Here is a 144179-nt window from a genome sequence, read left to right on the forward strand (position 1 = left end):
CCCGCACCGTGATGTTGCTGGAACATTGTTAAAAGCGGCGTGAAAGCAAAGTCACTCACTCAGTCATACGGTATGATGTCTCATCGTTGTGAGAAGGGATCATTGGATGACAATGCAAAATGAGAATGGATATTTAAACCATTTTGACAAAGTAAGTTCCATTTTTTTCTTTTCTTGAACAATGTTTCAAGCATGTCATTACATGCTAGTTTGTTGTGGGAGGTAGGATTGAGTCACACAGGCAATACTATGAGGAGGTTATCACCAGTGTAACATAAGAAAAGGTATAACCCATGGGCAGTTTTTTTCTAAATCAATGTAACTAACCGATTGTCTGCCAAGTTAGAAACAAAACATTTCAGGACAGAGTCACTGCATCTGCCTTCAAAGTTCTGTCAGCTTTTTGTTGTCGATAGACTAATATTTATCCAGAGGGTCCATTTTCGTGAACTTACAATAAGAGGAGGTTATAACCGGTGTAACATAGGAACTTTTGAAATGAAGGGTAAATGTGAAACAACATACAATTTATATAGCCTTAATGTGCTGAGAAGGCTTTATTCTTGGAGGCCTGACTAGCTTTCCTGAGAGTAAATGAAGCGGTTCTTGAGACAAGGCTAAAACTGAAAATGACTGTTTTGGATGAAAGGACCGAGAACCGATGGATGGACAGGAACGTGACTCCTCTGAGTGGACGATGTTCTTGACATCAATCTCCGAAAACTAAGCAGCAAAGCCTTTCTCCAGTAGATTCCAAGTGGGAAACATACAGGTGTGTAGCATACAGAAATATACATACAGTACCTAAACTATGACGTCGTTATATTTTCAGACATCAGTGCTACACGAGGCAATGAGACCTGAGCATTAGGAACTAATAATGAGCTTCTCACCAGACTGAAGTGAAGATGGTTTCACTGTTAATATGCCGCGATTCATCAGTTGCCTTTCCAACGGTCATCTGTCCGTCACTGCGACCAGGATTCTATTGATAACGATCATGTTTTCGGTTCTTTAACTTCTTAACTAATTACATTTTTATATCAGGCACCCAGCTACATTTTCCACTTTCATCCATTATTTTTAGGATTTTATAGCAATAATTTCTCATTCTACTTAACTGAATCCAATATTTAACACAACACTGTAGTGGTAAACATACCATACCATGGTGTCCACCCAACTTCGCCCTGAATAGTTTTAAGAGCTGCACATTTACTGTACCTCAAAAAAACCTTTAAAAACACAGCATAATTTTTTTCAACTAAGTTGTAATATTCTTTCACCCTAGATTTCAACACCATGTGGCCAAATGAGATTGATTTTGTAATAAAAAATCATTCACAAGGATATTCCATTGTGATTGTTAAGCACAAGCGTGGTTATCGTATCTCGAGATGTCAATCACTGGTGTCTGGCCAAGGGTCGATCATTTACAGACCAAAGCCATGTTGCTGTAATATTGCTAAGTTTGGAAATGAGTGTAAACATAAACACAGGATTGTTCATAACGTAGTCGAAATCGTATATTCGAGTTTGCTGGATAGCAGCTACTTCTTAAAGATGTGGGAAAGGTTTGGTCGCTTCTATTTGTTATGGGGTGAGCAGAAAGTAACACGTCAAACGGGAATCAGTCAACACAAGAACCATGTGCGAAAACAAACAACAAAGATATATTAACAGCAGTGGGCGATGGAGTAGCCTAGTGGTTTAAGCGTTGGCTCGTTGTGGGTTCGATTCCCCACATGGGTACAATATGTGGAGTCCATTTCTGGTGTCCTCTGCCGTGATACTGCTGCAATATTGCTAATACTGGCACAAACCTGTATTCACTTACTCTTATTTGAAGCTGGCATCCTGACATACATTCATTCCTCCGAACTCACTGTTACCATTGTATTCTAAACTTCACAAATCCAAATTAGTCGATGCAAAGGTGTCTCTATGGCAGTAAAATAGTGTGAGCGTACAGATTGGACGGGTAGTAATTTTGGCAATGAAGACAACGATCACCTCTCAGTAAGAGAAATGAAACTGCTGATGTTAGGTCTAGGTTGAGTATCCTAGGGAGAGAGTGATCATACAAATCAGGGCCCACATGCACAAAACGGTCTTAGCGCTACGACTACCTTAAGCCTATATTGGAGAATGGGAGTTACACTCACTGCAAGTGGGCAAAGATCAAAGCCTGGGCCCAGATCAGATGTACATGTACCATGTAGCTCATATTTCCTCTCTTAGCTTGATAATTCAGGAATAAGAATATTGTAGTACCTTCCTTGCGTCAATACTGGACTGTTTTTACACAAACCTTAATAAAGGATACCTCAGTGTGACATGCATGCTTTCCATCCAGAACCGACGATGCTAAAATTATGTTTGTGGGCGTCAACATGACATGATCTCATCTGGGATCATTCGGTCACTTTACCATGGACGTTCCATACACATGAACTCTTACTTTTATGAGATTTCATTTTTTCGAAACGTGCGTTTCTTTTCCTGTTGAGCATCATTTATTTATTATTATTATTTATTCATTAAAAATACTGATGAAATATCAATCACAAAAATACTAATATCCATCACTTATCACAATACTAACAAGAACAACAAATTAACTGTACTAGTATTATTGTACAGAGTAGAATATGTAGTGAGTGAGTGAGTTTGGTTTTGGTTTTGGAGTGTACTTTTAGCAATATTCCAGCAATATCACGGTGGGGGACAACAGAACTAGGCTTCACTCACTGTAACCATGTGGGGAATCGAACCCAGTTCTTCGGCGTGACAAAGAACGCTTTAACCTCCAGGCTATTCCACCGCCGCCATAAGGCTCTCGGTCGTCGTGTTATCCCTTCACGTTTCATGATTGTGTCGCTCAAGTAGTTCTTGTCTATGAAATCGATTAATAAATATTATTAACTGTAGTGACCATTTTTCGAATCACGTAACGTTCCTGGAGTGAACGTCTGGGATTGTTGATTACTGGCATGATCAAACAGTCTTGTATAACTAGGAAATAATACATTAAATTGAATTTGGATGGAAGTGCACAGCGTGAGGTTTCGAATGATCAATTCAGTGCCGACAGAATCGACCAGTGAGGTGGCATGAAACATTGAGCAGAATACATGCATGTTAATGTCTATTCCATTCTACCATGACGCACTTAAACTCGGTCTATTACTTGTTAGCGAAGATACTGAGTGTGGCGTCGCGGATTGGGGGTCTTGTTTTGAGTAGATTGTAAATTTGCGTTAAGGTGACACACCCAACAATCACGGTTAAGACACTTAATTCGTGGTATGTACTCGAACATTGATTCGTCCATCAATATGTTTCACACAATCATCCTGTACATTCACGTATTCTAAACCCTGTTCTGTTGCAGCTGGGATATTCTAATGATCAGCTTTCAGAGCCACAGAAAATCTAGCACAAAGCAGCTCGAATCATCACTTCAATGAGCAAACCTTCTCATTTCTTTCGAATATTTCCTACGGCTTAGTGACGTAGGAATCCGTTCTTCTTTGAATGTCTCCTCTTGTAGCCCAAATCTGATCTCAATTCCTTATTGATCAGACGACCAGCTCCTGAACACCCCGTCTCACATACTAACCTATGTTGGTTTTCATCTTCCTACTCTGCTGATTCACTATATTTTTCACTCAGTCTTCAATCAGCCCTTACTCTCCCATCTTTCAAGTCAAGACTAAAGAGACACTCATGTTTGAACGATTCCCCACATGGGTACAATGTGTGAAGCCCATGTCTGGTGTCCCGCACCGTGATATTTCTGGAACATAGTTAAAAGCGGCGTGAAAGCAAAGTCACTCACTCAGTCATACGGTATGATGTCTCATCGTTGTGAGAAGGGATCATTGGATGACAATGCAAAATGAGAATGGATATTTAAACCATTTTGACAAAGTAAGCTTCTTTTTTTTTTTTTCTTGAACAATGTTTCAAGGATGTCATGACATGCTAGTTTGTTGTGGGAGATAGGATTGAGTCACACAGGCAATACTATGAGGAGGCTATCACCAGTGTAACATAAGAAAAGGTATAACCCATGGGCAGGTTTTTTTCTAAATCAATGTAACTAACCGATTGTCTGCCAAGTTAGAAACAAAACATTTCAGGACAGAGTCACTGCGTCTGCCTTCAAAGTTCTGTCAGCTTTTGGTTGTCGATAGACTAATATTTATCCATAGGGTCCATTTTCGTGAACTTACAGTAAGAGCAGGTTATAACCGGTGTAACATAGGAACTTTTGATATGAAGGGTAAATGTGAAACAACATACAATTTATATAGCCTTAATGTGCTGAGAAGGCTTTACTCTTGGAGGCCTGACTAGCTTTCCTGAGAGTAAATGAAGCGGTTCTTGAGACAAGGCTAAAACTGAAAATGACTGTTCTGGATGAAAGGACCGATGAAATGGACCGAGCCGATGGATGGACAGGAACTTGACTCCTCTGAGTGGACGATGTTCTTGACATCAATCTCCGAAAACTAAGCAGCAAAGCCTTTCTCCAGTAGATTCCAAGTGGGAAACATACAGGTGTGTAGCATACAGAAATATACCGTCATACAGTACCTAAACTATGACGTCGTTATATTTTCAGACATCAGTGCTACACGAGGCAATGAGACCTGAGCATTAGGAACTAATAATGAGCTTCTCACCAGACTGAAGTGAAGATGGTTTCACTGTTAATATGCCGCGATTCATCAGTTGCCTTTCCAACGGTCATCTGTCCGTCACTGCGAGCAGGATTCTATTGATAACGATCATGTTTTCGGTTCTTTAACTTTTTGGTCATCCTTTTTTCACGATCGGTATTTTACCTTAGAGTGTCATGTTAATCAAGTAAATACAATATACAGCTGTTTGGTTATTGACAAGGCATATTTAATAACAAATACACCTTACATTCCCAATTGTGGTATAGTCAATCAGTTTCATCACAGCCGTATCGTGAGAATACAGAGACCTTGGTGCGACGGCTGGAACATTTCATTCTGCAAGAAGACTACAGATAAAAGTCATTCGAATCGAGGGTACAAAAAAAAAACCCAGCAGTTTTCGTGTTAACTTAAAGTGCGTGCCTGAGATAAATGTTTGAAGCAAGAGACTGCATGGAGTTGTATTTGTTAAGTGCATCACGTCTTTCACACTTTTGTTGTCAGTCATCCTGGCTGCATCTTGGGGCATTGTTATTCATGTAGTGTTGACTGCACTGTTCAGAGAACGGATACACAGGAGGAGTTAAGCGGGTACATTGCTGATGATAATTATCGTCCACCTGATTAATTCCGACAACAAACAGGGATTCCAGTCTTTTCATTTTCCGTGTCAATCAAACCACCAGTGAGAGCAAACGAATAGTGAAACATCATAACGTCCGTGTTGTTTATTACACAACTATTATTATTTACAATTGTGTTGAGAAGGTTGCTAAGGCCAATGACGACAGTGACATTAACAGCAATAATTATCAACTGTGATGATTTGCTTTAATGAAGCAGGTATATATATTATATATAGATAGATAGATAGATAGATATAGATATATAGTTATATAGATATATATATATATATATGATATATGATATATAGAGTCCTTTATATGTAATATTACTTTCATAGTTGATGCTTCTTTGATAGTTTCTAGTATTTTGATTGATATTTGACAGAACTTTGCCTGATAGGTAAGATTACTTTCATAGTTGATACGTCTTTATATGAGATTTCATAGCATTTTGTCTGATATTTGACAATACGTTGTCTGACAGGTAATAGCAATTTGTCAATATTAATAACTGGCTGTATGATATTCCGTCATAAAATGCTTTGTATTACCACCTATTTTAAACATAAGATTAATAATATGATTACACAGATTTCAAATCTGGCATTACACAGAGTAAAGCTCATTTAACGTTACACAATGAGTTGCTGTAGAGAGCACCCTACATCTGAAAAGTCTGGATACGTTCAAATATAAACCAAACGTGCATTATTGATACTATTAAACAGTAGGCTAATCGATATTCAGGTGAAAGGAAAACGGAATTTTATTTTATGCTCAAAACGTAAAAGTAGACAAGAAACACTACCTCTACTACAATACTTTGCAGGGTAGAAACTTAGACTTTGCAGAGACTTTGATTTTGATAACTAATCTTACGTGCAAAAGAACTGATTCAAAGAAATGCATTTGTAACATGGCGCCTTGATTTTTTTAATAAAAATGTTATGAAAAATTATGAAAATATATTACGTTTTCAGAGAGCAGATGCCTACACGCCATTGTATCGTATGCAAAAATGTTTAATAATTGTTACAAGGTAAATCAGATTATTTTATTATGTATAACCGACTGTAATTAACTGATACAATTCATTCCTACAACCAAGATTGTGGTTATGTGACTTGACTAGGAAAACATCACAGAAGCAGCTGTGTCGCCTCAGGAATCTGTTCATTTTAAATTCATTTGACATCTGAAACAAAATTGCTTTTGTCAGCAGGGGGATAGACATTAGTGAAAATGGAATGAACATACCCTGTTTGGTGGTGGATAAAATGTAGCTCGCTTACTTTTTTGGACTTTAGGTTTCTTTGATACAGGTATGTTCGAAACCGACTTTCACTCGTTGTATACTTTTTGTCAAGAACTGTTTTTAAACGTAGACGTTCCTTTGCCCGGTAGTTTATTTTTGGGTTTTGGGAATGTTTCCTGTCTCAGAAATACATAGCTGCAGGCTTTACCACGTCTCCTCGTCTGACCTCTGACCAGTAGGATACAGTATCCATATTGTCTAAAAATATCCCTGATCTATAAACCGTCCGAAATCGACATTGGTCATGATCTATAACGACACGTTATTGATCCATAACGCCACTATGATGAAACTCGTCTTTTGACACAACGACAGTATGAAAACTTGATGTCAAGCACATGTTTAACATTATCGCGTTATTCCCGAAGTAAAGTCTAGATCAGATTTTTATTGTGTGTAAATTCAGGTGCTTCACGTGTCCGAACAGCTTGAAATTGACCACTTAGATAGTCCTCCGTTATATTAATGTTTCTCATTATATAAAGAAAATATTTTCTGACATATTTTCTGAACAGTACAATCTTCCATGAATTACTATGAACATAATATTTCTAGTTTGTAATAAGAACTGTATCCAGTAGTAGACCTGTGGCTGAAATATGATAGATAGAAACGGTCAATATGTCCAGTACTGTAAACACACTAATAATGCAGAATAATACGATATGCATAATTACGCAAATGACTACTTATCACATTGTGGTGATATCCGATTACCAGTTTGATGAAACTGTTTCATGCTGAAAGATCAACACTTGTGATCGGGGCGATGTCGAAGCACATGAGAATGTGAATGTGATCAAGGATAGGATATCCTGGTGTTTGTTCAAGCCATGCCTGCACATCTAGACATAATCTTGTCAATACTGTGTTCTAACCATGATCTGTTAAGATTAACACGTATAAACATATTGATCAGAAGACATTAATGAATGGAATAGATAATAATTAGATTTGTTATGAAATCATTTGTTGTGAATACATAATAATATTTATATTTTGTCCTGTGTGTGTAATTGTGTACACGTCAATATCATTTGTGACAAATGTGTTTTTATATGAACGACTATACTGAGTATTCAGTGCTTGAAAATTCCAGGTAAGTCCATATGATCGATACTGATCTTGTCTACAATTCAAACGTTCAACACTGACAGGCTTAATTAAACAGGAAAGTACCTGTACATGCGGACCGAATCTCCCGTCACATTACTACTGATTTGCTGCCAAACACATACTGGCGCTCCACTTGAAAAACCGGAGCATCCACATCTGTGAACTTGCCATGGCTAATGGTAATTCGTAGGTCATTTGACCAGTTTTACTTATTTACGTCCTAGTTTGGTGGACCGAAGCTGACAGTATCAGTTGACCGTTTCCAGCGAGACCATTGTTAAAGCAAGGTTTCATTAAATAGCTTCATTAATTGATTCAGTCATGAATAAAAAAAACATGCCAATTAATGTACGTAGCTATGTTGTGACTGTAAGTATTATTCTGACATGTATAAGTGATTTTAATCTTATGTTGTTGCTGATTTCGATGATGTTTTTATATCTGTATTTGATGGTCTACGGTATTCTGAACTTTAGTGATGTGAGGCATGCATTCCCTACAAATAGGGGTTTCAGAACTCACGTATTGTCCTATAATATACTCATGGAACAATTTAAGGGAACGCATGTTTCTTAGGGCAGTTCAAAATTTCTGGTTACTACCTTCAGCGCCGTGTATTATCGTTTTCGTGAAGAGCAGTTCACTCAAACTCACCATAATGCTTTCTCTGCACGTGCACTACATGCTCCTGAAGTTACATGCACTTAGATTTACACGTTACATGTATGTGCACTGTCAAACAACGGTTAAAAACATTGTTATCATGGATAGTACTTAACTTTGACACAGAAATGGGAGGCAGTTGGCGTGGTTAATGGTGGAGGCTCATTACGACAGGTTGCAACAACTTTTCACAAGTCTGTTAGCGTGATATCCAGACTTCGGAATATCTATAGAGCGACTTTTGACGTCAAACAGCATTTGGGGACGGAAAAAGAACATGACTGGACCCTACGCCTTATTGCTCTGCGAGACAGGTTCAAATCCTCCTCCAAAATCAATACGGTATTCAGGCGAAGAACAAACGTCAGAATTAGTTCACGTTCAGTGCTTAATCGTCTTAAATCGGCTGGTCTAAAAAGCCGCCGTCCATTGGCTGGAATCAACATGAGTGAGCAACACAAGCGCTTGAGACTGCAGTGGGCACGGAACCATGGAGGAAGAACCGTACGTCAATGGAGAAACACCATCTTTAGTGATGAGAGCAGGTACACACTAGACCATAATGACGGTCGAATTCAAGTTTGGAGACGCGTTTGGGAACCTCCCAGTGCCTGCACCATCAAACAGCATGATCGTTATGGAGGGGGATCTGTTATGGTGTGGGGCGGGTTTACCTTTAAGCACAAAACAGATCTTGTGCGTGTTGATGGCAGGATAACAGGTGTACGATATAGTGACGTGATCTTGAACCCGATTGTGCTCCCCTTTGCGCGTTCTGCAGGTCGAATGTTCGAGTTCCAGCATGACAATGCCCGCCCTCACATCGCTCATCTTTGGGATGTTTTTGGCCGCAATGTTCGGGGCAGACCTGTTCAACCCAACAATTTGGATGAACTTTTCGTGGCTTTCCAGGAAGAATGGCGTAGAATTCCGATTGTACCATCCGTACACTCATTCGCATCATGCCACGACGATGACAAGCAGTTCTCTAGAGACATGGGGACACACCCGATATTGATTTTCATCACTTGACTTAAGCCTTTTCATCTGTATGAACTTTTCTCTTACTGATTCAAAGATTAAAAGTCACAGCTATTTCATGCGTTCCCTTAAATTTTTCCATGAGTATATATTTCGGCGCATACAAGACATGTCAAGCTTCTATTTTGTCGCAATGGTGACTCAAACCTCTCACATATCTATATAATTTAGTATTTTTGTAATTTAGAAGGCGCGATATCACAAGACAACCCACCCGTCAAGGAGTGTATCCATTGGACATCATGTATGTATTTTGAATTGTCTAGACTTGATTAAATCGCACAGGTGGTTAAATGCTGGTATATATAAAAATTATATTTGAAGAAGTCATGTGAGATTGTTGGTGTATCCTGCAATATCCAGGTGACGCCGAGGTGACAATACACACAATACAAGTTGTTGACTTATTACCAACAGCTATTGTTAGCCGTTAAAAACTACTGTTTCCCACGAAAACCCCAGTTGTGGCGTGTTGTAGTGTAAATATAAGACGGTAATGGGAGACTAATTTCTACTGCATTTGATGAACACATTTCCTTCACATATTTCAGCTAACATATACAACAAATATGTATACATAAACCAAAGAACGTACCAAAAACACACAAAGTTAGAACTTAAAAGTACATAAGTTCATTTATAGTATGACCAGAAAGTATTGAGAATTTAAAGAGTGTACATTATTTGTTTTTCGCATTCATTACCCGCGTATTAAATGTGAATATTAGCAGAACATGACGCGAGATTAAAAGACAGGTGAACAGTTAGTAGTTTGTCAAGTCACCACTGGCACCAATGCAGGTTTCAATGTGGCGGGGCATACTACTGATCAAAGAAGTTAGAAAGTCGTGGTCCATTAACTTGTTTTAGTGGCATTTTAGAAGTTGAGGTGTACAAATAGGACAGATTGTTATGGATAATAACTTCTTTATTGCATGATTGCGACGTTTCGGTACAGATTCTTGTACCGTTGTCAAGCCAAGACAAGAATCTGTACCGAAACGTCGCAATCACGCAATAAAGAAGTTATTATCCATAACAATTTGTCCTATTTGTCGTGGTCCATGCTGTCCCAGTATCGGAACACCACTTCTTTCATTTCAGCAATATTTATCAGATTTTTCTTACTGACACTTTCCTTTATAAGTCCACAAACATTTTCTATTGGATTTAGGTCAGGGCTATAGCTTGGTCAATCTAATATTATCATATTTTGGGTCCGAAACCAGGCCTGTGAATGCTTGAACGATATGTTTGGTCGTTGTCCGGCTGAAAAATCTAAAACCCTCCACAGAACACGTGAGCAGATGGAAGCAAATGTCCCTCGAGTATATCTGTGTACCGCTTAAAGTTCATATTCGCTTCAAATGCACAGAGGGGAGTTGCCCTAACAGAAATATACCACCTTACACGTTAAATTTTTTTCAAAACATGATAAACAGTGGACAAAGGGATGCCTGTTCTATTTGATATCACTCTAGCTAATCCGATGTCCTTGTTGAAACACTCTAAATTCACTTCCTATTCTCTAAATCATCCATACCGAGGATCACTGGATCACTGGTCTGCTAGCATGTAAACAAAGGGGGATACCTCTTCACACACTAATAAAAAAGGATTAATGAAGGTGTCTCTCATGAATGAAACCAAGCACTTGATAGCTGGTCAAGGTTGTTTATACTATAAATCCAGTTAACCATAGTCCTAAAATTCTCAATAATTTCTGGTCATACTATATTTCCCAGCTGCCACCATATACTGAAATGAAATATTTCCGCAATATTTGTTTTTTCGTTTGCTGGGTCTGAGGTTTGCTTCGCGATATACTCTTTAGGGATATTCTGTGAGGATGAGCACCACTGAATCTGTTACCTTTCCCTGTTCTTTTCCTTTCTCTGCTCCATCAAGCGAAATATGTGTGAAATATGACTGGCATTAAGACGACTGTTGAAGCCCTCACTGCAGTCTTTGGTCAGAATGTCTCAGAGTCCACAGTGCTATCCGCCCACTTATCAAAACAACAACGTTATTCGTTTGAAACACGCCGATGAGGGTAAGTCTGGACAAGTATTCATATATCTACACAATTTATACATCATGGACTTGATGAACAGGAAGAGAGGTCGATAATAACCCCTTGAGGTGGGAATGCTGTCGGAATGAAAATTGCTGGAGATTCTTACTTCATTCCGAATACACCCCAATTATTCGTGTCAATTCTTCAACCCCTCAGGAACCCATGCTTGCCATGAAAGGTGATTATGCTTAACGTAAGAGGCGACTAACGGGATCGGGTGGTCAGACTCGTTGACTTGGTTGACACATGTCATCGGTTCCAAATTTGCGCAGATGATGTTGTTGATAACTGTATTGTCTGGTCCAGACTAGATTATTTACAGACAGTCGCCCTATGGCTGGAATATTGCTGAGTGCGGTGTATAACTAAACTCACCCCCTCACTCAGTTCTTCTAACGCCTAATGCCAACGTGTTCAAAAATTTCGAGGTACATTCGCATTTGAAAATCGAACAGCATTTGAGGTGCATTCGAACTGATGCATTCTATTATTACTGCATTCTAATTGCATTCTAAATATTCCTAACGTATTCGAGGGAGAATCGATAGACAAGCCACTTCAATTCCTGTAAGAATGTCCCGAACGCGTTTCGAATGTACTTCAACCGCTCTTGGAATTTAGGTTGAATATTCTTTAAACGGAATATTTCATTTGCACTTGGAAAACATATCGAATGTACCTCGAGTACACCTCGAAAACAGTCAGAACGTCCCGAATGCTCTTAAAATGGTGGTGAGAAGGACTGGCCATCTCTGGACGGTGACTCCACATGCTTTTTTCTACTAAGCGGCGGTTCCTGCTGATCCTGAAGTTGTAGATCCCCTCTCTATCTGTAGTGTCATAAAACCATATGATGCCATACATACTTCTGGAATGATCAGACGTATTGATAATACTGTGGCGCCAATCTTCCATCAGTTTTGTATAATGTCCACACAATCCACTCCTTTCTTCTGTAAGCCATGGTCGGGTCTGGAATCTCTCGGTTCTTTTCCTGTTTTCTATCGTGACCTCCTCCATGTATCTTTCAGTTAGGTCTTGCTGGAGAACAGCAATAAATTTTATACCCTAGGCCTATCGTGGAACATTCCAGAAGCATTCTTAATACATTTTGGACATTTGCATTACATTCTAAGTACATTTGAAACATTCGAGCTGCAGTTTGTTTCAGTACTTTTAATATTCGATCCATATTCAGGGGTCATTCAAAGAGGGTTCAGGATATTACATACTGATGATACAGAAAAACGTTAGCAAAACCCACACAGACCCATCCATCCATGCAAAATCAGGTTTCGCACGTGCAGTCGATCACGTGATCTCCGCATGGAAGTTTTCTTCAATTGCACGTATTTGCATTGACCTCAAGAATAGAAAAAACTAATTGTGGTACTGTCAGTATATCGAGTACATCACACAGATCTCAGCAATGAAATAATAACAATTTAACCATCTTACCATCTCTTGCCCTGAAGAAAGAATGTGAAGTTTCCTTTTTGACTCAGTATACATTCTGTGTAAATTCGTACAGCATTCGAGGTAAGATAAAACTAAAATTCGAGTCCTATTCACGCAGCAATTGAACCGGACCCTGTGAAAGCTTGAAAAAATTTCTATGCGGTTCGAATTTTGGATTCTTTTTTCTTGCTAAGTCTCGTTGATTCCTGCCAATTCGAAGTGTAAAGTATAAAGGAGCCTTATAAAGGCACAAGCTCGACCATTTCGTGACGTCAGGCTAGTCTTGACATGTCATGTAGCGTCTGCCAAGTTGAGAAATCGTCCCTTTAGCTCTTCAGTAGAGACCATGACCTCGACGACCGTGTAGCGGCCATCTTATGATCTCTCTGGGTTGCTTCTGGAGATTGAGGCGGATATAGAATTTTGAGAATCCTGGCCAAACATCAGCAACAGTGTGATGTACAGTTGGTTCTATAACATTGTACTTTACTGTCGGTCAGTGTCACTTCGATGTAGACGATTGACTCTGCTCCCAACTGTGCAGCATTCGAAAACTACAATCATCCAGTTATCACCATCAGCAGAGCAAGAACCCAGCACCCTGTGTTTCTGGCAACATGGGAAGGTTAAGTTTCTTTGTCTGTAAAATCTACCGTCAAGGATTTAGTTGGGTGGAAGCAAGTGTGTGTCTTATGACAACACTTTAGAAATTCTTCTCAGGCTCTTATCGTCATTAAGGTGATAAAGCTGAGTCGAGTCTGGCGGCGGATGGTTTATTACACAAAGTCACCAACAATAGTGTAGCTCCTAGCACGTCTTCACAGCACACCTATGACGAACATAGGTATTCATGGTATGACATCATTGTGCTTCAGGGACGGCACTGAAACAAACTCCTGAGGCTAACATACCTACAACTTCATTCAACTTTCTGCCAGGCCGCCATCGAGGTGGCACTTTCGAAAATATTTACATACTTTGTTTTTTAGCGTCAAGGTATTTGCATCATCGAAAAGTTCATGAAATGTAAGTTTCAAAGGATTTCACATGTATGTGGTAAGAACATCTGTAGTAGATAAAGTATAGTTTTCCTTTATAAAGGTTTATGGAGATTCATACTCCATGAAGTCACACAAAGTGAAAGCAAATACTTATAAAATATATTCCACCACAGATTTCATTTGGTGTTCATCATCCTTGACGAATTTAAAGGTTTGATGTGTTGTTTAAGGCTACACTCAGCAATATTCCAGCTATACCGCAGCTATCTGTAAAAAATCGCATCTGAACCAAACAGTTCAGTGATCAACAGCATGAGCAGCGATCTCCCTGTATGAGTCAACTGAAAGGTGACTCCAAACGTAATACAAACGGATACTTAGGTAGATTCATAAAGTGCTGCGGACTGTAATGTGCCAGGTAAAACACTAATACACTCCACAGTTAGATTTCTTCGTTTCGTTCACTGGATTGATGAAGAGAGGATATTCTTGAACGTACATGTGATCACACTTTCTAACGTTAACGTTTTCCCAAGTTATGCTTAAACGGTTCTAGATTGAAAGGCCTATACAATGACTGAACTTCTTCATGTCAAGGAGTTTCCACAGAATTTGGGAAAATTCCGTCAGTGCTTGCATTATTTCAAAGACAACAGTCTTGTGGATGTTGGTTTCTCGGTCATGTGACCTGCTTCTCGCCCAGTGGAAAAGCATACTACCGTGTAAACTTCAAACAGAGAATTTTTATGTCTACATTGTGTTTGGCCCGGCACTTTAAATTATTTATGGAATCAATAACTGCAATTACGCCGAGTGTCAGAAGGTAGTTTACATATCTCGTTGATGTAAACTCTACAGTTTGTGCTCTCACAGCAAAATCAATATAGGCGCTCGCTTCAGTTTGCCGTAATCGTTATAATGCATTTAGCACTGTACACATTAATTTTCTCAAATGACACGTGTATTGGGTTTTGTGTGGCGAGTGTTCTGGGAGATCATTTTGCATATATATATATATACATACATACATACATACATACATACATACATACATACATACATACATACATACATACATACATACATACATACATACATACATACATACATACATACATACATACATACTTACATACATACATACATACATACATACATACATACATACATACATACATACATACATACAGACAGACAGACAGACAGACAGACACACATCAGCATATATATATATATATATATATATATATATATATATATATATGACTGAGAAACGGAGACGTATATATTAGCTTGAGAAACGGACATTACAGAATAGGTCATCAGCATTTTGTCTATGACCGTGATGTCCTCATAACGGCAACTCTGAGTTGTTGCATAAAACACTATGCTTCACGTTTCAGTACACACACGCTTCTTTTCAGCGTTTCTTTTTATTTGGGAGGAGGGTTGTTTGGGATCTCGCTTACATATGTTATTTGCTTGAAGTTTTTATACCGTTTGCTCTCGACAATACATAATCGAGTCTGGACCAGACAATGCAGTGATGGCCGTCATGAGCATCGATCTATGCAACCGACCCCTTTAGTGACCTCTTACGATAAGCATGGGTTGCTGAAGATCACTTCAAAACCGGTAAGTTTGAAGTGACATGTTTGAAGTGCCACAAGAAGGACAACATGACAGCCCGTCTCGATTATGTGGCGAAGCACATTCTGTGGGTGGTAGACTCGAAATACATATGAAAATATTTATGAAGGAGCATCTGTATTGACCGATGTGTTAGGAAAAGGGTACGCCTGTCTCGTCCTCCCGAAACACACCCACCTCTCTCAGTTTGCACACAACACGTGTAAGGTACAGTAAAATAGGTACAATAGAAACTGCAGTAGGTCAGAACAAAGGAATATATGTATGTATATGTACACACATATACATATACATATACATGTACATATACATATACATCCCTCGTTAATATCACTTTCTAATTATCACTGGGATATTACCATGATATGTGTTAACATTTGTCGTTGAGATATTACCTCTAAATGGGTTAACATTTTTTGTTAAGGTATTACCACAAAATCTGTAAACATTTGTCATTGAGAAATTACCTCTAAATGAGTTGACATTTGTCTTTAAGGTATTACCACAAATTCTTTGGACATTTGTAGCTGAGATATTACCTCTAAATGAGTTGACATTTCTCGTTAAGGTTTTAACACCAAATGGGTTAACATTTGTCGTTCAGGTATTAACACCAAATGGGTTAGAATTGGTCGTTAAGGTGTTAACACAAAATGGGTTAAAATATGACTGAGGTATTGCCACTAATTGTGTCAACATTTATCAGTGCGACATTGCCACTTTATCTTTCACGTTTCTTTTACGTTTCTTTTACGTTTAATCGAGAAACGGTGTTCACTTTCTGACCGGCATGGCTATGTTTTTAGAACATTGTGTTAACATTGACCTCTTCATTGATTGATTTAGGTCAATGTATTTACTTCGTGTTATATATGGCACTGTATCAATGCCCAACAATGACTGACCTCTAGACTAGTGCACGAATCGGTAATGTCGTTCATATATGTGAACAAGGTACCGTGTTATGCACACGCACGGCCCATCAATACCAAAAACATCATGTTACCTGGAACTTATGTCGGTGTATTATATCCACTCAAATGTATGTATATTTGTGTGTATATTGTGTGTGTGTGTGTGTGTGTGTGTGTGTGTGTGTGTGTGTGTGTGTGTGTGTGTGTGTGTGTGTGTGTGTGTGTGCGTATTTCAGGCATCCTCAGACGACAGCAGCTGTAATTCCCGCATGCATACTCTGAAATTATTCATACGCCCCACAATGCATGCACATCCAGTAATGTGTAATTCCTCTCACAGCAATACAAAGCTTTCTTCTACTTTCGTGCAACAATTCAAGAATTTTGTCCTTGTCACGGTTCACAGATATTTAAAATCATGCATATTGACTTACTGTAGCCGTAAACCATGAATTCCTTTACTGTTATGTTCACAGTGATATGTTTATTTTGGAGTATGTAGTGGAAGCTAACCTTCATTAAAGAAATCATTAGTGCTTAGTTACTACAAAATACAGAATCATTAAACAGTACAAACAATCCTGTTGTGGTTCTGGTATGTTCATGTAAGAAAAATTATGCTTCACTTCACTGCCTCTCATTATTCTACCTTGCAAATCTACAAGAATGAATATTGAGTATTTGTTGGGTGAACAGTGTTTGATAGTAGTGAGCTTATGAACAATACATTGTTACGCATTGCTCGTGTATAAAACGCTCTCTGTAAGAAATATCCGAGGTGTTTTCTGTGTGTAGAGACAGTGATTATTGTAAATACTACATGAGGTATACAGAAAACTGATGTAATAAAAAATACATGATCTAACAGTGTGTGTGACAACAAACAGATGAAGTTATAACATCTGAAGGTATGAAAACAGGAGATCACTCTTATGACACATGATCATCTGAAGTATCTGTGTGAAAGTATTCATACAGCAGAATGAATGTCAGAAAATATATTTGGTCACTCCAGCAATAATAATCACTGTTACCCTAGTTATGATAAAAATGTGACGGTGTTTGCGCGTGGCTCGGACTCGGATTCCCCTAGTAACATGGCATTGATGACTGTGCTGGAATAGTGCTTAAATCGGTGTGGCAACACAACCGACTCCCCATGACAAGTACACTAGGAATATAAATTCAGTGACGTCTTTTTCCTCCTAGTTTGGTTATTATCAATATACTCTGAAGATACCAGTGGAAAGTTTTCTAGGCCACCAGGGAGATCAGCTCTATCATAATTCGTAATTGATCGACGAATCTCCCCATGCTCGTATCTGAAATATATAAGTCAAACTAATTAAAACACTATACTTATTGTACCTTTCGTAAGTCCTCCTTCACTACCTGATTTCACCAAATAGCAATCGTGAGCAGCATGCGTCACTGTGAACTTAACATTAAACTGACAGGCCTATCATTAAAGCCCTAAGGTGGCGTTAGAGGAAATGCCATATGCGCACCCACCTCGGATCCCATACATATGCGAAAATGCTGAACATGTTCATCATTGTAGTATAGATGAAGAGCAGCTTAAACCGGTTGCATATTCCCTTACACGGCGGAATGTTGGTTTGCGCCCAAACATGGGCATTGCTGGCACATCCGCACATACGCATATACGCACTGGAAACATGCAAGCAACATCGCTCATGATCAAGAAACAATGGAGCAATGTCCTGAACTACTGTAAACTGTCAGAAAGCTACAAAGGTCATGTCACGCCCTTCTTTGGTTCTATGCTGTAGCGAATTAAAAAAGAAATAAAAACATCAAAAGTAAACAATAAAAAAATCTCCCTGGTTTTGAAATCTTCAAACGAAAAGCAAGGTCGCTATCAGAAGAACACTCGACCCTTGCATTGCACCCAACGTTCACGCTTTAGGATGATGTTGTTCATGTTTTGAATGGCACTAGCCGCTAGTCACACTGCCACTTATATGTGCTTTTTATCGGGGATGTTCTGTTTAGTCTGTTCATGCAGTCGTGTACATTTATTGCTAATGCTAGGTTCACTCTGCCCTCCGATCTGTTACTGACTGGCCTATCGTAGCAGATCGTGGAACTTCTCTGAAATTTAAGACTGGGATACGATGTGATGCAGGTCGACACGGTCCAATGCGATTTGTTGTGCTTGGATGCGATATTGTCACAACTGGTCGATTAAGGTGGCGAGATGTGTTACGATCTCGTCTCCCGTTCAGATACGACCACATACGTTGTGATAGGATTGTCCCGATCGAGTCCAGGTTTGGGACGTTCTGGTACGTGCAGGTACGTTCCGATACGTTCATCACGAACCGTGCGCTCGCTTTTTTTGGATACGATTGTGGTCGCGAGCACGTATACAGCCCGACTGACCATGGACTTCATTGTTTCTTGAACTTCTACAGAATGACCACACCCACTCTGGTGTTTGTCTTCTCCACGACTGATTCCGAACACCACGATCTGGAAGCCCACTGGATGCGATATGTTGCGCTTTGTTACGATTCAGTACGATATAATGCGACGATTACGTTGACAATTCATCGTGTTGATCGTAGAAAATGTTTGCACCGTCCACGACTGACCTGAAAATGTCATAAGATCTGATAAGATCACCACGATTAGTCCGAGATTAAGACCTCGATTTCAATCGTGGCGTGAATCGTGATAGTGTAATCATAGCATAAACAATTGCAAACAGTGCTGGTAGAAATGGTACCACATGCCACTGGGGCAGGACACCCTAGCCTTTTCGCGAACGCTTGGTGTCATCACTATTCGTCATCGGTCATCATATCTTATGATATCAGTCACTGGATTGTCTGGTCCAGAGACGATCATTTGCACACCGCAGTCATGCCGCTGTAATACTGCTAGTTCTGGAAATACACATACCCGCAAACACACCATTGTCCCTAATATACTCAAAATTGGTTCTCTTACCATTTAAGCTGCACGACTGACTATGTTTACACATAACTGTCATGACGGGTGTCACCGGCGAGACAGTATATCATCACCTTTTCGTGAACACCTGGTGCTATCATCTTTTGATAGTGATTCATAAGCACATGCTAATGATATGCTCGGAACTGAGATACCGACTCTGGCTAGTGAATATTTTTGTGGATGTAGAAATGATTTTGTAGGTCTAATTGCCATAAACTGTGCCAACAATGTTGACACATCAATTGTACGCACAACTACGCCAATATAATACAACACTACAGCAATTATACCGGTTAACAAAGTAATACTGTAATAGTACCCTTTCGTTGTTATACCGTTCACCATCGTTCGGTAAGTTAGATGATTGCATATTGTTTGTCACAGACAAACTACACGTATTCATTGTCGGCATGATTCTGAGATTATCCCCTCTGAATCTGTGATATTGATTGTCTCCTTTTTTATGACTCACTACATTCATGATCTAACATTAATAGATTGCTCCAATCATAGATCAATATGCCATAAGACTATGCACGGATAATGATTTTTATTCAAATAATGTCCAAGGCTTCGATTTAGTGGCCTCTGTGCATATATTGTAATCGGGCCCCGTTCACAAAGCGAACTTGGCGATGAGGTGACGGTAACGCCTACACATTACATTAGGAAAAGGGCAGTCGTGGCAACGTGATGGGTTTTTGGAATTGGAACCCGTCAAACAGGGTGTGATGTGGATACTGCCCACATAAACCCACATCCAACATGCAATCATTCCTATGTGATGATCAAGGTAATCAAGATGGTGGACCAACTATACGTTCCCATAGTTGGTACTGTATTTTATGTTAATACACAATGTGATTAAGACCGTGGGCGGTTACATATTCCAAATTGACAAGGGAAAAAGTACATGCCTGGTATTTGGGGATTATTTCCAGATGCAAGGAACTATTTTGAAAATTGTTTGATTGTGATATACAAGCCACAGGCATTGTGTACTTGGATGTCGAAGAATAGGTCTCCAAACAGACATACTACCATCGACTGTGACTGTGTTGGGTAGCCCATCATCAGGCTAATGAGACGATCCAGACTTGTCAGATGCCTTGCAGTCGCAGCACTTAACGACTGGGAGTGATCTCCCCACAAAATGACCATGACTTGCTCATCCTCCACCTGTGTAACCGGATGCGCACAGTGACGTCATCAACATTGGCAACGTTGGATCATCGCATTAGCAGGAACACAGATTGAGAGGACTCTCAACTATGGGCATCCGGGTCTATGGACCAGTCCGGGGTAGGTCATAAACCCGTCAACATTAGATGAATGACCTGTCTTGGGTTAGAATATCAAGACTGACTACGACACCTGTGGCATTCTGACATTCTGACATTCAGGTACACAATGTACCTTGTAAGGCAAAACCCACACTTTTCCATTTAGGCTTCTTTGTAAACATGCCCCCAAAGCACAAAGTGCGTAATTACCTTCATAGGGTAGTGTAGGTTTGAGGTTGAGATACTTTAGTTTTGGGATTAGTCCTTTCAGGGATTCGAACGCACTCCCTCAGAGCAAGGTGCCAACACACAAGGTCACCTATCTAACCCACTCAGCTCCCTCCTGAAGACAATGGGGAACTGATAGTCTAATCGGTTCGACTGTGCACCCGTCACAGTGACAAGATGGTATACTTACACTTTCTCAGTAAACTACAGATTCTATGAATAACAAGTTACGTTGAAGAATGTCACAATACACAGCTCCAAAACACAACTATGATAGCAATATCCACTACGCTACCATCCAGTAATCATTTCTTGCATGTTTAATCGCTAGCCATCGTCACACGTGGTTGGTCTCTACTTTGGGTTTTGCGGCACTTACTTGATATCCTACAAAACAAAATACATTCACAGTTGTCTCTGAAAAGACGAGGCTAATTTCGTTTCCAAATTTCCAAAGTTTTCCAAGAACTTTGGAGTTCCGGACCAAACATTCGCCTGAAGCGCCGCGATTTTTCTCTGTCGAGTTCCGTGTTGTGTAACACGATAGAAACAACCCGACAAAGCAAAGGTTGTTGAGGATCAGTACTAAACAGGACCTTCACTGGCGTATTTCCCGGTTTCTTGACACCATGGTGGTAGTTTAGACCAATGTGGTAAATATCTGAAGCCGGCATCACTCTCCTCCTTCTTGAAGCAATGGCGCAGGAGTAGCCTAGTGGCTTAAGAGTGGGCCCGTAGCGACGAAAACCCGGGATCGATTCCCCTCATAGGTACAATGTGTGATGCCCATTTCAGGTGTCCCCCGTCGTGATGTTACTGGGATATTAGTAAACGTCGCCTAGAACCATACTCACTGATTCATACGAGAACCTAGCATAATGACATACTACAATGAGCATAAAATATTTCTATGATTTTCATAGTAAATGCTAAGAGCCTCGTCATAAAGATCGTGTCTTTGCGGAAGAGAAGGTTAAAGCAATCTATTATTAATGCATAGAAACTACACTCGTTTAGGTACTGGAATATTTCAGTATAATTCCAGTGGAAAAGTCATCGAATCCGTGTTTGTGCTAATATGAAAAGCAGACTCTCATAATGAAAGATCAGTAAGTTGGAATAATAGGAAGTTTCAGAAAAAAACATTACTTGTACCAATTGTGTGATGAACAGGAGTTACCCTAACCGAAACATGAGTCTCATTAATCAATTTAGACACTGACCTACTTTTCAGCCGATCGGAATTTTCTCCTGTGAAAATAAAAGAAGCAATATACACAGCTATGGTTTACACTAAATTTCAATTCCTTGGTTTATAAGAAAATGCTTTTTTAAAAACTAATTGTAATTGTAAAGTTTGAAAATGTCGTATTTCGATATTTTATGCAGCATGTCGTTAAGAGGTCACAGACTGCCCCTATTTGAAACGGGCGTAAAGTGGTTCACAGCCATCTGGCTCACTGCTAACACCTACTATGTTTTTCACGCTTTTTAATTTATATTTTGGTAACGTACAGTGTGATTGGTATAAGATTAAGTCCACTAAACCAGACCGCTAGATCTTCCTAGCGGGACGGGTCTCCGGCATGACGAGAGAACACTTTTCAACTATTTCCTTGAAATGAAAAAAAATTTCGATTCAAGTATCCATGTCTTGTTTAGTTAAGTTGTGTTTTAACTGAAGTAGTTTAGCAGAGTGGAAAATATGGGGCATTATTTGTCGTGATTACCAAAAACACTAATTCGTGGATGTAATTTCTGTACATGAGAACAGCTGATAGTTCGGCACTGACCACGAGAATAAACAAGCCATGACACGGCGCAGCAAAACAAAATGATTTAACCTTTCAAGAGCTGTTAATGTCTTTCTGATTGGCTAAGCGCTCTTCTATTATTTCCATTGTACCCCACTTACAAGCAAGGTACATTTCAATGTACCCCGCTGCCAGTGGCGACTCGTTCGGTACTTCGTGTTAGTACTTTTTATCTCGAATGGAGTTGAACCATGCACGGAAATGAACGATGTTTTGCGAATGCAAATCTATAGAAGGGAGATAACTCGAAATCTGTTTTCTTGTATCGTGTGTAAATATAGCGATGACTTCGAAAAGGTTTGCCTCGTATTTCAATAAATACATTTTCACAAAACATTCAAATGAAGTCCCTGTGAAAATTAAGGAATTACACAGCGCGACTTTACCTCACTTTAATACTAGGCAGAAAAACAGCAAGATTCGAATCGTTTGATTCACACATTGATTCGCAAATTAACATTGAGGAGGTCGGTAACATGGATATGTTGTTCACTTGCTCCTAAAGGGCCCATGCGTTAATTACCATCGATGTTCGTTTATGGTCAAATAAACATCAAGCCCCTCGTGACCAGTGAACAACGTATACTATTCAGTTGGTTATAAAATAACTACAATCAAACACGTATTTAAAAAACAAAAACGAAGTAATACAAGCTGCATATCCGATTTAATAAAACATGGCCTTTAAAAGAAAACAATATCCTCTGCAGCCACGTGTTGCTTCCTCCAGTAGATACAGGACGCGAGTTCTGTAGTCCTAGAGACAGTTCTCTGGAAACATAGTCGCACGCATGTTGTAGCTTCAGTCCCGAGTTGGACTGTTTGTTGATCCGGGCTTTACAGCAACACAAAACGCCTTATACACGGCTAGTTTAGTTGTCGTTGCGGCACCCATCAATAAAATCGATGTAATACCCGCACCAGGCAAGGCAGGAACCCGGGGACGACTCTTGCTCTCATGCTTGGCTGAAACTACTTAGCTAATCGATTGTTCTATCTGCTTTCCCCAGGGGACAGGTAGATTGGAAGACGAAGCAGACGACAAGTAGAAGCAGACGACAACTTTGCTGTGGGACCTTTCACTAGCCTGAAATGGCGCATACCACCTCGAAGAGACTGTCGGATATATTTTCAGTCAGGATTTTGGTGTTTCTACTAGTCGGATATGTATTTGAAGGTAGGAGTATGATTGTTATGTCGCTCTTTCGCAGGTTGACGTTAGCGAACTTTGCTGAACGTGAAATTCAAAATGGCGACTGATGTCATCTCATATTTGGCTTCTTATTAGAGCATGAATACTACAATTCCGTATTGTGACAAATCGTGTTTGAGAAAATAGTATTTCAATATTGATGTCTGTTCTCCAGAGAAAGGCACTGTGGAGTGAGTTTTTTTTTGGTGAACATGAAATCCAAACTAGATCTTATGGACCCATATGTAATTTACGTAACTCAAAATGATTCTGATTTTTTTCATATTGATATAGTTACTATGCCATGGCAGGACAGATTTAGTTTATTGATGTTAAGCATCGCGTGTTCTTTTATAGTGGTTGTGTAACGGGTTTAAGTTGAAAACTGACCCATTTGCTGAAAAAAGGGAAGATAAGACATTGTATTGCAAACTTTGAAATGAGTTTTTGAATTCCTAATTCTCCATGTGTTTATACACGATACGATAATACACAATCGTGGCAACAGACAGGCGCTCTTTGTATCAAGTCGCTTTAATATCTGATTGATAATCAGCACGGACTGGCCGTCAACAGACAAATCGTCTTGATCTCGGAATAGACACTCAGCATCCAAAGACTCTTAATAGACCAGTTTCCTTTAATATCTGATTGTGTTGCCAGCATAGATAGGCCCTCTGTGGAAAGGCTCTGCGCTATAGAATTTTCACACTCAATTGTACGTCGCAATGTTTATGAAATCGAATAATTATTTTCTAGGGCTGGAATCACAATACTTTTCTTAAATTACTATTCATGTTTATTTGTGGATTTGTTTCACCTAAGTAAGAGAAAAATTTGTAACGTTAATTTGATCATTAATGTCGTAAATGCAATCACGCTGAGCCGTAATGACGTTACGACGTTCTCGGATGATGGTGTGTTGGGGTAGACGGGCGATAGAAGCATAAGCTCGTCCGTACTGCGAATTTTCTCTGATGGGTGCATTTGAAGCCTAGTGATAGTACAGTTGCGGGAAAGTTGTTAAATCCATCGTAAATACACACGCACTTATAACAGCACTCACACTGACATACAGACGTAGATCATCTGTGACGTTATACAAGTATTAGATAAAATAGTAAACATTTGTTTGGCCCAGTACATGAAATCGAATTAACTACTAACCATTTCTGGAACTAATATTTGCATATTTTTGCACCCGCGAAAATCCAAGGTAGAACTGATCTTCGGTAACCAATACTTGTCGTAAGAGGCGACCAACGGGATCGGGAGGTCAGGTTAGCTCATTTGGTTGGTACTTGTCATCGTATCCCAGTTGCGAAGATCGATGCTCACGATGTCAAACACTGGTAGAGAATAAACTATTTACAGACCGCCACGACTGTCGTAATAGGCGACAAACGTGATCGGGTGGTCAGCTTACCCATGACTGTCACGTTACCCGTGGAAATCTGGGTTAGAACTGATCTTCAGTAACCCATGTCGTAAGAGGCGACTATCAGGATCGGATGGTCAGGCTCGCTAACTTGGTTGATACATATTGTGTTCCAGTTGCATAGATCGATGTTCATGATAGGACTGTCTGGTCCGACTGGAATTATTATATTTTTGGGTGCGACCTACCAACCATTATACATTTTTAGTAACTATGAATTGGATTTGTCAGAGTTGTGAGCAACTAATATGATTTTACGGTTAAAAAAAACTAATTATTAGATCGCCCTGTGTGTGTCAGGCATTTTGACATGCAAAGATTAGTGCTGACTGCAAAGCCCCCAAACCAGAATCTGCATAACACGCCATATCATTCAGCCATCAAATAGAGTACCTGTTCTTTAAAGCCTTGCAAGGCTTAGACATAATGTAGATAACACGAGGTACTATCACGACTCAATATCCATCGTACGTAATGCCTTTTATGTAAGATGTCGTTACACGGTGGTTAACTAACGACAGAACTTCCTACAACAGGCATGCTTAGCGAACGAGGACCTCCTAGTGGAAAGTTACTTAGAGCTTAGCAACGGTTAAATCCTTTAATCTATGCGCACTTAAGCGTAACATACTGAAGTGACCTTACCATGTATCCGGTTCTATAAATCAATTTCATTGTCTTAACTCTCACTCTTTGACATTTTTCTGAAAGTAACTCGTTATATGAAACGAGATTAAAGCCCTGTAATTTCTGATATCTACAAGTATCCTTTCACAAAGCTCTATAGTCAGAAAACATATACGACCGTCTCTACAATGTTCAAAGAAAAAGACATTTTGCAGAGTTACGTTAGTTGAAAGTCAAGTTCACCAATGCTGCTCTAGTGCTTTTGGTGAGTGAGTGGATGAGTTTAGTTTTACGCCGCTTTTGGCATCATTTCATCAGTATCACATAGTTGGACAATAGTTGGTGAAGAATTTGGCTTCACACGTGTGTCCATGTGGGAGAGCGAACCAGGGTCTTCGGCGTGACGAGCAAGCGCCTTAAAAACAAGGCTGTTCCCTTGGGGGCCGGGCAGAGTAGTTATTGAAGTAACAATTGCTACAATTGACTTACCGTCGATTGTATGTGTGACGGGGGTACTGCGGGGTTTAGATATGACCAAAGTTTCGCGAACACCCGGTATCCTGACTATTTGTGGTGATTCACATGCCCACGTGACAAAAACAGAGGGAAAACACATTTTTATTGCCTCACTGACACTTTAAACAGCTATTGTTAATTTTCAATCAGTCTTTTAAAGCATCACTTTGTTCTGCAACACATTCTCTTCCCACAGAGGTTTCTCATGTCATATCTTCCTACGTAACCTCTGTTCTAATACGGCCATATTTCACGGTCATCGAGAAATCCCCTTGCGGCAAAAAAATGCAACAGGAATTATCTCTCCCTTGTTACTATCCAATGAGAACATGCGTTAAAAAGACTTAGCTTCAATATAGCGGCCCCCATGGAGTTGGTTCATCAACGTGCGAAGGAAAGACTCGATATTTCACGTTTAACTGAAAATCAGAAACTGGCAATAGAGAGTGCAGGGATCAATCGCCATGATGTGTTTGTAGAAACAAAAACTGGTACTGGCATTTTATCCCGATGCATTCGGAAATCACCGAGATCTTGCGAATGATCATTTTTGAAATAACGTCTCTGATTGCACAACTAAATCTGAACGACTCCAATCGAGAGTCTTGAACAATCGCACCATGAAAGGGCCGTATTAGAACAGAGGTTACATAGGAAGATATGACAGGAGGAACCTCTGTGGGAAGAGAATGTCTGCAACAGTGCCCAACAAGTAATCTATACAGAAATGAATTTGCAACTCTTATCGCTTTTAATATGTAATATTCTTCACTAAAGCAGCAAACATATTGAATATAATAAACAACAAAATACCACTGAGCAGTTGTATATTTCAAGTTATATTCTCAAATATAGAAGAATTCTTTAAGTGAGTGCTGAATAGTCGAATGATCGAATCACATGCTAGTGAGTGATTATGGTTTTACGCCGCTTTTAGCAGTATTCTAGCAATATCACGGCAGGTGAAGCCAGAAGTGAGCTCACACATTGTACCCACGTGGGAAATCCATGGTGTGACGAGCGAACGCTTTAACCACAAGGCTACCCACAACCCCGAATCTCATATATCTGTCGTGGTTTCATAATACCCAACGTACTGGTATTCGGGTGAGATCCGCACCACTTGAGTCATTTCTTCCACTGTGAAGTAACTGATTCAGAAGTGATTTCCAAAGCGGAACTCTTTTCAATATTACAATTACGTTTTCAAGGCTAGAGTGATCAGCCTAGACGTAAAACTTTCCTAGGAACGCTGATACACCAGGACGTATAAACCAAGGATTGTTGAAACGTCTCCACCTGGCACTTAAGTTGCATGCTATGCCGGCAAAACTGTGTAATTGCATATCCCAACTGAAGCATATTGTTAGCTATCTAAATCTGAATTACTCGTCAAATTGGAATTTGAAAAAAAAATTATAAAAATGACGCAGCAAAGGTTGGTTAAAAATTGAACACGTATGCACGTCCCACGATTTGCGATGAAACTTCAGAGCCAAAACTAGTTAGAGTTAAATCGAATTTCTTTCCCGACGTTTACCTTACGGTGAGAACTTTTAGGAAACTGACGTTAGTGAGTAATATATGCTTTTGCTTATTACGATTTTACTGAAGAAAACTTCTTTCCCTGTCTCCGAGTTCAAAATACATATCTAAATATAAATAACACTTATCGAACCCGTGTTTTTAAAGAGAGGATAAATGATGCAGTCATTGTAGGATTCCTTAAGTTCCATGCACGAAGTCATTTACGCTGACGCAAATCTCTGCGAAGAGGTGCGATCCTTTGATCTATTGGCCGCACGCATTTACCGCAAGGCATGCGTACGCTCAAAACGGGGCTAGCCCAGAAATTACGTTAATTGCGCATTCCATATATTTCAACTCACCCCCTCCACCCCCTGACTGCCTGCAAGTCGCTCTGAGGTGCGGTTCATGCGATCATGAGTACGGATCCAAAGTTGCCTCTGAATATATACTACGGCGTGTCCACCCAATACCCAGTTCGTGACACATCAGAGCGATAAACATCCAACACCTGCCTAACTTCGGACCTTGCTCCAAACCACAATGTGTTTTAACAGACATATTGATCAAAACTGTGGTAAAATAACAATTGAAGGATAATGCACTTAACAAAATTTGATGAGGGTTGAGAAAATATCTACTCCCCGACCCCCTTTTCGTCACATAACCTGTGTAGTAATTAAATGTTTAAATTTATTACCTTGTTTATCAGATCTACCAAATGCTAGTGTTTGGCAAAATCAATTAATTGTACCAAACTAGTTGTATATAACTTAAGAAAGGATCTGGAGATTTGGAAGGATGTTGACTGAAGACTAGTACTGAGGTTTGATGAAGAAGGATCCGACACAAGAACTGGTCCAACGCTGCTTCTTCCAGGGGGTTATCGTGGTCTTAAACCTATATTGCTATCGTTTATTAAGTTTGTCTTAAGTTTGGATTCGTAAATGTCTCATTCGTTTGTTCCAACATCTTTATAATATTCAATTGCAAGGTGTTTCGACATTTGGCTCGTCTGTTTGGAAATCGTCGCAAGAACATACATGTTGTTCCAGTGTTTCTGGTGTGGTAAAGAAGGTTGAAGGGTAGAATAATGGCCGTTGATTCTCCGTTTCTTCCTGAAACATAATCAGTAATAGGGCACATTCAACATATGAAGTCCACATCTGGTGCCCACGGCGTTATATTGCTGGAATGTTATTAAAAGCACTGTTAAACCTCACTCACTCCAACACATAAATGTTAAGCAGACAATAATAATATTATTGTTTACAGTAACTAGTATCTTTCCAAAGCATTGAAGAGTCTGTTACGTGGATATATAATAGCGTTTGAGAAATTCAGTAACTTATCGAAAATCTGAAGCATCGCTTATCTTGAAACGTAAGTAAATTGGAACATGGCTTTCCGTGAGACGTAAGTAATCAGGAACATGTCTTATCGTGAGACCTACATAAACTGGAACATGGCTTATCGTGAGCCCTACATAAACTGGAACATGGCTTATCGTGAGACCTACATAAACTGGAACATGGCTTATCGTGAGCCCTACATAAACTGGAACATGTCCTATCGTGAGACCTACATAAACTGGAAAATGGCTTATCGTGAGACCTACATAAACTGGAACATGGCTTATCGTGAGACCTACATAAACTGGAACATGGCTTATCGTGAGACGCACGTAGACTGGAATATAGCTTATCATGAAATCTAAGGAAAGTGGGTCGTAGGTTATCAAGGAAATCTGGTAATGGGGATCACAGATTATCGATACGATCGACAGGGACATTTTCATCACTGAGGTCACAATAATCTGGAATGTTATGAATGAAAATTGGAACAGGGTGTCAGTAGCAACATCCAGGACAACGGGAAGAAGGAGGACAATGAGAACTAGGAACAGAATATTAGATTAGGGATTATGGACAGTGTAACTCTGTAAGTGGTAGTGTTATTTTGTTCATGTGTTCATGTGTGCGTGTGCGTGTGCGTGTTCGTGTGCGTGTGCGTGTGCGTGTGTATGTACATGTGTTTGTGAGAGACATAGGGTTATTGTGCCGATGTGGGTGTGCTGGTTATAAAATGTAAATAGTCGGATCTTGACTTGAGAATCCAGTGACTGATAGAGTGAGCAACAGGTGCCACCGTTGACTATAATCAAGCCTGAATACATGTTGGTTACTTAGGACCTATTCTATCAAGGAGTTTCAAATAGATGAATATAGTTCACAGAAGGTGGCGTTCATTATAGCTGTAATGGAGGATACTGAACATCAAAATGAAATGTATAGAACATGCTGACTATCACGTGAGAGGAAATGGAACATGTATTATGAACGATAACTCGGAAATATATTGATTATAAATGAACGAAAACCATCAGACATTGAGATGTTCAAAACATGACATAATCAGTAATAGGGCACAGTGCGTGTTTGTCGGTTTCCAAAGCCACGCGTCATAAGGGAATACATCTGGAATTAGACACATCTGTGAATCACCATAATTCATGATCTGCTTATTCACACCAAGGAAATTGGTGTCTCGACAATAGCAAATACATCAGACAGATCACAGTAGTTGGTCAGCGGACAACAGTATTAATAACAAACTGATAAATGATAGCTTTAGCTGTTATAACTGAACAACAACAGAACAATAAAACAATTATGTTTGATAAAATGGTTGTGTTGATCCTGTCCCGACAAAAATGCTCATAATAATTTTTTTTGAATCATGACGAACGGGAACCAACGAACCAGTTACAATGAATATGCTGAACACGTATAACCAACCAGTTTCTACCATACTGCGTCACCTGTAATACGTCACCAGTTAAAGCTATATTTTTCTTTCACCTTAAATGATCTGCATCACCTGAGTCCATGAAGATCGGGGTTAGAATTAATCTTCAGTAACCTATGCTTGTCGTAACAGGCAACTAATGGGATCGGGTACGTAATCAGGCTTGCTGAGTTGGGTGACCCATGCTGCCATATCTCAGTCGCGTACATCGATGCTCACGCCCGTTGATCAGTGGATTGTCAGGTCCAGACTCGACTATTTACAGACCGCCGCCATGTAGGTGGGATATTGCCGAGTGGGGCGTAAAACTAAATTCACTCACCACATCACGTGAGTTGTAGTGATCTATTTGTTATTTTCACGGCTGTCCGGATAATCGAATTCGTACACCCGGATACTTCTATGTAGTTGATGTGAAAACCCAATCTTTTTAAATTTGTAGCTTTTGTAAAGTTAGTGAGTAAAGTTAGGTATAACGCCTGTAAACATTCTTGTAAGACGTTAGAATTTAATATCTTAGCATTACGAAACCTGCGTATAATTCGTTTGAACCTCAAAATAATTGAATACACATTTAATTTATTCAATTATTATTTGATACTATTCCAAGGTATATTCTATGTGGTGAAAACATTTTACAGATATCTCTGTGACTTACAGTCTGAAGAAAAGAAAGAATAACAAACTTAATTCTGTCTAATAATTGTTGTTCATCAAAGCTGCCACTCATTTTTTTACTTTCACTCACTCACTCACTCAGCAGACGGATTTACAGGCCACATAATTTCGTCCCTTTAACATACTTCCCATGTTTGTGACTGGATATTGCCTCAGGATTTCTAATGATTCAGCTGTCAGTACCTTACAACTAACGTCTATTTAGCTCTTGTTAACCGCACTGTTTGTTAAAAGAAGATGGCCGTTGCACACATAAATTTCAACAATAATGTAAATAATTAAGCCAAGACGACCAGCGGTAAAAAAAACTCCCGATGTACATATAGAGGATTGTTATTGATGTGCCAACAATTAATTAGAATATTTAGCAAGTAATCGATTTTTGTTATTTAATGTCACGAATGCTACAACATAATTTGTACCAAAATCCATACGTCGGTGGTCCGCTTGCCGTGTAATAAACTGCTAATTCAGGAATGTTCTCATAATATTTTAAACAACTTTACACAGGTTGTTCGTTTCACAAAAATGTACATTTAAACTTTAAACGTAAACGACACGCGAGTTGATTTCCCGTCTGTGTTTTACTGTGACTTTGAGCAGGTTTGAAAGATTCATAAGTGAATATTGTAAATACCTTTAAACCATTTTTGTCAGCAGGCAGAGGTAATTCCTCAAACTCACTTGCAACCATAGCAACACTAGATAGGAATGAGGGAGATAGGTAAACACAATGCTGATATTCACGGAACATATACTACCGGGCCAAAGCCAAAACAAATCTCCTTATCGTCCCATACATATTTCCCCCGAAAATAATCGTTCACGCCGCAGTGTTTAAACGAGTGCTTAGTGATGATAAAACATATTAACTTTTCATGATCTAATGTTTGGATGGTTGCATATTTTTCCGATATGTAAGTAATTTGACCTAGAAGCAACCGTCGGCCATAGCCACACAGTAGGCCATCGTTTACAACAAAAGTCAAGATTTCAAAGGAGTCTGGAGACAAATTCGTGAAATATGAGCATCTCCGTTTTGACTTCATCATTTATTCATTGCTAGAGGGGATCAGTTTCAAGAGGCATTTCAATGATACCTTGGCTATATCCATCATCGGGAATGCCATGCTAATGGTTGCCGTAGCAGGTATACGACATCAAAAATACATAAGCTGTCATCGATCAGGGTTGAGGCATTCTGCTAGACAGTGTACAGCGTCTTTGTCATCATGTCTGTCAATATTAGCTCGCCTGTACCGGTAGAACGTGTTTGATCTTTCTGCAGCTGTGGCTGTCGTGATGTCCTGCGTCATGTTCTGTGAATAAATATGGTACTGCTACAGTATTACCAAGGTGACCATCTTGATAAATGTTCAGTGATGATATTGATGGTTCCAGGTCAAGTCGAACACAGTTGAACACAATTGAAGTCAATGTATTATCAATATGTATTAAATACGTAACTATAAATCTTAAATAACAATGGATATCAAGGAGTGGTTTATATCAGGACAAACCTGTGTTCTATAATATCATTGTTGAGATTCGAACCTACTCTTGAACATAAGATCTTAAATAAGATCGACCCCGTTAGATGGAACGGTCACGGCATAAAGGTAATGGTTGGATGATCAAAATGTGGGCGAGCTATGAAAATCTGTAACGCGAGAATAGGTTGTTTCTTCTTTTCATGCATGTGAAACTATTAGTAAAATTCCAAACCCTGGTTTGGGGCCACGTTTAGCAATATTCCGGCTATATGACCAGAATAGGCATAACGCAAAGTATCCATGTGGGGGATCAAACCCGGGTCTTCGGCATGACGTACGAACGCTTTAACCACTAGGCTACCCCGCTACCACTTTGCACAATAGACTAGTCCAACATTGCCGAGATCGGATTTCACGGAGTCATCATTATTTATATTTAAATACCGGTGAATATTTTACGTGACCTCATATCACACATTAACAATTATGCTATGTGTGTATCGTAAAATGAAACAATTTCTAGCATTTACATGAAATCGTACATTCCTGTGCTGGTCCACGTGAACTATTGACTTGGCTTTGCCTGTGTTAGAACGGATACAGCTGGTGGAGGAGGATACGATCGCGGTTTGATGGACACCCGTTATCATCACACATTGATACGATTACAATTTTGTTAATGATACAATCGAAATCTTAAAATGACCTGCATTTAGAAGGTGAACACTGTTCTCTTGTGTTGACCTTTAGGGTGGTCATCTGCTTTTAATAAATTATGATTTATGTACTTCAGTTTAGGTGATATTGTTGATATGGGATGTGTGATGACCACCGTCCTGAACGACACAGCCTACTACATTAAAACATATTTCAACTGTAAGTTAACGTATATGTACATCTTGAAACAAGACACACTCCTTGGCGTTACTGTTCTCGCAACATGATTTCAGTTTGCACTCAGGAAAATGTATATAACTGCAATCAAACTGGAGTTTATAAGTCCCCTGGCGTATCCTGTTGGATCACTCCTTCCCGTCACAACCACACGCAAAGTCAAGTCAATTCGGTCGATTGCAGTTATATACATTTTCCTGAGTGCAAACTGAAATCGTGTTGTGAGAACGGTAACGCCAAGGAGTGTGTCTTGTTTAAAGATGTACATTTATTTAAATATAAATAATGATGACTTCGTGAAATCCGATTTCAGAACTGTTCCACGACGGACCCATGTATGTGGGTTGAGTTGAAGAAGAGTGGGTTTGATCCAAAGAGATCGTCGGGGTAGCACATCTTGATTTGTCATTTTAGTTACATTTGTATCAAATGTTACGAACACATGATTCTGTTCGTGTCCTTATCCTGTGGTGTTATCTTTGAAATATACGTGTGTGACATAACGCTTGAGTGACACAAATTATTGTCTGGAGAATTCATGGGTCCGTTGTGGAACATATCTGAAACGTGCAAAAAACAAAGGACTCTGTGCTGTGTTTGTACAATCATGTACTGAACAGAAAAAGAAACGCAAATTTCGAAAAAAAGTGGAATCAGGGATCATGGTAAGGGATCATGTTTCTGTCTTTTAAGACCCCGACAAAACGTTGCGTTTCTTTTGCTGTACAGTGTATTTAAACAAAACTAAACCAGTTTTACACTCATCTGCAATGGCCCAACATTCTCTGGGTCACTACAGCGCTTTTCCCATACTGCTATCGATCCTAGTGTACAACTCAAATACTGGCAATGCCCAATGTCTCCGAGTACCTCGTAAACCTCATCACTTAGTCAACAAATCTACATTGCGTCCCTTTGAACGTGATTACCGGCTACCTAACGGTGGAATATTAACGTATATGTTTAATTTCGTCTTCTTTTATTGACATCCCCGATATGACAAAGCTTCAATTACCATGAGCAATTACTGCATTCGTGTATAGTCGTAAATATTATTTCCCTGGAATGAGCATTGTTCGTTGCTGATAACCCCGCTGTCAGTGATAGCTATCATCTATGCGTTCATCTATTTCGGATGTAGTTGTTTCTGATTGTACACAAGACAATCGAACAGAAAGTACCAGCTAATGTTGTAAATAGAAGGTTATTCCGATGTGATGATAAAAGAGCCAGACGTTGGGGTAATGTGATTGATGGTCGCGGCATGTTAATCAATATTGCCGATCCAGTTTATGTTAAAGGTCGTAAAGCTCGGTCATCATGTATTTTTGTGGCATAAATGACCAGCGATAGTGTTGTATTTCATGAGGCAATTATAAAATTCATCAGGACAGAATTGTGATGTTTTCATAGTTTTCATTGGACACGATAAGCACACGTAAGTATGACGTAGGGTCATAACCTTTCTTAAAATACTAATCAGCCTTGACCTCCTAAAGTTCACAGATCACCCGAAACATATTCGTCGTAATTAAGTAAAAAATCATTGTTTGCAAACGACTATCAGCGTGTAGTCATCCGGTTCGACAATACTTCTTAATAACTTACAATAACGTTGAGTTCATCATCGTGCATCCGGTTCGGCAATACTTCTTAATAACTTACAACAGCGTTGAGTTCATCATCATGCATCAAATATGTACTTCTTGTCTTATTTGCTATGCCGCTAATTACACCTATATTGATCGAATTGAACCAGTTTAACGCTCATAGCCACTAACCCAGCATATAACACTGTAGCTTAATTATAACACCGTCACGCCGACTACATCCCGTGGTTGCCGCTTGTTTCTGTTCAAGAGTCAAGTCATTATCAGTGCGAATCGCTTAAATTGTAGAAATTGCAATCAACCACGAGAAAACTGAACGGATAAATGGCGGTCACTGGTTTAAGTGGAACCGACCTAACGTAAGTTGATTCTGGAATGCTATTGAGTCTATACGTTTCAGTTACTCCCGTGACTACAGTAGGTGCGTTCATCCATCAGTCTATCTGTTTAAGTTGTCTGAATTGTAATAGAAATCTCTCTTCGGTATCTTGGTTCCACTCCATTGACTTGTTAAAAATCTTCGCAACTTGCAGTCGATATCTTTAGAAAGTTACAATTCGCATTTGTGTGCTTCGATACTGTTTGAACAGCATGAAATTGGATTGTAGTCCCCAGTCAAAACCAGTCTTGATCTCGAGGGGAAAAACCCACACTTACGTTTCATATATGTTTCTGGAACAACACAAGCAGGCTGCTTGAAGTATGGCAATATAATTCCCACGATCTGTCGAACGTGTTGACTGGTCTGTATGCCATTGTGTCCAAATTGGTGAAACCTACGTAAAAATGATGAACAGCAAAAGAAACGCAATTTTCGAAAAAAAATAAAATCTCGTAATAGCGTGCATGTTTATGTCTTCTTTTTGGAAACGTGACAAAAGAAGAGTTGCCCGACTTTTGCTGTTGGGTGCAGATTCTACTTACGACTAGTCTGAGATTATTTTATAATGCTGGTTGGGTTATTTTATAATGCTGGTTGGATTATTTCATAATGCTGGTTGGGTAGGGAGGCACGTACAACATTTCTGCTTCCTGGGCGGCTCTCCAGCCAGATTTACACCGTCCTTCCAGCCGGTGGTAATTGTATGCAAAATGTGTGAAAGCTAATATTTTAAAATACACTGCGATTAAAAGTATGGAACAAAATCATTCGAAAGAATGGCCTAACAGCACCCGGTGTGGGCGGGTGAGAGAGGTGATGGAGGAGGGAATAATGTGAGGATTGTGTGTGGAGGTGACGAGATAAGGGTGGATTCAGTATTCTGGGGGTGCACATATATCATGAAGACCAACGTTAGGGGCAGATACTGAGCTTTGCTAATATATAGTACAATTTTACTGTACCTGGACTAATCAGTATTAACTATTAAGTTACGCTATATGTAAAGACGCTGCATGCACGTACAAGTACACTGTATAACGGGGACACGAGTAATCTAAGGCTCAAATTCTGCGATGAGTAACCTTACTTGGGAGAAAAGGATTCGATAGCAGATTTAGAATCTCATATTGTCTCTGTTTCACCACTGTCTTTCAGCACAGTTAGCTGTTCCTAGTTTTCACCATCGAGGTAGATTTCTCCTAGCTGCTCAAACTTTGACTATACTAAGAACCCGTTGGCGTCACTGACAGGATAGTTGTATTGGTATCTTAGCATGCTCTTACTGTCACCCATTAGTTCTAGCGACGCCATTGTCTCACATTACTCAATGGTCCACCTAAGAGAGCACGTATGTCCTAAAACTTTCAATGTGAATTAAGCTCGACATACCTTTCAAATCGAAGAATATTTGTTGTCTTATTATGCCTAAATATCAGTACAATCGGCAATGTCTGCAGGGATGGTGTACATCCATTTAGGCTCCATGCATGTAGCCAAAGTAAAGTAAGTCCCAATGATTCCCTAGAGTTGTGACCTACTATCATTTGTTGGCGATCCTGCGCCATATTGTCTTGTTCTAATTTGGAATCCTGTATTAGAGAAGCATGCTTGTTATACTTCCCTTTACTATGATATACGAATAGGTTTTACTGTCCTTCGTCAACAGGTTTTTCAAATTTGCGAAATTCCCATGAATTTACAACTATTTTAAGTCACGGCATGGCTGAAATATTGTCGCTGTGACTATAAACTTTCACTCACTCACTCACTCACTCATTGCTCGCAGAGACTTTCTGGTCTCGTATCATACACCCACCAATGAACTTCCGGTGACCTGAGTGAAACACAGATATTAGGATTCATGGGGTCTGTAATAGAAGATCGTCCTTTTTTATCATTTCCACTTTGTAAATTTGATGCGAACCTAGGCAGAACATTTGATCGTATCTTGAAAGGTATACTCGTAGCCTGTAGTATTTCTGTTTGGACAACGCAAATGCAGTATGTCAATTTGGAGATGACAGTTAAGATATGACAATATTTTCACGTTCACTCATGTGAAATGGATCAATAATATATCGATCTCATTTAGTTCGTGTCTAGGGGATAGTGTTTTTTCGCTGTATCAAAACATGTCTGTGTAGAAGGGACGGCCTCGAGAGAAGGTGCTAGTTGGAGTTGTTCTTTTGTTATCTGTGCTTGCGACTAACGGGACGTCGACTAACGGGGCGTCGACTAACGGGACGTCGACTAACGGGGTCAGTGGTCAGGATTGCTGATGATGGATGACATCGTGTGTCACCTTCTGTGTAGATCGATGTTCATGGTGTCAGTCGTTGGGTTGTCTGGTGACCACTTACAGGTCGCCGTCATATAGCTGGAATATTGCTGAACGCTGTATTACACATACAAATAAACAAACAAAGAAACAAACAAACAAACAAACATTGTAGGGGGTAGGGCTGAAGTGATGACTATAGCCATGCTTGGGGAACACAATCAAGTATTCGAAATGACTCTCCGTTCAGGAGCATCAGTCCTGCAGAGTGATTTGTGGGTAAATGAGTGACTGAGAGAGTATGTTTAGTTTTACATCGTTTACATACCGAAAGTGTTGGATTTTACACGATTGATAACGCGCATGATGAAGACAAAGAGGAAATAGATGATGAAGAGAAATTAAGGGAAAATGAAAATTTATTCTATTCCTTTGGAAATGTTTCATCTGTATGGATGTATTACCTTTTCTTATATGCATTCATTGGTATTTGAAAGTCGTGTGCTTGCAGTATGGGATATGCCCTAATGGTGTATGACTTTCTGCAATATCAAGGCAATGGGCACCAGAAATAGGCTTCGGAGGGTGGTTTGTAGTCTCAAAGACTTTTCATAAAGTACCGGATGGTCTTTTTGGTGTTTTTTAAGAAATATGCGTTATGTATTTAGGTTTTAGGTTTTGTTCAATTATCAAGCGTTTTTCCGATTTCTAGGTTTTTACACCTCACATGCTAGATTCACTAGATTCAATCTATATATCTATTCTTGTGGTCACTCCATCGGGTATTGACCGTTGGCCAAATCGTCCAGTTGTGCAAAGCTGTGCAAAACGGGGATGATTTGAATGCCAGAATAGCCTTTGTCAAAGTGTATTTATTGGAATGTGGGGCAAGTCGTTTCGTAGCCATCAATAAGTTTTGCAGACGACACAAGAAAATAGTTTAATGTCATCTCTCTTCTATCCCAACACATTTTTCGCCCATGGACTTTGTTTGGGTTCTTGGTGTGTCAGGACCAAGTGAGGTTACTTTTACATCGCTTTCAGAAATATGACGGATGGCACCAGAAATAGGCTTCACACGGGAATCGAACCCTGGTCTCCGGCACGACGAGCGTACGCTTTAACTACTAGGCCACGTACTCAACCATCCCGCTCATTCACTCACTCAACACCCCATTTCTTGGAGTAGTATCAGTAACGAAGAGTGTTTCGTGAGAGTGACGTTTCGATGCACACTCTTGTACAATCGTGAAGCATTCACGATTCTGTACGTCAGGGATTTCTGTCGAAGCGTGGCACTCATGAAATGAAACTCATAAAATAAGATATTATTACACTCACTCACTCGATCTGAAAAACCGGCACAAACATTCATCGATCAATTAGTAGTACCAATAATAGTCGTACCCATTAATCGAAATTCCCGTTTAAATCATGCGAGTCCCATTAAAAGCCAACGAGGCTTCTTCCAGTTCCATTAAAGAATCATATCCATTTCTGAATTGTGACATCATTCGGACGGTATCGGTTGTTTCCATCATGCCCTGTAATAACCTCGTTATTGACCTCCCCAGGAGTATTAGAAATGTATCCATCAGCAAGACTTATTAATTGCGCATCACACCTTGACCATTCTTCATGTCAATTCAAAAACATCGATTCAGCACATTGCCACCTTGCAATGATTCTGAAATCGATATCGGTTGTTTAGAATCAATATGTTTTCTAAAGGTCTTAGTAACATTGATTTTCTTTTAACATCTCCCGTTGTACGAACCTGATAAAGCAATCTGACTACCAATAACTACGTCATTAATGTCATATCTGTAGCGGGTATCAGAGAGCAGCCTGCTTGTCGAATCATTGAGAAAGGAAAACATAAGAGGCTAATTGTAGGGCATTTGTTTTGTGGGGTGCTGGAAAGGGTTGTGTCCTTGTCATTTATTTCGTGTCAAACAATTTAGAGCTGCTGCTGAATATCACCCTGTGAGACATTCTATATCAGTAGTAAGATTTTCCGCCGTAGGGAAATAGTTACTTGTCAACGTCACGTTTAAAATGTTGGATAATTGAGTGAGTGAGTGAGTGAGTATGTTTTACGCCTCTTTTGACAATATTCCAGCATTATCACGGCGGGGACACCAGCTTGTTTTGGAAGCTCTATCACTGATAGGGGAGACACAAGAGATGACGTTCTAAGATTATATAAAAGAAAACAAATAGCACACAGCGGGCACTCAAGGCTAAACATGACACTAACCAGAATTTTGGTTATGCATATAGTCGGGGTATCATTTGGGAAGTAATTTCATACTGTGACAAATGATAATAAGCACAATAATATCAGGCAAAACATTTCTCATTAAGAAGGGGTTATAATTTCATAAAATACATGAATATGGATATTCTGAATCAGCCGTTTGACCGACTTGATCGGCTGCTTTTGCAAATTATTCCATTTGTCCAATATATAGGAAGGTGAGCTACAGTGCCGTAACACTGTTTGTTCACGATTTGATCGGTATCGCAAGGTTATTGGTAATCAATAGCTCGTAACGATTCATTCAACGAGACATTAATGTTCAATGAATGCTATCGTGATTATGCTTTAATATAAACTCTAATTTAAATGCTTGGCATTTTCCCGGTGGTAACATGATCACATTCTAGCCGACTTTGACGTGAACGTTATCATTTCCGGCAACTGATGGTCTGGTACCATATGATATTGAATGTCTGAAAAAAACATTACGCTACTGTGCAAAAGTAACAGCCTTTCATCATCTACCCGTTCATGGCTTCTGTATATTTTGTGTAACTAAGTCGATAATATTTGTGATTGCACATTCTTGATAGTACAAATTCTAGTACATATTCTGAACTCTCTGCTAACGCACGGGAAAAATCATATTTGTGAATAGCCGTGCATGTATGATTGTTATTATCAAGGCAGAGAAGTAATGTAAGTACTTAATTGGTGGCAATACGGGGTCTAGAAAAATCTGGAAGTAATATTCTGGATATATTCAGAAACAGCCGACGGGGCTGTTCCAATCAACGGATCGGTTTGCCATTAATGTCAGGCACTGTGATGACCTTCAGTTTCCACTTAAGCCAATTATCATGGTGAAATATTTATTGGCCCTATTAACGTTCAGTTGAAGACTGTCAACCGTACCTGTCACAGCACTTATCTTTACTACGTATGATTCTACGAACCGGCCATGCCAGGTTCAGTGTTGTTCGTTTATGTCGTCATTGATCTGATTCTAATATTGTTGTTTTGCAGGTTCCTCTAGCAAGGAATGGTAAGTGACTTGATATTTATACCAGTCGATAGAAATCAGTGTCGAACTACACAATTATCAAGAAAGTCAGTAAACCTGACCACCCGACCCTGTTAACAGCATTGCACGACAAGCACGGGTTGCTGAAGACCAATTTTAACCGGCTCTTTAAGGGTCTCATTGGAAGGTACTTTTTCTGATTGTCACAGTGGATCTCGAAGAACATCCATTGTCAAACAAAAAAATTGCTTTTTCAAACTGCAATGTAACATTCAATCAAGAATATTAAATATCATTTATTGTCTAACTGAATTTCACGTTGTGAGATAACTTTCTCGAACTGTGCGCAGCCGAGATTATCTTCCATTGTTGGGAGTTTATTTTATATATTTATACTTTCTCGAACATTATCGTATGTTTTCATACTGTAGGGAAATATTCCCGAAATATAATATGTTTTTATGACCATTTATTCTTACACTGAATTTGCATACTTCACTTTCGCGAACGACAATAATATAATCAATGCCAGTTATTGAATGTAACCAGGCTGTTCATGAGTATTATTTGGGAGTTATTTTAGACAATTGATGGTAAAAGTCATTTTGCCTGACGTATTAAACCCACCACCCCGAAATAAATACGCAAAAACCACAACAGTCCCAATAAACATAAAACCAATCATATGTTCTGAACTTTTCTTAAAGGCGTGCTACTGCTAACAACCCCGAGACAATATACGATCATTTGGTGTAGGTCGAACGTAGTGTACCCGTGGTTATAACCAAAGTATATACTTGCAGCATCTACATTAACTCACTTAACTGATATATCGTACCATAACTTAAACTGACTTGCACACACGCACGCACTCCAAGACATAAATCCGACTGTACGAGTACACACTTGTTTATTTTTGAATTATTACAATGACCATGCATGTTTTAACAATACAACGCTCTAACATTTGCACGCATGGGCTGTTGGGTCAGTTGCCTGTGAAGGCCAATTGTTCAATTATGTAGGAATACCATTCAATATGTACGCTAAAAATTGGACGTGAAATAGCCTGCCATGTACTAAATGGGTTCTTTCAGAGTGAAAAGAACGTTGAAAAGTGTTGAAAACAGACGAACTACTCCTTTTAATGAATAATAAGGGAAAGGTCTTGTTAAAACAGCAGATCGCATTTCAAGACGGTTTATGATAAGTCGATGTACTTCGACAACTATAACTGACATAGTCATGTCTCGAATTACTATTTGTACTGTTTACACCTGATTTGGGGATTGTGTGTTTTTCTCAACTTGTGAGTGACAACGCCGTGTTTCTTTATACACAAATTAAGCTATAATCAAGTTTAATGGTACCACGTGCTCAGAGTTGCTTCCCTTCATACAGCCAAAGTAATGTATCGCATAAATTTAAAATGCTTATGACTTCAAAATAAAATGTTGCCAAAAGTCTAGTACTGTGCATAGAAGTCGCGGGAAACGTTGTTAAATTTGGAATGTTTATCTACGTACCAATATAATTCAATGTCAGTCATGATGTGGGTTGAACTGTGGTCTTCATATAGAATATACACTTGACTTGCGTCCATATGTCCATGAATTTGGATGAAAGAAAACAATGATGAATCCTGAATAAATCCCGGTTAATCTATCCTGATCGTAGGATTTGTTTGTTTGTTTGTTTACTACCTCCGCACTCAGCAATATTCCAGCTACGTGGCGACGGTCTGTAACTAAACGAGTCTTTTGGAGCAGACAATCCAGTGACCAACAGCATAACCTTCGAACTGTAATTGGGATACGATGATATGTGCCAACCAACTAAGAGTGCCTTATAACCAGATTCCGATATTCGCCTGTTACGACAAGCACCAACTGTAACGCGGGTCTTCAAGGCTCCTGGCCAGGCCTTCAAGGCTCCTGGTGAGGTCTTCAAGGTTCCTGGTCAGGTCTTCAAGGCTCCTGGTCGTGACGAAAGATGATCGGGTGGTCCGAAATGTCAAAGGATTACAATTACAATACAAAGGATCAGAGGATTAGGTTTCGTTTTGATGCTATGTCAGCCATGGAACGTTATGACATGGAATCTGGTTTTGATGCTATGTCATTTGGAACGTTATGACAGCGTAATTAAAGCTTGACATTTTAAAGAGGTAATCACGTTTTTTGTGTGCTTTTGGCTGCCAAAATACCATGTTTATTCCTAAAGAAGGCTATTAGTCACCACAAAATATTCACAGAAATCTAGTTATGACATAATAACTCTTGTGACGATCAACCGACTATCATTTTAAAAAAAAAATATATAATACTTTTTCAGTGCAAAAGGTGCCAGTAGATTCAGCAGTGATGGGACGACCTGTCAGGCGTGTTACACAGGGACATGTTGCAGTGACTACGGTAAGATTTGATAATGTTAGCAACATTTTAACAGCAAACGTTTAGCAACACCCAATGACAAAGGACACTAAACAGAAAGAAATGAGGATAAGAATCACTTAATAGTTTTAACCTTTACTTTTGCCGTTTTCGATTCCGAAGCTGAAACAAATAGTTTTGATATCATTACAAAATGGAACGCCTGTGTACTACAAAGTGAGAGGCGTGATCAGTGAAGTTCGCAATCAACAGGAAGAGGTCAGTATCGAGTGTGTCGGCCCTCAGCTTGCTGTAAGGCCACATAACGCTTTCTCAAGCTTCTGATGAGCTGCCGAACCTGATGAAGGCTGGCGTTCCCCTGTTCCATTTGAAGGGCATTGCTAAGGTCGTGCATGGATGTCAGGGTGATTCTCAAGTATTTTCGAATGGCACAAGGTCTGGTGACCTGGCTGGCCATGCTAAGACAGTGCTGTTGTGCTGCAGCAGATTTTGAGTCAGGCGAGCATTATCCTGTTGGGAAAGGTGTGCGTGACTCACCAGATCGCAATATCGCATTTGAAATATGTGGTATTATAATGCCAATGCAGTTGCTATAACATTTTTAAATATTGTGATACTGCAGATTTGTTACATTTTGAAATATGTGGTTCTGCAGTGTTAATGCAAGCGGTATAACATTTTGAAGTTGGTGTTACCGCAATTTTAATTCGGTCGATATGACTTTCTGAACTTTGTTGTGTTATTGTATACTGTATACACAAATGCTTAGTCTCTGAATATGTATAATTGTGATAGTAACAGGCTAACCTATATAAACTGGAAAAGAGGACGAGGGAGATCAGAGATTCAGAACCTGTGGAAATCCAGACTTGCTTCATTTAAGGCTTTTAGCATTGCAGAGATGGCTTGGTAGTGTGGAAAATAATGCGGCTCAGGGACTGTGTGACGGACTATAGACTGTACAGCAACTTCACTGATGTCATGCTGCAATGCATCTTTGGGCTGTGGCTACCTGCCACAAAATACTTCGACACGTCTGACAGTTTATGTAGAATATTTCCTGTTTTCTGTCAACAGTGAGGCTGAAGCCGAACTTTGAAATGTCGTACCAAGTGACTGAGTTGACGGCAGACCAGGCCAGCAATGATGATATTGTATACAACGCCACAGCCTGCGTGTCTGCCGATTGTCCCTGTGACCACATCGTGTACACACTTGAAGACGATACCAACACGTTCAAGATCGACCCTTCGACAGGCGTCATCCGGGTTTTGGACTCATCAAGGCTCAAACGTCAGCACTATACCGTCACCGTCATTGCTGAAAACAAAGACGACAGCGACACCAATGCCGTTGAGATGACCTTGAGCATCAAATCCCTTGTTGGGGAGGCAAACGACGCATACAGCAACGGCAACAACAACGGCTACGAGCACCACATATCAAAAAGGGTAAGTGAAGCTTCCCAATACGATGTAATTGAAGAAATCAAATTTGTCTTTTATGAAGTAACATTGTCTAAATGGCATCAAGAATCAAAACGTTTTCAGTGCGTTCAGTCGTTCAGATTTGGAACTATTTCATTTGATTCGACACAGCAACACATCATGCTTGAAGCGAGACACAGGCTTCATAGTGTGTCGGTGTATTTTGTGTCAGTTTAGTGAGTGAGTTTAGTTTTACGCCGCACTCAGCAATATTCCAGCTATATCTGTAAATAAACGAGTCTGGACCAGACAACCTGGTGAGAATTGATCTGCGCAAGTAGCAGCCAAAGTCATGTGCCAACCAAGACAGCGAGCTCGGCATTCTATCCGTCGCCTTTTACGATAAACATGGGTTACTGAAGATCAATTCTAAAGTGGATCTGTCAGTCTGTTTAGTTTGGATGTTAAAATGTGTCAGATCCTGATCACTGAAGAGTGGTTCAATATTCCCTTGTCCCCGAAAATACGGAAACATATAAACATGCGTGTGTGGAATATAAGAATGCATGTCGTTTACACATCTAAATATTGCAGTGTTAAATTCTGCAGATCAAAGACAAAGAAATATTTAAAAAATGGAGGATATGTATCTATGACATCAGTCGGTGTGAAAAAACATTTCAGGATTTGATGTCATGTTTTTTTCGCTCTGCGATCTACATGTCTTCTTATATATTCGTATACCTCGTTTCAGGCTGCAGGCGATCCACCGGCAAACGTAACATTTGACCTCATAAAACTGGCTCCTCACACCAACAAGACGGAAATGAGAGTTGGTCAGAAGATTTCCTTTGAGTTGACCATCACTTTCCCCACGGGCACAACGGACATGTTAGTGGAGCTATTCACCCCTGACAACGAGACCATTATCATGATGCTTTGTGGTGTGAAAGTAAAATCGAAGGGGAAAAACATTCAACTTGACGGAACTGAAGTGCCGGAGCTTCACAGTATTGACAATAACCTATACGTAAGTCAGATAACGTCACGAACCGCGTATTCCTGATTCCTATTTGTCTGCGTGAATTATTACTGTTTTGCGGGGTTGAGTGCATCGGTGATTATTGTTTAAAACAGCATTTAGCAAAATTCCAGCAATATTAAACTGGAAATAGAAATGTGAAGACCATTTTACCACGCAGAGAAACATACCATCGATTATGTCACAAGACAACCCAAAGTCCCATGTCGATTCCGAAATATTAATACAATGGAGGAAACGAGTATTTCTGCGTATATGCCCGCTTCTTTTTCACAAATACAATGATAAAGTTCCCACAGCAATAAAAATCAAATTCATTCAGTCATTTGTTTTGAATCCCCCCATCTATTATTTCCGCTCACTATGTACTAATGTGTATTAAATGTTAGTGACCAGTCGTGATCAGATCGGATTATTTCGGGGTTACGGAAAGAGGTGACGAATTCTGAGGGAACAGGATGATTTGGGGTTCAAGTCAGCATCTGAACGCAGGACATTATAGGCAAGTAAACAAGACCCTGTTATTCCCATTCAGATTGATCGCGCCGTCATCAACCTCGGCAACGTGACCAATAGCGGGCTCGACACAGCGAGTGAAGCGAATAACCAGATCGTCATAAACTACGACGCAGTAATGCTGGACACCGTTCCCAACAACGGTAGCAAGTTCTGGGTTAGCGCTGGCGCCGAATACAACGACGAAGCCGACGTGTGGGTTGGTCAAGCCAGCTTTATCTGCATTACTGATGTAGAGGTAACGTATGATGTAGAGGTAAAGTGTGTGTGTGTGTGTGTTTGAGAGAGAGAGAGAGAGAGAGAGAGAGAGAGAGAGAGAGAGAGAGAGAGAGAGAGAGAGAGAGAGAGAGAGAGAGAGAGAGAGAGAGAGAGAGAGAGAGAGAGAGAGCTCCATTCCAACTGAATACCGGCGGTGTGTAAATAAATCGAGTCTGCACCAGACAATCCAGTGATCAACGACATGGGCATCGAACTGCGCATTTGGGATACGACGGCATGTGCCATTCAAGTCAGTGACTCTGACCACCCGATCCCGTTAGTCGCCACTTACGACAAGCATGGGCTACTGAATATCAAGAGAGACGATGTCGAGGATACCTTCGGCGTGTTTGTCAATGTATGATGTTGTTGTCTGCCTGCTGTCCCAAGCGGGCGCGTTAAAATACACATACAGGGCATAGCTTATGTCTGCCCAAAACACAGCCTGAACACAGCCTGAACACAGCCTGAACACAGCCTGAACACAGCATCCCCATGGTCTAAACGTGTAGAGGTTACGCTTTCATTCTGAAGTTCAAACAATTTCTTTGAGAACGACATATATCACATCTGGGATTTCACTTTCTCTGTAAAGTACAAATTCTTGTACTCTTTGGGTTGAGTCCCATCCGGGATTCGAACCCACACCCTCAGAGTCAGGCACCTAATCACTAGCACACAAAGTCAGCCGCCGAGCCCGCTCAGCCACCGCGACTTCCACGTGACTTCTTTGAGAGGCGGGGACAGTGAGGAAGTAATAACTGGCTGGATAACTGTGTTCGAACCTCCACCGAAAAGTCGCTGTCAGAGCGAAAACGAAGGTGTTCATCCATATGGTGTTATCCTCCCTTAGGTTTAAACACGTTCAAGACAAAACTTATAATCACTGTGTATTGTTCTGCTAATGTATATATAAGTGTTTAACAAATTTGGTCAAACATGCGTAAGATGAATAGGTTGCAGTAAAACAGAGGACGTTACAGCGAATTCACAGATATATCGAATTATTATTTTAGCTGTGGCAACTCACTAATAAACTCACGGACAAAGGAAAGTATAGGACTGGGGAAAAATCTTAATGAGAAGTAGACATGCCGGCAATGTTGGCCCCACTCGCCAAAACGCAACACGTTCGAACGGTGAGAGTGATGACGTCACAAATGTGGAAAGCATGTTTCATGCTCCTAGCACAAAATGCACGAGCATAATTTTGGTATAAATGGAATGCATCGGTCCCGTCATATCACAGCTGCTGAAAACACATTCAAAATATACAACTAACGCCAGGACCGAGAGAGGGCCATAGGGATGTCAGGCTTGGGAGCGACGAACGTCAGATATGGTTGTACGCCACTGACGATAACAAGACTCCTCCGTCGATCCTGACAGACAGGTCGAACACAGGACAGCCCAAGGAAGAGACGTCCACGTGTAACCAGCTTACGTGAAGATCACCGCATACGCCTGATACACCTCCGAAATCGATTTGTTACTGCACCGTAAACGACCGAAACAGCGTTGGGACGTCACATCAGTCGTGTACTGTCCTCAGGCAGTTTGTGACCTGGTGAAATACATTGCTGTCGGCAATTCCGTGGAATGAGACTAACGCAACAACATCGACTTGAAAGATTGCAATGGGCAAGACTAGTGCACATCTGGCATGTGCGTGTTTGGCGTAGGGTCCTCATCACCACAGAAAATGACGGCCGACAGAGAGCTTACAGGTGACGACGTGCACGTTTTGCAGCAGTCTGCATTCAAGAAGTCAGCGAGTGGTGTGATGATATGGGGAGGCATTATTGGCGACCAAACACCACCCTTGTTCGTTATTCAGGGGAATTTCAATGTTACCAGAATCAAGTCTTGCAGTCTGTTGTCTCGCCGTTCTTGGCGACCAAACACCACCCTTGTTCGTTATTCAGGGGAATTTCAATGTTACCAGAATCAAGTCTTGCAGTCTGTTGTCTCGCCGTTCTTGGCGACCAAACACCACCCTTGTTCGTTATTCAGGGGAATTTCAATGTTACCAGAATCAAGTCTTGCAGTCTGTTGTCTCGCCGTTCTTGGCGACCAAACACCACCCTTGCTCGTTATTCAGGGGAATTTCAATGTTACCAGAATCAAGTCTTGCAGTCTGTTGTCTCGCCGTTCTTGGCGACCAAACACCACCCTTGTTCGTTATTCAGGGGAATTTCAATGTTACCAGAATCAAGTCTTGCAGTCTGTTGTCTCGCCGTTCTTGGCGACCAAACACCACCCTTGTTCGTTATTCAGGGGAATTTCAATGTTACTAGAATCAAGTCTTGCAGTCTGTTGTCTCGCCGTTCTTGGCGACCAAACACCACCCTTGTTCGTTATTCAGGGGAATTTCAATGTTACCAGAATCAAGTCTTGCAGTCTGTTGTCTCGCCGTTCTTGATCAATCTACCAAATCGTGTATTGTTTCACTTAGGCAATGCAACTCCCCATATAGCTATAGCAACGAGAAATTCGCTTAATCAGAATAACGTTAATGTCCTACCCTGGCCTTCCATTGTAACGTTGATGTTTCAACACTGTAACTTTGATACTTACCCCCTGACTGTTTGAATGTCTTTTGTCACCTTTACGTTCTTTCAACTAGGTGATGATTTGTACTCACAAGGTGCAACTGACTTTGCTACACATTACATCTATTACAAAATCCAAACCACGTGTTGTTTCTGTTTCACTGATCTTCAGACCTGTGAAGGTCCGGGATAGAACAGACCGTCAGCACCCTATGCTTGCCATAAAAGGTTACTATGCTGATCTTCAACATGACCTAAACTTTCTTTTGCCCATAAGTTTACATCGGCCACAATGGGAATAATAAAGTGCGCCTATTAGGAAGTTCTTTGATTGTTGTTAAACAAATCACGATTATGCAGGTGCGTGTGGCAATGTTTTGAGAGAACTGTATTTAGCAATGGATTGTTGTTGCACGAGTAATAATGTAACATGATTACCAAAGGCTTGCTACACGAGTATTAATGTAACATGGTTACCATAGGCTTGCTACACGAGTAATAATGTAACTTGATTACCATGGGCGTAACCATGCAGGAAACGGAAGCTGGTCGTGAAATTACAAGTGATGACGAAAAGAAAAACTTTTACGAGACCCATCCTTTTTCACAGTCCAAGCTTTTAGGTGACCCATCCTTTTTTACAGTCCACGCAAAAAAACATGTGGACATAGGAAATCAAAATATGTATGGAACTGTGGTGCACTCAAATACAGATCAGCACAGTAAATATTTAATTGAAATGAACACAAGCTATTTGAAACCAGAAATGGCTCTTGAATATACGCTTGTCACCGTAAATTTGGTTTCGGAAGTAAACTGGGCGCCGTCTCGCCGGGAACAGGCCCTGTTGCGTGAAACGAATAAATGACAAAACAAACCAAAAAAAACCCCAAAACCGTTGTCGATTTGGTACACTGAATTGTTTGACGTTTGACCGTTCACAAAATTATACCACTAATGAACAACATTCAGTACTCTAGGACATCATTAGGTTAATGGGATGATCCGTGGGGGAATGCGTCGACGTCAGATAACGGCACATTTCTATTGAAACCGAAACGCTATTTCAGCTCAGCGGAGACGTTATTAAAAAGAAAAAAAATGAAAACATGAAGTCCCGCCCACGTGCAAGACCTCCACCCTTGACCCCACTGCGACAGGACAGATAGATACGAGTGACCCATCTCTGACAGAGGCTCCATAATGCTGTGGCCACCGCTCGGACCATTTCAGGGTTGATATCCATCCATGCAGTGATGGTTACGACCTTAATGGGATACGAACTCGTCTCGAACTCCGCCCAATACTGATACAACGTCATAGAGAAAACTGTCAAAGTTAGTGTCGAAATCATGTTTGTTAACCTCGATTGTGGCTGAACACTGTTGTCAAGATATCCTGTTGTGGCGGACGTCAACGCGTTTACAAACGTCCTGGAAAACGTCATGTTCATGGACAGGGATCACTTTGGAGTTGGCCCCGTAATAATATGGGATTGACAATTGCACTTCGGAGAGCCACGTTAGTTGTTGAGGGTAATTTGGCAGGTATCGGTTACTGAGATTAGGTTTTATGTCTGTGTGACCAAGGATTGATATCTCTAACAGGATAATGCTCATCCTCACAAGGCTCGAGTTGCCTCCTGAAAAGCAGCACAATCTCCGAGAACTGCCTTGGCCTTCACAATCAGGAACTTCTGTAGGAGGCTTTTCCTGTAGAGATTATGTGGGAAATGGAGCATGTGGGCCGTGTACCAAATCCGTCAGAAAAGGTTCATGACTTAAACGCTGAGAACATACAGAAATCGTCCTTTATTAAATATACCTCCAGTAAATCATAAAGGGAGATACGTTTTCCCGAATTTGGACACGAATGTAGCTGAAACCCAATCCTAAAACGTTCATACTCTAGCGAGTCAAGGTGATGAATGCGTTCACGTCTTGTGTTGGAGCTAAACACACCATCCTGTATTACAGAGGACCTAGTCATTATAATACTTATGCGATTTTACGTTATTTGTAAAATACTTCAGGGTTCTTCCACAAAAAAAATCTCATCAAAGTTTCGATTCGGACAGTTGCCAGTTCAGCGTAAAACAACATTAAATATGTACGTTTCTCTTCACAGACATTCTCAGCGACACCAACCATCAACTTTACCGGTCCGGACCAGATGAGCATCGGAAGTTCGGCTGTATTCAGGGTGGATATATACATGCCGTACCCAGCAGTCACACTCAGCTTTGACGCGTTTGCTCCCCTCAATACCAGCAACGTCATGTCAATCTGCGCTGTAAAGGGCAAGGACGTCGCCGTCAACTACGACTGCGGCTTCGACATAACATCCCCCACTCACACGCTTCACAAAGAAGGCAATGTCAAGGGCAACTCTCGGGCACACCTTGAAATTGGCAAGGCTATCAATAAAGGTAAAACTCCATCAGACATTGACTTCATATGTATTTAGATCGTTAGGTAATAATTGTATTTACTGTACTACCTTCATGGATCATCAACATCATTAACCCCGATATGAGCTGTTGATGTTTGTTGTCCTTCAGCAATAGTGCAGCTGTATGGAGGCGGTCAATCCTGTGATCAAAGGCATGAGCATCGATCTGTGCAAGTGAGATGCGATGACATATGTCAACCAAGTCGGTGAGCCTGGCCACCCGTTTATCGCCCCTTCCAACAAGCATGAGTTGTTGAAGACAAATTGTAACACAGATCCTCACGGGTACCTAATGCACATGACATGTATGTCGCATCATAAATCAAATAATGTTCCTTAATCCAGGTATGAGGGAGGCTGGCAATTCAGACGCAGACAATCGCCTGACCCTTGAGTTCGTAGCTCATCTATTCGAGGACGATTCATTTGTGGGACAGGACTACTGGCTGGGAGCCGCGCTGGAGATTGGAACCAACCAGATCTGGGCAGGGCAGCTCAAGATCACCGTCATTGCCAAAGTACCCGGAAGTTCAGTAAGTAGACGTTTTACATCTTCGCTTCCGTCACAGCATTGAGCTAATCTCCAGTGGCTTATCTGGACTTGATCTTTCGAAATAGTTCTTCTCGTATCACGCAACATAGATTGGCATTTGTAGCTTTGCAGTATAAATCTCGAAGATGTGTTTTTCCTTAAAAACTTATGCAGTATATGATGTATGAGTAGTGTTTTACGCCGCCTTTAGAATTATACAAGCAATATCACCACAGGAGGCATCACAAATGGGCTTCACACATTGTACCCTTGTAGTGAATCGAACCCGGGTCTTCGGTTGCTTCACTTTATACAGCACAAGGTGTGGTAGGATGGTTGTTAACCGCTACACAGTCAGCGTTTGTTGTATATTTCCCAGGGAGTCGAGAATGAAAACCGCACACTGATACGTGGACCGTTATACTAACCATCGTATTGAACAGTTTAGGTGAAAAGCAGTGAAAACAGTTTATTGATCTGTAAATTATCCATTTATCTTTAACCAAGACGGGGGTCACCTTCCCAGTGCCAAGTGCAGTGACTGAGAAGACATCTGAGAATAAGCCCGTCATCATTGAAGCTGTGGTAGAGGTACCGGAATCTTCTACGAATTCCTACAAACTTGAAGTGCTGGGGCCTTTGGATGGTTCCCAAAACCCCTTGCTGCAAGTGTGCAGCGTGCGGGTGTCCTTCGCCGGCAATCACCTCCCATGCGTTGACCTTGAACTTGAAGCGGAGTATAAAATCAGGTAGGAAAGGAATAACTGGGAGTTTAGTTATCGAGCGGTTTTAACAACATTCCAGCAATATCACGGCAGGGTACACCAGACACATGGGTTTTCTTCTCATACTGTACCCACGTGAGGAATTGGCGTGAGGACGAACGTTTTAGCTGCCCACCTCCCCGAATCACTAAGAGGGCAGTTATACACAGGCTTTGTTTAATTTCTGTTTTTAGAATTCATGCCATTGTCATCTATGTATTGTTTTCATCTAACCGTAAGATTCCGCAACAAAATAAACGACAAAGCATAATTTATGATGATTATGATAATTATGATGATGGAGGTAGTAGTTTATTCAAAGCCACAAACGTCAACACGCAAACTTCGAAGTATGGAGAAAGTGTTGTTATAGTTTCTGTTTCTTCGGATTTTATTGTACATTAATTTAGAGTAGAAACGCTGCGGTGGGTGAATAAGTGAGAGAGTGAGTGTGCTTTTGGTTTGGACCAACGTGCAGTATGTCTGGGCGTGTCAGGTTGATGCACGCGAGCACCGTAGTTGACGCAGTAAACCGGGTTTCGGTTTGTTCTATTAAACTAAGTGTTAGACCATGAAGAATCGAGGATTTGCCGGGAATCGGACCTCGGATCAGCGGATCCTGGTTAAGCTCCAAGGCTCATGTTTGCAAAAGCAAAGTGATGGCACATGGCATGTGTATATCATGTCCTTTGGATCTGTACCAACAAACGTCATCTAATAATAACCATTGATACATTGAGTGGATGAGTCAAGATTGGATTCGACTTTGAGCCCTTAGTCCTGTCAAAACTTGTCAATTTGATGTGTGAAGAAAGTGTTCACCCCTTTAGTGAATTCCACAAGCACACGCAGGTTATGGCCACCCTACATATATAAGCGGGTGAAACGAAAATCGAAACCACGATCACAGGTGTCTGGCTTGCCAAAGGGGCGTAACTCAACACTTTACCCAACTGGTCCAACCATGGCCTCTGTTACCGGTTGTGAAGTGTGAAGTACCACACCGTTCAGAGTTCTTACTGTCAGCCACTTTATACCTACCGCAATATCCTTCATACTATCAACAACGGTTTTGTTTCTAGATGTTCTCTGCGCTATGTAGTTGTACGTTACCATTCTGGTTATGTTATCATTTCAGGAAAGAAGGTGGAACGGTTGTAGATTCTGCTATCTTGGACTTGAAGCGAGTCACCAACGTCGGGCAGTGGTCATCTATTAACACAACTGCTGATTCCAACATGATTAAATTTCAAGTCTTGGTCAAAGGAACAAACATATCGTTAACTGGCGCTCCGCACAATGTTGACTTAGGCTTGTATGTGGAAGATACCAGAATACAACTCAGACAAGTTTCCATTGACGTTGAGGCTGCGTCACCGATTGCTGATGTCGCGGTAGGCTACCTTCCCCCTTCCCTTTTGTCCTGAAATTTTGCTAAATGGCCATTGAAACTCTGGTAAGAATGGAGAATGTGCACCACCACCCACCCACACTTCTCAAAAAGGTGTAAACAGAATGTTATCAAAGGTCATTTGACAACAGAACTGTTAATGGCCCGTCGGAATCAGCGGGCCGTTATCATTTGCAGCGGTCCGTTCATTTCTGATAACCAGAGGGCAGTTTCATGACAAGTCCATCCATTTTAGCTATAACACTATGACATATTCATCATTGTCAGATTTTGCCAGTGTGCAAGTTAAATGAGTGATATGATTAAGCTTTGACCTAGAGGAACGTTGACCTGGTTTAAATACTGAATTTCTTTCACGCGGAACAGTGTAAACGAGTTAAATTAGAACGGAGACAATTGTACTGTGTTTGACGAATTGGGAGCGTAAACCTGTGGGTATACAGCTGCAAATTTATTGTACATCGGTGAGATGTAAGCGAAACGTGAAACAAGGTTAATTCCCATTGCATCGTCTCCCTTGAAGTCAGGCACCTAAGCGCCAGCGCACAAAGTCAGCCGCCTACCCCGCTCAGCCACCGTGACTTCCACAAGCGGGTTAGGAGGCTAATTTTGTGTTGGCGATTAGATGCCTGACACTGAGGGTGAGGGTTCGAATCCTAGATGGGACTCAACCAAAAAAGTACTAGAATTTGTACTTTACTAATAAGGTGTAATCCCAAGTATGACATATGTTACAACTGACCACTTTGTAAATGGCACTGTGTAATCATACAGGGCTGTGTATGAGACACGCGAATACAAGCTTGTCGTGAATAGTCCTTTTACTTTAACAAATAACTGACCCATCACATTTATGTATCGGATGGCCAAAATGCCCACTGACTGTAGATATTGCAGGAACATTCAACTCACGCCAATGACCTACTTGGTGACCCTGAGAACGTGTCTCGATGTTCGCAGTATCGACCACTGTTTCGTCAAACTCCCTGATTCTGTTTTCATCGCGACGTTGAATGAAATTCAACAAATCATTCGCTTACTCTGGATTTTGTTTTCAGAATGACAGTGTTCCCACAATGAAGATGCAATATACGTCCGGCGGCGAGAACGTATATGTTGGGAGCGCCAGTAAAGTAGCCCTTGAAATAACCACAGCTAGAAATGTCTTACTCCCCGTCATGGACATCGAGTTCATCATGCCCAACGACACCGCCAGCGACGGCCACTCCCCGATAACTATTTGTAGGACGGAAGTCATCTCTGCTGGCAGGAACCTTCCCTGTGCAACGAAATCTGTTATAAACAAAGCTGTACAATACGCGTACAAGTAAGTAAGGTGACGTGCTGTTCCCATTGACGATAACGTCAGATGTATGTCGACTAACGTCGCGTTGTCAACCTGTGTGACGGTGGTCTAACGTAGTCTGACCATAACTTACATGCAAATGGTCCACATATCGGAGGACGATATCTTGCTTTCAAGCAAGTCACCGAGAGTGACAGGGTTGGAACTGAGTTATGGAATTACCTTGATTTTGGAAAGGTTGAGACAAGATGTAGGTGTATCTGCACGACCATATCCGAATTGTAGGGCCACCAACCATCTATGCTTGTGGTGAGAGGCGACTAACAGGATCGCGTGGTCATGCCTGTAGTTTGTAGACGCATTCCATCGTATCCAAATTGCGTATGGATGTTCATGATCTGTAACACTGGATTCTCTGGTCCAGACTCGTTTTATTTACTAATCGTTTGTCTGTTACAATTATTGTGTCGAAACTGGACTTTTAACACTTAGATCCCTTCACATTGTACACATCAGTTTTTGACTGAATACATTCTTGTCCTTGAGTTCCGTTATTTAATCACTATTTGCGACTGCGTCGTTTCTCGAAGTATTGTAAATTTCGACACAGGACTCTTTTTGACTTGATAAGCGGGTACGTGGGGTAGACTGGTGCTAAAAGAGTTCAGCACTGTTCCAGTACGGCAGGGAACACCAGTAAATAAAGCTATGAAGAGAATCGAACTCGGAGCTCGCGTGGCAAAGCTCACCCACTAGCTGCAGTCCACTCCCTGTTTTAGGTACGTGGAGGGTCTGAGTGATCGAACTATCATCAACCTGGCTTCATTGTGCAACTTCGAGGTGACAAACGATACGGCCGAGGACAAGCTGGTCCTGGAAACAGTGGTGCAACTGCATGACCATTCCTCCTTCAGTACCAACGCCAGCCAGCACTGGATCAGCGCGGGGGTCATGTTCTCCGAGAAAATGATGTGGGTGGGGCAGCTGGGGCTCAATGCTTTGACCACTACCGGCTTAGAAGCGGTAAGTAGTTGTGGGGCAATGCTCTGGGTTCAGACTTAGTATTTAGCAGAAGGCAATGCTCAAGACCTAGAGGTTTTAGTAGCAGGTGGGGTGGGGGTGGTCAATCCTTTGGGCTTCGAGGCGGGATGTAGCCGCAATGTTTTGGGCGTAGAAGCGGTAAATAGGTGGGGTCGGAGCTCTGGGCTTAGAGGTGGTAAGTAGGAGGGGTAAACGTTATGGGCTGAGAGGCGGTAAGTAGGAGGGGGTAAATGTTATGGGCTTAGAGGCGGTAAGTAGCACTGGTCAATACTCTGGGCGTAGAGGCACTAGTGAGAGGGAGGTCGATGTTATGGGAGTAGAGGCGGGATACGGCAGCAGTACTCTAGGCCTAGAGGCTTTAGTAGCAGGCAGGGTGGGGGTGGGGTGTTATGGGCGTAGAGGCGTTAATAGCAGGGAGGTCAATGTTATGGGCGTAGATGTGGATTTAGTTTTACGCCGCTTTTAGCAATATTCCAGCAATATCACGGCGGGGGACACCAGAAAATGGGCTTCACACGTTGTACCCATGTGGGGTATAGAACCCGGGTCTTCGGCGTGATGAGCGAACGCTTTAACAACCAGGCTACCCCACCGCCCTATGGACGTAGAGGCGTTAGTAGCACGCAGGTCAATGTTGTGGGCGTAGAGGCGTCAGTAGCACGCAGGTCAATGTTGTGGGCGTAGAGGCGGGATGCGGCTGCAGTAGTTTGGGCGCAGAGGCGTTTTGTAGCGGTGGTCAATACTCTGGGCTTAAACGCGGTATGTGACGGTGTCAGACTCACTTGACTCACTCACTGCTATCATTGCAGGTTACACCGCCGTACATAACGTATGTAAACAACGGCAGCGCACAGACCCCGGTGGGTTACGCTGCAGTCTACACCCTCATCATCAAAACTGCACCCACCGACAGCGCCTATTACACCGTCAACGTCACCACCAGCGACGCCAAACTCAGCATTTGCTCTGTTCGCATCATCGCAAAGGGTTACAACTTGCCTTGCGTCAAGGAAGACGTGAAGAACGTGCTGTCAAAGGACTCCCCAACTGGTCCTAACAATAAAGCTTCACTGGATATGGGCATATTCTCCAATGTCGGTAAGTATAGTACCTGACCCCATGACTGGTCTTTCTCTGTGTCTGAGCACACATAATACACAAACAATTTAAAGTTGGAGGTGAAAATCACGATATGACAATTGAACCACGTCCACTTTATTCTATACAAAGTGCGAGTTCAGAAAACAGGACGCTTTGCGTCTGACAATAAAAATGTACGACAGACACTAAATCCGTAGCCAGTGGATTATGAAATCTGACTTTAGAGCTACAGCATTACAGTAAGGAAGGGAAACTACTATGAACAGGCTTTAAGCTCCAATGCACTGAAGTTAATCATTTATATCGATGCTACCATGTTCAATGGAAAATGATTCTCCCATTAGACGTCCAGTGTCCAGCATGCAGTGTTCTCGCGGAGTTTTTATATTTTTATAGCAAAACACAATTTTTGATTGATGAGGATCATTCCTCACATGAGTACAATGCGTGATGCCCATTTCTGGTGTCCCACACGCTGAGCGTGCTGAAATAATGTTTAAAATGGCGGGTAACTAAACTTACTCACTTGATATGTTCATAACAGTTTGTGTTTTAAGGATGAAGATATATTTTGTGGATATGCAACTTACTTATTCTGTGAAAGGTCAGATTCTAATGTCATTGTCAAGCAAGTGAATCTATGTCGAAACGTCGTTATTCAATGAATAGAGAAGCCATAGAATTATTTTCATTCTTGTTCACCTTAACTTCTAAAATGCCTCTGTGTGATTGGCTAATAGTCAAGTCAAATATCAAACCTTAAAAAGATATGGAGAGTCAAATTACATAGAAATACTGGTATTAAGTCGTAATTATATTTTCTTTTCAGGCACCTCAACGCTTATCTCGTCCCCAACGTTCGATGACAACACCGTCATGGTAGAAATCGTCGTCCAGTTGTCGAAAGACGCTGCCGACGGCGGCAACCACGACTTCAATATCCTGACCACTTACGGAACGCAGACAAATTCCCAGACTGTAACCGTTCAGGCAACCACCAGCACCGCGGGCATCAACACGGTGGGTGTATTTGACACAAAAAACGCATTATATGTTGACTTTTTCCCGCGACGTAATTTTCCTTAGACCGAGATGTCAAATTAATCTATTTGTTTCCCTGCATACACATAGATGTTATGAAATTTTGTATTCTCTCTAGGTACGACTGCCCATGAATGATTTTTCGTAATAAAAGTGTTGTCAGATTCGTCTAACGGAACTGAACCTTGGCACGTGATACCCTATTTGCTGGTTAACTGTGTTTCCGTTGTAGGAGGAAATGCGAGTTTAGTGTTAGTTTCTATTCTCATTTAGTATTATCATGTAAATAGAGACTTTGAAAAGTCATGATTGATGATTCAGAACAGAAATTACTCAGTTAGCAACAGCACTAATGTACTAAAATGGCAGGCAAAAGAACGTTTACACTTTAAGACTGAAATTGACGAATATTTAAAAACGTTAGTGATCTGAAAATGGTCGCCGAAACACCGAACGTAAGACACAGCTATGGTACACGTATTGAACACATAACCATGGAGTAACTATGGTTTGTTTTGTGTGTTCCACAGTAGTGATTACACCATCCCCAGGACAGATCGCAGGTTGATCGGCAAGTTCAGTCTGCTGTTCTATTGGTGATAATAATCGGACAACTTGTTCTGATTTTTTACTCAGCGATATTTCTTCGATTATTTTAATCTGACGGAATTTTAAAAAATAATGTCGATGTTTTCCGAATGCCCATGTGGGCTTCACCGCATCTCAACTGACTAGTTAAAACTCGGTTTAAGACTTTTAAACTTTACCAACAAGAGCCGATATTCTTATGCTCATACCGAAACATGTATTGTCGGTTTAAAACACGGAGCTCAATCGGAATAAATCGCATACCACATTACTGATTTTTGAATGCTCACCTCGAACCTCCATTCTGCAGACTGTGAACAACGCTTCCACTATCTCCATTGGGGTCCTCCCGATCACCAACACCGACAACTCCAGCGAAATCAACAAGGGGCAGGCCAAGAGGATATTTCTGGACATCTTCGTCCCTCTGTCGGTGACTCAGGAACTGACCGCTAAGGTTATGGCCCCTATCGCTCTGAAAGACGTTCTTCAGGTCCGCTATATGGGGCTGTTGGAAAAGGGAGACAATATGCCTTGTCTCTCTCACTCTCAGACTACCGTTGATTATGTTAACAGGTAAGATTCTGATTCAGAGGGGAACTGAAACTGTAACGAATGGTCATAGAGTAGGCTGATGTTTACGTCACCTTTAGCAATATTCCAGCAATCCTTCAGCTGAAGACACCAGAAACGGTGAAGCACATGTGATGGGAATACGGCATAGTTCCGACCCCTTCTTCAATCAATGACAACCAAATCCTAATTCAACATTACGATTCTGCCCGTCTGGGCCCTGTTCCACGAAACTTCATGAGTATTACGACAAACTTAGGTCAGTGAGTGTAAAGTTTGGAAGGTACTGTCTCCATAATCCTGAGTTCGCTTTGTGGAGCCAGTTCCAAGAGAAAACACATCACCATAATCACTGACATCTGCGACGTCTTCAGCAACACCTGCAACTCATCATCTGGTGAAGTCTTTACCCATCTCATTGGAAGACGACTGTATCTTTCTTTCAATATCTGAAAAGATACCGTAAACAACAGTGTAATATTCAGCAGCCTGTACCCGGAACTGGCAAATACTCGCTTGTTCGAAACCCTGAATTGGCGGTCATGTTAAGTGAACAGAGTGCGCAAGATAGTATCATTTGCCAGTGCTAGAAGGACCTCCATTAACAAGCAACTGTGAGTGAGTGAGTTTACTGTTACAAAGCACTCCGCAATATTCCAGCTATATGGAGGCGAACTGTAAATAATAGAGTCTGGATGAGACAATCCAGTGATCAACAGTGTGAGCATCGACCTTCTTATTTGGAATATGGTGACATGTGTCAACCAAGCCAGCGAGCCTGACCACCCAATACCGTTCATTGCCTCTTACGACAAGCAGGGGTTACTGAAGATCTTCCGGGTCTTCACGGGTGACTGAATAGTTTGGTTCTAGGCGTTCATGTTCAGCCGCTACACTGTGGAAACCGCAGCTGTATGTGAAACCTGACGACAGATCTATTCGTCAGACACCCCAACCAAAGACGGATTGTGTACCTACTTCCTCAGTTTAATTACCTTTGTGGCTCTTTGAGTGTAAAATTGAGAATGAGCTTACTCACAGAACCAGTGTCTCATTATTAAGGTTTAAACTTGATGGTATAAAGTGACCGCTAAAAATTATATATCTTAAAATAGGTGTAATTTAAAAACCCACACTGAAATCTGGTCGGTTGTGAGAGACCCGTTTGTATAATAAATTTGATACCATGAGTGATGCCTGTGTCAGATGTATCACCTTGTTGTTACAATGTCCGTGTACGAACCCATCTGATACAAAATAGTACATACTGGTCTGGGATTTTCGTTTTTGCATTTTCATAATCTCTTATGAATGAAAGCTTCTATTCATGTCGTTGCAGAACCTTGGGGACGAACAGCGACTTCGCCATTGCTTCGATTGGATTAGGATTTGTCTGCAACATCGGGCTGGAGAAGGTTGACTCCATGGCTAACAGGGTGAGGGATATTTACTTCACGTCTTCTGTTCTGAAACACTTCTACTCTACTTTGAAAATGTGTTTATCATCATTGTCTTGATCCTTCAAAACATTAAAGGGATTAGAGATCAAGGACCAAAAACGGATAATGCTTTGGAAGAAGTGAGTGAGCTTTTAGATATATTTCAGCAATATCACAACGAGGGACACGAGAGATGGGCTTCACATATTGTACCCATGTGGGGAATCGAACCCGGGTCATCGGCGGGACGCTTTAACCACCAGGCTACTCCAAGGCCCCTTTTGGGAAAGATCATTCATTTACTGACATATGGGATAATACGAATATTCACCACCAGACCTTGCCGGCATGATAGACCACAGTAGTAACAGCAAAGGACCCAGTTCAAAAAGTGCGAGGTTCCACCACACCCGATAACTGGCTTCACCAAAGTGGTAGTAGATTTACCCCAGTTAAGGTTTTCATCCCACAGCTGTCTGACATCTGGAATATCGTTCAAAGTGGCATTTAATCCACTCACTCACCAGTCACCCTTGCGTGTTTGTAGATCCGCTTGGAGGCTGTTATCCGGGTACTGAAGAATGCAACTGTCAACCCCGGGGACAAGATCACGCTCAGTGGCAGCCTTAATACCAACAACCAGCAGATCGCCATCGTGCAACACGACCTCACCATCGTCGACAGCTTTACAGACATCCTACCGGTGAGTACAGGGAGAGGTGTTCACGTGAATTTTGTTTACGCCGTCGGCAATGCCCAACTGAAGCTATTTTACGGAAACCTGTTCATATTCGGATATATTGTTTCAATTCTACTTTCTGACACTATTATAGATATACATATTCTTCAGCATGTATCATTCCGTATCGCTTTGTCAAAAAAAAGATATTTAAACTTAGAATTCACCAGTTCATTCCCTTTCTTACATGACAACAGTTTGATGCTCACAGTCGCTATACTGACGTCATGTAGCTGGGATTTTCCTGACTGCAGGCATAACAAACAACAAAACAAAGTTTAACAAACACACATTCCTTACACGTTCACAGGCCCGTGCCGTTTCGAGGATTAAAGAGTTTTCTTTTTTAAATATAAACAGTTTGAGATGACTCCCGACTTGAAACACTTTACCATGAAGCGTTTCAAATCTGTCATCTCAAAATATTCATATTTTTAAGAAATAAAATATTTAATCTTCGCAATGACACGAGGGCCTGTGTACACGGTGCCCTACGTACTTACAAGTGCGTATATGACGGAATATAAGCAAACAGCATAGTCAAAAAACTAGAAAAAATAACTTGTCATCGTGATATGTGAGTTTGGTAGAACGGGCTGGATGAGTGTCAGCGGTGTAGTATGTCCATCATCTATACAGCAACAGCCAAGGTACAGAAGACGCTTAATGACATTTACCTTGTCAAACTTTCTAGAAATCCTGGAACATTATTCCATTGCAACAAGTGTACATTCCCAGTTGTGCTTAAAATTTGTGACATGTGTTCAGTATAGTGTATAAAGTTCAAGGCTTCCTTTTGCAAATTAAAGAAGCTAATTTGACAGTTCGAATGTTGAAGCATTTACACTTTATCTTGAATAAGAACGGAATCTGAAAATTTCGATATAATGTACCTTGAAATGAAAGGAAGAAGAAAATGGCATATATCGGAACGACTTCTGTCCAAACATAACTCTACGCTCATTATAGTATTAGATAAAATAGATAATGGCAGAAACATTTTTGTGAATAATGTTTTATGTGTGTGATGTGTCCTCCTTCAGGAGAACATGACGCTGTCGAACGATACGGCAATCAAAGTAAATGTGACGGAAGATCCTCTCTATATGAAGATTAACGAGGAGAAGACCATCCCTATCCAGCTTATCATTCCTCCATTTGTTACCACCATTGTCAAATTCGACGTCGATCTTCCTGTAAACGACTCTGCCGTCATGACCTTCAAAAGCATCAAGGTCACCGGAAGTGGCATCAATCTAGCTGGCTATGGTTACTCTGAAGAACTTACCATCACTGAGAAATCTACGCGCAATACGTCACAGATAGACAAGGCATACATAGATATGGGCATCGTAACTAACGCAGGTGGGTCCAGTAATCCCACACTGGGACTCGTGGTTTGCAATTATAGCTTTAACCATTGTCGTACTAGAAATGCGCAGGCTAGGAGAGACCCTTTGAAGAGCCAGGTTAGAACTGACCTTCAGTAACCCATGTTCATGGTACGAGACGACTAACGGGATCGGGTGACCATGCTCTCCGACTGGGTTGGTACATCATATCTTATCCTAGTTTTGCAGGTCAATGCTGATGATTTTGAGCACTAGCACTGGATTTTCTGGTCAAGACCCGATTATTTACAGACCGCCGTCTTTTAGCTGAAATGTTGTTGGTGCGGCGTAAAACTACAAAGCAGCAAACAGTTTCAGAGATCTTGTTGTCCATGGGCCGGTGGAGCAGCCTTGTGGTTAAAAGCGTTCACTAGTCATGCCTAACACCGTGGTCGATTCCCCAAAGGGGTACAGCCCATTTCTGTTGTCTCTCGCTGTGATACTGGGATAAAGCGGCGTAAATCAAAACTCACTCACTCCTATTGCCCCGATGTAACGGGTGTCCTTGAAGTGAATTCATTACGGCTAAGATGCGTCATTCGCAAAAATGCATCGCCAACCTTTGGGATTATGTAATCAGTAGTTTATTGTATTTGTTAATGAAGGTTCGACTCATCGTATTGACCAACAGCAGTATGAGGATGATATCATCAGCATGGACCTGACAGTGGTGATGGCTGACTCCTTGGCGAACACCAACAATTCCGAGCATTGGATCAGCCTTGGCGTGAAAATAGGAATATACATTGTAATCCTGGAGTACAAGGTCGTTACGATGCGAGACGGGACTGAGAAACCTTGCATTGAGTTTACCGGAGAAGTGGACTATTCTGGTTCTACCACGTGAGTTCCGTCTTTGTTGTAGCGTAAAACCAGACTGACTGATTGACAGTTTTGTATGTACTGACTGAGCGTTACGTATGAACGTGCGCCATATGTACATCGAGACATGAAAACATATTAAAGACGGGTGGCAAAGACGTAAAGACGTCTGTAAAGACGTTAGGCTTACTCAAAGCCTAACCACAGAAGGTGCATGTATTGTCACACGCATAAGGTTTTGCAGACATAGTGCTGATGCAGACATTAGGATAACATTCACAGAATGTCACATAAACAGTGAGTGAGTTTAGATTTAATCCGCACTCAGCAACATTCCAGCTATATGACGTGGGTCTGTAAATAATCTCGTCTGGACAAAACAATCCAGTGATCAACAGCATGAGCATCAGTCTGCACATTTGGGAACCGATGACGTGTCAGCCAAATCAGCGAGGATACTGAATTGCTGATACTCCATCTATGGTTTACATAAAGTGATCTGATGATTATTTCTAGCCCACAAAATGTATATTCTGTAAAAAACGATATGCCATCAAGTCTCTTGATATCTGTTTCTGACACACGTGTTATCATCAGTCTTTTGACGCTGATATACATTTCCAACCTTAATATGTTGTCATTGTCATCGAACTAATGATGTTCAACTTTCCAACAATGGCGTTTGTAACAGTTGTCACTAATCCAACGACACGTTTCAAACAGATAGTTTGTCACCCTTTTGTTGATATGTGTCCAGCACCAAAGTTGTCATCAGTTCAATTATATTTTCACAGCACCCAAGTTACCAATCCAATGTTATGTTTCCAGCACCCAAGTTGTCATCAACGGCCTGTTGCGACACGACAACGAGTCGACGGCAGAGAGCATCAACATGACTGCGTTACTGCTTTTCCCCCCATTTCTACAGTTTAGCTCCCTAACCAACCTCAATGACAGCAGAATTGACTGCTCGGAAACACACGACGATAACATGATGAAGCTTCGGGTAGGTAGCACTCGTAATCCATCAATAACGATGTTTGATCCCGCCGGTGTCTGTCAGTCGATCAATACACCGCAATTCAATCCGATCTCAAATATGCAGCTAGGTATCACCACCTATCCTTCCTTGAATCCCTATGCCTGTGTACTATAAACCCTTGAGGATTAGGGTTAGAGCTGATCTTCAGCAGCCCATGCTTGTCGTAAGACGTGACTAATGACTAGTGGTCAGACTCGCGGCCTAGACTGACACATGTCATCGTACCCCAATTGCGTAGATCGATGATCATGATGTTGATCACTGGACTGTCTTGTTCAGACTGCACTACATACAGACTGCCGCCATGTTGCCGAAATAATGCTGAGTGCTACGTTAAAAAACAAACAAAAACGTATGCTAGAACCTCCCATCACAGCCTCCCACAGAACCTCCCTAACGCCATTACTCTAAACCGTCACACTGACCAATGGTCCGTACCATACAGTGAATGGCTCCAAATCCGGTTTAAAACAGTAAAGGCAACTATTCACTGACTTAGATCATAATGGGGCCGTATTTTGGTAATTTGTAAAAGAATCGACTGTTAGTGGCAATGGCATTACGTGTCTCCTACATAATGATGTTTGGCTTGAAAGCGCCATCACGTCACCCATGGTTTTCTTCCTACATTTAGTATCTGGTTATCGGAATTCGGGGGTTAAGGTCGGAATTAGTGAGGGAGAGGGGAGTTAGGGAAGCCAAGTAGATAAAACACTCTCTCGTCATGTCCCAGTTCCTGACCCGGGTTCGATTCCCCTCATGGGTACAATGTGTGAAGCCCATTTCTGGTGTCCTCCGCTTTGATATTGCTGGAATATTGCTAACAGCGGCGTTAAACTACGCTCGTTCTCTTTTCAATATGAAATAATCAATTTAACCTGGGATAAAGTACAACATGCTTTCCCTGTCTTCCCCCTTCAGTGTGGCGCGTTCTACTTCACCGACGTCCTCGCCTTCACCGTCACACTTCAGCAACATCCCACCTACAAGGTCCCCACCACGGTCCAAGGTATCAACACTGTCATCACACTAGCCACGGCGGCCAAGACGCACCTTCGCGCCGTCAACACCTACAACGACCAAGTGGACTTCTCCTGCAACATGAACTACGTCAACCACACGGTCGCTGTGGTACAGGAAACAGGTACACTACGATGAATGTCGTCATAGCTGTGCAGATAGAATCTGTAAACATTTGTGCTTGGGAAAGTAGTGCATCTGCGATAAAGACGTGAAATCAACTATGGTTATAACGAACCCACTGGGACCATTAACATAAGATCGTTAATATCGTTGTTCGGTTTACCCATTCCGTTCAAAACATGGAACGAAAATTGGACAGGACAAAAACCAAACAACACAAAACAAAACATTCGATATTGATGTCAGTTCATTATATCCGTCAGTTCGTTATACCGGCCAGTTCGGTGTATGCGCCAGTTCGATATATCCATTCGTTTGGTATAACCGTCAGTTCGTTATATCCGTCAGTTAGGTACATGTGTCAGTTCGGTATAACCGTCACTTCGGTATATCAGTCAGTTCGGTATGAACGTAGTGTATTTGACAGTGGTGTCGGGGCTGTTATTTGTTTGAGTACAGGTTTACAGTGTTACTGCCAGATTTTTACAAAGTAATATTTTGATAACATTAACGTTTGATTGATCAAATTTTCAAGTGGATGCGAGCTTTCTCTAGGCAGTTTATCGTGAGCACATTCTTGTTCATTTGAATTTTTATATTTGGACAAATATATTCTGTTGATTTGTAATGATCACTCGGATTCGAATTTCAGCCGCATCTGAAACCCTTGAATTTAGGCAATATTCATCTGCAATAAATGAATTCTGAAATCAAATTTATGATAATATTACAGATTGACACTATAGGTGATTTATATAAATGCGATGCAGCAGATTGCCTGTGGTGTAAAATTGAAATTCCTGACAGAGCACGAACTTCATGGGCACATGAGTCGCGGTGTTAAGTGTGAGAAATGTGATTGCAGGTGTTGATTAGACAGGAATTGATGACGACAGGTAAGTTGGAACGGTCACCCGTTCTGACTAAAACTGTTCCTATTATTTAGTTTGCTGTCAGGGTGTCGTTGATACAAGGTGCCTTATGTTTCAGCAACAACCTGTACCGTGACATCTCTGTTGACGGGATCCGGCATCCTTGACGCCCGTATCTCCGGCTCGCCAGACCACTACACCGGGGGTGAACCCGTCAACGGGCGCATTGGTGGGACAGGTATTGTGAAGGCCAATAAGACATCGGACTGCCTGGTCGATAGAGCCCCTCTGATACCTTAGCCTCCGAATCTCTAAGATCTCAGTTTCACGACATGTATTAGTGCTATTTAGCAGCATTTCAGCAGAACAGGGAGACCCAAGACGGGCATAACAATGTGACCATGTAAAGAATCGAAAGCGGATCTTCTGCGTGTACAGCGACCGCTATAACCATTATGCGCACCCATCACGACAGCTTCATAATTGGATATGTCACTCCACTGCTGCTTTAAAACAATGATATTTTATCAGCAATTGTCTTAGCCGTCGTAAAACTGGAACGAAGTTCATATTAATAAGTTTTGCTAATGTAAAGGCTGGGACAATTCTGTACACCGTCAGTTACCATGATACCATGCATATAGATTCGCCCAATCAAATCTAATGACTAAACGAGCTTCGTCCACTCGTGGTTAAATGCGCCTGTCACGCTGAAGACCCGGGTTCGATACCATGTGGGTGCCCTCTCCGTCATATTTTGGAATATTGCTAAAAGCAGTGTAAAACCTCATCTGGAGGGGGTATATTTTTGGAGAGAATGTTGGTTAAGGTGTTTCGGGAAAGTTGTATACTATCAAATAGATTCTTGTTTGTTGTTTAAACCGTAAATATTCAAGCTCGGTGAAAGCCTCCTGTCAACAATCGAATCTGAATCAGACAGTCCAGTGATCGACATAAAAGACGGATCAACGCAACTGGGGTGACTTGCTGCAACCAGAATACCATATGAGACGATCCTGTTAGATCCGGTCCCACCATCCACGTTCAGCGATAAAGTACAAACAAATGCACGAACGAAACAGAGAGATCAGTCATTAAATAGTGTTATAATAATCTTGTAAATGGTGTATGCTGGAATATTGCTAGATGTGGCATAAACCCCTACTTACTCACTCACTCACTCACGTAAATGGTAATTAAACCTTCAAATTCAGGACCTTCATACAAAGCAAGAGACCTGTCTAGAATAAGTTGTGTGTGAAGAAATACACACATATAAGAAACACATTCAGGCACAGCAGAAATGCACACACGCTGTTTTATTTAGATAAAATATACAGAAATCTATGACTCTGAGGTCGAATTCTTGATGCGCCATTACACTATGTGTGTTGCTTTGTTGCTTTTACAACAAACAACCCATTCTGACGTTATCTTATCTAACTAATGGCTTTTCACAATATCCAGCAAACTGTACCGACATTAACTCACCATTTGCAGGGTTCTCTCCCTTTGTACGACCTGGAACTCTAAAGCAGCAGCGATACTTCCAAGTGTACATTGGCAACAAAGCGTCAATTCAGAAAATCAAAGTGGAAGCAGGAAGCGGTGTCGGTTTCGGGTCAACGGTCACCAAGATCAAGCCCGCGTTCAGCAATGACGGATACGCATGGATTGAAGGCGCCGAGGTCAGTGTTCGTCACAAGGGAGGTTTTTGTCTGCTTCGCCTTTTTGACGTCAGTCGATGTCACAGTCCCAGAACCGCATTAAGTTGTCTTCTGCCTTGCCCTTTCTACAATACTTAGGCCAAATGGGGGCACGTCTAGATTACCCCAGGTTCAGAATCTCCCATCACACTGGGGTCCTTTTCGGTTTAAAAGGAATTGTTTGTATCTATCAAAATTATATATAGTTTAACCACACGTTTACCCCTCGAATACCCGTACTACAGTACCTGCTTAATGTTGTTACGTTATACCCGTTCGGACTCAGTATAATGTGTCTGAGTGGGGTAACTGTGACATGGTATCTCAGTGAGCTAGCAATATAAAACCATCCTAAGTCTGGGCTAGTACACATACACACGCATGCATGTCGTCATATGGACGAAATATTCTTAAGTACGAGGTTAAACCTCATTTCACCTCACCGCACCTGGATGGCGTCACGCCTGTCATGTCTGTTTCTAACTTGGGCAGAATTTCTCGAAAACGCGACTGGATAGCTATCTCATAGGCACTTGTCATTCCGAATGTGTTCAAAACAACGTCATGAAAGACAATAAATAACTTCCAGAATATTCATCATAACAGAACTGAAATAAGAACGTAATATTGATTATACATTGAATAATCAAGCATGTTACATATTTGATAAAACGACGCTATGTTCAGGCACAATGTCACACTCGGTACGTTATATTTCGCCAAACTTCATTGTCTTCTCATTCAATGTCTATTAGTTTATAAATAAACTCATTGGTTACAAACTGCCCTCTAAACCCCAATACAAGGAGCATAGCTGCAGATTCGGGAATTGTTTTAATATTGTACCGCAGCTTAAGTAAAGTTGGTATTCGTCACGAATAATACTGACTCTATGGTTACTTAGACTGCTGCATCCTACCCTAGTTGATAATGGACCAGGATGCTCGTTTCAGTGAGGGGATGACTGAAAAAGTAGGATGACAGATTTTTCCTGAGCAATTTTCCTGATAATCTTGCAACTGGTATTTAAATGGTATTTTAGCGTATGTTGAAACGATTTTATGCAGCAACTGTTAATGGTTGTTCGTACTTTTAAAGAAAAACTACTGAAAACATATATCACTTCTGTGCTGTTCAGATCACTGTCCCGTCCGTGCCATCCGAGGTTACGGTGGGAGACTCGGTTGAATCCCGTTACATCAGAATCTACATCGTCGACGACAGCGACTCTACGAAGAAATTGGGCGTGACCTTCGATCTTATGGGCTGTCTTACAAGCAATGACGTCGCATCATCGGACACCGACAAAGGAGTCTACGAAGAGGCCATCACAAATACAGGTATAACCTATGTTAAGTCTATTTTGTAAACGGTTACAGGCTCCAGATCAGCCATTCATTTCCAGAAATGGTTTAGCAACAGGGAATCCGCTGGGGCTCTTTTTTTTTAGCCATCTTCTGTTTTAATTTGTGGTTTTAGACTGTTTTTGAAAAACCATAATTGTTTGTAGACGCCAGCAATGCAGTTTCTCTTAACATGAGACGACTGATTTTGCATGTATTGATGTTGGAAAAGCGGCTTAGACACGTGTTTAGATTTAACTGAGTAGTCTTTTGTCAAGTTGAGGCATGTTTACCGGAGTTAGAAAGTATTAGCATTTTACAAAAAATGAGTGTTACTGCTACTGTTTTGAACGTGGGTCGTCACCGCATTTCGAATAATTCCCAAATACCAAGGTGGGAGGTCTTCACACATTGTACTAATGTTATCAATCGACTTCTAGTGTAGCCCATATCTAATGAATTGATAATCGATCCTCAGAATGGCACAGGAGCGGCTTCCTTCACGACGGTAGCAACCTCTTCGTGTGCGACGCCGCAGTTGACGAGTAAGTTTTGTCTACTTTATGTAAATTGATTATCTGTATCAAGAAAATGTGGATGTTACTGAATGAAAAATATGCGGATGTATTTTAATGTATCATGAAAATGCGATTGTATCTTACGTATGAAGAACACACACACACGTGCGCGCACAGGCAAACGCACGCCCTTACACTACTAGTTACAGACGTTCAACCCGTATCTCATTTCACCTTTCCACACAGCGGACTGAAACAGGCCTGCTACAAAACTGCGGACGGTGACACATGGAAACGTACGTATAAAGTTATCCTACTTTGCTCCTGATACACATGTGAGACAAGGGATTTACTTCGTAAGATACTAGTACTTACTACCCTACTTTCCGTATTTTCTTGCTAATTTGAGACACGTGTTACTCGAACCAGCTGTAAGGAACGGTTTTCCATTTCATATGCACGTTGAAAGGGTTTTGTCTCTTCTACTTGCATGAATGACTGTTAAAAAGTAATTATAACGGTGATTTAAAAGTTTTCTTTTGAAGTAATTTTGTCCACACCGGCACCGTATAACAATTTTCCCTCGGTGTACATGTTTAAATAACTGCTCGATTGCATCATGATTCCTAGAATATTTCTAAGTGCGAAAAACGAACAAATAAAACAGACAGTCACTGAACGTCAGTGTCCTCTATACTAAGGCATGGATGAGCGTCTCGGGTGTATGATCGGACACGACCCCAGCAAAGGGGAGATCTACGCTCTCGGCAACGACGGCGTCACCTACATGAGCAGTGAGGACAACGGCAACACGTGGGCTTCTGTCCGCAAAGAGAAGTTTGACACTGCTAAAGCAACATCCACGTTCAAGGAACCTAAGAAAGTGAAGTGGGAGGAGAACCCTGCCTTGCAAGCCGCCAATCCTGACGCTTCCTTAACTGACGGGAACTGGGGAGGTAACTGTTTATTTCAATATGCTTGTCTGTTGTGATTTATATGCTGTGTAACACCTCACTCAACAGTCTAGGCTATGTCTGTGACTGAATGTTTTTAATAAACGAGTCCAGACCAAACACATTAGTGATCAACATTATGAGCATCGATCTTCGCAATTGGGATACAATGACATGAGCAAATCAGCAAGCTTGGCCACGTACGACTTTGTAAATGTGTATAAGTTGTTACTTTCATGAATGTAAAGAAGACCCTTGAATAATGACAACAAGATGGTTTTCACTATTTTGAACAGTTCAGCTTGAGGTATTGTTTAAAATATTTTCTACACCAGTATTTAGCTAATAGCTTTTTGGATAGAGAATGGCATAACATGATACGTTTTGACCCTTACATATCCATCACGAAATGTATTCTGTGATATTTCTTGTGATATCATTGTATATCCATTTAGAAGACATTGGATATCACGATCAGAGGGTGAGCATTTATATGTTGGATTACTGAAAACAGCATGCACACACACACACACACACACACACATACACACACACACACACACACACACACACACACACACACACACACACACATGCACACGTCGTTCTATACCAGCAATAAATACTTAACATGAAACTTTTATTTATTTATGCATTTTTCGTCTTTTTCAGCTACGGCTCAAGGTATCCACAAAAACAATGGAGGTGGGTGGGATGTGAAATTCAACTGGGCCAGCTGTTGCGGGAAATAGATCAGTCTCTGCTCGCATATAACATTAGCCCAGACAATGTGATATCTGTTGACAAGTTGTTATTCCTATGTGTATAGTTACTGACAGGCTGTTATGAACACGTGAATGTTGCACCCGGAAGTGACAGGAACTGGAGAAGGGTTGAAGATATAGACATTTAAGGTTATTTGACGATTATGATTGTCATGTAATTGTTAAAACGTGGAATATTGTTTCCTTCTGCACATTTTCCTACGTGTCTCAGTATGAACGTACACACGTTAGCTGTCACATCTATGCAGTATTCAAACAAAAAAAATTTAAATTTACAACTTTTTACCAAGCCATTACCAGTTGATTCTTTGTTTTACGACAAAGCAAATGTACTTAACAACAAACAGAGTGAAGGATCACCTCAGTTTTCAGTATTCAAGTATTTAATAGTCCATATCATGGTCGTATAATACTGAAATATTTAAGATTGGGGTGGTCCTTAACTGGCTTTGTTGAGTATATTTACTTTTTTTTAACGTCATTCCATTGAAATGGCTTAATAAGTTTTGTGACGATTTTCTTTTCTAAAAACGCATTTATTCATTTGTTAATGCATATTATCTCTTTGTATATTGTGAAATAGAACGTTTGTCTGACTTGTTGTCGATACCATTTGAAATTCTTAGTTCCAGTTTGCTGCTTTCTTTGGGAGAATATTAATTTCAAATCAAAAATTGAAACGATATATATTCAGTCTTGTCTCTTGGCAAAACAATATACCAAACGTGGTTAAACTGCTTTACAAAGACTGCTGAGAACAATTTAACACACCCGACGCCCTGAACTGTGTATATTTTGATACAGAACTATTTTTCATATTTTCCTTTATATGAGATTTCAATTTTAAAGTATATGTCATTGTCAGCTGATACAATCCAGATTTTACACACACAAACTCAGTATAATTTTACTATGCTGCCTCTCCGAAATATTTTCCTATGTTTTTGGTGTATCCATTTTCTGTTTGACATCAGTCTGTTATCAGGAAATGTGGCCCGATTTAAAGGATTAAGATTGCAAATTAGATTGGTGTTTAGAATACTACATCATTAAGTAGCATTTGTATTTGAAACAACGATATGTATCTATAGTTAAAACAAAGGTCTTGTATTCTCGCGACCCGCTGTCTTCTGTATCAAATCCCTTAAATATGTTTCCTGAAACATTTATTGCACTTCCCAAAATGTTCACTCACACACTTTACATAATTTCACTTGGGTTAGGGTTTGAATTTCGTTAAATTGATCGTGATCCAATAAAAGGTACTTTCATCTCCTCATGTCGGAGCGTGTCCAGCACAAGGGTATTATATTACTGGAGTATTTTTATGATATTCTGCAAATTTACATTTGCATAATCTACTGGTTACTGACTGTGATTTCTCAACCGTCCTATTTACCCGCCGTCCATTTTTCAAGTTTATTTATTTTTAACATTATGATGTTCATGCCAAAGTGTTTGAAACTGGCCTATGGGTAATGGGGTAAGCATTGATGTAAACCGTCCATTGAAGTTGTCTTGTACTTATATATGCTGTCGTAAACATTCCGTCCTCTTCCAGCACATCCCTATACATCCAACTTCTACCTTAATCTAATCATGTAAATACTATTCTCGTATTATCTCATTCGCAATATATCAGAATACTTTTATGGAATTCAAACTTATGATATTTCATATTAAATAAATCTGATTAATGAACACATTAGAGTTAGCTAGTGGCTGTTTTGGTGTGTGTGAGCAGAAGAAAATACATGTTTTATTCTTAATTTTAACTGATTATTAATAAAAAGTGAATATAAAAACGAACTGTGGGAATCTATTGTATTATAACTGCATGTACACCGGATGGTATATTAAAGTTAATTCTGTTACAGGTGTGAGTTGTGTTTTTTCTAAGGTTTGCACATAATAAAGAATGTTTTTACTTTTATATATTATTTTTCATTATAACATATTATATTTATTATATTTTAGAGGTGGGCGTGGGGTTTTAATGGGGGTAACGGCACCACACAAATACTGCGTGGAGTGTTGGGTGGTGGTGGTGGTAGATGGGGGCAGCGGATAACACACATACACCCGTGTTAGTCTAGCATTACACATAAAATACATGGTCATGAGTATGCTGCTATAATATGTAAACGGTTTTAAACATTCAAATATTTACATCCACGTGTAAGTTAAGATTCTGGGCCTCTGGCGTTCGGCCTTGTGGCAACTGGCCTACCTGTTAAACAGGATCGAGGTGTAAACTCACTATCATTTATGTCACCATTTGAAACTAAAAGCAACTTTAGGATTTGTTCATATGAATGTATGAAAATATTGTTACGGTTAAAAACGTTGCCGTGACAAAATGGTGTAAGAAATCCACTGTGAACCAGCAAAACAGAACAAAGACAAGTCTAAAACATTCAAATATTGTATTATTAAGCAAAGAGAGGAAGTTATACAAAGTCACAAGTCAATTTCACAATATCGATTTCAAATACAGTACAAATGAGACAAAATCTAAGGCAATATATATAGCAAACTCACCAAAGTTTTAGTGCGAGAGAGAAACAGTTATGCAGAATGTACCACAGCGACCAGTCTGGCAGTGGTTTTGTAGATCAAGTGTTGGCGGCGATTGGTGATGCATGTTCCAGTGTCCGTGTCCGTACACAACACGGCAACTAGCATTTATAGATACATTCAGTCATTTCCTGAAAGTTCGAGCACATACTACCATCGCCACCAACGTGGACTGCTGTAGAATAGTCTCCCGGAAGTCAACAAATAGAAAGCCAAGGGCAGATAACTCCAAAGTACTGCCTTAGAGGCATGCTGCTTAAATAATTTTTCTGTACGAATGTGATCCTTTATAACTAACACTAAAACCTTAAAAATTGTGACCCGATTCCAACTAGAGCAATAAGAATTGATAACTCAAATCACGGAAAATACACGCTCGTAACAATATATATACTCGTTTTTTCCACATTTTGAAAACAGTACGCTCAATGTATGTGTTAGAATGTTATACAGTTATTAGACATCTGTTTTCTAAGATAACCAGTTCTGACACCATAGATTATGACGTGATTGGTGCCATCTTTTCTAAATCCAAATTTAAGGTCTTCTGTCTAGCATCAGTGGAAAAGATATCGGAATATATTTGCATGGGAGCACAAAGACTGATTGTACCATGGCTTGAGTGTTTCTTCTGAGCCAGATCATCGCAACTAAGACCCTGAACTTCACGTTGTTCATAAGGGCTGGGCAGCTGTAAGCTGTAACACTTTTGTGTGCAAAAACGGAACCGATGATTTACATCTATGATGATTAATTCACAGATACAATTTCAACTATCTGGTGAAATCACAAATGTCATATGACCCGATGAGGTCGATCGTCTTAAACATCCCTCAAGTGCACTGACCCGAGACTGGGGACTTTGTTGATTTTCCCAACCACTCATGAAAGTGAGGGATGTAAAGTTAATACTATCAACATTATTTTAGAATCGGATTTTTATAAGCACCGATCTTGGACACAGCTGTGCATTTTAAACTATAGCCAGTTTGCACCCTGAACGAACATTAAATGGAAAAATCACCAGAAGGATGTGTGTTCTACACCCCGCCCATACCACCACATATATCAAATCACGAGTTCAGTTGGCAAGAGGTATGGCTATACCAGCCCACACACAACACAACACCTGAGTAAAATAAACAAGGAGTTTATTACAAGACAGTCACAGGAACCTTTTACGTGATTGTTTGATAATAATCTGTTACAGTTAAAGTCATCAATCAGCTTTCAATGAACATATACACAATACGTAGATCCGTTATACATACTACATTAATCACGATACACATTCAAAAGTATAATTATACGTAATGTCATTGTTAAATACTGTACACGTCAAGCGTTTATACGATCTACATTTAACACAATTACAAAATAGAGTAGTATTCACAACGTAATACTATAGATACAATATCCGACAAACTTTATACAATCTACAATATCTACATAGGCTTAGTCGTTAAAGCAAAACCACGACCCCTTACCAAGGTCGAGGTGAAAAGGTGATTTCGATCGAAATCGATTGTCAAATGAATTTAGCATTTTATCAAACGGTAATTTTGCGCGAGTGAGTGAGTATGGTTTTTTCCCGCGAGTAGCAATATTCCAGCAATATCATGTGGGGTACACCAGAAACGGGCTTCACATAATGTACCCATGTGGGGAATCAAACCCGGATCTTCGGCATAACGAGCGAACGCTTTAACCGCCAGAATCCCCCACGCCCCGGTAATTAAACCAGAACGCCTGCTAACACGAATAGTTGAAACATGTAGGCAAAAACCCATCATGAATATTTGAAATTTTTGTAAAATTTACAATTTAGAGATTCACAAGTACTTAACAAACCTAGACCAATTTTACAGGCTAGTTCAAAATTCGATTCCCGACTAGTATTTTATTAATATATTGATTTAATAAGGTCCAGTGAGCTACCAATAAACGGAATTTTTCGCTTCAACGTTTAATGGTACCATACTGGAGAATTCTAGCGAGAACGTCCGATCATACCCGAATGACTTTCAATGCTGATGTTGTGTGGTGATTGTTGCTAAGGATCGTTATCGATGACGTCATTCGATTGTCGCTCAACGGCATGATGGCTTCCACGTGTGTATCACAAGACGATGTACAAGCTAAAGCAACGATGACAGAAGTCATGGAAGAATTCACAAAGGAGTTTCATTCTCAACTAACAGAAATGAGAGAGGAAGGGTTATTTTGTGATGTACTGATCAACTTTCCTGACGAAGGTAAAAAGATTTATGTTCACAGAGCTGTGATGGCGAGTTGCAGTCTTTACTTTCGTGCTCTCTTTACATCGCAAATGAAAGAATCGTGTCAGGCAGCTATTGAAATTCCAGGAATTCGACATGCAGATATGGAGGCTATTGTGATGTATGCTTACACTAGACATGTAAATCTTAACTCGAATAATATTGAAAACGTGTTGTGTGTTGCCGACAGACTTCATGTATTTGGGCTTGTGAAGATCTGCAGTGATTTCTTGCGTGAAAGTCTGTGCGTTGAGAACTGTATCGGAATAATGAGACTGGCGCAATATTTCAACTGTCAGAATCTAGCAAAGGAGTCTCTGTGGTTCGTTTTGAAAAACATCGCTCACATAGTTTCGAGAAACTCAGAATTTCAGAGTCTTACTATAGACGAATTGTGCGAACTTCTACAAGCGGATGAACTCAATTTTCCCGAGGAGGACGAAGCGGTGCATGCGATCATGAACTGGGTAAAATTTGATGAGAAGGTCCGCAAAAAACATTATCATAGGCTTTTGTCCTCCATCCGACTTGGTCTCGTGAGGGCGAGGACATTCGAAGACTGTCTTCTCGGGAATGTGGACATTCTTAAGTCACCAGACTGTGCAGCACTTGTGAAGAAAGGCTCCAAACTGTGTGAAATCAATCAACAATGCCGGATTCCTTTCCTCCAGGGAACGTCGAACCCCATGCTCCGCCCAAGAGTGCCACACGAGGTCATTTTCGTACTTGGAGGCTGGTGCCAAGATGGCGTGTGTGGACTCTTCGAAACCTACGACGACCGCGCAGATTGCTGGTATCGCAACGTGAAGCTGAACTTTGACCAGAACATCGCCTACCACGCTTTAGTCGCTCTAGATCAAAACATTTATGTGGTAGGGGGTTACACAGCGACAAAATATTTAAACACGACTCGAAAATTCGATTGTCTCACCAAGGTATGGACAGAAGTTGCGCCAATGCATGCAAAACGCTGCTACGTGTGCGCAGCGGCACTGAACGATCACGTGTACGCTTGTGGGGGATTTGACGGGTTCGTCCGACACAGTTCGGTGGAGTATTACAACCCTACACGGAATCAGTGGGCGGTTGCAGCTAGCATGAGACACGTCAGGAGTGACGCAGGGGCAAGTGCCCTCGGGGGTAAGGTGATGTTTGTTGATTTTCTCACTGGAGAGACATGCACTACCCATCCCTCTCTTGATCAAACATAATATTGAGCCAATTGAAAGACAGAAAGTTTAGCCGCATTATGACTTTGGCGTCACAAAACTTCAAAACGCTTCTGCAATGCCCAGGTAGCTGACCGAACATTGATATATAGTCCCTGTCGGACAGCTCTTCGCTGTGTTGTTTAGTGCAACAAGTACATCTTCAGTGTTTTAAACGTAGGTCGGTAAAACTTTTATACAATGGCTACTTTTGTAACGTTTAATGACAGTTATAGTCATTTATCAATACATCAACACAATATGTGTCTCTCCAGCATTTTCCTTATCAATTTAACATATTTATTGGCTTCGGTTGCTTTGTTATAAAATTAAAACACGAAATGTGCAAAAAGGCCTTGAAAACAAATGTTTTTGTATAGTTTGAATACTAACTGAAATAATAATAATGATAACAATCCATTTTAATACAGACCGGGTATGATCTCAAAACCAATACATGTGTATATTTGCTCTGAACAAATCGCATGATGTCCCCGTGCTCTGCGTTCTCAGCTCCCTGGGAGTACTTCTGGCTGTATGATGAGTATCTGGTGTTGCAGGGAAGCTGTATGTTGGAGGCGGCTTCAATGGCCAGCAGTGTCTGGACTCAGCAGAGGTATATGATCCCAACACTGACCAGTGGACCGACTTGGAGTCCCTGTCCTCTCCTCGGAGCGGGGTGGCATTGGTCAGGTATCGGAGGGCGGTCTACGCTATTGGAGGATTCAGTGGAAATCGGAGATTAAAAACAGGTAATGACATCGGGAAAGACCCGTTGAAAGCTGCATAGTAGAAATATAAGGGTATCGTTATTTTTTCGACCATTATCATTTGCAGAAGTCCGATTCTTATTTTATTAACTGCCAAACGAAGGAGGTTTTTCGATACCTCGGCGATCGGAAATAAATACAGTCAGTCCTTAAAATTAAATTGGATAACGAAAAAAGTATCTGTAGTAGTTTCCTCGAGCATATCTATATGATTTAAAACAGACAGAAATAATTATTTTGAGATTGAGAAACATTCCAAGCGAAGGAATACATACTGAGGTGTGACATGTATCCAGTGACTGTTTAATTTATGCACATATGACACTCCCACAAATTCAGTATCCAATCAGCAGAGAGTACCATCAAAACAAATTTCGCAGGACCTGTCAGTCAAGATAAGACGAGAGTAACAGTAACAGTGCGGCAGTAACTGGTACAAATATGTCGAGAAGGAGGAGACGATTTCAATAGATCGATCCAGTCTGGGCCGATAGGCCCCGCCCACTTCGTTTCTGACGTTAGTGGGGACAACCACTCACTAATCACAATGGCGTCACCGCCGGCGAAACGTCCGTTATGACGTTGATGAATTCTGCTAGTGGTACTTTGGTATTCGTGGTCTGTGAGTGATATTTAAAGGGGAAAGTTTTTCGTATTTCATTTTTAATATAACTTACTTGACAGATTGTAATTGGCGAGTGAAATGGAACCCGATGAAAAATCGTCCCGGCCTGCTGCTGCATGATAGTGGGATGCGTATTTTCTCTCGAACGAAATATTCTATCTGACAAAGATCCGTCTATGATACTAGCAGGGAAAGGGGAGCTGAATTATATTGTTCCTCTTAAGTTCCCAGCGTCATTTTACGAAAAGCGTGAACACAACCACATCATTAGACCCAGGAAATAAGTCTGACAAATACACAAAACGCGCCCGGACTACTGATTGGCCGAAACTGACGCAAGCGCCAGTTTTGATTGACAGACTGACATGGTCTATTGAGATGGTCAATAGCTGCTAAATTCATACTTTGGTTTCCCGAGCTCAGGTAGACACAACTGAAAAAACGTGACTTAGGAATAAAACACGAACACATGTCATTTGTGGGGACACCTACATAATACTGGATACCTACCAGCCATATTGTTTAGTGTCACGTCACCCTAACCCTAAGCATTACCATAAGCCTAACCAAAAGTAAACTTGCATGTTTTCAAAGATGGCGGAAGGTATCAAGTGGGTAAGTCTGCAGATATTGTGCGTGTTTCATTCTTTTCCGGCGTCGCATATCGGACACTATCCTGAATAGGTATGAAGCTAAACTGTCCTGTTCACGAATGACAAGTGTAAACATAAGGGTGCAGATGTGATTCTCCGACAATCCGTTTCGCGGTGAAAGTATAATCCGCTTGGATGGCTTTGCTGGGCAGTGATGGCTTACCTCTTGTGGTTCCTGCACAATTCGAATGATGTCTGGATGGCTTACTCGGACCTCGTTGTATCGCAGCATTCATGGTATCGCGGCGGCAAATCAGTATTTTTATGCGGTATTTAATACTCAAAGACATCATTCCACGTTTTACTGTAGAAAGACGGTCGGTGACGCCATATTAGTTTCGTCACAGTGTGTATAGTATGACGTCATACCGGTGTTCAACTAGATCTTACACAGAGTTACAAGTGTTACTGTGTTTCAGAGTTGCCCAGTTCATTCATACTTAACACGCAAATGTGTCATACTGTCACCATAATGTTGCACAGTCCATGCTTGTTTTATATCGTGCTTATGAAATGAAAACAAACCCCAGCAAACAAACCAAACCAAACAACAACAACAACAACAAAAAAAACGACAAACAAAACAACAAAAGATACCCCCACTACATTACATAGGGTATTAATCCGTTTTGGTAAAACATGGCATTATATCCAGGGTGGCATTACAACGAGGGTGCAGGGTATAAAAGCACGTTGATACCCGGGTTATGTGGATCCGTGAAGATCCGGGTATTGATCTTCAGTAACCCATGCTTGTCGTAAAAGGCGACTAATGGGATCAAGTGGCCAGACTCACTGGCCTTGTTGAAACATGTAATTGCATGCTAATTGCATAGATCAATGTTCATGTCGTTTGTCACTGGATTGCCTGGTCCAGAATTGAATATTTACGATTAGTAAATTATGTCAAGATATTTCATTGTCACCCTAGTTGAGAGGTACGATCCCCGTCTGTCACACTGGGTGCTGGTAGCAGACATGTGCATCGGCAGGAGCAACTTTGCCGCCACCGTCTGTGACGGCCTCCTCTTCGCAATCGGCGGTTACGACGGTAAATACTTGTTTGACGCATTGTCATATACAAAGGGCATCTACATAGAAAATTGCACGATTATGAATGTTTCTCCGCCCAAAGTAACACAAGTAATTATTGAACAACCATACCTTGTAGGAGAAAAATAGGTGGGCTCCCAGGTTCACCCGATTAAGAACCTTGGATATCTCTTTAATCTCTTCTCTACTCTAAAAACAACCCGATAATGTACAAATGTGCATTTATCTGCAAATGTATAAATTTCATGCGATTCCGTGGCATTACATTGGGTGATCAGCGAAGGTCACGACATTTATTATTCATTATGTTCTCACAGGGACGTCAACAACAGCACAGGTGGAATGTTACGACATCTACGAGGACGAGTGGTTCTCGTCCGCACCTCTGCTGACTGGTCGTAGCGCAACCAGTGCGTGCACGGTCCTTGACCTACAAAATGTACGGGACTATACGTACTATGGCCGAGATCCCAAGTTCATCTGCTCCAACATCAGAAACTACGATTAACGTTTCCGTTTCATGCCTTGATACAGAGCGCCACCTAAAACAGTGAAATCGCCAACCAGTATTGACTGGCAGGAGCATGACGTATATAGACTCAATCTCAGGCTCTGAATGTTTAGATGTGTTAACGCCGAAATCTGTAATATCAAACATATGGTCAGAAATTAAGAAATTAAGGCAAAAAGGTTTGAACTTCAGCTATAATTCCATTCGCTTATGTAAACCATTCGCTTATGTATTCACCACCGAAACAGTTCCTAGTTCACTCTTAACGAATTTCAAAGTTACTGTTCATGTAACGATTGCTGTTACTCACAGCTGAAATCGGGGATACTAATAGAAGTAGTGTTAAACCTAACACAATGTTGAAGAACGAGTGAGTGAGTCTGTTTTACGCCGCTTTTAGCAATAGTCCAGCAATATCACGGCAAGGGAGACCAGCTATAGCTGGGCTTCACAAATTGCGAGTGTTTAAGAAAACACACTTCTTTCAAAAAGGAATCATGAGGATTTGCAGACGAACCCTTAATTTCGGATCTATGAAGGATTTCGGATCCTATGATCGTGCTGGCGCAGTCATAGACCAGCATGGTACGGTATTACCAGTTTCAATGGTTGCCGAAATGTCTAAAGTCCTCTCGCTACGACCTGAATCCATGCTACGACGTAATGCCAATTCGGATCGTGGCGTACTTTGGTCGGAAGAAGCAGATTAATTTGTTACTCATGATCAAGAAGACCGTAAAAGCTGCTTTACCTCCCTCCTCTCGGGATACAGCAAGGTTCATTTTACTGTCTTGTTATTATGCTTAAACGTCATGGCAATTTTGTCAGTAAAATGATGACATGTTTTCATTTCAACTTTATCCCTGATAACATTATCCTTTGTGACAATAAACTAGATCTTTGTTAACAACTAGTGTTCTTTAGTGATATGTCAATTTGTATGGAAGAGAAGAATGCACAGTCCTTGAAAACTTTCATAAAAAGATTAACCCTCCAGTTGAGCAAAATTCATTTGGACAGACATTTATCAAACAGAACGACCACTTGGCCCACTTGCACAAAGTGATCTCAGCTACAATGATTGTAACTCCCATTCTCCCATTTGTGCAAGTGGGCGCTGTTCTTCCTCTGCCAGGATTATGCTACAAGGACCATCGATTTCACGCCTTGCCTATTGACTAACAACAATTACATGATCATGCTGTTGAAGCAGCACAATTTCCAGTCTATTTCCATGCTTGCTGTTGAAGCAGCACAATTTCCAGTCTATTTCCGTGTTTGCTGTTGAAGCAGCACAATTTCCAGTCTATTTCCGTGTTTGCTGTTGAAGCAGCACAATTTCCAGTCTATTTCCGTGCTTGCTGTTGAAGCAGCACAATTTCCAGTCTATTTCCGTGCTTGCTGTTGAAGCAACACAATTTCCAGTCTATTTCCGTGCTTGCTGTTGAAGCAGCACAATTTCCAGTCTATTTCCGTGCTTGCTGTTGAAGCAGCACAATTTCCAGTCTATTTCCATGCTTGCTGTTGAAGCAGCACAATTTCCAGTCTATTTCCGTGTTTGCTGTTGAAGCAGCACAATTTCCAGTCTATTTCCGTGTTTGCTGTTGAAGCAGCACAATTTCCAGTCTATTTCCGTGCTTGCTGTTGAAGCAACACAATTTCCAGTCTATTTCCGTGCTTGCTGTTGAAGCAGCACAATTTCCAGTCTATTTCCGTGTTTGCTGTTGAAGCAGCACAATTTCCAGTCTATTTCCGTGTTTGCTGTTGAAGCAGCACAATTTCCAGTCTATTTCCGTGTTTGCTGTTGAAGCAGCACAATTTCCAGTCTATTTCCGTGCTTGCTGTTGAAGCAACACAATTTCCAGTCTATTTCCGTGCTTGCTGTTGAAGCAGCACAATTTCCAGTCTATTTCCGTGTTTGCTGTTGAAGCAGCACAATTTCCAGTCTATTTCCATGCTTGCTGTTGAAGCAGCACAATTTCCAGTCTATTTCCGTGTTTGCTGTTGAAGCAGCACAATTTCCAGTCTATTTCCGTGTTTGCTGTTGAAGCAGCACAATTTCCAGTCTATTTCCGTGCTTGCTGTTGAAGCAGCACAATTTCCAGTCTATTTCCGTGCTTGCTGTTGAAGCAACACAATTTCCAGTCTATTTCCGTGCTTGCTGTTGAAGCAGCACAATTTCCAGTCTATTTCCGTGCTTGCTGTTGAAGCAGCACAATTTCCAGTCTATTTCCATGCTTGCTGTTGAAGCAGCACAATTTCCAGTCTATTTCCGTGTTTGCTGTTGAAGCAGCACAATTTCCAGTCTATTTCCGTGTTTGCTGTTGAAGCAGCACAATTTCCAGTCTATTTCCGTGCTTGCTGTTGAAGCAACACAATTTCCAGTCTATTTCCGTGCTTGCTGTTGAAGCAGCACAATTTCCAGTCTATTTCCGTGTTTGCTGTTGAAGCAGCACAATTTCCAGTCTATTTCCGTGTTTGCTGTTGAAGCAGCACAATTTCCAGTCTATTTCCGTGTTTGCTGTTGAAGCAGCACAATTTCCAGTCTATTTCCGTGCTTGCTGTTGAAGCAACACAATTTCCAGTCTATTTCCGTGCTTGCTGTTGAAGCAGCACAATTTCCAGTCTATTTCCGTGTTTGCTGTTGAAGCAGCACAATTTCCAGTCTATTTCCATGCTTGCTGTTGAAGCAGCACAATTTTCCAGTCTATTTCCGTGTTTGCTGTTGAAGCAACACAATTTCCAGTCTATTTCCATGCTTGCAGTTACTGCTAAGGTTATTGGTAGAGTAATGAACAGCAACTTTCTGCTGGAATACCTCTCAGCTAAACAGTGATGCAGAACATGTGAGTTAACTGTATCATGCAATACAATTGTGGAATGTTTTGAGTGAGTTTAGTTTTATGCAGCGTTTAACTATATTGGGTCTTCAGCATGACAAGTGGACGCTTTAACCACTTGGCTACCTCACCGCCCCTTTGAGTGATTGAACGGGGACAATTCATATAAAAGCTTCATTTGAATCTACTTATTCCTACATTGGATTTTACATAAGACCAATTCAACCCACAATAATAACCCTGAACAATCTATTCTAGGTTGTCACTCTCCAAAGAATTTATTCAAGATTGTTTTGTTGAGAACATCCTCTGATAGTACAGCCCACTTGCCCTCTTCAATGATATTCAATATATTGTTAGCCTCATTCAGTTTCAAATCCCTCTCTTGAATTAATCGTCCTGGAAAAATAAATTTCCTCCACTCCTTCTTCCATGTAAGTGAGAGGTGAGATGAAGTGGGGTTTAATATGGAATTTGAGAATATTTAGTTCATATGACTATGTGCATGTGTGTGTATGCATGCCTGCTCATATTTGCCCAGACTTCAGCTGGTTTTATAAGTTAAGTATGCATACCCCTCTCAGACACATTATACATCTCTCTCATTATACTGACTCCATGTTGACCAATCCTTGATGTATCAGTTAATGATGAGTGCAAGACAGGGACCAAAAGTACCATATTTTAATGTCTTTTGGTATGACGCGGCCACAGATAGAACCCGCAACCCTTCTGCGGGCGGATGCTGTAACCACAACACCACATAGGCAGTCCGGCTGCAAGTGAGATGTGAAGATGTCATCTGATTGTGACGTCATGGTGACTGATGGGGTCACTTTGGTCAGCAAAGTACTGTGATGCAATTCATTATATCTTGACATCCTCCATGTCCAGGTTTGGATGAGACATTCATGAGTCATGTGTAAGGTGGAGATTAATGATGCTAACACAAACACTCATCAAGTCGTTTATTCCCACAAAGAAGTGTAGCAAAAGTAGCAAAGATCAGACCTGCAGAGTGTGTGTACACAATCGGAACATCACAACTTATAGATACAGACCGATCCACAGACACCACAATAGTCAACACATCTTCAAAATACAGCTCAAAATATCTTTAATGCCATCATCATCATCATCATCATCATCATCATCGGAAGCTCTACCACATCAATGCCTCTACTGTCAACCAATATACACATCTTCAAACACCTTACAAATACCCATAACTTGAAGTCAGTACAGAGTAACTAATTCATGTGAAAAATATTTTGGTTGTTTTTATATCTTCTGAGTTGTTTCTGAGACTTTTCCACTTGGTGACAGGCATGCTTGTTGTAAGCTTTCAGAATTCACCTCCAATGCTGCATGTACATTAATGAATGTTATCCATGTTTCAAACACTGTACTTTCTTTTGTGTAGCTAGTTTGAGGAGAAGCTTTCTGACTGGTAATTAACTTATAGCCTTGTGTTTGTTACTTGTGTAATTCCACATCTGTCAGTATTACAGCTGCATCACAGCAGCGATCGTGTCTGGACAAGACTGTCCTGCAATTCAAATAATGAGCAATGACCTATCCCCTTGGGGTGCAAATGGGACGCCATCAACCAAGTCACCCAGATACATCTTACATCCAGAATGGGGGAGGGGGTTGTTGGTGACTGTTCTAATCCAGAATCGTTACAGGAAGACTTGGCTAAAGGGTGCAGTTCAAGCAAATCTGATTCAACTACTTCAAAACGGGTGCCAGATTGGAAAATCCATTGCCTACTGTAATTATCCTTATTTACCCAATCTGTACTTCTTCATGTCTTGTTCATGCTACAGTACATTATACTTTGATTTCAATCTTGATCAGATAGTGTACATGATAATGAAAAGTCAACTGCTAAATGGTTTATCTAACTTGATATCAAAACAACATCATAATTTTCATAATAAAAGCACAAACAAGTTGGAGTTTGATTACCTGGTACATATTTTGTTTTTCAAAAAATATATTTTTCACATGAAAGACTTTCAGCCAGTCAGACATCAATTTTTACAATTCTCAATTATTTTTACAAAAATGACATAGGTATCTTATTTCTTTCCTTGTTAAAATGTAAGATGGCCACACTCTATTTCAATTTCTGTCTCAAAAGATGACACCTAAATGATAGCAGAAACTCTGGAACTATTTGTTTTTAAAGGTCCCAGAAACATTGATGTAAAATAGTCAAAAGAAGGTACAGAAGACCATGTTCCTCATATTCCTGTAAGTAATCCATTAGCCAGAAACATACTTCAGATTAAGTTAACACAAATATCATTGTTACATTCATTGAACTACAGATATACGGGGTTTCCCATTCTGATGAAATAAAATCTGTCATTAAATATGCAACAAATATCATACATGACACTTTGCATCCCATTTCCTTATTACAACACTCAAATCTCAGAGCACACAATTATCATTAATTTTAATCATAAATGGATGTGCATGATCATGTTGAAACATAAGTCTTATAAACCCATTCAGACAATGACCTACTTTTCGGCCAATCCAAATTTTCGTGTGTGAAACTGAACATCACAAACAACTCTGGTGGCACTGAATTCCATTTTTTTTCATATGAAAATGGTATTTACAAAATGAATTTTAATTTAATACCTTAATAACGTCGTATTTCTATATTTTAAGTTGAGGTTTATGGTAGCATACCTAACTAAGAAATCACAGAAATCACAGACTGCACAGACTGCTTAATGAGGTCGTAAAATGCATCTGTCTCACTGGTTACACCTGTTATGGGTTTATGTGACTATTCAGTGTAGTTCTGTAACACAAACTGAGACCCATATGATATCTGTTCCATGCCTGACCACCAATGAATTCCAATAGCCTAGTTTGAGATTTCTACAATTTTCAGGATTCCGTTAGTTAGAGCTCCCTGATGTATCAAATCATACTACTTAATATTTATGTATCCAGGTACATGAAGTAGTCTGAAAATTCTGGACAGGTTACTGCACTACGTTGTGCAATCGGATGGAACCCAGTAAACACAAAACGAGACTGTGCTGCGATCAATGTTTAGACTTGATTTATTGTACACTTTCTCCACCAGAAGAATGCCTGTACACTAAGCTCAAGGAAAAATAAATTTACAATCATCTACACAATTACCTGCCTACAATGATTTTTGGCACATCCAAAGCAGCTTTTCTTATCTCATAGGTCTGAAATCACAACCTGTTTTAATTACACTCTGTTGACTTTGTCTTTAAAGACATGTTATCAATGAAAACGTCTAGAGAAAGCACGGGAAGGAAAAACCGGCTTGAGAAAGTTGTAAATCAACATTCACACTTTAGGAAAGAGGGTGGCGTGCTGGAAGAAGGCAACGAAGAGGTTATTTGTGATATGATATAAGTTGCTCACTTCGGGGCTTTTCCAACACTACATGTGGACATTCAGTCTGAGAAAATTATAACAGTGTCCCCCTTACTCAGATAATCCGTCAGGTAGAGTCAGAAAATATAATACAGATGTAGAGAGAGTAAGCAATAAATATATTACAGTGATCCTACTGCTTCCCATCCATATTCTACTTGTGTTGAGGAGAGGTAAGTAATCCTTGGTTCACAGACTAGTTTAAAATATACTGAATATGGTACAACACTGAACACTCAGAGTATTATCAGAAAATATTTATCACAGACTGTTGCAAAAAAGAAACAGCTAAATATATTCTTCCAAACTATTCCGCCTATCAAATTTTGCGAGTCCAAAGAGGGATAGAGTGAGTTGCTATTAGCAACATTTCAGCTACACCATGACAGAGAACACCAGTTATGGGCTGCACACATTGAACATATGTGAGGCATCAAACCAGGGTCTTCACCATGACATGGGAACACCTTAACCACTAGACTACTTATGAACTAACTCTTTGTTAAGACAAAGAAATAAAACAAAAACCCAATGCAGAAATGAAATGAAAATCTGAACCTTTGACAATTAAGTTGTGTACAACATGAATATATTAACCACACAATATGGTGTTATAAATGTTCACAACTAGCAGAACAACATTCAAAGGCATGTAGACTCCCTCTGGGAATGGTATACAAATCAATCATACAATAGAAACTATATTCAAAACATAACACGTTTATTTAAGAATATACTTTTCAGTTTAAAGATATTTGGGTCACATCTCTGAACAAAGCAATGACATACAACACTGATGACTTATTCCCTTTAAGTGTGTCACATGTACCAGACACAGGTACCTTTGTGGTTTAACACCACACTCCACAATATTCCAGGTGTTTGACAAAAATCAACTGTGGACCACACAATCATGTGTGGACCACACAATCAACTGTGGACTGGACCACACAATCAACTGTGGACCACACAATCAACTGTGGACCACACAATCAACTGTGGACCACACAATCAAGTGGTTGAATGCATAGGCAAGAGGGAGGCTAAAAAGTGAACTGACTTTGATCAATTGACAGGGGTAACAATTTTCAAGTGGTTATACTACAACACTATATACACAGATTATTAATATTAATTTTACTTGACATACATTCTTGTTCATCGCCAAACTTTCAGTTATGTTCAGAGATGAGACAATACCCTAATCATGTCGAATGATTTATACAAAGGTATATCCTGTGCTAGCTGCTTGTACATTGCTATAGTAACACCCCAAAATTATCATGCTACATATCATGCTTACATCTGTTAGTCTGACAATAATACCAGAAGATAACAGGAAAACTTTCACATTCAACAATAAAGACAAGACAATTTCAATGTGTTCCAGCAGCCTAAAAAGATGTTGGGATAATACTGTAACCATAGTAACAATGGTACAGTGAAAACATTGTTCTATTGCTGCTCTGTTACCAGGATCCTGTTCTTTAATATTCTAAATATTTGGAAATAAGATAGGTATCTCTAAATGCTTTTGTTTCAATTCATTTTCTGGGATATATATACTGCTAGAGAAAAAAGTAAGAGGTAGTTTGAAAGTTGCATGTTTAGGATAATAATTTATTTCATCTAGTTACATTTTTGTACTTACTGCGATATGTGATGTTAACAATAAACAGGAACCAGAATTTTGTCAATATGACAAGTTGGTGTGTTTAGTTTTACACTGCTTTTAGCAACATTACAGCAATATCATTGTGGGGTACACCTGAATTGGGTGTCACACATTGCACCCATGTGGCTTAACTAACTTTCTCATATGTATGTCCTCTGTGCAATGTATGCTGTCAAGGTCACAAAAACAAGGTCAGCTTACACCATGACCATGAAAGAAATTCAATATAACCAAAATAACCAAAATAATCACAATAACTAAACATAGAAATAGATTAAAACAGGAACTATTCTCACAAATTAACAAAATCAATAATGAAACTGACGGTGGACCCCGTCCGAGTGGGATAGGCACTATGTGTGAGTAGCAGGGGGGTGACCGGTTTCATTCAAAATGAACTCATCAGACTGTTCTACAGTGGCTGTGCAGCCCTTCATATACTCTGTGTGTGCCGATAGACTGTTGTGTGACGTCACAGTGAGCAAATGTTGGTGATTGACGTTTATGACGTCATCAACCACTGTGCGTTTTGACAGTGGTTCAACCGCCAGTGACGTTGCGCTGGTGCCGCTGACGGGGCTCCAAATTATGTTTGGAAGCAGTCTATCATGCGGAAGAGTTATGCCGGTGTTGCTGGCAAAGATCCATATTACTTTGGGGCTGATATAACTGCTGGCAGGGTTGAGCCAGTGTTGTCAGTGGGGGCTCCAGATAGTGTGTTTGGGCTAATTGTGGGATTCTTTAGCATTAATGAATATGCTGAATGATACTAGGCATTGTCTTTATATTTGTATAGAGTCTTAGCCACGATGTACCTATGATGATAATTTCATGTTGTATCATTGTTGATTGTGACATTGTAATAAAGTATTACAGTGATTAATTGTTTTGTTATTTTTAAGAAAGAAACATGAGTGGTGGCCAACTGGTTTCGTGGGTTCAGGGGCCCCTCCTTGAAATATAAGGAGGGGCCAACATCACACAAATGGGGGAAAGGATGACAGAGTTTAATTATGTATGATGACTTATATAAGAATGAGTCCATCACATTGTATACATACTGCGGACTGGATAATTCTGGTCCCGGTTATGTGGGCAGCTTGACATAATTGGTAATAACTATTATTAATGTCACAGTTTATTTAGGCAGCTGGGTTGGTACTTCGCAGGCTAGTTCAAAATGTCATTCTGGCTGGCACCGGGGGCCAGTTGCTTGGTGGGTCCACTGTTGTGGACGACTGGCTTTACAGTGGCTGAGACCTGGACATGGTCTACGTAGTTGTTGGGATCATCTGAGGTATATTGTGTGATAAACAGAATTGCAAAATCTGCATTGTATTAAATCGATCAGACACTTTCCATAGTACAGTGTCTGGTGTCAAATACCGCAAACGACAATACAGATGCACCAACCAAAATGTGGTTTATCTGCTCACCTGCCAAAGGTGCAAACAACAATATATAGGGGAAACCAAAAGATGCTTCAAAACAAGGCTGAATGAACACTTCGCCAACATCACTCACAACAGAGTCAAACCTGTTGCGATTCATTTCAATTCAGAAAAGCAAGGGACATCAGATCTCACCTATGAGATCACCGCACAACTCAGAGAAGACCCTGAACTTGTTTGCACCACCCAAAAGAGGAGATCCCTCAAACTCAGGTGGATATTTAGACTCCATATGTTCGCCCCACAAGACCTCAACGACAAAATAGTTGGCTAAGGTATCCCCCTAGTCTTCCTTAACAAAATCATTAATTAAAAAGAGAAATCTGTTATTGAATATTTCACAGAGATGGTTCCATTTGAAAAGAAAAACATGATAAGTCTGATGTCTGTAACTACTGTTCTAGAGCAGGTGGGTCCAAGTTATAGACTGTAGTGAAATAGTAACAAATAATTATTTTATTTACAGTAATTCACCAAAAAGATACTGACCATGGGAATATTACAAAATAAACGGCTTCTGTTGACATGATCATTCATAATTTACATTTATCGACTATATAAGGATAGATGAACATCTCCAAAACAATAACTAATATATTAACTGTCAACGTCTATTGATGTTAGTATCTCACCTTGATGAGCCAGACAAACTGTCTGTCACCATCTACAGTATGACTCTGACCATGGTGTGAAATCCTTCTGAAAACTTCAAATGTTAATTGATGTACCCCATCTATCTTAAAATACTAAGAGAAAATCATGATCAAAGCACACAGAGTTGTAGATGTTTTTAATAAAACATGTTTCAGCCTGATGACTGGAACCTGAAACAGCTGGAAAATATGTGATATTTCCTACCTGATCACTCCATGTTCCTGTACATTCGTAGTGCCAAATACATGCATCATGGAGAGTGATGTGTGGCAAACATTTTCACCACACCCTATAGCACGAGTTTAGTTTTATGTCGCTTTTAGCAATATTCCAGCAATATTAGGGAAGGACACCAGAAAAAGGCTTCACACATTGCAGGCCCCCCTAAGTAATTGAAGGAATTACAGCAAAACATGGCGTCGTTCGAAGAAGCACCCATCTCGGTGAGTTTTGTTTTTAGTTCCTACTATTACATTTTTATACTTATCCATCTTTGACCACCCTTGTTGAATGCGTTTAGGTATGAGGTGTTGTTGGGGCTATAGCTTATTTTTTTAAGAAAAGACTGTCACTGCAGAAAAGTGTCACAAGTCATGCCCCTGGAGGTTGTTTACATCTGAACTGATATGGCTGCAATTGTTTCGCGAGTGGGCTGCGTTTGTTTACATTTGTGAAGCAATTCCTTCAAATTTGCTGTAATTCCTTCAATTACTTACTGCATTGTACCCATGTGGCACATCAAATGTGGATCTTCAGCATGACAAGCGAATACTTTATCCTCTAGGCTACCCCGTCCTTAGTGATCAGCGACACTGAGAACGACATCACTTGAGAATGTTGGTGAATAGGCCCAATACAATTTTCATAGATTGCAGACACAAAACCATGGATACGAGAAGAGGGTTTCACTACTGTTATCACAGTTCCTACACGGGTCACCTGGTCATGTCTCCAAGTCTTTAACAGGTGTACAAAGTCACAAACATTCAAACATGCACCCAGACAGACATTGATACCTGTTTTTGTACACCAGTTACCATGACAAACAATTATTATTTACATGAGTTGAAACAATAAATAAATAGAAGAAAATAGATATAATGTAAAAGTAGAATCTCTTCAAATGTTAATCTCTTCCAGAGAATCTTTTGTCTTTTTGTAGACAAGAAGCTGTCTGATGAGTTTAATGCCTCATCACCTGATAGAGAACTGGCACCATCAGCCGAACATCATGTACCAGGTTTCTGTGTTGTCCGATTTCACAAGCCATTGCTATGGAATATGTTTTGAACATACTTTGACATTTTAAAAATAGAAACTGTCATTTTTTTTACCTTGACATTCAGAAAGGATACCTTTTCAAATGAATCCTGTAAACTTGATGTTTAAAATCATGTCAAATATGAAAAGCCGAACACTACACAAAATTACTTTTGACGACAACATATTACCAGTTTGTCATAACCTTGGTAACAAAAGACAGTAACCATGGTACTGTTGATATGGCACCTTGGTATCTCCTCATTCTGTGCTTCATTTTGGGCTTAAGCACCAACAGTACAACTGTGCAAACACAATGGCCAGAGACATAGAGGTGTAGCAGATCCCAAGGTCAAGGTCAAGGTCAAGGCATCCTGACTACAGCAATGCCGGCATCACACCTGGGTGTCTGCATGCAGTTCTCCAGGATCTCCCACGTGTCTGTCAATGGGTCATAAGCTTCCACAGTATTCAGAAGTGTGTTGCCATCATATCTGTAACCATGGTAACAACAAAATACATTTGCAGCATCACTAAGGAACGGCAAATAAATAAATAAATAAATAAATAAATAAATAAATAAATAAATAAATCCTACGTTAAACCCTAAATCAATTCATGAATTGAAGTCTCTGTACTTATGGAACTAAATTTCTTATGAATAGAATAGTGATGTTGCCATGCCAATGGTGGTTTTCTTGTAATATTCATATCCCATTTCACAAACTTCACATATCATTTAAAACAGGGACAACTGAAATGTGATTTACATACTGCACCATTGTGCTTGGACAAGGAAATGCACTGACCAGAAAGCTACCTTTGATCCCCCCCATGCAGAAAATTTACAAGAAATATTCATTTTTTTTATTTCTAGGGTTCAAATATCATAAAAAAATTTCTAGATTTTCAGCACACACACAATTTTTTCACTTTGAGATGAGTGTAATGTGATCAGAAAACAGATACACGGAAAAACCGTTCTGAAGTAGTTGAAGTAAACCGTTCTGAAGTAGTTGAAGTAGTTGTATCCTCACCCTGCTACAACTGTGAGTTTCCCCCTGACAACACATGCCCCCACATAACACCGAGGGATCCTCATGTGGTGTAGGGACGTCCAGTGGTTGGAGCTGGGGTCATAACTCTCCACTGTGGCCAGGTGCTCAGTCCCATCATAACCTCCACACACATAGATGATGTCATTAAGCACTGCCACACCTGCTCCTACAGTGGAAGGCATGGTAAATAACACAGATGTCAGCTCCACATGTTCCACAGGCCATACTGGATACTTGCCCTAACGTGTCTGACATCATAACGTCATGGAACAATGACACCACACAACAGCACCAAAGGATCAACGGAGATAATTCTGATGATTCGTAGTCTAGGTCTAATTTTTCTTGAAATGGGTCTGAAGAGCAGGTTTTTCATTCAGGGTGACCAGAAGTCATATAAAAATGATTTCAGACAAGTTAGTATTTCCACCTGTGCATTGCTTGATAGATGAATTTTATAAACTTAGCACACATATTATTTGTTTCTTCTTTTCCTGTTTTCTTGAATGTTTTCTTGATTGATCACTAATCCTCAATATACAAGGTATGACATAATTCTGTTCAACAGTTATACAATAGAACCCTATTTATCCAGACAGTACGTTCCTCTAATACTGCCCTTAGTATTTATTCCAGTCCTAAAATATGCATGTCAAAATATCTCAGCCTTTCAGCAGCTGTGTGATTTCATGCCATGTAGAGTTTGGTAAAATCTGTGAAGTCATAGCAAAATTGTTCAACTTCAGTATACTGTATTCACTGATACTTTTTTTGGACAAACTGAAGTGATTTAAAAAATATTTCCAATGATTTTACATTGATTTACTGGAAGAATGCTGGTAATTTTTTACATTTTGTTTTGTCCTGTTTGTTGTTTAATGCTGCACTCGGCAATATTCCAACTATATGGCAGCAGTCTCTATATGATCAAGTTTGGATGAGACAATCCAGTGATCAACAGCATGAGCATCGGTGAGCACAATATTGAGATCTGATGATGTCATGTGTCAACAAAATCTGCCAGCCTGTGTTGCTGAGGAATCACAGCCAAGGCAAATTAATTATTCAAACATGTAAACGCAGATTATGGATAGTTAATTCTTCCAGTCCCCAATAAAATAGACGTCTAGTGTAGGCAGAAACAATGAGAATACCTGACCGCTGGACGGACATGCTGGTAATCGTTGACCACTCTTCCGTGGCAGGGTTGTACCTCTCGGCTGAGTTCAGAAGGTTGATGCCATCATATCCCCCAATACAGTAGATGTGATCCCCAGCCACCACAAGTCCTGCCCCTTCACGTCCTATTGACATGCCATTCAGCATAGTCCAATCGTCGGTGCTGGGGTTGTATCTCTCCATGCTGGTGTGTCGTGTGTAGCCATCAAACCCTCCACACACGTATATGTGATCTGAGGGACACAGAGGAATAGATAAGGTTTTGTTTGCCGCTTGCTATGTCACCATACTGTAATTAATTGAGCCTGGACCAGTCAATCATGTGATTAATGACATGGGCATCAATATGAGCAGTTGGGATGTATTCCAACCACCCAGTAATACCACTCACAAATGCATGGGTTGTTGGGACAAATTCTAGAATAGGTCTTCACTGCAGGAAGAGATGACTGGTGTACAAGGTGATTCTGTACAAGGCAGTAGTTTTCCAAACACTTTAGTTTTTTGGAAGATTCTAGAACAGAAGGACTTATCCTGCAAAAGAAACAGCCTACAAGAAAGCATTGAGAGTACAGTGGAAGCCCTCAAAACCGACATCCCTCCAATCCGGCATATGTCAATATCAGCACTAGAATTTGGTCCCGGCAGAAGCTAATTAATCTATGATCATTTGCACGCCCTCTAATATGGCATCAGCCTACTCCATACTTGGGCACAAAAAAGACCGCCCAACTGACTGTTTGTACAGTAGTTAACCATCACGTAATAATAGGTGACATAATAATGTCTTAACAATGAAAGCATAACGTTATGACGTGAAATTGTCAGCTGGGTTTGTGTGAACTCTGCATTCTCAAGGACAGCCTGCCATTGAAGCTCAACACTAGGTGAACTACTGCTAGGTGAATATTATTGCTATCATTACTGCATTAATACTACATTGCCATTATTTTACTGCCACTGACTTTCATCTTTCACTACAATTACTAATTGTGTAACTTGTCTTTGTTGTTTGTTGGTACAACACCAAAATCTTTTATAATAAAAATATCAAATTAACCTAGTGTTCACTTGGATGTTGAATAAAAACAGCATCAACATGACCAAAAGTGCTGTCTATACACTTGAGTATAAGCAAGCATATCAGGCAAAACGGAGTGCTGGGATTTGAGGGAATGGTCACCTTCCTCCGAAAACTTGTTTACCATGTCTGTGGAGAATATCTAGTTCTTTTTAAAAAGAAACACTTTTAGTTCAGAGATTATGTAATATCAACACAAACAAATGCAGTTCGAAGGGGAACAACTCAGACAGTTCATCCCAAATTACCTCCCTTCACAATACTACCACCCTGTAAGGAGTTATGCTTGAACCAGGTTCTGATTAACTTGCAAGTATTTAATCAGAAACTTCCCCATCCTATCCCTTGTAAAACAACTGTTACCCTATCCCATAATTATCAGATACATGTGGGCAAAATTCAAAATATGTGAAATGTTCATCACTTAAGAACTGCTTATTACTGGTTTAGGTGCTGATAAAAATCAAAGAAGTCATAAGCAGGGAAAAATATTGGATTCCAAATCATGATCACAGGTGTCAGGTACGTATGTCAAGAGGAAACAGAGTTATTGAGTGAGTGAGTTTAGTTTTATGCTGCATTCAGCAATATTCCAGCTATATAGCAGCAGTCTGTAAATAATCAAGTCTGGACGAGACAATCCATTGATCGACTGTATGAGCATTGATCTGCGCAAATGGGAACTGATGACATGTGTCAACCAAGCCACTTGATCCGGCTAGCTGCCTCTTATGACAGAACAGAGGTTGGCGAAAACCTACTCTTGTACACACAGCAGCCAGCCAGACCTCTCCTATGATTCATGGAAGACACAATGGTCCACATGTTCTTATCCTCGGTCATGTCGAGACACTCCGCCATACTAAGTCGAGACTGACCATCAAATCCCCCAATCACATACAGTTTGCCTTCCAGAGATGCAGCAGACACATATCTTCTTCTTCGCGTTAAACACTGAAATAAAGAAACAATAATCCAGTTCTTGTGACCAGGCAACATATCAAGACTTCCTTGATTATTCAGAGTATCATATGCTCATGTAGTATTGGTAGAATTAGTTTTATAAGTCTAGTGAAATCAACAGTTTTTATCACTCTGATGCATTGCTGGCACTGCGACACTCACACTGTAAACCATTTTACACTCTGCAGTCTAGACTACCAGTTGTCCAGTTTTCATTTTTTGTGGAAGTTGCAGTGACTGAGTGGGCTAGGCGGCTGAGTTTGTGCACCATTAGGTGCCTGACTCTGAGGTTGTGAGTTTGAATTAGGGATGGGATTCAACTCAGAAAATTACTAGAATTTGTACTTTACTAAGAAAGTTTGAAGCTGTACAAGAACAAACAGTCATTATTGAAGAGCAACTATCTCATACTAAATAACAGGCTAATGTTTCTAGTCACAGATCAATCATCTTGGTTTACTCACAGGCAATTTGGTCCATTCTTTGGTTCGGGGGTCATATTTTTCGACTGCATTGACTAGATTCTGTTGAGATCCAAATCCTCCGAGGACAACCAGTGCATCCCCTATTCCTGGAAACAAACATGAACCAATGTGAACTGATTACAACATATTGCTCTACATAGGGATATTTTTTCGTACCTAAGAAAGTCTTTGTTCCTTGTTACAAACCACCATTGTTACCTCATTATTCATGTCAGGATTAAAAATCCCTGGCTTCCACCTGTCCATCCATCTTACCAATTTAGTGCTATTAAACTACTGATTTCCTTTGTTATCTATCACTGTTGTTCTGTCACATGAACATAAGTTGTCTCTTCCCAGTCGTTCATCCACCTGATGAACGAGTAAGAATATACTTTGAAACACTGTGTCTATCAACATACTGAAGTTGACTTCAATAGATTCTTGCCCTTATGTGCATCACTTCTAAATGTCATTCAAAGACTCTAAAGAGAGGGGTTCTAGAAAGAGGGTCTCCTTATATGCAGTGTAGAAGATTGCACATTTCATTCCAGGTCTTTCAAGTTCCAAAGGTGATATCAACTGGTGGTCGATAGCAAGCAAACACTGATGTGCTTTGACAATAAAACTTCACATCTTGTCCAAAATGACTGTTCAAAGGGACTTTTTAAAAATATGTTAACCATTGTTATCTGACTTCCTCTTGCAAGGGAATATTTTTCTGCATAAAAAGGATACCATGGGCCTTGCCTAGATCTTTCTCTCTTAAGGCCTAGTCAAACTAACATCAGGTATATTATGAATGTTGAAGAAGAATTAATGAGGTGTGTGAATCTTTAATTCTATTATCCAGAATCAGCTCCCACTCATTTGCGTAGACCTAATCTGTAATACTTTGGGGTTCTTCTTACACATACAAACTTGGCTTCTTGAAGAAAAAACAACCAGGCTGATTAAACATGTCAGTATTTTAATGGAGACTCATGATGACCAACCAGTAATCCATACAGTGCGGAATGCTCCAACGGTGCCATCGGTAAAGGGATGTAACTCCTCCCATAATTGGTAATTTGACATACCGCAACATAAAACATCTCCCTTATTTAACAAATATTTTCTGAGCACTGCAAAATTACCTTAATAGTGACTGATAGCCAGTTATTTAACATTGAACAGGACTTCTCTTCCAGTCAGCATTAGTGAAACATGCATTCTCAATCAAAATTTATATTTCTTCAAAACAGGACTTTCCACTAAGTCAGCTACTACTAACACTGTCTCTGGCTGTGACATCAGCCAGGTAAACACAATTCCAAAAATTTCTCTCTTTTTAACGACACGTCCACTTCTGGTGGGTTCTTATTTGACTGACTGGTTACATTGTCACTTGAGATGGGTGGGGACAACAGTGCTTTATATGTCTCTTCAGTTTCAACAATATTGAAAACAATAAAACCTGTTGTGGTGGTCTTCATTGCTATCACAACCGTAGCTGGTTTAGAGAGAGGGCCACTGGTGTTTGAAACCGAATAGATTCATTCATAGATAGCGTAGGAACTGGTTTGGCTGCAATATCATAATTGGTCTTCTGCCTCTCTTTGCAGTGGAGAATTCCTTGTCGAACACTGTCTGGATTCACTGTCTGTGGGTAAAGTTGCTGAGATGACGCTGGCAGCACAGATCTGAGACGATGCCCGACCAGCATTTGCAAAGGTGATGCAAGGTTGTTGATAACTGTGTTATTGTACTGCAGCAGATTGTGATGAGGATCACATGTGTCAACAAGAGCTTTGTCTAACACACTCTTGGCTGTTCGGACACTTCTCTGAGCAAAGCCATTACTTTGGGTGTAGTGTGGACTTGAAGTGGAATGCTTAATGTCCCAGGCTGTAGTGAAGATTCTTAACTCCTGTGACGCATACTGGGGACATTGTCTGACATCATTCCTTGAGGAATGCCATGCCTGACAAACACTGACTTTAGTCTCTCAATCACTGTGCCGCTTCTACTGTTTGGAAATCATTGGATCTCCAACTATCTACTGTAGTAATCTGCCACTGTCTTGTAATCACTAATGTTGAATTAACACAAGTCAGTGGCCACAACTTGCCATGGACAGGCCTATCATACAAACAGTGAACAAATTATTGAAACTGAACTCATATACAACAAAACAGAACAAAAAGCACCAAAACTGCATCAATATCCTCTAAAACCGAAACAAACAATCTTTAACAGAAAACTAATCATTTAAAACAGAAACAGAACTTGCATATCAGCTACAACAGAGCCTGAGAACAGTCACCGAGTGCACAAATGGCAGTCATAGTATCCAAAAATGGTTGCCACAGCATCCCGAAACGGCACAGATATCACCATACCATACTCCTCAGTGTCAGGCTTGCGATTCTGCACAATTTGGTCCCTTGTTCATCAGAACAGGTTTTGTACTTTGATGTCAACAATGTGTTGTGCTTCTGTTTAGTAAATAAAGTATTCAAAGGTCTGTTAGGGACCTTTCTGTCATCTTCTCTTGTGCTACCTTTGGGGCCGTCATAAGCTTCATCCATGTGTTGCTGAAACTCATCTTGAGGTGTGTTAATCCCAAACAACAGATGCAGAAATCGAGATCGCAGAAACAGCTGTTGAACGTGGTTAGGTATGGCAACATTTCTTCCAGCTTGATGGACCAGTATCCCATCAAGAAGGTTGAAGCCCTTTCCAACTTTGCTGTTACATCTTCATAGTTGGCATACTGTAACACTGATGGCTTGATTCAGATCTTTCAGGTCTAAGCAGATTATGATTTGACCTGTCTTGGGCTTCTCCACAATGACAAAGCAATTAACCCAGTCTGTGCTGTCACTTTTGAGATGACATTCAAATCTTCCATACAGTCTAGTTCAGCCTTCATTTGGTCTTCTCTTTTCGCGCAAGCAACACTCATCTTGGAGCATGTACAACAGGCAACGGATCTGGTTTCAGCTGCAGTCTACATTCACCTTCCAGTTCACCTATTCCTTTGGAGCGATAGGGGAATTCTTTTATGAGGTGAAGACTTGGTTGATGCAATTGAACTCGCTATTGCAGTCAAGTCAACACTGAGCATCACTAATTTCAGACTCAAGCATGTTTTCAAACACAACACAGGTGGAGCATTAGTGTCAACAATAAAAAAATCTAACGCCATCTTGCTGTATTTGCTTTCAAACTCTAAAGCCAGCTGGCCTAACACATTGAGATATGCTCCACCACAGCCTGTTAACTTGGTTCTTGCTGGCTTCAAACTTGATTTCAAGTTAAAACTTCTGTATGTACTTGCTGGCAGTGTGCCCCTGTGTCATTTTGAATGTCACCAAACTCTCACCTATGTGCAAATCTGGGTATGCGTGATGAGCATCACTTCCAATCCCAACCAATGTATGACATACTGCAATATACAACATAATTCTCTATATCACCCAAAGAAACTGACAGTGCTCTGCAAACCAAAGTAACTTGACAACAATAAAATGACATCACTAAACTTAATTTCTAATAATAATGATAATCATTCATGTGTATAGTGCCTAGATACACCATGGCACTTGTTATTAGAGTCACAAGACTTTATCCAACCTGGTACCCATTTTCTGCTGGGCGAACACAGGCAATCTTGAACAAAACTCACTTGTTTCTTTCAAAATTGCTTAAGATGAGACCATATTTATCACATGTGCTTCCTTGCAGGGGAGGACTGAAGTCCTAGAAACTCTTGGAAATCAAGCTGCCAAACATGGTCACCCATTCAAGTACAATCCGAGTTTGACATTGTTTAACTTCAACTGATTTGTGACCTAAGCTCTATGCACAGGACCGCACTAACAAGTATTTGCAACTTGCATAAAACTATAAACATACCAGTTTTGTGTATTTATCAGATTAGCTACAAAGGTTATCTCCTCCTATTATAAGTCCTGTATTTGGCATTCTGCAATGATGGACATTCCAGGAGAGAATCGGTCCTCATAAAAAAAACAAAAAACAAAATGATCCTGGGTGTACGAGGTAGATGAATGCATGGTGTGATCAGACTCAGTGACTTGGTTGATTGTGCTGCACCCAGACACACTGCATTATTTACTGGCTGCTGTATTGTAGCTGTAACAATCTGCATCACAGAACAGACTTGGGTTAACATTCTGATTCTCCTCTTCTCCCAATGTTTGCCATGATGCAGAAAACATGCGGATTTGAATCACAAATTAACTAAAAGCGGTGAATTTAGAAGCTTGCATCATACCCATGACTCCCTCTCATGACACCAGGAGGTTCAAGTGACTCCTACATTTAGTAATGCAGTAACACGTGTCCCCACCAAGCAGCAGTGTAAAACTACGAACCTATTCGGTGCTTGGTTCTGTGGCTGACCATTTTCAAGCGGAGGTCAGGTCTTAAGTGGAACTTCTTGGCCTCATCCAGCAGATCCCTACACTTGTGACTCCGTCTGACAAGGTTCTGGAATAGAAGAAGTACATTCATCAAACACATCACCAGATTCACCCTTCAGCTACAGCATAAGCATGCAGCTTACTGCCTCAGGTGAACCATTGTTGTACTTTCCTGACAACATACTGTCTTCAGTCAAAGATTGTTCAGCAACTTTACATTTTGTCTATTATATATTTTAGTCATTCATACAGGTCCAATGTTACATGATGTCTGATGCTACCATGGCTACAATATAAGTTGTTCACTGGACACAAAGGGAAAATTGAGGGTACATCACCCCATTGTCAGACGAACCAGTGAACAATGTATTTATCTTACTGAACACTTTTTAATTCTGAATTGTTCGGAGCACAGGCACAATACATCTTGTAGGACATATGTTAGATTTCGAAGATGATGAGAAAAACAGATTTAGATTTACCTCCCTTCCATCTATCTGCATTTGCAAAACATTGGTAATTTCCATACACCATACATGATTCAATATTATTTGAGATATGTAATTTTCTGAAGAAACTTGATACTTTATACTTATCCTGACTTATGCTAATTGCTTATCTCCTCTTCCCTGGTGAAGGTAGTCGAACACCTGAGATAGTGTTGCAGGATGCTTTCATAGGTGTCTCAGTGGACATAGGGATAAACAGACGCTTGAACCGTTGCCTTCTAAACATAGTACGTGCAATGCATATCATCAAGGCTCTCACTGGACAAAACAATAAATTTTGAGTAGCCTGTGGTCCTAATATTGAAGATAATGCTGGTATGTGAAATTGTCTATCCGGTTGACCTGGCAATTGATTTTTTGCAATAAAATCCCATCGTAAACCCAGGTGGGCTGTCTGTTGATTATCTGCATCAAAACATGCGGTTTAAGTCTAGAGCATGAATTTCTGACATTCGTGCAGCTGTAGCCAAGGCAACTAAAAACAGTGTCTTCTGTGTTAGCAGTTCCACTGAGGTCCGATCAAGCGGTTCATACGCATCACTTGTGAGATGTTGAAGTACGATGTTTAGATCCCATAAATCTACACTGTTGATCTTCCAACTTGAAAGAGCGTAGCAAGGCAAGTAACTCGGGTACTTTAGGCAACTTGGTTCCTGTTTCCATGGTGACGAATGAGCTGAGATCTGCCAAATATGTAGATAATGTAGAACCTTTCAGACCTCTGGACTGTCGTAGGTAATATGTAGCCTTCATTGCCGTGAAACCTTTCTTCCTGGCGTATGTCTCAAACCGCTTTCATTTGTCATCATAAAGGGTACGAGTGGATTTCCGTAAGGCTAAAGTAACTGCTTTAGCTGCTCTTGTCGAGTATCCTCTGTGTTTTAAACAGTTTTCAATACACTCCACATGTCAAGTTGGAATACAGACAGGTTTCTGTGCATCTGTTTTGTGTGTGGGTGAATGAAAAGGTTTTTCCTGTCTTGTAGTTGTAGTTCTGGTTGTCCTAACTCTTCTATGAGTGTTGGAAACCAATGTCTCGTTGGCCAATAAGGCGCGACCAAAGTCAGTTGCAGCATCTTGGTCTGTTTTATTTTCTTGATAACTTTTGGTAGCAGCACTTGAGGGGAAATGCGAATGCGTTTAGTCCTTCCCATGGGATGCTGAGAGTCTCTGTTGCCCAGGTTAACAGATCCGGTTCTGGTGATACAAACGTTGTTGTCTGTTTGTTGAACCTTGTTGCAAATAAGTCTATTTGCAGCAATCTGAATGTCTGACTGATTAGTTGAAACGCCTCCCGATGCATCCACTCTGTTGGTGATGGACGAGACAAGGCATCTGCCACAATGTTGCAAACTCCTGGTATGTGACACGCTCTTATTTGGAGATTCACACTGTCAACTAAATCAAAGGGTTGAAATGTCAGGTGAAGAAGAGATGGCGATCTCGTTGACTCCTGTTTGTTTATGTAAAGGCCACTGTTGAGTTTTCTGTGTGTATCATCAGTAGTTTGTCTTTCAACATGGTCACCCAGTGATCTCCAACTGGTTGATATGAAGAGCTTGCTCTCCTTTGGTCCACATCCCTGCTGCTCCCTTCGTTGTTTAGATGGGCTCCCCATCCTTGCATCGATGCATCTACGTAGAGAAGGTTGTTCAATGCCGGCTCTACCATATACGAGGGGATGTCAATAAGTTTTGAGCCTTGAGCATTTCTCATACCCAGGTGTCACTGCCTATGGTATGATATTGAACCTTGGGGTGTAGCTGATGTGATATATAACTTTTGGTATCCTACTCTCAGAAGTTATTGAACAGCTCACATTGACAGAAAGAGACCCCCCTCACGGCAGTGAAAATGAATAAAATTGAGTATAGAGCAGTAACTAAGTTTTTAGTTCTTGAAGGAAACTCGGCGAAGAACATTGCAGAAAAGCTTTCAGCAGTTTATGGGAAGTCTTCCCCTTCATCTGCTACCATCAAACGATGGGTCAATGAATTTAAGCATGGTAGAGAGAGTCTTGAAAGATGACCCCCGTCCAGGTCGCCCAACAACAAGCACTAGCCAAGAAAACATTGACAGAGTGCATAGACTTGTGCTGGAAAATCGTCGAATCACATTCCACGAGTTAGAGGAGACCACAGGCATTTCACACGGATCCATCGAGACAATTCTTCATGAACATCTCATCATGTTTAATGTGTGCGCAAGATGGGTGCCAAGAATGCTTACAGATGAAATGAAGCAAACAAGGGTCACCATAAGCAACTCCATGCTAAACAGATACTACAAGAATCCAGAAGATTTTCACTTTAGGCTAGTAACCTGTGATGAAACGTGGATCCACCACTATGATCCTGAGAGCAAACAAGAATCCATGGAATGGAAACATGTCACTTCTCCCAGGACAAGTTCAAAGCCACCAGATCAGTGCAGAAGGTAATGGTGACAGTCTTCTGGGATAGCAAAGGCGTCATCCACATAGATTACTTACCAAAATAAAGAACAATGAATGGGGAATATTACGCTAACTTGTTGAGGCAAGTGCGACAGTCAATCAAGGAGAAGCGCCGGGGCAAGATCAGACGTGGTATTCTTCTACATCAAGACAATGCTCCAGTACACACCTCTCGCGTTGCAGCCGCTGCTGTCCAGGAATGCGGGTATGAAGTCTTGCCGCATCCCCCCTACTCTCCAGACCTAGCACCAAGTGATTACCATCTGTTCCCAAATCTCAAGAAACACTTGCGTGGTTGTAGATTTCAGGTTGATAATGAACTGACTGCTGCTACTGAGGCTTGGTTTGAGGACCAAAATGGCGCCTTCTACAGAGATGGCATCAGCGCCTGGCAGAAAAGATGGAACAAGTGTCTTGACTCACAAGGGGACCATGTTGAAAAGTAAATGTGGTTCATACCAATATTTTGTGTTTTTCTATGCAAGGCTCCAAACTTATTGACATCCCCTCGTATCCTTGATGTAAATCGATGCTGGTGAGATAATCTTCTGGACAAATAAGGAGTTTTAGTTGAGGCAGATGTACCAACTTGATTTCTCAACACTCTGGTTTCTGAAGAAAGTTCTTGTTGAATGCCTTCATGTTGTATATAAGTCAAAATTTCCCTTTGGAATTCTTCTTGGGTACCAGGAAGATTGGGGAATAGAAACCGGGTGTCAGACTCTGTGGTTCTATAACTTCTACTGCTCCTTTCTTTAACAATGTTGCTATGGCATCAGTCAGCTTGTCCAGTTGATGCGTTGCATAGATAAAAGGAGTTGGTGTTCATGTGAACGGTGGAATGGTTCCCAGTGAGATCTTGTAGCCCTCTCTCAGAATTTTCATAACATAGTCGTCTGATGATTTGTAGTCTGTGTGAAAAGAAAAATGTGAAAATGTTCAAGAGTCCAAACCAGAATTTTTACCTGTTTTTTTATTTGTACTGATTTTAATATACATATGCATCGGCTATGTTTATTCAGATATCATTACAGGGTTGTTGATTGATAAATGACTGTTTCGCTTCTCAGATAGGTACAACCAATGACAGATCCTATCTGAGACATTTACCTGTATTTTGGCATTTTGAGTTTCCAGGTCCTCAGATATATAGGTATTCTATTGATGTTTCTGATTAACATTGTATAATTTATGTGCATCTTAATCTTTACTATTGGTCTTGATATGATGTTTATGTGTGTATGATGAAACTTTAGCCATTTATCAGTCGTATGGGACATGCTCTACAACAGGAGGGGCATGTATAACCAGGACATTTAGAGTTAGAAAGTTTACAAAACATTGATAAATATATAAGGAGAAATTGAAGTCAAGTTAGGAAGGGTCAATGTACTGGGAAAGTGCATTGACCAAGTAATCAAATTTTATGGATTCACTTTTCTCGGGGGAAATGGCAATTTCTCTGAAGTAACATAAAACTAGGACTTTGTGATCATACATGATTAGGCGGATGGACATTCGGATACTAATGGTCAGTGTGTCAATAAAAGGGACACACAGAGGATTGGAAATAATTTGTTTAAGTATCTTCTGGCGCCTACCAGTCTGAAATATTATTTGATATTTTGTCAGGTATGTCAATGTTTGGTTGATGGATGGCTAAAAGTTGATTAACGAAGATATTTTATACTGGAAGAATTTGATGGTACCGATAAAGTCTCGGAAAGGGACTAATGAAAGTAACTAATTATTAAGATTGGGTATGAGTCATTTTTGTATGACGTAGGACATTATTTCGGGGGGAGGAGCCTAAATTGTCATGACTTCTATTTTGTTAGTTGTCCGGTGAGTGGTGCGCGATTCTGGGCCCCACCGTTGACTTGAGAGGTTCTCTCCGTATATTGAGAGAAGGGCTCAGATGAACTTATAGTATCAGAAGTTGTGCAAGAGACCAACAAGTTCTTCCAGGACATAGTAAACTAATGTTGTGCTTAGACCAGAAACTAGGAAATATTTGAGGACCTTTGTTTGTTAAAAACTATACCAAAAATAAAAGGACTTGAACGCCAAACTGGACGTATCCTTGAGTATATCGTCTGACTACATCATCCCCAGACAAAAGAGTGGAGGAAATACAGATTGCCTAGGGAGAAGGGTATAACACCCCAACACCCTCTGGTAACAATATTCTCCAGTTTTCCCAGTAAAGTTGAAGACGTGCCCTCCACTTGAGATGGTTGTACGGGAACAGCTGGGGGTGGAAGACTCCAGTCGTTCCGAAACTGATCTTCAATAACTCCCTCTTCTCTCACCCCTATATGCACTGCTGGATGTCTGGGGGCATTTGTTTGCCCCATGGGAGCGACAAAAAGAAGATGTCCTCTCTTCACGCGTATTGAACTTTTTATCTCTTGCTTTTTGAACCCTGAAGACCTTGGACTTAAGGGTGTAACGTTGATTAGTCTGCTTAAGTACTGATGTCAGAGTGTCGATAGACTTGATCATCATAACTCTGGAGTCTCGAGCAACCATCCTCGCTACCTCTTCAATCTTCCCATCAAAGAGAGTAGGTGCTGACAATGGAACTTGATACAAGGGTTTGGTAAAGTTCTCACCCCATCACACTGTACATAGCAGACCTTTTCGACGAAGTAATTTTCAATCCTCCCGCAGTAGATGCTAAGTGATCGGCCATAAATTACTTGTCCTTCTTCTGAGTTACCAACGATGACAGGATCATTCTTTCCTCCTCATTATCCAGATTACTGAACTTTGCAATGAGAGTTTCATTGATGGCTCTCGAACAAGCCAGTCCAAAGAAAGTACACCTCATAGTAGTGTTGAGCTGTGCAAGCCACTTGTCATCTACCTTGTAAGATTTATTGCGGGCTGGACTGATGATCTTATAAGCTTCATCCATGTCCAGTGCTCTGACGCATGGCTCCATACGATGTAGACGGAAGCGACGCATGTTGAACGACGGCACATGTTGTTGTTGAAACGTTGTTGCTGACTTAAATGCCATAGATAACATCTCAGGAATCATAGATATCGGAGGTATCGGTGGGAAGTGTATCAATGTCATCATCCTTCATCATATAGGTATTAGCTTCATTAGCGTCCTTGGCTGGTAAAGCTAAGTCAAGTCCATACATGATGACGCTCGATAATGTATCTCCTATAAGAGTCCACGGCTAAGGGGGGTGATGATTGTTGACAGCGCCTTCGATGAACCGGGGAGAGTGATGAAGACCTTCTGCGTTGATGAGTGAACCTGCGAGTGCACTCATGCGAGCGTGACTCCTCACTAGTGCGAGTGCACCCACGCAAGCGTGAATCCTCGCTCCTGAGAGTGCACTCACTCGGCGTGGTTGGATCTCTCTCTCGACTGGGATGTGAAGAGGGGGGTGCTAATGACGATCTTCCTCGAGTGTGTGCATACATGTCCTCTTCATCCTCTGGTGTGAGTGCCGCTCTAGGTGAACGCTCATGCCGAGCTGTAGTCAACGATGATGACGAGTGCAGTCCTCTCTCCTCTTCTATATGCCACTCCATCAGATTCATCATCTGCGTTGTAAACTGTTGCATGAAGGTGGTTCATTGAAGATAAGTCGTTCATGTAGAGGGACGATGATTTCATCTTTGATGACTTCGACTTCTTTGGTTGAGACAGCCCTGCTTCTGAGGAAGATCTCTTCTGAGATACAGGGCACGACACGCCGGACCCCAGACATAGCCCAGGAGAAACGCCTGACATTTCACTTAAATGAATCTCAGCAGACGTAGTTAACGAATTACCCGAATTTAAATCACTTGTTTTAGACATGACTAATGCAAGCCGACATGGCTTGTCCCTAGCATGTCTGTAAACAGACCGTGTATGGAGAGTAAATTCCTAATCAGTAAATTCTATGCAAAATTTACGACGATTATTAGTGTAACATGCTTCCTCATGTTGCTAGGCTACAAGGTGTTACATTTAACCTTATGTAACTGTGACTGCAAGGTACACTGGTCAATATATCTACAGTTTCACAGCATACCTCTTGGTCTATAACATCCGTGATGTACCGAGCACTGAGCAGCGGAAGTCGGACATAGTTGAGCAGTTCAGGAAGACACTCACATCGACTCTCTCGGTCGTACTTGACCCAGTCGATCACCGCCTCAAACACAGGCTCCTCACAGTTCACCTGTAAACACACAGCAAGTTAAAACCTATGTGAAGCAAACAGAGACGGGTCAATGACCATGGCCATTTTCTAATATGAATTTGACACACAAAAGGTATATACATTAGTTTGAATTTGGTGCAGGACATCATATTTGAGTTGCTAAAATATTTCTTTACAGTTCTTTAAAAGATAAATTACTAAGCAATAATGGAGGAAAGTTGGGAGATGGAAGGGTAGACAAGAAAATCAAGACAAGAGCATGTGAAATATTGATCAAAGTCATCTTATCATACATACTGGGACAGCACAGTGTTACTACCAAATTATTTCATAGTTATACACTTTACAGAGATATAAAATGAAACTCTTTCACAAATGATGTCTTCCTTTCATACTGATAGATCATTTGTTGGAAATTTGATGTGGTAGCATAGTTATCTCCCTTTAATCCATGGATACAAAATGGCATAACTGAACGTGGTCACTCTGACATTGTAATGTTTACCTTAGTGAGTAGAAAAAAAGGATCAGCAAATACAATGCTGTGGAAAACAATAGACACAACTGCAGATAGCAAATTAGGTCGCTCAGACAGGTAGGACCGTTGATTAACGTGTCATGAAATGTGTGTGCTGCCTACAGGCACAAGGGATCATCCAGAAGACAACTTCTGCTCTTGTGTTGAATATGTCTCAGGTATTGACCAACATCTTACTTGTCTTTCTTTTATAAAGTTTATGTTGAAATATGTAAACATGTTTGACACCCACAGGAAAGCTCAAATCAGCAATGTGTAAAATGTCTTAAAATATATAGGTGACATGACCACCTGAAGATAGACAGGACTGGCTATTAGTTGTAAATTGTTATAACATGCAGTTATCTTCCCCTCAAAGATTATCTTATCTCGGCTGATATCTCTATCCCAAAACCTGGCCCAAACTGCCATCTGTGACACCCATCCTCGTTTTGCTTTTCACCTGCTTCTCTAATTCTAGTGACCCAATGGTAGCTACATCCTTAATAATTTCAGTACTAAAGTTATTCTTTATGTGAGCTATCGTTTATAATAGAGCTACATTTAATTTTAAAATGGGCATTTAAAAAGTGTTCTTTGTAATACAATATCATTGAACAAACATTTGCACAAAGTCATGGTCTGTTCCAAGTAAGTCTCATTGCTCCTTTCTGCACTATTATGTCCTCAGTGAATTCGTTCTTCTACCTGCTACCGAGACTATAGTTAGGCTTAATGTAATTTAACAGATATTTCACACTTATACATAATAACTACATAAATTGTAGATAAAAATGAACACCCCCCTACCCATCACCCCCCAATATACTTTTGCTATTTTCTATAGTAGTTTAATACACCACACAATCTGCACTTCATTGACAAGGCATTTCATGAGGGTTCATCGACATCATGTCTACCTGAAGTTCATCACTCTTAATTAATCTCTCAATCTCTGCCAAGGGAAGGGTCTTAAACTCCTCCTGTTGAACCACTTCCTCGAAATGATGAAGACTGTACGACTCTGCAGCTTCCCATAATGCCTTGCAGCTGTGCTGCTCAGCAAATATTTTGATTCCAAGGCAATTTGAGGAGTCAAGCTGGTTTTCTAAGAAAGAACAACATGCCTCTTTTACACCTGCAAGAAATAACGCATATCAAATATTTACCTTTTCATAATTGTGACAAAGATTTGACATGGACGAATAATTATCCAGTTCCTCGGCCACTGCAATAATTTGGAAATCACGAAATATGCATGCAATAAACCATATTCAGATATTCAGAAACTTGTCCTGATCATCTCCGGTGAACAGATACTACACATACTGATCTAACAATTTCCAATGCATTGGGAAAATAAATTTGAGGATGAAAGATTTAGTTCTTACACTGTTGCAGGATAATATTTCATCTGATGTCTGTATTTCATGATATGGACAGACATCCTTTCACTGTTAAACATGGACATGTTTCCAATTGACAATAATTATACTAACATGCAGCTTGTTGTTTTCTACAGTTTCAGCATGTCTCGTAGTGCCAGTTATCGCTCACAGTGGACATATAGATAATTATAGCTCAGAAATCGAACGTGATTGTAAAGCTCACCACAATACTCATGGGGGCAAATAACGAGACTATCATAGTCATGGGTTAATACTTGGATCTGGAAATCAAGGATACTTCTTGTTGAGGCATGCACACAAGTATTGTTTGTATTGCAGTTTGACGAGTTGGGAACTGCACCAGTTGTTTACATGACATGTTTTGTTTATACTGAATATATATAGTGGAAGTTATCAAAACTGGCACCTGTCTAATCCAGCAAGTTGTAAACACTGGCATAAAATCTAAGTCCCTTCCATGGCTTGTACATTTATCATCAGCTCCACAATCTGGCACATTGCCTAAAATGGATTATTTTTTCAGTCTTCCAATAAGCAGCAGATTAAAAAGCTACCACTGTACTGCTATTAGAGTGCGAAATAGTTTCCAAATTTGTCTGGCCAGTCGGGCTAGGCTTGCCAGAAAGTTACTAGCCCACAAAATAATACACTACCTCGAATATAGGACTGAAATAATACAGAAACAGATGAGAATAAGATATGACACAGGTTTCACCTGCTATTATGATGAAAATTTTCATCAGGCCATAATCTTACATGATTTAAAAGTGTATTATAACTTAGCAAGATGGAGTGAGAGATATATTTACAAAATGACCCCATAAAAATTCACCAGGCAGGCCAGTGACTGTATACAGTTATCTACTAGAAAGCTGCAACAAACATGCATCTGCACACAGTTACCTAATACAGAGCTGCAACAAGTATGCAGCTGTATACAGTTACCTCCTTCAGAGCTGCAACAAACATGCAGCTGTATACAGTTACCTCCTTCAGTGCTGTAACAAACATGTAGCTGTTTACCTTTACCTAACACTGGCTTGCAACAAATATACACCTGGCAACAGTTACTTACCACTGAGCTGCAACAAACATGCATCTGTTTACCTTTACCTAACACTGGCTTGCAACAAATATACACCTGGCAACAGTTACTTACCATTGAGCTGCAACAAACATGCATCTGTTTACCTTTACCTAACACTGGCTTGCAACAAATATACACCTGGCAACAGTTACTTACCATTGAGCTGCAACAAACATGCAGCTGGCAACAGTTACTTACCATTGAGCTGCAACAAACATGCAGCTGGCAACAGTTACTTACCATTGAGCTGCAACAAACATGCAGCTGGCAACAGTTACTTACCATTGAGCTGCAACAAACATGCAGCTGGCAACAGTTACTTACCATTGAGCTGCAACAAACATGCAGCTGGCAACAGTTACTTACCATTGAGCTGCAACAAACATGCAGCTGGCAACAGTTACTTACCATTGAGCTGCAACAAACATGCAGCTGGCAACAGCTCCTGGACGTTCTCCACACTGACATCCACTGTTTCTGTGTACACAAAGTCCAGGAGCTCTCTCATCACATCTGGGGATATCTCATGTAGCTCAATCACCGACTTGTCTCGCTCTGACATCTGCAAGGAGACAGTCACTTTGAACCTTGCAAATTTTGATGCATTTTCATGTTCTGCATGTGCTTGCATTTTGATGCATGGGTGATCACCATGGTTACCACATGACAATACTGTTGTGTTTCAGTCTTATTTCATGCTTAATGATCCAGTTTTTCATATCTGTTGCAAGTACCAAGCTCAGACTTCCAACATGTCATTGCTGTGTATGTGGCACAACTAAAAACTAAAAGGGATTACCCCCTTCACAATTATTACAAAAAATGTGTAAAGTTTCTTCTTTTGTTGAGAATATATACTATAAAATGTATAACTCACACACACTGTTCACATATTTACCACATACCTATAAACAATAATGGACCATTTTTCACATACAATACTGGCTCTTGGCACATCTCCATACTGGGCTGAAAATGCATGTCAGCCATATCAGCCCTAGGTCTGAAAATCCATATTAGTTGTACTACCTGGCTACTAAACAGGTACAGAATGAATACATGCAAATGCTGGAAAAGTCAACAGACAGAGCCTAGTGTATTTTAGACATACTGTAATGTAATAACCTCTTAGTATCACATATGAACTCTATTATATATATCTCAAACAATCCCAACACTTATAACATATGTTGTATTTGGGATAACCCATACAGGATTTAACCCACACTATCAGAGTCAGGCACCTAATCGCCAGCACACAAAGTTAGCCGCCTAGCCCGCAAAGCCACCATCACTTCCACAAAAAATGAAAGTAGGACAGTCCCAACACGTGTCACAGTACTGACCTACTAACCTCATACCTACTGTGTCAACATATGCCTTATATACTCAGATGACATTGTCTTATCCTAAAGCAAGTTGATACAAATAAACATATATCAGTGTGTTTTGGGATGGTTAATATCCTGCATTAGGAATAAACATCGCATGTAGCAAGCCTTTAACCATCCCAAAACACACAAGTGTGATAACCTATTCATCATACAATGTCATTCTTACTTTTTAATCTAAAAGAAAAGGTGATTTCAATGCCACATATCATGAAACTAGACTTTGCAGAATGTCTACTACATCACAAATACGTGCGTAGAAATATTTATGTGACACAGCCAGTGAGATAGTTGTCTCTTGATCACTCAGCTGAGTGCGTTAGGTCATCTAGTTTCCAGTATGTGTATATGTTTAAGCATGTATTGTTGTCAATAAATCTTAGCTTCCGTTTGAAAAATAGAAACAAACTCATGAGGAACTTCAGAAACCTTCTATTAACCCTTTCAACAACAAATACAGTGGAAGTTGTTTAATCTGGCGCTCACTGGGACAGAAAAAAATCTGTTTCGGACAATGTGCCAGATTGTTGAGCTGATGATAGATGTACCAGCCATGGAAGGGACTTAGAGTTTGTGCCAGTGTTGACAGCTTGCTGCATTAGCCAGATGCTGGTTTTGACAACTTATACTGTACACTTCAGTGTTCACATGAGACTGTACACCTGGATTCCTGTGTTGTTCTCTTGCTAACACTGACACTCAGTCAGGGAACTGATGTTGGTATACTCGTAAGTCTATGAATTTCTACCTTCGCTTTGTAATCTCCTTATATCATAGCCAGGCATGACTTTTCTGAGATCATAGTACTGTAGCCACGGCCGTCAATCCAGACACCACTGCCGTCCTGTGATGCCATGTCTGTTTACACTGTGAAAGTAGTCCCTAAAATTTGCATGTACCTCTATCTTGCATCGATATTCATACATGACCCCAATGAATACAAAAATATCTGTTGTCTTCATCCTGCCTGCCTAGAACACTATCCATTGTGTGATAAATACAGATTTACAAACCTCATTTGTAAACATTGCACAGAAGTAATCACTGCAGGCTGCCAGTACAATCCTGTGAGCAGGAAACGACTCCCCCATGACCCTGAGAGTGATGTCGCATAGGGTGTTAGCCTTGCGAAGATTGTTCATCGTGGTCAGGATAGACTTGGCATGTTGGTCCGTGACAATCTGGCGGTCAAGGGACATCACTGGCAACATAGCAGAAGGCGCACCTTCTGTTGTCAGACTACCACCTGCAGTGAGGGTTCTGAAAGAAGAGAGACTAAACATTGTAATGTCATACATCATTATATTGCTTTGCATGAAAAAACATCTCCAGTTAGGCTGTGTGGCAAGAGGGACAATTTCAACTTTCCAAAACACAACTCTATCATTATTCAAGCAATATTCTAGCAGGTCCCGACTTTGGCGTTCATATTTCACAGCACTCATGAAAGTTCGGGTTTGAATTGCCCTTCAGAACCCATACTTGTTGTAAGAAGCAACTATTGGGATTGGGTGGTCAGATTCACAGGCTCGTGAGCGTATCCCAGTTGTGTAGATTGAGGCTTATGATGTTAATTATCTGGTCCAGATTTGATTATTTACAGACCGCCACCATACAGTTGGAATATTGTTGAATGTGGGGTAATTCTAAACTCACTCTCTCACATTTCACTGTTTTTGAGATGCAAATTAGCAGAATCTTTTTCTCAAGATCTCAAAAAATGCCACATGCCTTTACTCAACGACATGATTACAGTTACATTCATAGCCTCAGTAGAGCATGTGAGGGAATTTCAAAATTTGACGCATCAGTTACAAAAACTTATGCCCAATACATTTCTCCATATTGGCCTGTCCCATAAGTTCCAGTGATTTTTCTGGTGAATGTCTCACTCATCTTTGCATTTTTAACTTATGATAGGTGCCACTAGTATGGCAAGGCATACTCATCGTTTTTAGGAACTCCTGTTATCATTACTATACGACATTAGCACATACAACAATATGGGGTGTGCCTACACTCGATTAATGACCAGACAGGGGAGAGTAATTCACATGCTTAGTACTGCTGTCCTAAGATATATGATAAAAGTGAGAAAAGAGTCTTGAGCTGTGTTGAAACAATCAGCAAACATTATTATTTCCCTGCCATACTTTTGATGACTCAACAGTGCTGGAAAATTCAAGCTGACCAATCAAATGCAAAAACTGTTACCATGACCACAGCCAAGATCAGATTTTTGTTGGTCAAACATGCTTTCACAATAATGTGTAGAACATAATGACAACAATTTATAATACTGTTGCAAGAGTTAATGGACCCGTGAAGGTCCCGGGGTAGAATAGTCCATGAAAGGCGACTGTGCTTGTCGTAAGAGGTGACTAACGGGATCGGGTGGTCAGACTTGCTGACTTGGTTGACACATGTCATTGGTTACCAATAGTCGTTCTGCCTTTTTGGTTGTTGTAAGCGACATTTTAACCGGAAGTCGCCATTTTACCGGACAAGCGTCCCTAGCAACATGCCTGTGAAACACTGCTGTCACGGCCTCTGTCGGTCTGATTCGCGGTATTTGAACTCGTCAAGCAGTGGCATCTTTTTCATACCATTCCCTAAACCTAGGACGAATTTAGAAAAATGTAAAAAGTGGATTTCTCTTTGCGGACGGAAGAATTTTACCATCGAAAAAGTCAGGAAGGAGACTTATATTTGCAGTCTGCACTTCATCGGAGGAAATGGACCAACTGAAGGTAATGATTCAAGTGCACTTTCAAATATCGTATTTGCATTTTCAGATTAAATCTGACTCTATGTAATTGACGACATGCTCATGTTTGAATGACCTTTTGTTTCATTGACAGAATATCCTGATCCTTTGTCAGCCTTGTCGCAAGATGTCCTACCACCGAAGGCACGAAATCCTAGGAAGAGACTGAGGCTTCAACCAGTAAATTATTACGCTATTTGCTCTCCAAAAACGTTCTCATCAATATTTACATAGTAACATCATCATTGATTACATTTTATTCACTGAATATTATCACACTGATAATCACTAAAGTGCAGTAGCTATTTTAAAATTGAAATAATTTTCCTACATGCTGCTGGGTTCAACCATTCATAGAAGTTTTGTAGAATATTCATGTATTGCCTGAGTATTCCATTTTGACAATTATCCAGCAATGTAAACTAGTAGGGGTCTAAATTATTTGAGTTTATCTTCTCTTCATTAAAAAGGGCCCACTGCATGAACTCCAACTAAGTGTGCCTACCCCTGAGGAACAAGATGAACGGAACATAGTGCCAACACCACCATCTGAAAACTTCCATGACTACTTTGAAGTTTTCAATGAAGATCATCAAGGTAAGTAGTCAAAGTAACTTGTCCTGATAAATCACAAAGCTAATTATCATTCTTTCTTGAAGTATAATAATTTGATATTGGTCCAAATGTAATACTGTACTGATCAAATTGAAACATATTTGTTAATAGTGTATGTCTAATAGGTGATACACGTCTGCAGTTTTCCTTGTATGGAAAGCCAAGCTGCACTGATGAGTCCTGGCGGGACGAAACGTGGTAAAAAGAACAGAATGCAATTTGAAGTAACAGATTCATTGTAGTGAGTGAGTGAGTTAATATTTAACGTCACATCGGCAATATTTCAGCCATATCGTGACGAGAACAGATTGGAAATTGAAATGGGAAATGTGCATACTATATAAAAAAACTGTCTTCAAAGGACAGTAAAAGAACTAGAATATCACAGCTACGGATAAAACTAGTGTGGAACGGTAAAACTGATAGAACTATTTGGACAAGACAAGATAAAACACGGGCTATACACATCACCAGCAGCTGAAGGTAGATCACCATGCCAGGGTCCATGGGGACTTACAGTACCTTTGCTACCTGCATGGACCCTGGCTGGATTTACACCAGCGCTTCAGACACTGGCGATGATAGGACGATTTAGCCAGAATTTAAAACAACAAACACACTACGACTAAAAAGTATGGTTGAGCAAAATCGACTTTGAAAGTTTTTGGGACTTACGTACCCTCTTGGGAGGACAATAATTTTACGCTACTTCAACCTCCCTCGAGGGCACAGCCACTAACGATCGCAGTTGCTAATTTACAATACCATGCATAAAAGATATATTATCTATGTACAAAACATATTCAGAATTTATGTAGCAATTCTATTTCCTTTAAAAATTCAAGTATTAAATGATGATTAACGTTATAAAAAAGATCCTTTACAGTTTTCTCATTGAAATATTTATCCCTTGTGATGGCAAAATCAACACAATCAAGCAGGATATGCTTAACAGTGATTCTCTCATCACAAGGGATACAAAACGGAGGATCCTCACCTTTTAACAAGTGTTCGTGAGTATATCGCGTATGGCCAATGCGACATCGTCGTATAACAACCTCTTCAAATCTGGACTGACAACCCAAGTGGGTATAACCGATATAGGGCTTTATTCCATGTAATTTATTGATACCTACTTGGGTGTCCCACTTCTTTTGCATTAGATCACGGATATATGATCTTATGACAGCCTTATAATCAGAATAGGGTATGAGAAGTGGTGTCACAGATTTGTTGAGTGCTACCTTGGCAGCATGATCGGCCATTGTGTTACCAGAGATTCCAACATGGCTGGGTAACCAACAGAAGACGATGTCATATTGGCCAGTAGCAAGTTCATTATACAATTCAACAATGTCAGCTAAAAGTGGATGCTGAGAAGATACATTTTTAATAGCCTGGAGGCATGAAAGAGAGTCTGAATAAATGATATATTGTTTATATTTAGAGTGTTTTTTAATATAGTTTAGGGCTGTTAATATGGCATGTGCTTCTGCTGTAAAAATGGAACTGCTATTTGGTAATCTAGAAGATATTGTTCTGGATCCAATGACAGTAGCACAAGCAACTGCGCCACCATCCTTGGACCCATCTGTAAATAAGGATTTATATGTACTATACTTACTTTTTAATTGATTATATTCCTGTTTGTATTGTAAGTCATTAGTTTCTGATTTTTTATATTTACTTAATGTAAGGTCAACTTGTGGTCTAACCAGTTGCCAAGGGGGAGAAGAAAACAAGCGAGAAGGAGCTATATTATCCAGCTCAATGCCAGCAGCAGAAAGAAAAGGTTTAACTCTCAGTCCAAGAGGCGGAACAAGAGAAGACATCTTATTGTACAAATCCCCATACGGGGGATTGAAGACACAGTTATATGCAGGATTGGACTTATTTGAATACAGTTTAGTGAGATACTGTAAAGATAATTTAATACGACGGTGGCCAAGAGAAGGTTCGTCTGCTTCAACGTATAGACTGTCAACAGGAGAAGTTCGGAATGATCCAAGACAAAGTCTTAGACCTTGGTGATGGATAGAATCAAGTATTTTGAGGTTACTTTTACAGGCTCCACCATAGACAATGGAGCCGTAATCCAGTTTAGATCTGATGAGTGACCTGTATAAATGTAGGAGGGTTGTTTGGTCTCCTCCCCACTTTGTATTTGAAACGACTTTCAACAAATCGAGCGCCTTCAGGCATTTGGTTTTTAGGTATTTTATATGTGGCAGAAAAGTTAGGTGTGAGTCAAAGATGAGACCAAGGAACTTAGCTTCCTTGACAACTTTGATGGGTACACCATTTAAAAATAAGTCAGGGTCTTTATGAGGTTTGTATTTTCTGCAGAAGTGAATGCAGTTGGTTTTAGATTGAGAAAATTTAAACCCGTTCTCAAGGCACCATTTATGAATTTTGTTGAGACAGATTTGTAACTGTCTCTCAATGGTTCGCATGTTTTTGCCACGACAAGAAATATTAAAGTCATCCACGAAAAGAGAACCATTGATTGAATCTGTTAAAACCTTTGAAAGACTATTTATTTTAATACTAAATAAAGTCACAGACAAAATACTGCCTTGTGGAACACCCTGGTCCTGTTGGTAATGATCAGAGAGGGTAGACCCTACTCGGACTTGAAACTGTCTGCCCGTTAAAAACTGTGATATGAAATGAGGCAAACGACCCCGTAAACCAAATTCATGTAAATCTTTTAAAATACCATGTTTCCATGTGGTATCATAAGCCTTTTCAAGGTCGAAAAATATAGATACAGCATGCTGGTTATTAACAATAGAATTCTTAATGAAAGATTCCAATCGAACCAAATGGTCAATAGTGCTTCTGTTTTTACGGAAACCACACTGAATGTTAGAAATCAGATCATTGGTCTCCAAATACCACACTAAACGATTATTTACCATTCGTTCCATAGTCTTGCAAACGCAGCTAGTTAATGATATAGGTCGATAATTAGATGCATCTGAATGGTCTTTACCAGGCTTAGGTATAGGAACCACAATAGCATTCCGCCAAGAGGGAGGGAATGTTCCTGAAGTCCAAATTTCATCAAATATGTCTAAAAGTACCTCAAGACATGAATCAGGCAAATGCTTCAAGAGCTGATAGTGAATATTATCAGCCCCTGTTGCTGTATCATGAGCTTGCACTAGAGCAGTTTGTAGTTCATGTAAGGAAAATACTTCGTTGTAGTCTTCACCATTGTCAGAGGTGAAATTAATGATTTTCTTTTCTTCTAACTTCTGGTACCTCTGGAATTCAGGAAGATAGTTTGATGAAGACGAATGTGTAGCTAATGTTTCACCAAGTTTGTTTGCAATATCTGAAGCATCTTCCAAAATGTGATCTCCGTCTTTAAGGTGTTTAACGCTTGTTTTGGAACCCTTGCCCTTGATCCTTTGTACCATATTCCACACCTTTGATATAGGTGTGCGGGAGTTAATCTTGGAGACATAGGCTCTCCATGACTTCCGTTTATTTTGCTTGAATGTACGTCGAGCTTTAGCTCTGGTTACTTTAACATTGTTCAAATTATGTACAGTTGGATGTTTGCGAAAATATTTTTCCGCCTTCTTCCTGTTTTTCCTAACCTGTTTGCAATCGCCATCAAACCATGGCTTACGAATATGTGGATGCACAGAGGACTTAGGAATTGTTTCGGTAGCTATAGTATGCAGTGTATCTGAAAACAATTGAATGGGGTCAGCAATATTTTGGAACGTTTCATGTTTGAGTTTCTCAGTACACAATGATGTGAATTTAGACCAGTTAGCCTTTGAAAAATTCCACCTTGATGAGGGTGGAACATCAGACGGGTTATTGACTGAGAGAAGTGTTGGGAAATGGTCACTTCCACATAAATCATCATGAACTGACCATGAAAATTCATTCAGAAGATCTGCATCTGTGAGTGTAACGTCCAAGGCAGAGTAGCTACCTGTAGCAGGGTGTAAATATGTGTGTGTACCATCATTAAATATGCAGAGACTGTTGTCAGAAATAAAATCTTCTATTATTTTCCCCTTGGTATTGATAACATTACTCCCCCATAAAGGATTATGTCCATTCAAATCACCCATGAGTATGCAGGGATGAGGAAGCTGATCATACAGAGCTTGAAGGTCAGATTTCTGGAGGTTTGAAGATGGAGGGATATACAAAGAGCATAAAGTAAACGCAATGTGTAACGAAATCCGAACTGCAACAGCTTGAAGGTTAGTAGTGAGATCAACAGGGCTGTGTATTATACCCTGCCTCACCAAGATAGAGGAGCCTCCAGTGGCTTTGTCACCCGGAGGAGAAAAGGAATGGTGAGAGCTGTACTGACGTAAGTCAAATTTATCAGTCTGCTTAAGATATGTTTCCTGGAGACAGAAAACTGATGGTTGAACATCTTGTACTAATAATTGTATTTCATTTAAGTTGGTCCTAAGGCCTCTGCAGTTCCACTGGATAAGTGTATTATTCATGTTACATTAGGTGGTAACACAGGCGATCTGTTCCTGGACCGTGGCGAATGACTTTTTTGGCGCACACGGTGATGAGGAGTGACATCCATATCTTCCAGAAGTTGATATCTATTAAATATTTGTACCGGATTCCGTTGACTCTTTGGAACCCGATCTGACTTTTTTGAATAGTTCACTGTCTTGCTAGCATTCACGATAACAGGTGATGGTGAACGAGATTGTGGACGGGATTGTGATGCTGTTTGCGTGGAAGCAACAGTTTGCATTTCACACGTAGAATACGTCTCAGTATTCACCCAAGTGATTTCAGTCTGGCATTCAACTGATTTAACAGTCTTAGTACGTTGACGGGTAACAGCTGCAGAGTATGACACAGTTGCAACTGGAGTGTTGTCTTGTGCAACCAAACGTTTAGCCTCTGCGAAAGTAATGTTTCTTTCATGTTTAAGTTTCACTATCTGATGTTGTTGTTGCCAGACAGGGCAAGATTTTGATGAGGCAGCATGATCGCCAGAGCAATTAACGCATTTAGGGTTGTTTGGACAATCTAACGTGTCATGAGCAAGTTCTCCACAGCGATGACATTTCTTGCTGTTGGTACAAGATTTAGCACCATGACCAAACTTTTGACATGAGTAACACCGAAGCGGGTTCGGTATGTACTTATCAACATTGATATTGCAGTACCCTCTTTGATGGATGACGGTGGAACAGGAACAGAAAAGTTGAGCAGATACGTGTTTAAGTTTACAATCTGACCATTTTGCCGACTTGTAAAACGTTTTACACCTGTTACACCCTGGTCTTTTAGTTCAAACGCTATCTCATCTTCAGACATGTCTAGCAGACAACGTTCTCGGTCTCTGACAATGCCTTTAGAACTGTTGAGAGTTTTGTGTGGAGACACAGCAACAGGTACGGACACGAGATGCTTAACAGCTAAGAGTGTAGATGACTGAAACGCTGATTTGCATTCAAGTAATATAAGACCAGATCGCATCTTTTTCATTGACACAACGTCACCAGCAATGCCATAAATCGCTTTTGACAGGGCAAACGGATTCAGTTTCAACGGACCATCATCTGAAGAAGAAATCACTAAATAACGAGACCAATGGTCAGATTTGCCTTTGGAGACTGTGTCATCATCAGAAGATGAACTATCCTCTAAAGTACGTTTGAGTTGTTTTGGGGGTATCATGGTAAAGTCATAGAACTTCATCATCCCAGCTCCCCACCCACCACGGAGTATCATAAAGACAATGCTATATGCCAGTGGGTTTCCTACTGACAGCACCAAGGATACTGGGATGATATACTCCAGCAGAAGTATCAATTCAAGATCAATAAATCCACCAGATTGACCCATGAGCCATCGCCTTCTGGGCATTAGACTCTAGGTAATAACGGTTTGGTTAATGTGGCATCAATATATCAATAGATATTACTGGTCTACAAGCTATATGACAAAGGCCCATTTACAAAGATTTGAAAAAGTCAAATTTGAGCAAAAACAATGACAATGCTCAGGGCTTGGCATGACCAGCCGATTGGTTGAACCGGGCCTATTCAACCTCCCGTCTAGGTGAAGTCAGGGCCAAAGTGGTGTATTAGGCAACAGGAACACAGTTGCAGGGACCTATTGCCCTCAACCACCAGGATCCCTTCCTCCACCGACACGGGCCGCAACCCACGGCAAACGGGTTGGTGGACCAAATATCCCCCCGGGTCCACAACGGGGGTGTCGGCGAGCTCTTGGCGTTACCCAGCACCCACCACAAGGAGGTGGCTCGCCACGGGTGCCAGATTCACTGTAACATGGATGAAGCATTGATATTAGATATTACAAGTTCACTTGTTTCAGATGCAAGCACCACAGTGGATGCATGCACACAGACAGAAATTCACATGGATGATATGCTTAGGTACAGTGATGCAGAAATAAAAGAGCCCAGAATTCTGAAAAGGAATGATTTCATACGGACCATACAAAGTGATGATGACACCTGCAAATTCTATACAGGTACTTATTACAATATTAAATTCAATATGTGCTAGCTTTTTTGAAGTCTATCTTGTTAGTCCAAAATGGCATTCATAAATTTAACCAACATTTTTTAGACCTTTGGCATGGTAACCAAAAATCAACAGGGTCGTTTGTTGTTGGTAATTGTTGAAAATGGTAATCAATGCTGTTATAAGTAATCATTCTGAAAATATGTAAGAGAATAAATTATTTATATTTACACAGGTCTGACTACATCTCTTTTTACCATCATCCTGAATCTGTTGATGCCGAAAGCCAAGAAACTGAACTACTGGCGTGGATCGGACACTGGTGGCTTAACAGTAATTACATTAAAATTTCCAATAGCTAAAATATCATCAAGGTAAGGGTGATGATGTTCATCACAGTGAAGGTTATCATAAGAAAGAAGCTCATTAGCTTGAGTGACTTGTTACAGTAGAGTGAAAAAAGCTGTATATCTAACAATCTAAAATGAATCACTTGGAAACCATTACTTCTGGTGAATGTTATTGAGTTTTAGACACATACTATGAATGATGTAACATCTGTTTCAGGAGGACCATGCTCAAACACCTGGGAGGAGAGGACGTCCTCGGGTCTTGACCCTTACAGAGGAGTTACTTCTCACCTTAGCGAGGCTCAGACGGGGGTTTGACTCTGAAGTTTTAGCTTATCTATTCCAAATTGATAACTCGTCTGTCAGCAGAATTTTCACTACTTGGATTTCTTTTATGTACCATGAACTTCAATTCCTAGTATCTTGGCCAACTCGGTATCAAGTAAATTCATGCTTACCTAAGTGCTTTAAATGTTTTCCTAAGACCAGAGTAATTATTGACTGCACAGAATTTTTCATTCAAAAACCAAGTCTTGCTTCCTCTCAGAGAGTCACATGGTCCCAATACAAGCACCACAACACTGTAAAATCATTGGTTGCTATATCCCCCTCTGGTACATTTGTTTTTCTCTCAAATCTGTACACAGGTTCAAAATCAGACAGGAAGATTGTCCAACAATCTGGTTTCCTAGACAAACTTGAGTACGGAGATGACATCATGGCTGACAGAGGGTTTTTAATACGTGATTTACTTACTAAAAGAATGTGCACTCTTAACATACCACCATTTTCTATGGGTAAGCAGTTGAAATCAAAAGCAGTAGCTAAGACAAGGAGAATTGCCAGTTCACGCATTCATGTTGAACGTGCCATAGGAAGGCTTAAAAAGTTTCAGATCTTTCAAAGAGTTATTCCACTCAGACTTAAGAGTATTTTGGATCAAATGCAATTTGTATGTGCAGCACTGTGCAACCTCGACAAGAAACTTGTGAAATAATGTTAGGAAGCATTAAAAGAAACAAATCCCTTTAAGCAGATTATGTTTATGTAAACTGAATCCTATTATGTCAAATTTATGTAAGCTGTGTGAACAGATACTGTAAGACTTCTTTCTTATGAAACAGGTACAGCTTCTTAATCATCTGGCTAAAAAATGTTTCATCAAATTCAGTTTTGACCACAACAATGCCTTGATTAGTCATAATCACCAATTCACCATACTTAAAACCATAAAGACCAAGTTGGCCCTGAGTCTGATGATAATATGGGCAGTCACTGGTCATCACCCAATCTTCACTGTTATCAACCTGCTTACAATATTTCATCTTAGCAACCTCTTTAGGATGTTTATTCCTCAGTGAGTATGGACACTTTATTTCCAATACTCTGTCAGCATGGCATTTACATGTAACAACACCATCAACACTGCATCCTAAAGCAGGATATGATGGGTTTATGAACAGGCCATGTTCACGAACCTTTAGAGACTTGTGGCAAGAGCGTACAAGTCGAGTGTACATGTGTCGAGCAACTGGCTCCTTCTTTCTACCCCACATAAGTGGTTCACAATTATCTTTAGCTTCACTTCTGTCCTCACACATGATATATTTCAGGAATGACATAGAGGGTTGCTTTTCTTTCTCAACATATGAGCATGCTTGTTTGAAGTTGGAAGCAGTTAACCTTCCAGCTCTTTGTTCATACCATGTGTCATTATAAGACTGGCCTAGAGTGCACATTGCAATGTCCTTGCAATCCTGTTCAGTGTAAGTGAGTTTACTGTAAAAGTCATCACAGATAGTTTCAAGTTCACCCAAGGACTCACAGTTAACAAATTTATCCTTGTGATCTGATACATAACACTGTGCTTTTGATTGTATGGATAAATCTGTGATTGATTTCTGATCACTTGTCTTCATCGATATCAGATCTTCTGGATAGAGAAGTATGTCTAGAGCCTGAACATCTGGAGATAACTGAAACAGAGGAAATCAATCAAACCATAAGTTGATCACTGTGACTATGAGACTGCTAGTCAGTGTATAAAATGTACTAAAAATGCAGCCACCCCAAATTTGCACCATGTAACAGGGTGCCTATTCCATACACTGTTGTAGTGCAAGTGACACCTAAATGTAACTTTAATCAATAAATTTTTGTCTGTAATATTTTGTGTCATGTCATGTTATGTAGTATATCTTAATAAGATACTAAAAAGAATACAGTAATTTTGTTTAATGAACACACCTTGCTTAGCTGTAGACCAAAGTCTCGCTTCTGTTTCTGTGTATATGAGGTACGGTCTTCAGGCGCCCGTGGATCATATGAGTCAACATCTGGAGACACATTGTTGATAACAAGTGTTGTGCCATATCTTGCCTTGAGGACAGTCAGATTCTTGACAGGGACAGCTGCATCATGTAAACGAGGTCGCTTCATCCACTGATTACCTCCATCAGTGCAAGATGCTGGCTCAACATTCTCTATAGCATATAGCGCTGCTCCAATGTGACGGCATGCTCCATCAGATCTATAAAAATATATATTAATTTGTTTAATCAAAAATACAATATATTAACACATAACACTCATTTTTATTTAAGTTTTATCCTCTCTTACCTGTTGATAATTTCAACAATTTGTGAATAGATTTTGCTCAAAAGATTTCAGTCAATGTATTCATTTGCCTTTATTCAGATATAGGCCTAAATCCATTCTCATCTTTACTAAATGTAATATTCAAATACTTACCCTCCAATGCAATGACAATAGGCCATTTTCACGTATCCCTCAACCTTGTCCATAACAATAAAAAGCTGGTAGCATCTTTGATTAAGGTATGTCTTATCCCTCTGGGTAGGTTTAACCTTAGCCCTGAAGAGACAAACCTGGCTGTCATCGGAAAGGTTGTTTATCTCCAACATTTCCACATGGCCATCATAGAATAGTCTGAAAGTAAAATGTAAATTGATTGATCACTCTGTCACATTTCCCCAAAAACTTTCTATAAAAAAAAAATCGTTATTACAATGGATGGTATATTAAAAAATATTTACATGTTTTAAGTAAATGTAATGTCGTTTACAAAATCCAAAAGAATTCATTACAGGAGAAATATTTTTAGCAATAATTCGTACCTGTAGTCCTCAAATGACTTATAGCTCTTCAGTTTCTTCCCATCGTAGTCAGATCTCGAGCAGAGAAGATAATTGAAAATATCAATAAGTCCAAAAGATGGCATGTTGGAAAAATCTTGACTGTAGCCGTCTGCTGTAAATGGGTCTGTCACCGAAGATGGAACTCCACGGTTACGAAGCTTTTCGGTGAAATCGTCGTGCGTGTGCAATAAGTCGGGATCTTCAGTTACATTTAAGCATTTTGCAGCATTAGCTAACTGTAATAATCCTTCTCTATTGTAGCCAGTGACTGAAATTCCCCTTTCGCGTAGATATTTCTGTAATTGAGCAACTGTCAAACAAGTAAACGATCGGCTGTCATCTATGTTTGTTTACCTTGGATACCGTAGATGTCCGGTCAAAAGGGAGGTAACTCTAGTTCGATCATTTTGGCAGAAGGTCTATTGCGCAGATCGATGCTCATGTTGATGATCACTACTGTGTGGTCCAGACACGATTATTTACAGACTACTGCCATATAGCTAGAATATTGCTAAGTGCGGCGTAAAACTAAACTCACTCACTCACTACAAGAGATAATGAAACAATATCTATTTCCAGCGACATTTCACCTGTGATGTTATTGTATAGCCATTGTTTTGTAATGTATTAATACTAGCAACTCTTTATATACTCACACTGTTCTTTTTTTTAATTGTAAGGTGCCACTAGTACTAGTAAGGCAGGGCATGTAATTTTCTAAATCAATAACAATTTCTAATCTCAAATTTTCAAATGCCACTATAACCAAGATGGAGAACTACAGGATCTGATGAAAATGTATCGAGATCATTGTTCCCCAAATAAGTATTTTAAACCAAATATTTCGTGAATACAAAATGCAAACGATTTTGATTGGCTGTTTCCTTTGACATGTTTGATGACAATGACAAAATGTGGATACACGAATGGTGGTGTATATACTGCCTAGTGCCTGTACTACTGTTACGGTTTCAGCAACACCAATTACTGAAATATTTGGAAAAAGTTCTTTTCATTCCCCCATATTCTTTCTCCCACAGATTATGAGAGGTAACACTAAACATGCTAAATGGTTCAACCACATTTATTGTACTTCATTTGGGGGCTTTTAGTTATTTTTGTCAGTCCTCGAGTAATTGTTGTGTTTTGAGAATAATTCTAGAGCACAGGGGAATGGGAGATCATAATAAATTAGATTTAAATGGCCTCTGAAAATAAAGCGTGTACCAAATATACTACTGGATAAAGTTACGTTTATCTTTCTTCACGAGGTATTTTAAAACAGAATGGGCATTTGCACTGTGTCAAACACAATTTGATATTATTCTGCATGCACTGTAGAACTTTGAATCAACTAAATCGTTCGATGTTACAAATTTACACATATAAAGACAAATGCGACACCCTATCCATCGATAAAAAATGAAAATACAATTATAAATCACCAACGATATTACTCCAGTGTCAGTCTCTACAACGAACAAGAATGTACCAAGATTAGTACTTTCTACATAAAACAAGAAAAATACACGCAACTATTTCCTGGTTACCTGACTCTGAATGAACGATGCACTGGCTATGTTTACAAATGACGTGCCGTCATAGTGGTGTCGCAGCCACTTCCGCATAAACTCTTCTACTCGGGGAGGTGGAAATGTAGAGTGCCGACAGCGAAAACAATGTCGTGAATGACATCGAATGCATTAGGTATTTGTTTCTTGCATGGTTACAGTTAAAGGATTACATTGATCATGATTAGACGATTGTGAGCTTAAGACTGGCATTTAATATCATTTCAAAAAAAATATTTTGAATGATAATGAATAATCTTCATGCACTTTCGAACGAGATAGATTTGATGCAAGGCACATTCGCGAAGGCAATTAAGCCTAGGTATCACGTCCAAATGAGACGCTGCAAACAAACATGTTTAAAAAAAGAAATAAAACAGAAGTAAGTTTCATTTCTAATCTGTTACTCTTGTGTCCCAAATCACACCTTTCAAAACACTAAATATAACCATCGAGCCTATATAGAGAGTTATAGAGTATCCCTGATATAACGAAAAGACCAGAAAACTTCGATCCAAAGTTCTAAAAGCATATACAGTAGAGCTTACAGTTACACATATACGTCCAGAGTACGGTATACACATATATAAATTTATGGGTGTCACCTGCTATATTTGAGGAACACCACAGACGGGGCTTGCGTTGCTGAAAATAATACGTCTGTGGTCCAACACTAGTTCACTGCATGAGCCTTAGCCTACATCTACTTGTTTCAGTTGCATATTTAGAAGTTGGAAGTCTGATAATGCAAGCAGATATGAGAATGAAGACTTTTATGGATATCAGCTTCTTTATTATGAGAGTTAATGCTTACTCCTTCATCAGGTGAATGAGAATGGGGTACAGAGCTATATTAATTTATATGTACAGGTAAACAACAACAAGTAACAAGTGGAATGAATTAACAAAAGCTGGAAGCCAGTTTAAACAAGCACTGATAGGAAGCCGACAGTTATGATAACAATGATGGAAGCCAATGGTAAGATTATGTTGACATAATACACATAAGGGTACATGTACATGATTGGGGATTAAAAATGGAAGCCAATGGTGTTGACATACACATTCAATTCGATGGGAGGACACTGGGATACTATCTACCAACAACAAAAACTGGCGCCAAAGGAAACTACAAGAGGCCATCGGGATCCGGAGACAGAAACCAGCAATCAACCGTGACCAAGGAGCGTACCTACCAAGTCCCTGGGACTTGTTGATAAATTGATCCCATCTATCTGTGTACATTCCATCAATGGAATTCATTAGCGTTTACACAATATATAGCGAATCTACCCGTGTACATCCTTATCATCTTGCCTATCATGTACGTCATCCTTAACCTTCATCCAATCATGTGTATGTCATCACCACTGGCTTCCATCATTGAACCCTAATCATGTACATCGTCCTTACTCCTATCTGTGTTATGTAAACATAATCTTGCTGGAACACGTTTCAGAGTATGACCTTGCCTACACCTCCATCAGATAATGATGATGATATGATGATGATGATGATGATGATGATGATTTGGAGATTTAACGTGCGCTTTTCTGCATAGTGCGTATCATGCAGGCGGGGCCGCTAGGTAATTTAGTTTTAATCGGAAGAGGGTTGATTTGACCGAAATATTTGGCAACGTGAAGGGTCTGTTAGCCTGTTACTAGTGTTGGGGTTGCATGATTAAATTTGTATGAATTTTGAAATTTGCTGGAGGTGGTAGGGAATGAACTGTGGGACGGTTTGGTTGGTATTTCTGGCATATACAAGCGACCTAAACGGTCATTTTTTTATTACAAATGTACATCCACGACCTCGAAGGTTTGCGAGGGTTTGAAGGTTACTTAGTGGACTAAGCGGTGTTTGTGGAGTGTTGGATGTGTGTTAGTATCCAGTGAAGTCTAGAGCACCCGAGTGTTGCTGGTAATATAAGGCATGGTTGTCATGTTGCAGTGTGTACATTTGTATGTCTGGTGTTTATTGATTCCACATGCATGGGAATTGAATTCTATGTGGCCTGTTTGTAATTTGGTCATCTCCCTGCGGAGATGGAAGCTAGGAAACTGGCAGTTATAGCTCTACGCTCGTATATATACTGGACAAAAAGAGTTAAGGACATTGGTATTTTTTAAAGACTGATATTTTGTCAATATGTCAATGAATAAATACATGTTGTGCCAACGTTTCACAATTTCTAATTTGCCCCGTGTTACACACGGTTTCCTCCCCAACCTATACTGTTAGAAAAAGTAGGGGAACTGTACTTTCAATGTACGATTGTCGAAATGTGGAGATATGTCGGATTGAATCAATGTTGATACAATAATAATGGATGTTTTGAGAATGCATCACCACATAGATTTCATTCAAAGCAAAGCTGTTCGTTCAGTTATCCCCCTTGTTAGATGACTGGAGTATGACATGAACATTTCAGGTTTACAATTTTCAGCCAGTAGTCTGTGAACTGACCCAGAAAATCCATGACCAATTACAGATGCAAGAAAATTCTCGAAAAAATGATCAACAGTGATATGCCACGTGAAGATCACCAGTCACCTCTGCTGGACTGCATGCAGGTTAAAACCGTTGGCGTATGTATGCGCCAACGCCTAATTCTACAATGTACTAGGGGACACAATGGTGACCCCTAACCTGTCATCATCTTGATATATTGGTCACTACAGGGCATGTCGCTTATACAGTGACTGGAGGGCAGATTCTGTTCCGTTGGTTGGAACACTTTATCAAACGACATGCAGCTGACGTACTTCATGGACAGAAGCGCATTGCCTTCAATCACAGACTCTTGCCATACATAGGAAAACGAGGTGAAAAATAATAGCATTCCGCCCTTCTAAGATGAAAAGTCATATTCGGTTATTCCTAAAAAGGTGACCCGTGAAGGTCCCGGGGTAGAATAGGCCTTCAGCAACCCATGCTTGCCATAAAAGGCGATTCAGCTTGTCGTAAGAGGCGACTAACGGGATCGGGTGGTCAGACGCATGTCATCGGTTCCCAATTGCGCAGATCGATGCTCATGTTGTTGATCACTGGATTGTCTGGTACAGACTCGATTATTTACAGACCGCCGCCATCTAGCTGTAATATTGCTGAGTGCGGCGTAAAACTCAACTCACTCACTTGCTCGCTCCTAAAAAGGTGATATTCCTGGATTAAGCTGTTAAAATGGTTTGCTCTATGTCCTATGTCATCATCACAACATCATGATGTGTCTCTGCCAGATAATATGCCAGAGCAATGATAAGAACAGAGTGAAGCCAAAGTCGTCTCTGATTGTGTTATATCATGTTGTGAGGTACAGAGGTACAGAGACAAGTGTCCATCTATCTAAGCAACTATAGGACTAGATACCACTTTAAAGATGTTCAGGGCGTCAAGATATACTATAAGTTGTTTTGCCCAAAGACAGAGGGGAAGGAAATGAAAACTAATATATCTACAACATATGTACATAAATCCCCTTTGGTTGAGAGTGTATGTCACAATTATTATCCGCGAAGCGAGATCAAGTTTGATCACCTTTTGTAATAGTCATGCTATGTTGCTAGATGAAAGCAGTCTACACATGCAGGACATTTTCAGGGTCGATCTTAGTATTGTTGACATTCGCTGTGTTCTGCGAGAACCTGTTTCAAAATTTGCAGTCTGCATAAACCTGTTCTGCAGAACCAAGTCAACAGCCACGTATGTAATAATCTCAATATACCGTATACACTGAAATCTGTCTGAACCGGCTCTCAGCGAGACTGAAGAAAGAATCCGGTGTAGACAACGTACTGGATAGCAGAGCTGACTGTAAATGTTCAAACCGCAGACTGGGCTGATATTTTATGCAATAATTGGACCTGCATCACATCGGTTGTCTCTGGTGTGTGTAGAAAGGTGATGGGCGAAGTAAATTACGACGTACTGACTGTATTACAAAACAGCGAAGCACTATACACTATAACATCTGCGATATTGCAACGTATGAATGTGATTATGATATAGCATTTGCTCAGGTTCGTATTTTGTTTTGAGGGGCCCTGTTAAGGTTGTGCGGCACGTGAAAAGCCGTTACTGAGAGTAATCTGTCGGTTTGAAGTTTTAGGAGCACTAGCGATGCATTAGTCTGTGATGAATTGCTTCCGTATCTATCGTTTATTTTCTCGAATCGTTGGTTCAAATCTAAAATATTTTGGATAATTATGTTATCTTCACCGGCGTCGTACTTGTGTTTGGGGACATCACAAAACATGACGGTATGCATGCATACCACCGGTATTTTTCCCTATTTAAACTATCATGGTGTTTCAGAGAGGTATTAGACCTAACACACTTTCACTCACTCACTCACTCACGCACTCGTTTAGTTTCTTCATGCAGTCTCTCACTTTCTTTCTTATGTGACCCGCGAAGATCCGGCATAGAATTAGTCTTCAGCAACCCATACTTATCGTCAGAAAGCACTAACCGGATCACGTGCATGGTGTTGATCACTGGATTGTCTGGTCTGACAAGAGTATTTACATGTCGCCGTCACATAACTGGAATATTGCTGAGTACGGCATTAATCAACACACATAAACCAAATTTTATGCCAATTCATGTACTGCAGCACAAGAGAATGTAAACGCCCACGTTTGGTGGTTGCTGCAAACAGTTAGAAATAGGGATGTAACTGAACATGTAGTTTACAGATATCGCCGATGTGCTTTCGATCAAAAAGTTGCAGTGTTTCAGCGACTCTTTCCAGCTTGCACACTTTGATCAAATACAATCTTCAGTTATATGGTTTCTTTCACCCTGGGGAATGCAGTCTAGACAGCCATTTACACTCCTGTGGGGATAACCATGTTTTGAAATCGACACCGAGGCGTGTGAAATCGACAACAGTGAGGATGCTGATAACATTGAAACAGACACCGACTCCGCCTGTATTGACAAGATGGCGGTCTGGAAACTGATGTGCTTCGTTCTACTAGTCGACTTGGTCTGTTCCTCAACGGGGCGGGTAAATCTTTAATGCTTTCTTCAGTTTATCTAAATGTAACGTTGATTAGAAAGCTTTTTAATAATAATCGGAATTGTATCGACCAATGTCTTGCGAATTTCGTTTGCGTATCTGTCAAGTGGTAGTTTGGTTGCACAAGTCTGTGAATTATTGTGAACATGAATCATCGTGCCTACAGGTTTTTGTTGGGTGTTTATTAAATTATTACTAAGCTGGTACAACCCTCTACTATACAACAGTTAATGACCCTCCTCTGGATATCGGGATGGTTAATGTCTGTGTGGATTTATGATAATCTTTGAGTGTTTGGTCGAAGTACACTGCCATCAAATGTGTCAGAGCTCCAGGATTCTTTTCAAGCTTTGCACATTAACTTCACGATCATGTTTTGTGTTGACTGTTTATCATATATTCATATATTGGAAAAGGTATTTCCTTAGACTAACACTTTGTGTATGAATATGTATAATGTTGATAGTTACTTAACAAACGAAACCCATCCATATTGAAGAGGAGCCCCAGCACGATGGCAAATTGAGAACCTGAGGGAATCTATAGACTTGCTTCATTTAGAGCTTTAGCATTGCAGTAACAAATGCTGGTTTACGGGGCTGTGAGTCATTGTGAGTCTTTTGCGGACACGAGTGGCCCAGACCCTGGTGCTATGGTCATTTATTCGAACCTAAGACTCGCGCATATGATGTTTCTGGGCTTGTCATCAACACCCTGTGATTCAAAGTTGGAAAAACGACAAACTACAGTTAATAACAAACACGCTTATAACGAACTGGCCGATATAACGAACTGGCCTGGACACTTGTTTATTTTACTCAAAATGCATATCACGAACTTTTGTTATAATTCGATTAAGTCGTCCCTGTGAGTTCGCTATAACCGTAGTTAATACATTTGTGATCATCAGATTCACACACGGTTACAAATTTACTGTTGAAAGCGCGTTAGTCCAAACTCACCCAAACACTGGTATTACGTCCACTAGAATTGCGTTCATTCATCAACACGTATATGTATCATATCATATCATATCATATCATATCATATCATATCATATCATATCATATATATCACAACGAAACAATAACACATATTTAATTAAATTCATATATAAGATGTATGCATATATATCCGCATAATGCGACGTATTGTTTTTAACACATATGTGTTAAAACAGATTCACAAAGCAACTTACAGTTTTCTGGGTTTCGTCCTATGTGAAAATATTAACATTGTACAGTTTGTACTTCTTGAAACATATGAAATATGACCCTATATATTCTTTTTACAATCCTTTCGGAATTGATTTCCTCGTTACGTATTTCGTCTTCCAGACCAATGAAAATGCAGAGGACAAGAGGGGATTTCCCTTCCTTTTTCAGTTTCAAGCACCATTGAGCGGAAAAGGTAAAATAGCCACCACACAGTATGCAAGCATCACCCGAAAATCAAACAGCCGATAAGATTAGAAAGCTATCAGTCGAAACACACTGTTCCAATCCATTTCTCTTCCTTTATTCATACACTTCAATAATAATAAATAATAACAATAGAACTTTAATGGTTTTGCCTGACCATATATAATCCGCACTATGCAAGATCAGAGTGATCTGAATATAATGATAATAGAAAGAATAATATTCTACTGAGACCAGACAACCAGCGACTGACCAGACAACCAGCGACTAACCAGACAACCAGCGACTGATCAGACAACCAGCGACTGATCAGACAATCAGCGACTGATCAGACAACCAGCGACTGACCGGACAATCAGCGACTGATCAGACAACCAGCGACTGACCGGACAATCAGCGACTGATCAGACAACCAGCGACTGACCAGACTGATATGTATAACTGAATAGGTTTTCGGATATAAAGCTCGCAAATGATCAAGTCGTACAAAATTGCTCTTTGTATTTGTGCAACTTTACTTACCCGCTCCCCCCACCCCCCTCCCACGCCTACCACGCACGCACGCACGCACGCACACACGCATACACTCACACACGAAAAAAATAAACTGATTCTTCTGATCCAAGGCGGTGGAGGAGCCGAAGACCTGGGTTCCATTTCTTTCATGTAGGCTTTGTTAGGCCCATTGCTGGTGTCCCCCGCCGTGATATTGCTGGTGTCCCCCGCCGTGATATTGCTGGTGCCCCCGCCGTGATATTGCTGGAACTTTGCGAACAGCATCTTAACACCCATTTCACTGACTCACAAGATATCACTTGCATATTTCTTTGTCTACATTTATCGTAAAACGGTTTCCATAGACGTAACCAAACCGAATTTTAAGTAAATGAATCTAAATGACTGTCTGCTAGTGATCTAAAATTTTACATTTTTTATGAAATAGATTAGATTTGAAAGACATTATTTTTATAAGACATCTGTTATAAAATACATTCGCCCATCCGCTCACTTGCTGGGTTAGATTCAAGATGACAAGCACAAAATCTCTAGGGATGGTGTAAGCGCACTTTGCCTGAGAGTACCCTACAGTACCCTACAGTACCCTACAGTACCCTACCAAGGCAGTACCATGTGCTAATATCATTATAGAGCGAATATTGTAGGACCTATGTGGACGCTAACAGTAGTTGATCAGATCGGTACAGCGGAAGTTAAAAGTAACTTATTGCTCTTATCAGGGTAGGAAAGATATGGCCTAAGGTAATAAATTCTTAAACCTAATTAAATATTGACGTCTGTATGACCACATAAGTGAGTGAGTTTTCACGCCGCTTGTGGTGATATTTTAGCAATATCGCGGGGGGAGGACTCCAAAAATAGGCTTCACACATTGACGAACTCTGAATTCTCTCTTTATTCCCTCCCCCTCACCCCTCACAACTCCCCAACACCCCCTATCCTCACCTTCCTCCCCCTACACCGGCACCCCTTCAAATCTCACGATCCATAAAACGTGTTGAACGGATTGTATGTCCTTTGGTGACTCTACATGGTTCATTTATTATATTCAGATTCAAATAAATTACAATTGATTATTTTTTTGTATTTATTTTTTTTGTTTTAAATGACCAAAAATACACTTTGCAGCATTTCAACGCCACATAAAGCGACTGGGAAATGCAATGAGGTATGGTGTAGGTAAGTTGAAATATGATCAATACCGATTTACAAAAAGCAGTCTCTGTTTATTAAGTGTGATCTGGTGTACAGTAGTTCTTAAAAGGCACTTTGTCCATGGTGATGGTGCGAGGTGTGTGCCCTTAGCTTTCCTTAAAATGTGTATAAATGTCTGTTCTTGATCTCAGTATTCTCTCTGTGTGTGTATGTGCGTTCGCGCGCACGCCTGTGTATGAGTGCGTGCGGGCGCGTGCGGAGAGGGATGGGTGTCTGAGTCTTCATGAGATTAGAAAAAGTTGTGATATCTTCATGTAATGATTTGATAGTAAATGTGGAGACTTATTCAAGCGTCTGTAAAATACACTGCCAATGGGTGTGGAGTGCATTCGCAATAAATCCATGCATTATCTTGTGGGTGGGAGTTTACCAGAAGTCAGTATACAAATTATATGCTAAAAGGAAAGAGATATGACTGGTACTAGTTATATCGGCGAAAGCCAATCGTTGGATTTGGTGTTGTGAATACACACTGAATGCTGGTATGCTAGCTCCTAATTACTTTATATATATATATATATAGACATAATTTGAACAAATGACAATGATGCTGATCAACAAGAAAGAAAGTCTGTATTGTGAGGAGGTTTTGAAGTGCTAAACATATTTGCATCAAAGTAGCATGAGAGTTCATCCATCCTCCCTACCATGGGAGGCTACCCTCGAAAACAACATGTCCATAACATATACATGTGCAACAAATGCCGACAAGAATAAGTGTAGACTCGTGCCTAAATGCCTAATGACAGGTACGCGACTGCAGACATCGTTCTGTTAATCCGGTGAAACAAACCGATTGTGCAGCATGTGTATGTTCTGTCAGCTGGCAGAATGCATCATCCTATATGATGAAGGAATGTACACCAGAAGATAGGATGCAGAAGATGGTGACACCCGTTACTGAATATGTCTGGCGTTTCAAACATGGACAGACGGATAGATGATTATAGATGAAGTAGATGGATGGATGAGTGGAAGGGTGAGTGGAAGGGTGGGTATATGGATGGATGAAAGGATGGGTGGATGGAAGGATAGAGGGATGGGTATAATGATATATGTAGTATCTGTACTGCCTTGCAGATGGCGACCCGGACTTCATAGTTGACGTGCATGGGACTGACGAGTACCCGTTGTGCTTCCATGTCGGCGGGCAACAGGGAGAAGTGCTCCGCCTCCTTCAGCACCAAAACCTTTGTGAGTATGTTACCATGGTGGAGTGAGCTGGATTATTCTGGGACCATATTGTATCTGTACCAGGCTTTTACCTCCATGGTGGTAGGAACTGCACACTTATGCTATTTGTATTAGGATTTTTAGATTACAATATTGCAACTAGTACCCATTGGGTATGTGGGGAACCCAGGCACTCACCCGATCTGGAGACACCGAGAACAATGGGGAGTATCGTATTGTTCTATATATACGATAACACGGGGGGATGTATCTTCGTGTTTATTTCATGGCCAGCGCCCAACTGCCGAACTTCGTTCGGACCTCCCGGGATATCCCTCGCCGTTTACCATCGCGGGTCATCAACCATGTCATCCCCAGGGTCCGGAGAGCTCAGCGCAGCTCAGCCTTAATATTACATTCAATGGTTTGAGAGTGCAGCTATTGCTAGTGAGATGGTGACCTAAACAAGAACTTTCCTTTACCTTTTTGTTTTATTTCAGCTCTTTTCGTCAACGCAAAAATAATTGAACGAAACGAAACTCGCAAGACGTACCTGGGGTCAGTAGCCATTATACGTAATAATGTGAGAATCTTCGCCACGAGGAGAGGGGTCCAGGTTAATAACTACCCGTTCACCTGGTCCGACATGGCAGCCTTCCTTTTGTACGGCAATCGGGTCATCGTTGGCCGAAACCTTTTGGCCGTGACCTTCAGGAACAAGAACGTAACGTTGGTCATTAGACGTCACGCCATGTCGGTGGAGCATGATGACTCGCTCGAAGAGCCAGCAAATAATGTTGGGGAATCCATGTCAGAGATTGTTCATGGTCATATGAACCCGTCATCTCACGACGGGACGTCCCGAAACCACGCTGTCACGTCACAAAATACGGAGTTCGCTTACCTCGGGTTTTACATTGCTGATTCTACGGGGCTCACTGCACCATGTCATGGACTCTTGGGTAATGCGTAATATATGATTTCTATGAAACATTAACAATGATACTTGTTTTTCAATTTCGATCAGTTTCCATGTTTTCACTGCGAAATAAAAGTCATCCCAAAACCTTCATAATTTAACCATTATACAAGTTCTTTAAAGGTATTTCTTTTCTAGTGGATCATTTCACATTCAAGTCATATAACAAGTGTTAATTCTCTTGGACATTATTTCCTTTTTCCACTAAAGAAGCTATGTGACAGCGATCAGTATTATCGGATGTCATCAGTCGGGAAAGACATCATGAGCACCGATCTATGCACGAGGTATTTGATGACATTTATCAACCATACGATAAGACTGGTCGTGGGGCCGGTGGGGTAGTCTATAGCTAGTGGTTAAAGCATTCATTCGTCACGCAGAAGGAGCGGGTGGGTACAGTGTGTGAAGGCCATTTCTGTTGTGCCCTGTCGTCATATTGCTGAAATTCACTCACTAGCCACCGGCAGGAATACCAATGCTACCTCGATTTTTTACGGGTCTTGAGTAAGGTCATATAGATCTGTTTCTCATTCGCTCAGTGGTCTGTTTTCAGCTATTACATTAGTACTTAACACAGGTTGAGAATGGAACCCAGAATACGGTTTGGCGTGATCAAACGAACTTTCAGCAAGAAGAATTTGCATACTCAATTTCATCGAGTGAATAGTGTACATAAGGTTTTTTCGGATTTTTTTGTCAACAGGCCAGTTTGTCCACAAAATTGTTCGTCTCGTCAACATGCAAGTTAAGAACGGAAAGATGAAGGGGAAACTCGCAGTTGACTCCCCCTTTTCCAGCACGCCAACTTATACCATGGCCACACTGACGGAACGTATGAACCATGGAACGGGAAGAAATGTGACCTGCTGGCGTCTACGACGTGGTGGGGATAACATTGTTGACGGCAACTACATTGACTACATGGTACCACAGCTCCGCGACACAGAGATCATCAGGTTTCAGTGAACGCCGATATAGGTTTCAAGTCCGTGTAGGGAGTTCGATCCACAAAACAAGCGTAATGTGACGATCATTTTACGTTAGATAGTGACTGTGCCATTTAGTAACACTGATTGACTTGAATACACCTTTTAGCAGTCAATATCGAACGCTTGGCTGTGCCCATTCCTCGAACAGTGAAACCCTGCGAACCTTGACAGTATTGTTCCCAATACATTAGTTTTGATTACCGAATCTCAGTAGTGACTTATCATGAATGCGAAGGTTTAATTGTGTGTATACAGGTTAGAGCTGCATTTGGTAATACTTAAATTATATGTCTAGACCAGATAATCCAGTGACTGACACCATGAACATGGAGCTAATCAGTTATCAACATTATCAACGACGTCTGCATGTATTACGTCAATAATGGTACAAGTGTATTACGTTCGCAATGTCGTAGCGAGCGTGGAATCATAATAAACATAATTATGTTTCTTATATACGTTTTGTCTTTGCAGTGTGACTGATAAATTGTGTCATAGACTGGGTGTAAAATATGGAACGCTTTGGGCCTTCCCCTCACTATGAAAAGGGGCGTTAAACCCAAGTCGCTCACTCACTCGCTCGCTCCAGTTACAGCCAGCCAAGTGTCTGGTGGAAGGGATGGATTTCGGCGGTATGAGTACCCACACTGTGTTATAAGGAGTGGTTTTAATGTATGGTATATGTTGTTTCCCTAGCTGGTGTTCCGACTACAGAGGATAACATAAATGGTGCTGATTTCGGAGACAGACACACGCACAGATAAAACAGCCACATAAAAGCAGAGACAGTCAGGAACACAGAGACAACAGTGAAGTCACACAGACACACACAGACACACACACACACACACACACACACACACACACACACACACATACACAGATACAGACAGACAGACAGACACACACACACACACAAACACACACAGACACAAACACAGAAATCCAACCACGACATACACAAAGATACATATGGAGATGTCGTCGTTATATAAGCACAACAACCTATATAGCCAAATTAAATCACATTTACCTCACATATATACCAAACCTATAAACCCTTGCTATAAACAGTGCCAGTTTAGCTTCCCACATTACTATGAACTAAATCTGTACTTCCGAGGTAAACACAGTTATGAAAGGGCTATTCTGATTGTACTGACAGGTAACAAAATCACTTTAATGTTAACGTCCTCAAAGCACTCCCAAGCTCTTCCGATTGTGCCCAAAGGGACAATAAATATATTCATAGCGCGTTATTTTCGGCTCGGAAGACGTCATACTTCTCAATAATATCTTGTGTGAATGGATGGGTCATTCCCTAAAGTACGTGTTGACAACCATGTCTTTGAGCAATCTGTCATCTCCTCGACGGTTTCATCAGATAGGGTTCTATTACACATGAATAGATGCATTGTTAAGACTCACCATTTGATAAATAAGTTTATTTATGAATTATAATGGAAGAAGTAGTTTTCTGATTTTGCCCATAAAACAAATGCTCACACGATATGCTTCATGGTCAAAGAAAAGGTGCTCTAAAACTAAATCGTTCGAGTTGCCCCTTTACAAAATAGCGTGAGTGTGTTTGAGGTTGTGATTTAAAAGATCATCTGCGCAGCATAGTAGCAATTACGTACGGAGTATGAAAAAAACCCAGAACAATTGTAATTTATGCATGGGGATATGCTCATATGAGGTTTTGCAGTAGCATTTAGTTTATAATAGTGTATGGATATACATTTTAACGCATTACACTGGAGGAATGGTAGGGTGGGTGTGCGGTGGGCATGTACGGTGGGGTGGGCATTGTGTATTACTAGGAATACCCCTATATGGCTTTACAAGCAAAGATTGTGGATGACTTACCATGAAACCGAAAACCATCGGTACAGTACCAGAAGCAAGGATTGCTAAGGACATTTCATAGCAAGGAATACCCACGGTACAGTTCCACAAGCAAAGGCCGTTTGGGACCTATCATAGCAAGGAATAACCATGGAACAGTACCACAAGCAAAGGTTGCTAGGACGCTATCATAACAAGGAATACCCACGGTATAGTACCAGAAGCAAAGGTTGTTGGGGACCTATCATAGCAAGGAATAATCGTGGAACAGTACCACAAGCAAAGGTTGTTGGGGACCCAACATAGCAAGCATTAATCACGGTACAGCAGCGCAAGCAAAGACTGCTAACGACATACCATAGCAAGGAATACCTATGGTGCAGTACCAAAACAGGTTACTAGGTACAGGGATCTGTCTTAGCAATGAATACTCACAGAACAGTATCACAAGCAAAGGTTGTTAGGGACCTGTCATAGCAATGAATACCCACGGTAAGTACCATAAGCAAATGCTGCAAGAGCCCTATCATCCACGGAATACCCATGGTACAGTATCACAAGCCCTTTTCCTGGGACCTATTGAAACACGGAACGCCTACGCCACAGTATCACAAGCATTGCCTGGGGGTCTATTAAAGCATGAAATACTCACGGTATATTGTTTTTTGTCCCACTTCTCGTCACGGCTATCACAAGAGCTGTTGTGGATTTGTTAATAGTATAATAAATGTCAAACTGTGACAAATTTGCTCTGCATTGTTTGATGAGTTCACGGATAGCAGCTGAATTGATCATTCAATCATCACAAAGATACGCAGTGTTGCCACATGACAACGCTTAGTTTGCACACTTAGCTCCGAGCACTTAATATGCAAACATTGTCTTGAATAATGATTCATGCATATTTTTAAAAGCAAGTTTCATGTTCTTAATTGCGAATAGAAGAGGCCGTTCGGCGCCCCACGTTGACGCGTTGTGACGAATTTTGA

At 40.5% G+C, this 144179-nt stretch overlaps 5 protein-coding genes across 5 annotated transcripts; 4 read left to right on the forward strand and 1 right to left on the reverse strand.

Moving 5' to 3' along the window:
* Nucleotides 1–8901: 8901 nt before the first annotated feature.
* LOC137297347 (uncharacterized) lies at nt 8902–75214 on the forward strand. The gene is made up of 28 exons (XM_067829356.1): nt 8902–8956; nt 41592–41610; nt 43924–44003; nt 45060–45433; nt 46164–46439; nt 46987–47205; nt 51905–52205; nt 52574–52761; nt 53268–53509; nt 54663–54918; nt 55994–56262; nt 57021–57264; nt 58092–58380; nt 59213–59403; nt 60323–60588; nt 61925–62021; nt 62572–62727; nt 63807–64128; nt 64760–64997; nt 65805–65982; nt 66940–67162; nt 68152–68271; nt 69534–69721; nt 70878–71079; nt 71561–71627; nt 71847–71896; nt 72302–72556; nt 73226–75214. Exons 1-28 carry the CDS (start codon nt 8902–8904, stop codon nt 73303–73305), a joined length of 5445 nt encoding a protein of 1814 aa, XP_067685457.1. The 3' UTR covers nt 73306–75214.
* Nucleotides 74817–83011, forward strand: LOC137297348 (kelch-like protein 10). Its single transcript, XM_067829357.1, has 5 exons — nt 74817–74821; nt 77974–79334; nt 79963–80154; nt 82382–82501; nt 82821–83011. The coding sequence occupies exons 1-5, from the start codon at nt 74817–74819 to the stop codon at nt 83009–83011; spliced, it is 1869 nt and encodes a 622-aa protein (XP_067685458.1).
* Nucleotides 83012–86814: 3803 nt separating this feature from the next.
* LOC137296250 (kelch-like protein 12) lies at nt 86815–130082 on the reverse strand. The gene is made up of 11 exons (XM_067827996.1): nt 129997–130082; nt 116067–116313; nt 114071–114224; nt 112087–112304; nt 110518–110667; nt 103463–103577; nt 99081–99187; nt 98415–98607; nt 96548–96805; nt 95373–95559; nt 86815–94829 (listed from the first exon to the last, which is right to left on the reverse strand). Exons 2-11 carry the CDS (start codon nt 116262–116264, stop codon nt 94700–94702), a joined length of 1710 nt encoding a protein of 569 aa, XP_067684097.1. The 5' UTR covers nt 116265–116313; nt 129997–130082; the 3' UTR covers nt 86815–94699.
* On the forward strand, nt 117575–126285 carry LOC137297349 (uncharacterized). The gene is made up of 5 exons (XM_067829358.1): nt 117575–117803; nt 117915–118000; nt 118291–118417; nt 125174–125271; nt 125509–126285. Exons 1-5 carry the CDS (start codon nt 117575–117577, stop codon nt 126283–126285), a joined length of 1317 nt encoding a protein of 438 aa, XP_067685459.1.
* Nucleotides 130083–134808: 4726 nt separating the features above from the next.
* Nucleotides 134809–141796, forward strand: LOC137296253 (inter-alpha-trypsin inhibitor heavy chain H3-like). The gene is made up of 6 exons (XM_067828001.1): nt 134809–135031; nt 136381–136453; nt 138112–138162; nt 139279–139392; nt 139872–140333; nt 141057–141796. Exons 1-6 carry the CDS (start codon nt 134966–134968, stop codon nt 141317–141319), a joined length of 1029 nt encoding a protein of 342 aa, XP_067684102.1. The 5' UTR covers nt 134809–134965; the 3' UTR covers nt 141320–141796.
* The last annotated feature ends 2383 nt before the right edge of the window (nt 141797–144179 follow it).

The sequence above is a fragment of the Haliotis asinina genome, chromosome 9 (genome assembly GCF_037392515.1).
Source record: "Haliotis asinina isolate JCU_RB_2024 chromosome 9, JCU_Hal_asi_v2, whole genome shotgun sequence".
Classification (NCBI taxonomy): domain Eukaryota; kingdom Metazoa; phylum Mollusca; class Gastropoda; order Lepetellida; family Haliotidae; genus Haliotis; species Haliotis asinina.

Coding starts and splice junctions, on each gene's coding strand:
- LOC137297348 (XM_067829357.1), top strand. Junction 80,155..82,381: donor AAATCGGAGATTAAAAACAG/GTAATGACATCG, acceptor TTGTCACCCTAG/TTGAGAGGTACGATCCCCGT. Junction 82,502..82,820: donor CGCAATCGGCGGTTACGACG/GTAAATACTTGT, acceptor ATGTTCTCACAG/GGACGTCAACAACAGCACAG.
- LOC137297347 (XM_067829356.1), top strand. CDS start 8,902: ATGGAGGAAGAACCGTACGTCAATGGAGAAACACCATCTTTAGTGATG. Junction 45,434..46,163: donor AGCACCACATATCAAAAAGG/GTAAGTGAAGCT, acceptor ACCTCGTTTCAG/GCTGCAGGCGATCCACCGGC. Junction 46,440..46,986: donor GTATTGACAATAACCTATAC/GTAAGTCAGATA, acceptor ATTCCCATTCAG/ATTGATCGCGCCGTCATCAA.
- LOC137296253 (XM_067828001.1), top strand. CDS start 134,966: ATGGCGGTCTGGAAACTGATGTGCTTCGTTCTACTAGTCGACTTGGTC. Junction 135,032..136,380: donor TCTGTTCCTCAACGGGGCGG/GTAAATCTTTAA, acceptor TTCGTCTTCCAG/ACCAATGAAAATGCAGAGGA. Junction 136,454..138,111: donor AGCACCATTGAGCGGAAAAG/GTAAAATAGCCA, acceptor TACACTTTGCAG/CATTTCAACGCCACATAAAG.
- LOC137296250 (XM_067827996.1), bottom strand. CDS start 116,264: ATGTTGCCAGTGATGTCCCTTGACCGCCAGATTGTCACGGACCAACAT. Junction 110,668..112,086: donor TTAAGAGTGATGAACTTCAG/GTAGACATGATG, acceptor GTGTGTTTACAG/GTGAACTGTGAGGAGCCTGT. Junction 94,830..95,372: donor AAACTCACAGTTGTAGCAGG/GTGAGGATACAA, acceptor CCATGGTTACAG/ATATGATGGCAACACACTTC.
- LOC137297349 (XM_067829358.1), top strand. CDS start 117,575: ATGCCTGTGAAACACTGCTGTCACGGCCTCTGTCGGTCTGATTCGCGG. Junction 118,001..118,290: donor AGAGACTGAGGCTTCAACCA/GTAAATTATTAC, acceptor TTCATTAAAAAG/GGCCCACTGCATGAACTCCA. Junction 118,418..125,173: donor TTTCAATGAAGATCATCAAG/GTAAGTAGTCAA, acceptor ATATTTACACAG/GTCTGACTACATCTCTTTTT.